We start from the raw sequence: 101,188 nt of genomic DNA on the forward strand, positions 1-101,188 counted from the left end.
AATTAAGCAAAAAGACAGAATTTCGAAAATAAGTGTCGGCAACTGCCCCCCACGAGTTAACGCTGCAGTAAGTTAAGTAACCGATAGGGGCGCATTTGTGTGGTCGATTAAAAAAGAACTTTCATTTATTCAAATATTATTCAGTTTTTTTTTGGCACCGTAACCACTAATTATTTGAACATGGGTCAATCAAATTTTATTCAATGAGGATGATATTAATGGTCCTGAAATAGGAAAACGACACCAATCTTAAGAGGTGCACTTTGTAAATAAACCGCTACATGTACATGGCGCTTTTATGTGACCCCTGACCTGAACAGCTTTGCTTGAAACGTGGTTTGTTGTTGTCATTTGGGTTTTGGTCAAATTCTATGCGTTTCAATGTAAAACACATGCGTTCCGAGGCCGATAGCAGACAGGAGGGACACGATAGCACCGTTTGTGAGGAGGATGACATGGACAAGCCGACAGATTTGGAAGAAACAGACGTTAAAAAGTTCGAGTGGGGAGGGGGCGGTAACACAGTTGTTCATGTATCAAAGACCGTATCCAGGGTAATGATATACGTCACATAGTGCTCAGGAAGGTAAATATGTAGGTAGGAAAGACACCAAGAATCCACCATAAGCTTGACTGTGAGACAGGTGCTGTTGCAGCGGTGGTGTTTTGGTCTGGAACAGGTCAAGACTTTTCTATGCACCAATTGTTGAATGGTTGTTGTTGTTGTTGTCTCTGGCAGTCTGGTATTCCGCTCTCATTCGTCGGATGTTGATCACAAGTGATTGACATGTTGAAATGTGCATCTGCTTTGGTAACCGTTAAATGCCAAACAGACTCTCGAACTTGACTTATTTGATACTGAATACATAAACTGACATACATGTATATGACATACGCTTTTCTCCATATCTTTTATTGCTGTATTTGTGTCTGCTATTTTAATGTAAAACTTGAGTATTCTATCCATCACATACTGTGTGATTTTAGAACCATGCACAGTACTCAGATTTCATGTTTTTGATAACATGACTTAACATAAAGTATGATACAAGTCATGTAACGTTACCTTTTTTTCCCCAGTTCAAGCAGTTCATTGTTTGAGCCCATATCCTATGGAAGTGGGCTCAAAAATGTTTTCAGATGGATGTATCAGTGGGCCGGGTAAAGTCATCATACATGTATGCTGTTTAATAACTTTGAAATGGATTTTTCACTTGCCGTAAATTGTTACATCATAATGTATATGTTTTCCTTTGCAAATCTGTCTTTCATAACTTGCTGTATACCTTAGATTTAGAAATGCTGTTTACACTATTGCCTAGTTACTGTAGTTTTATTTGTGTAACAAGCTTGATTTGCTTGTCAATTTTCATGAACTAATATTTGAAATGCATTTCCATTTGTGTTGTTGTTGGCTCTGATGTTTTTGTAATGTAGCTGTAATTTGATGAATGTGAACATGAGATGCATTATGTTATTTGGAATGTGATATCAAGTGTGACTGTTGTATGGTTATGATATTCTACATGTCTGTTCACTGTTGGCTATTCTCTTCTTTTGCCTGACATCAACAATGTTCCATGTGTCCTTTTCTCAACCGATGCAGAGTTTAGAACAAATGGATTGTGATATGTAACGTTACATGTGATATCATGTTTTTTTTTTGTGAATGTTTTTTGGTCAGAATATTCTATGTTGTCTTTTGGCGGTGCTCTTCTTTTGCCTCACTCAAACAATGTTTAATTTCCTGTGCTCGTCCCTCAATCAAAGCAGGTTTTGTAACAAATGTTGGGAATATTATGATGTCTTGCATATTTTCATATTGCAAACAGTGGTGTACCCTTTTATATGTAAATTTGGGATGAGTTTTTCTTAATGTTTATTTCTTTTACACCCTAGAGCTTATGGGAAGCTGAGACTGTACCTGGCCATGTTCCTGTGTGTGCTGTGGGACCTGTCTGTGTTCCTGTCTATTCATGGAGGATCTGTCAGCTTTCCTGTGCACCTGTCCTGGTCAAAAAGGATTTGCCTGTGTGTGTTCCTGAGGGACCTGTCACCTATCTACGAGACAAGAGAACATCGGACCTAGACGTGAGTTTGCTTTTATTTTTAGAACTCTTTCAAAAAGGGGTCTGTATGCCGCAATGCGTAAGCACTTGACTATGTACAAATGTACGTACTAGATTTGCATAATGTGAAGTCAGGTCGTTATGACTTAATGTTGAACATAACATTATGGGTAAAGCGTTAGGCGACGGCATGAATGAAGCGTAATACCGAGTCACTGCTTTGCATGCTTTTGTGCCTTGCAATTTGAATTTTGCATAATTCGAAGTAAATCTATGCGTTAAGCATTCAATTCAAATGAAGAATTATGATATAAATCGTAGCCGCTGCCTTTCAAAATTTAGCGCAAAGCGTGATCGTGATCTCCCATGCAGACCCCTAAAAATGACAATGAAATATGTTGGAATAGGGCATCTCTGTAATCATCTGAAATTTAGTTCCAAACACCTGATTATCCAAACTGGCCCTCTCTACTATTCATTGTCATTTTTGATTGAAAGTGTTCACATTTCTTTTCTAATATCTAGTTTAAGGTTGTGACTAATATTTATATGCGCGTATGGTGTAGAACACAGTTCTAGTACATTTTCCCACTAAGGAAAGCACTACAAATACTGTCTGTTGTTTTATTCTGTATACCGTTAGAAATGTTATACGTTTTCACAAGCATTTGTTATCAAATTGTTTTCCCTGAAATTAAATGCTTTGGTCACATAATGATTTGGTCACAAAATGATTGTTGAAAATATGTCTTCTTTACACTTAATTACAAAAGAGGGAAAAGGCAATGTTGTGCTTTCTTTCTGTAGTGTGAAATGTACTACAGTACTGTAAAGCTGTGTGTGATGTTTGAAAGGGAGGAATTGAGTTATGGAATCAGCGGAACAAAACAACTTCTCTTTTCGTTAGGATTCTAATTTATACGTCAGTGAAGGTTAGACATCCAGGTAATATACCAAATATGCCAAAAACATTCAACATTTTTGAAATGGTCAGAAGTTTCAGGTAACATCCACTACCTTTCATCAGTCAGACTCTAAGAGAACGCAGGAGATACAGACATGCAGGTGTATATTAATAATTTCTTTATTTGCAAAATTATGCCCGAAGGCTAATTGCTTTACAGTCAAAGATACTATTCGTACAATACAATAATAGGAGACAGGCAACTACTGTCTGGAAAAACATATACTACTACGCTTGCTATTATGAGGTTTGACTTCTTCTAATTGAAGGCAGTGGATAATGAATAGTCCCATGCTCTGCATAATGTGTGGGTTTTGTGATCTTAGTAGAAATATAGTCTTTTGGTGATCTTCTAAATGCCGAAAAGATGGTGAAATTATGGTAACTGTCTGAAATAGTCTGTTTCTGTCGGTCTAATAGCGAGAACACTGGCTAACAAAATGTGTAAGTGAAGACAATTTTTGGAAGTCAGTAGCATTCTAATTTAGTTTCTAGACAGTAGACAGTATAACAAAACAGTACATTAAATAAGATTTAAATATAAGCACAGTTAGAGATGTCTGTTAACACTTCTAATTATAAACAGCCGTAGTGACCGGTTGACTAGCCAGCATTTCACGGAAGTTTAGGTTGTGTAGCTAAAAGGTACTGTGGACAGACAAGTTTTGAATTCAATCGTTGCAAGTAGATGTAGCATAATATATTACATTTGTAGTTTAAAAAGTACTGTAAACAGTTTCAGTGTGACACAGGCAGCATTTAAGGGTAGTTGTAAAAGAAATAATCGTTAAAATGTAGAAGCAACAGAACTTTTGAGGGAATAATCTGAGGAAATACTATAAATATTATAATGTAGTTTTGTTTCGCTGATTTCTTTTAAGTCATGTAGACCCCAGACTTTGTTATAACTGTTGATGGACTTGTAGCAATACTAACCTCCTGTTGGAAAATTCAGGGCTCATCTTACAAAATGTATGTTGATCTAGTAAAGTTTGACAGTGATGTTTTGCGCTGACAGGCTTTATTTCATGAGCTTGAGACTTTACTAAGGCCTGAATTTTGGAGCAGGAGGTTTGAATTGTTACAAGTATGTTGACAGTGATAACATAGTTTGATTGAGAGTTTATATCACTGCATGACAAAACACAATTCCTCTCTTTCCGTATGATCTATCCTTCCACTTCTTGTCCCTGGGCTTAGCCTGGAGGAGGAACTTCTGTCCCAGGGTTCAAACTTACACATGCCTCGACTGTGCGTAGTAGACTTGTTGACGAACAACTTTGTCCATCATCAGGCCTACTACGCTAACGGAGAGGGGCTTTGTGTATTTTTGTTACCCTGGCCCAGAGGTTTTCTCCTCCAGGCTTCGACGCTAGGTTTGGTTGCTTGCTTGATGTATATAGGCCTGTTGTTTAAAAGTTCACTCACTTTTCAACACTTTGGACCCTTACACTTTTGAGTTCAATTTTCCCACCAAAAGACTTTCACTTAGTTAATCGTCACTTAGGACCTGAACACTTGGCTGATGCATTGTGTAAAAAAAATTTGTTGAAATCCTGCCTGCCAAAAACACTAAAGCATAACATTGTATTAATTCCACACTAATTCCTTGTTCAGTTCATTTTCCCCGCCAAAAAAAAAATTACTTGGTACCCTCACCTGGTTAATTAATTGGATTAAGTTTTCCCGCCAAAAAACTTAGTATATGGAGCACTGTAACCTTGAACTTGTGCCCCCCTCCCCACTCTTCCTGCCCACCTCCCACAACTCAAGTATGTTACACTGTTCTTTGGACTTCTTCGAACATGTAGTCACCACACTCTGCAAACACTTTGTTGATCGAGTGCAGTTTTTCCACCACATAGACTTTAGAATAGTCTCTTGCTCTCCTGGTCAGTCAATTGCACTGGTATACTGATGTGTCGAAGCATCAATGTCTCCGGAAAGACATCCCACGGGGAGTACACTTAGTGCATTGACCGACCAGGACAGCAAGAGACTATTCTAAAGTCTATGTGGTGGAAAAACTGCACTCGATCAACAAAGTGTTTGCAGAGTGTGGTGACTACATGTTCGAAGAAGTCCAAAGAACAGTGTAACATACTCTGAGTGGTGGGAGGTGGGCAGGAAGAGTGGGGAGGGGGGCACAAGTTCAAGGTTAGAGTGCTCTATATACTAAGTTTTTTGGCGGGAAAACTTAATCCAATTAATTAACCAGGTGAGGGGTACCAAGTAATTTTTTTTTTTGCGGGAAAATGGACTGAACAAGGAATTAGGGTGGAAAGATAGACAGTTTTTTGGTGGGAGAATTTAAGTGTAAAGGTCCAAAGTGACAATTTGGGGGGCAATTTGGCATTCATACGAAACAAAGAGGATGAGTAAGGAATTAATGCGGCCGGCGGCTAAGATACAAAGTTTTTCAGCGGGAGAATTTAAGTGTAAGGTCTGAAACAACAATTTAGGGGCAATTTGGCATTCAACATGAAGAATTTTTTAGTGTTGCTTAACATGAAATTGAAGTCGCCGGCTACTATAAACGTTAAAGGAAAAAAGAAATATGAGTGCAAGTGTGCGCATGTGGAGTGTTGTCTCGTGTTAATAGAGAAACCATACTCACTCCTCTCCATCTTCTTTCACACAGCCCTGCCTACAAAAGTCTGGTTCTTCCTCCTGCTGCAGTCCAGTCTCCGGGTCCACATCCACACCACAGAGAAACAAAGTCACTGTATTGACAACAACTATTGGCCTTACTAATCCAAGATATTATATCACACAACATGCAAGCTTACAACAGTTAGAATGTAGCTTAATGCTACCTGTAAATGTCCAAAGCACTGCAAAAATTGTGACATGCTGTATCTCAAATGACAATGTACAATGTTAGATCAAGGAGGTTATACTGGAGACATTATAACTTCTTTTTTGTGACTAATTGTTTGAAGATATGAAAAGGAGTCTACAAATTTAATGTATGACATACAGTGTAATTAGAAGCAGTGCAAGATTTAAGTGACTGGATGAGTGGATTATAGGATAGAAATGTATTAGCCAGGATGTCGTCCAATTTGCAAAGAATCCATTACAAATCAGAGAAATGTAGGCATGTGTGTGTTACTGAACAAATATACATGTACTTTACTCACAACTGTGCCCACTGTCTTCATGTCAACTGGTTTGCTGAGCCGTCATTGCAGGTTTCTCCCAGACCGGACAGCCGACCCTCAGGACACACCTAACAATATGAAAGAATAGTGAGTGTGATGGAAAAACATCCCCAGGCAACACTGAATAACAGTTCAACAGTCCCATTGATTGAATAGATTTTGATTTAGAGTTAGGCTCTACAAAAAAGTGTTACAAATGTACTTGTAGCATTTTACACGTCAGAGTTCTTAACATACTACTACATGTACATGTGAGGACAGCAATGAGGCATGTAAGTTGTAAAAGTTGCTTGAATACATGTACAAAAATTTAGGTTTTTAAAAGTGTTTAGTAACTGTTACTGGCAGAATGTTATGCCACAGTTCGTAATACTCCTACATCCAAGAGGAAAGGAAAAATCAAGTTTTTAAGTATTGTCTCACCTGCATGGACAGGTACAAACTCCTGATCTGGTCTGGTTTACACAGAAGTCAACTGTCATCACAGGTTTCTCCCAGTCAGGACAGGAACGTTAAGAAATACATAACTAAGGATGAAAGGATAATTACTGTAGTATGATGCAGAAACATCTTAGATAACATTGACTAACCATCAAAGATACCGGTAATCATAATGCTTTAATAGATGTAGAGAGTGTTTGGCTATGGAAAGGTGTTTTTAAATACATTACTGGTTGTGTGTTATGCCTAAGGGTTTGTAACAAATCAGAAAAAGGTTTTAAGTTGTAAAGCGTTGTTTCACCTGCACAAACTCTTCACTGTGTCTTCAAGTCAACAGGTTTGCCAAGACATCATTTGGACTGGTGTGGACAGAAGTTGTCCATCCGATCACATGTTTCTCCCACTCAGGACAGGAACATCAGGATGGGAACATCACAACACACCTAAATGATATGATGAATAATTAGTGTGATGCTCCCCAAAAAATTCCAGGCAACGTTGAGTGACCATAAAAGATAAAATAGATAAAATCCTTCAATCATACAACCCCTTTGCTTAGATATGTTCACATAGAAAAACAAAGATGTAAAGCATTGTCTCACCTGTATACAATCTCTTCACTTTGGTCTGTCTTTAACTCTAAGTCAGCTGGTTGGCTGAGGCCTGGTTTGAACAGGAACATCAGGACTGCTAACCCTAATTATACCTAAAAGTATATAAAGGAACAATTGATGCCAGGTATGAATGGACAACTAGCTACCAGGTAAAGATGCACTCTTGTGACCTTGTACTTTTCCTCTTCCTACAAAATTAAGGTGAAAGATGTTTTGCTACATGTGTGTTATTTCTATAAAGTGTAAGACATAAGGGAAGAGTGCTAGAGTCAAACAGATCTTCTAAAGCATTGTCTCACCTGTGAATGTTGTTGTCATCTTGCTCTTGTGTCTCTAAATCACCCGATCTGGTCCAATTTTCTCTTGTCAGGTTTATAAAGAATTCACTGCTACTGCATCAGTCAGCAGCCACCTAACTATACAGACAGTAGAAGTTACACACTTGTCTCAAATAAGACCAAATAGTTGTAGGTAAAATGCAGAATTGGGATTATTCTCACCTGATATTCCTCTTCAGTATCGGTCTTCAAATCTTTTGGTCCAATCTGTCTTATTAGGTTCAGACAGTAGTCTTCACTCCTGTATAAGTCGGCAGCCACCTAACTATACAGACATTACAAGTTACACACTGTCTCAAACAACATGAAGTAAATAAGAATAAATAATAGGTTGAATGCAGAATTGGGATTTTTCTTACTTGATATTCCTCTTGAATCTTCAAATCATCTGGTCTAATCCTATCTGTCTTATACACTATACAGACATTAGAAGTTACACATGTACACTTTTTCTCACCTGATATTTCTCTTGGGTCTTCAAGTCATCTGGTCTGGTCCAGTCTGTCTTCTCAGGTTCAGACAGTAGTCCTCACTATTGCATCAGTCAGCAGCCACCTAACTATACTGACAGTAGAAGTTACACACTGTCTCAAACAACATGAAGTAAATAATAGGTTGAATGCAGATTTTAATTATTTATTTTCTCACCTGATATTTCTCTTGGGTCTTCAAGTCATCTGGTCTGGTCCAATCTGTCTTGTCAGGTTCTGACAGTAGTCCTCACTACTGCATCAGTCAGCAGTCACCTAACCATACAGTCTAGCAATGTACGGTATTCCACATTGTTTTATACAAGCAATTAAGGCCCTGTATAGAGATACTATAGCCTCAGTGATCACACCCGATGGTGAGACTAGTTCATTTGAGATAGTTACTGGAGTTCTCCAGGGTGATACTTTAGCACCATATTTATTTATCATTGTACTTGATTATGTATTACGAATATCGCTAGACGTAAATGAAGACAAGGGCATAGAAATCAAACCGCGCAGGAGTCGAAGGCACCCTGCCCAGTATCTCACTGATTTGGACTTTGCTGACGACCTTGCGCTGGTTGCTGAACTGATTAAAAATGCAGAAACCTTGCTTCAATCCCTAGAAGAAGCTGCATCCCTTGTGGGGCTTTTTTGTAATGAATCAAAGACTGAATACATCAGTAACAGTTAGAGACACTGGAATTGACTTTGATGACTTAAAAAATGTAATGCTTGATAGGGCTGTATGGAGAGAAATCTGCACTAGCTTAGTCCCGGCTGTTAGCCGATAGATGATGATGATGAACCATACAGTAGAAGTTACACACTTGTCTCAAATAATACCAAATAAATAGTAGGTAAAATGCATCATTGTAATTTTTCTCACCTGATATTCTCTTGGGTTTTCAAATCATCTGGTCTGGTCCAATCTGTCTTGTCAGGTTCAGACAGACGTTCTCACTACTGCATCAGCCTTCATCTAACCATACATACATTATAAGTTGGACACTTGTCTCAAATTGAAAACTAGCAATGCACACACAGACCTTAAATATCTTTACTTTAAAACAAACACATACCTCGACAAAAACTCTACATAATGACCATAAAAACGGGCATAGAAACAACAATAAAATAAATCAACCCCCTTCAACTGAAACTTTATGTGGAATACGAAAAAAACTTGAGCTTGGCGCAAAATATTTTGAAAACAGAAATTGCTACCTTCAAGCATAGTCATCTGTAGTGTTTGCGCCAGAAATACTAGGGCTTGGTCATTACTAGTATTTACTAACTTACTCTAAAAAGGAAACGAACAAGCTTTTAAATCATAAATGATACATTGCAAATGATAATGAAGAACGAATTCAAAGTATGGTCAACTCGACTTGACTAGTTTTCAATTCACCGTTTTGTATCGTATTCATTTTGGCGCCATTAAGCTTTGCGATGAGGCCCCCATCTTGTTTACGCAAATTTTTGGCGGGAAAAATAACTAATTATGTACACGGCCACATTCCAACAGGTGTTTTGAACCACGTGGAGATAAAGATAGAAAAATTGGTCAATGCAGAATTTCTTTCGACAAATATAACCTTAAAATGCTGAACAACTGACTAAAAAGACATGCACATATACATTTAACACTCTACAAGTGCACCGCACATTGAAAATGTTGTTGAAAACGCGCGGCAACTTGATGGACTTTTCTAAGCCCATGTAAAATTAGGAACGGTCGCTACCTAATACAGAAATAGTTAATTTCTTACGGAATATGTTGACATGTTCGTACTAGTTGCTAAGGAATAATGTCAGCCAAACAATGTACTGGTTTACCTGAAACAATGAGCGAAGTCGTCTCCATTAGTCCATACCACGCTACTCTTCCCAACTGTCTCGCCATTTTTGTCTTCTCCGCCAGGTCAGGAAATCCGCATTTTCTCCTCAAAATATCACCAGAACGGCACAAATCCACAGCTAAAACTCCCAAGCATTCTGCTGCACACTTACTAAGACATTCTACGGACGAAAACGTCTAAAAGTACCCAGAAAGTTGTGAAAAAATCAGCCCAGAGAATTCCCGTCGTACGAAAGCGCCATTTTGAACTGACCTTACCAAACTTGTTTTACACAGGTGTGCAGAACGGCCGTGCATAATTAATGTCAAGTTGATAATCTAATTATGACCAATGACGGCCCGTTTCTGTGCCAGGCACTTATATGTGTCGAAGAAGGACGATTAGATTATCTAATTACGAAGGATGCTAATGTTGATGTCAATCTCGGTAAAAAAATGGATCAAAATGCAGCTATACTACAGGGCACCTTTTAAAAATCGTATTTCTATCTTCACAAATAAACGTTTTCAAGAATAAGCTGTTATGTGGCCACAGTATGAAACATATCACTCTTGTCCAATTTTCCCTATTAACCGTAAATTTATTTAGTTTTGCGGGGACTTTATTCCGTGGTAGAGTAAGGCCAAGCCAATTTAATTTGTTGGGTCTCGGTTATTTTCGGAAAAAATATGAAGCGACAGGGCGAAAAAAAATTAAAAACAAAACAGGTCTAGGCATCCTATTATATATAGCCCAAAATGCTATAGTAGGAGCCATGAAGTCAGCAAAAAAGGCTGGGCTAATATCTTAACAATGAATTTTGAACTTTTAACTAGAAAGGTAACATTTGCAAAGCAAATGCATAATGTTAACTTCGCATTTGGTCTGCTCTGTTAATTATTCTCACTCAAACACATTCACATACATTTAACGTTACTACTAATAATATATGGTGACAGGAGCAGAGCAGACCATGAAGTGTTTCACTCTTCTCCACCCATCGTCATAACTGACAGTTTCACGGTGTTAATTTAGCGCCGCGCAGTGGCAGGTGAAGGTACTGCAGCCACAGGCTTCCGTCTACCACCATCAAAACTGGGCTGCACTTGACCGTGTCACGGTGTCAATTTAGTGCCGCCCAGTGGCAAGTGAAGGTACAGGGTACGGCACGAATTTCCGGGTACGGCCAGAATTTTTGAGCGGGTACGGCTTGAATTTCCGGGTACGGCTTGAAAGGAGTTTGAAGGGGGTGTCGGTGTATCGGTTTGTAGTCATGGAGGTTCAAATTGAAGCTATCCCTGTCCTTGGTGCTGAAAGCTATTCCTACACATGCCCCCCTCCCCTGTTCGTAAGAATATTACGCGGTTGCCGAGCATTTTTACCTCCCCTAGCATCATAAATCGGTTCCTTTTCTCTGCAGGGTCAGTTCTTACGACTCTGTGGCTTATCTGAGGGAAAATAACTGCCCAAAGTATTTTTGAGCGGGTACGGCTTGAATTTCCGGGTACGGCTTGAAAGGAGTTTCACTGTGCGACGCTTCAGTATCGCCGTGTATTACGCCGTGACGGTGTTGCCATGGAAGCCAATGGCTGCAGTACCTTCACCCGACACTGGGCGGCGCTAAATTGACACCGTGACGGTGACTGTAACGTTAACTAACTAATCTCCAAGCAGATCCCTCACGGTGGCAAAAAGACTGTATGAAATTAGCCAGACAGTATCCATTAGCCAGAGAATCTCCATTAGCCATGACGGGTGGGGATCAGGACAAAAAAAAACGGCCATATATAAAAAGGTAACGATCATTCCCCACAACCTCTGCTTGGAGAGTAAACTAACTGCAAGTGTGATAATACCGGAATACTGGTATAAATTGTATAGGCCTTTGGCTTATATTCTTAGGCTAATAGCTACACATACTAAGGAAAACACTGACAACTTGAACGCATTTCCATGCACATGCATTGAACACAAAAGATGAACTGATTTAGAATGGCTTTATTCAAATACAGTCTAATGTACACCATGACACAGAATAAGTCAACTCTTTTCATTAGAATAATAAAGATAATAATGACAATAGGAATAAATAAACATGATTCTTTGATTAATTACACATCCATAGTTTTCAGGATTGTACATGATTAAATTTTGAGCTAACGACTACACATTGCCGCCCCCTTCTCTAGAATAAATATACATGTCAAATGGTACACTCTTACTTTACACGAGACATTGCAAGTCTCACTAACAAAGGAGTTTATTTAAATTTTAAACGTTTGGCAATTTGACACAGAAGACGTTAGTACAAAATAAGAATTAAGTGCCACTCCTAAAAAAAAATAAATAAATAGTGACAATACACTTAATTTGGTGCGCACTTGTTACATCGTGACTTGAATAACCAGTTAACAAAGAAAGTTATAAATACAAATATGGCACAATCAAATTGAGAGAATGTTTCCCTGCAACTGAGAGGGGAACAAATAACACTTTCTGTATTAATACAAATAAATCAATGATTACAATTGTCTTTCTTCTCCAGATTGTAGTGCAGGTATTAGTCTTGCTGGGGTAGATATACATGTATGTGATACACTGGACACCAAAACAAGTAGTGCAGGTGTGATGTGCACGCTAGTAATATCATAACACTGATCATGACCATAATATTCATATTTTCCAGGACTCCTTCTCAATAAATCCTGATTCATTATATCTCAGTACATATAGAACTATTACAAAATTTCCAGCAAGTGTCATAATCCTTCCTCATCTCTTTGAAAATTCTGACTTTCCTAAATCCATGGATAAAATTCCATGGCCTTTATCATTTTGTCATGGCAACAGGACACTTTCCAACAGCTTCAACCAGGCTTCTTCTGAACTAGAACAATCTTCTTCAGTCTTAGCACCAGACAAACATGAACCAAGCCAGATCAGACACTAGTACCAGGACACACTGTACAATAGAAAATTTCTTACATCTCTTTTCCATAGTAACTTACTTACAGAAGCATCTTAACCTCAATCTCCTTGCCACGGTTCATCTATAAACAAGAAGTGTATCGCTTACAGCACAGGTTTAGCACAACAGGGTTAGCTTCTTTTCATTGACACAAAAAAGAGAAGTTTATTTTAGACCTGATTATCATTATCACAGCTTTTCCAGCCTCTGTTACAGGCGTAACTGACAAGAAATAACATTTGACAAAGTCTAACATTCGTTGGATGTCTCATTTTCCATCCCTACAATTTGTTCCCATCAAGAGGAAAAAGAAAGAAACCAGGAGTAGATCTAGTACTTTGTGCATTACAATTTCAAAATATTGACAACACAGCCCCCCTCCCCCTACAGAAGTTATTCACACTAAAGTTGGCAGTGGTTACTCTCACTCAATACAGGACCTTGTCTAGGAAGTTACTTTGACAATGACTGCATGCTACAACCTATCAGTGCTTGTTACAGATCTCAGGTTAAGTTGATGGGACTTTGCAATTTCACCTCTAGTTCTTCAGAGCTTGGAGTAGGTTTGGTACTCTGAGTATCATGGAATAGATAATAGTTCAGGTCTTCGTGTATCATTTTCTGTGATGTTTTGAATTGTTCCTTTGGGTTGTGTTAACGGCATGTTTACAACATGCAAGAATCACAAGAGTTACCTTTTACTCCACATCAAATGATGAAAATTACTACAACAAGACCTAATAAATTTTGCTATTTCTAATCTGGATTATAATGATTGATGTGTGAGGTTCTCACTCTCCCCCAAGTCAGCATGTCGGCAGAACGTACTGCGCCTGTGTGAAACCCCCATTTTTCACGGCTTTCGTTGGATTTTTTTGTCACAATTTTGCCTGTTGCAGATGATATTTTTTCAAACATTACATTTGGAAACTACAGACAGAGTGTTAACCTTATACATGTATGCCCGAATACGACCTTATTTGAGAGGTTCTGTCTAAGTGCTATGTACAATACATTACGGGTTTTGCATAGGTGCAGTACGTTCTACCGACTTGCTCCTGAAGTCATGGCGATCAACAGTCGGAGGCGTCAGTGCTGGGATTGTCGGACAGGGTCCAGGTCTCCATGAGATGGTCGATGCTGTTCCACCGCTCCAGGATCCACTGGTCAATGTCCGACCAGCCCTCGTCCCGCGAGCCGTAACTCTCCGGCGAGGGCTGGGACCCTCCCATGGCCATGACGTCCCGACTCATGGAGGGTGACAGAACCGCGCCACTGTCCAAACTGTCCTTGGAACGAGAAGCCTTGGCACCGCCCTTGTAAGGAGAAGTGGATGCCAGGAGCGTGTCCTTAATGGTCTCTGATACCAGTCTGTCTATATCGTGGAATTTTGTGCTCAGATCTACGTCGACGCTGAGATCTTGGGGACTTAACGCACGGACGTCGATTCCTTCATCTACAGACAGACTCTCAGGGACGGGAGTCTGTAAAGGCAAGCGGCGGGCGAAGTCTCGCGCTAGCAGCCGGTCTTCCTCAAAGTCGCTGTCTCCCTCGTGGATGAACAGCGCGCTGTCCGTCGCGGCGCGCGCTCTCCCCCGCTGTCGGCAGCCACGCTGATCTGCTGACCCCTCCGCCTGGGCACCTGCCCGCGGGAACGGAGCAGGCCCCTGCTGTTCACCTCGGGAATCCCCTTCAAAGGACCGCAGTCTCCGTCTCACGATGCTCTCCGTACTGGAGACTTGTATTGTTGGCGTGTGCTCCTCTGACTCCTTTCCTGGGTACCTGCAGTGACAAAAAAAAACATTACCATTAACATCTATCAAATGATCTTTAAAAAAAGTCTCTACACCAACATGTCCTATAATTTAGAGAAGCAGTTCCAACACTGTCTTGTCAAGTATGTCCTAAGATTATGAGAGTTGTGATAGAAATATATGTGTCACTACCAAAACATCAAAGGAAGAATCCTCTTTCTATTGACATCAAACTTAACTGGACATTCCAGACAAAGCTGAAATTCTTGTTAACTAATTTGATAGTGTCTATACAAATTTAGATTTCTCACCTAGCATGTATCTCCTCAGTCCTGCTGCGTTGCTGGTACATCTTCCTGTGACCCCTCAGCTGGCTCATGTCGATGTACGCTTTCTCAGACCCGCTCGCCTGGCCACCTCTGTCCCTCAGAGACGCTTGTTCGCGCTGATTGTGCGGCTTGGGAGATTCCGTCAGGCGCTCGCTGGAATCCGTCAGCTGTTCTCTCGAGCTGGACGAGTCCGATAAGCGCTCCCTCGATTTTGAGAGTTGAGCGTAATCGATGTAAGCTTTGGCAGGTGATTTTGGCGTCTCCTGTTGTTTCAATTTGGGACTGGCTGCGACCTTGGAGTCACCTTCATCATCAGCAGAGGACACGCCAAGAGCCGCTCGGTAAGGAGCGAGATTGACGTACTCCTTTTCATGCTTCCTCGATATTCTTGACCTTGGCTTTGCCATCAATTCCTCAGCAGTGTTCTCAATGTCTCTTTCACCGACAACAGAGTCCTTACTTTCGTTTGCAATGTTCTCATCTCTCTCCTTCCCTTCTGTCTTCGCACCTCCACTCCTTCTTGGCGACTTCTTCTCTTCCTGCAATCCACCTCCTTCCATGTCCATATAATCGTCTTCGACCTTTACCCGTACTCGAGCGGGACGGTCCCCTCGGAAACTCCGGTCGCGCTGCACCATCTTCCCTCGTTCCACCATCCTGCGTTCCAACGTGCTCTGCTCAATCTTCCCCCCCTCTGCAGTGAACTCTTCCACCTCCTCATAACTTTGGTATCTGGTCGGTACGTTTGCTGCTGTCTCTTCAAACACCTGCAGTTGGGAAGAACACAGAATTTGAATGAGTTTGGCTGTCCAAAGTCATCATAGGTATCAGTATACTTGCGACACAGAATATCACAATAGCCTGGTATCAGTATTTGTCCAATTCCTACAGTCCTTTCCCTTGCTAACATGTAACAGAAGCTGAATAAGACTGGATACCAGGCTATGAATATACAGCAAAGATTTTAAAATTGCATAAGATGATGACAGTAACAAGAAGATCACTTAATTATTTTATATTCCATCCATACCTGACAAGACACAAGACAAAGTGAGACAAAGCCACGGAGTAAGAGCCAACCTTTCTCAATTTGGAAAGACATCAACAATTTGGAAAATTGCTTCTTTCCTTCTGTTATAAATTTGGTGACTTTACTATTACATGTACTCTGATGCCCCATATTCCCAATGTCTTTTAATATTCACTGAGACCGTTTATACAAATGTGGCAGTTGTTCTGACCTCATCGTACACCTGTAGCCGTCCCGTGCATGGACTCCCGTCTCGTCCCAGACGCGGGCTGGGCTCATGCGACCGCTGGCTCGTGTCGCTGTCGGTGCGGTCTGCCTCGGGACGGCTGTCCTCGCTCGAACTCGTGTTGCCACGGAGACGGCTGTACAACAAGGTCGAGTCAGACTCAGGAAGGTCGTTGTTGTTGGGCTCATCTTTGTCCTCTCCTTCGTCATTTGGAGTCCCCTGGTCTTTGTCTGCATTTGGATCTATAAAAAAGTGAAACAAAGATTAAAAATGGAGAGTCTAATAAAATACACCTGTATATCCATCTGGGGAATTTTTTCTTAGCATTGTAGCATTGTAGCAGTAGAAGCTGTACATAAAACATTCTAATGAAAGGTTGGTGAAATTAAAAACTTTAGAAGTCTCTTACAGGTAGTCACTGCAGTACTACTATACTTTGCACGGAGGCCTTCCAGTACCAGTACTCATCTCCATGCCAGCCACGAGATTGCTTTCTCAATTACTCCAAATAAAAAGACTTGGGAACTTCAAATTGTGGAAAACTGATGCACGAGCAGGTTCTGCAGTACTACTATTCCTCACTAGGTGTCCTTCCTGTACCAGTACTCACCTCTATCAGCAGGCCACAGCTCCAGCAGTGTCTGCAGTGCAGCGATGTGCTTTCTGAAGTCAATGGCAGCCAGCAGGGCTCCCTGAGCACCGTCCACGTCCGACCCCTGGGGAGGGGAACACAGCACCGGCCCGAAGCACACCGCCAGGTTGTTGTAGTCCATTTTGTTGACGGCACAGTTGGCCGCAACTCGCTTCAGGTGGTCCAGCAGGTAGCCAAGGGTTAACTGGAAAGGCAAGACATCAGGTTTAGTACAGGCAGTTGGTAATGGGAAAGTCATGTAGATGTACTGGCAAGTTGACAACTGTCAGGCGACTGGTAAAAGTACATCCTGTGAAACTACGAATCAGGCATTACCATATACATGTACATAGCTGCTTTTGACGATTGCTTGTTGCCTTTCCTCTTTCATCCATTGATCCCCCAAAGGATTTACCTGGTATAATCATGTTTCGTTGACTGTATTTTTGAAAGAGTTTGTATGATATTTGAGTGTTTAATGACTTAACAAAAGAAATTGTTGAAAAGCTCTAGAGAAAAAGGAGTCAGACTTTTTTTGCATTTCACTGGGGATGAAACTGCACTAAGGTTGTGTAATTTCTGGCAACATTTCATATTTTCCATGAAAATATTGGTCGATCATGAAAGCATCAGGTACTTCCGCTGATATTCCCACAGTCAGGAATAGTGACGCATGTACAAGCTGGCACCAGGACTGTGGCCATGCCTTCCCAGGGTGCCACTCCCACCAAGGGCAACCTTCCACTTCAAGTTCAAACCCCAGACCTCAAAATGTGTTCCTAGTTACTCTCCGTCAGAAACACAACACCGGAAATCCGAAGATGACTTATCGGAACTATGAAATATGTAGTAATTTCTCTTCTTGGAATACTAGTACTGTCTTCAGCATTGATCTTGATATTGATTGTGCACCTTGTCAAGTTTTTGACACATTTAGACACTTCCATCGGTATACAATATAAGTCTTCTTGAATCCTGTGACCAGAATTTTCACTACAACTCCTACACACTGGATTGAGGTAGACACAACTCCATTGCAGCAGATTAGAGACAATCAATTCTTGATAAGCCGCCCTCATAAACCTCATTAAGCTATCTGGAACTGCAAAGTCACCTTCACCTAACCCCAAATTTATCACAGCAGGGGGGAGGGCATTTGACCTTGAACCAGCTGGTCCTTATTAAAGGTCATGATAAAATGTCTGTCAAGAGCAGTTTGAGGCAGTGTAAGTGATTTCATTTGGTAGAGGTATCAATTAGGTTTGGCTTTACAGACAGGTGTGAAATATTGTGGACTGTTATCCATTCAGCCATTTCTGGGCTTTCTTTCTTTGAAAATAATAACATACACCGTAGTGGGATTGAACCTATTCACTGATTTATTGGTTCAAAAGGGCTGTAACATTTTAGTACTGGTATGAGGGACTAATATGATTGCCTTCACTTTAACTACTGATGATAGTCTAACGCCTAATTAATTTTTGGCCCAGTGCCCAGAAGTTGAAAATTTTCAAAAGAATTCATCAACTTTTCATACACAATCAAGTCTCCAGTCATGTGGATGACTCAAATTTCCTGTCTAATTATATTTTCGACATCAACTAATTACTTGTGAAAGAACTGTTGCCAAAACATTTCAGGATCAAAAAGCCAAATAAACAATCTTTAACATTTGTTTGATAAATCTTGAGCCTTATGTCTGGCTCTTGGCCTCCATTGATACAATGTGAAAAATATCCTTAGAATTGAAATGCATCATGTTTGAAAGAATATGAAGGCACGGTTTATATAATAACATTAACTTTTTCATCTTCTCCCTGCTGCCTTATCCCGTAACCAACTTGAGAATTGGTAGCTAAATTGCGACTTTAGTGTCCGAAAGATTCTGATGCAACAATCTTTAAAGATAACCATATGAGAGGTGGGGGAGGGGTTGAATTGGACCCAGGTTTGAGTCCACATGTCTACAATCAAGAAGAGGTTGATTGGGTGATGGGAGCATTTGGAGAATGCCTTATCTGACTTTAGGGGGAAGAGGGGTGACGACCCTCAGCCACACAGAGTGGAAACTTATGGCCAGAAACTATCCTCCTCTTTACATACACACGCACATAGGGTGGCAACACTTATGGACACCTGCAATCAACTGATATGCAATGTGACCCTGTCTTATAACTTAACAGGTGATTTTCAAGTATGAGAAAGGCAGCAGTGATCCATTGAGCCTACGAATAGGAGTAGTCTTGAATTTGAAGAAATCATAATTTAACACATATTTGTATTTTACTTGGTATAAAATACAGGAAAAACGATACACCGGACAGTGAGTGAGTGTGTGTGTGTGTGTGAAAGGGCATGTTATACTCAGCATTGTGGTGCTTTTGTTTCTGTCAGAACCTTCATAAAGATATGACTTAAAAACAATCTGATGCTTCAAATTACAGCAAAAAGTGACCAGACGTAGTCAGTTTCACCTGTCTAGTGGTGTATATCATGGATTCCAACACCTCAAAGAAAAGACCAGCACGCTAAACCACCAGCTGGTGTTTATTGAGACCATTAATCACCAGAAGGTGTTTAATGGACCTTTTAACTACCAATGGGTAGTTACTGGACGACACATCTGCCAATCACTAAAATAGCAGCTTCCCATTGGTCAGTTTCAGTTGGCTAGATGACAATCTTTATTTGCAAAAAGGGATGAAAGAAAGCTACTTATATGGACAACAGAATCTAATTCAATAGAATTGAATTTTGGGGTCTCCAGTGATGCTATATAATGTGCCAATTTGGCTAGTGGACTGAATGATGCTTTTAGTCCAGGTCTTGCCTCAGGCATCACAAAAATGGATGATTTACAAGAACACAGACCTCCTGGTTCAGAGTAAAAAGACTGACTTTCGTTGCCTGTTGCTGTAAGATTCTGTGTGTCTTTACTTCTCTTTCAATACAAATAGATTCAAATGATGGTGGATGTACCAACTACTAAGTAGCTAATACCAGCTTAGAAAAGAACAAGAAATAGTCACGCATTCAAGTACTGAAGTTACCAACCAAGGATTGAGGTGTTCAAAAACCCATCATTCCTAGAACTATCGCAGAATGAAACTCATTGTCACCAAGTACAGTAGGGGCATTATCATTAGATAGCTTTAAACAATGTGTAGAATTTGATGTTCAAGGATTAGGTGTAAAAAGTCGTGTGGTGTAGTATAGCCAGCTGCTGCTGTGCCGCATGCCCGCAAAGCTGGTGTGTTATGTCAAAGGGCTATTATACAGGCTATACAGATACAAACATTGGCACCGACCTTTTGCACAGGGCCCAGGCATTGCAGCATCTCTTCTGGCTCCTTGTCACTGGGTTTGGCACACACGATGTCAGACAGGGCAGGAGAGAAGAGCGGTTCTGGCAACTCACGCAAGAAGTCCTTCAGAACACCTGCAGGAAGAAGACAGTTATCATATCAAAATTGAACAAGTTACAAAAGACTTGAAGATGCTGTGATAAAAAAGAAAGCATAGCATCTTACATAGATGAGTGGCCCAGTAGTGCCAAGTGAAACTTACCTGTTACCACGTTGATGTCAGGGTACTTGTCTGCTGAGATGTCTGTTCGAATGCTGTCGATCTCAAACTCATCACGTAGGTCCTTCTTTCTGTAAGCTGAACCACAGAGTCTGGAAAGGGCAGAGAAATATATTACTGTTATGTTAGCTAATACTGTGTAGATCTGGGTGCTCTACTTACCAGCATGTATAAGTGACAAATTGGCAAATGACAAAAAAAGACTTTGACGCCTTACTCCATTCACAGTTTCTAAAATTAGTAATTAGTGATAAAGTTGAAAATGAAGTCAAAATACCTGTAGATGCCGACCACACTCAGGCCTCTGTCCTCCACCTCGCTGACACACTTCTTGACGATGAGGGGAATGTGGACCCCCCCTCCCTCCTCCTCCACCACCCTGTCCAGGTCCATCCCAAACAGTCTCCCCAGGCCGGGGGAGGGGTTCAGGGAATGGACACCATCCTCCATGTTGGGGTCAAGGGTCAAGGTCACGTACATGGTGCCCCTCGGGTCCATCTTGAGTGCGATTTTCTCGTTGGCCTGTCTGGTGAGGTGGGACAGGTTCAGGGTGCCGGCACAGTTCACCTTGTGGCGTCGGATGTTGTCCCAGTTGTAGAAGTTGAAGCAGATCTGGTACGCGTCGTTGAGCTCGAGAGCGAACTTCTCGTTCCAAACCACCTCTTGCTCCCCGTCCCGGACCACGGTGCGTGCCCGCGGAGCCCCGTCCACCTCGATCACGCAGTACAAGTCCTTCGAGCTCTTCTTGAACACCTTCATCCCCTTCAGGCTATACAGTTCTATGGCCAGGATCCCTGAAACGGGACACAGGCCCCCCTTGTTCCCATCATCTGATTTGCACTTCTTGTAGCTCCCCAGGTCCACACCTCGGCCTGCAAGGTCACCGTTGGGGATTTTCTCCATAGTTCTGTCATTGTTTGAGCGGTCACGGTTAAACGAGCGGTACAGGCGCGTTCGAGTGAACACGCTGCTCACCCCTCCTCCTCCTCTCGTTGTGCTTCCGTTGTCGCTGTTACTCGTACTGTCCAGATGATACTTGGCGACCACTTTCCCTTTGTTTTGTAGAGACGACAGCTTCTGCTCCGGCGTTAGAGCGATTTCAGGCAGCAGGGCGTGGTTTCGCTGGGTCATTTTCGGGCTGTCATCGCTGTCCGTACCGATGTTGGCCCGGTTCTCCTCCTCCACGGATTGCGACCGGTTTGTCGCTGGTTTCTTCCAGCCGAACTTGCGTACCGTTGTTGGTGACAGCTGGGACAGAGCGGACCAGAACCCTTCTCGCTTGGGGGACCGGCTCCGAGACAAATCTGTTAAAGAGAAGAAAAACAAAATTTAGAACATTTGGTAAGGAACCAAATTTTTCTATAATATATAAAAAAACATATCATCATCTAGATTCAAGAGAATATTTTAACCTTCTTAGGATGTACCTGCTGGTTCATCCCATAACATGTACAGATTTTGTGCCAGCAGGGAGAAGGTTAACACACAAAATTTCCCAACTTACACAACAAATAAATAGATGGCCATCACATTTCACCATTTCTTTACATAAACACTCCAAAGCACATTTTGTACAGGCTATACATCTATCTTAAGTCCAATCATTCACCTGACTGACCCCAAAATATCTGACCCTACCACTGTCCACGTGCCCTACAGGGTCAACATATCCACCTAACCAACCATTCAAGGTCGCCACAACCACCTAACCAACCATGTAATGATATAAACACAGCCCACCTGGTCTAACACCTGAGTTACCTGCTCCCAGCATGTAAGACTTACAAACTGATCTGTGACACATTTTAACCACACAGAAGCTACAGAATTCATGCAAGAAATTGTCCTCACTCTACACCATCCAAAGACAGTCTATTTTCTCATCCTCAAGCTCAAGAAAAACCTACCCTCTTGTGTATGGGATCGTTTTTTATCTTGTCTATACACAGGAAATATATAATCCCTTTCTTGGTAACCTTATTTGGGTGGGAGGAGAAAATCGACACCAAGTTCAGGCTAAAGTCCCCAGACAAATCATCTACAGTCTGCCCCCACCCCTCACCCTCTGGGCAAACCAATTTACTGCTACAACATCAATACAATTGGATCTTGGCACTGGGGTAGGAAAGCAGGAGATTTGATCAGTGATAGTGTCCCATGTAGTATCGATTGCTACCAACCTGTAAAATTTACGGTTTTTGCTAGAAGGACCCTCAGTTGGTGGCAGTTTTAAATCACAAAGAAAAACAAAGGTCACAGCCACTCAAGATATAGCAAGTCTCGACAACTACTTGTCTACATGTTAGCGCCAGCCTCGCTGGCACCAGCTCTGTTTACTTTTGCATCCAAGTCTTCTTCTTAATTGAGCAATAAATCAGTCAAAACTGCAAGAAACCAAGTAGGTGCAAATTTACAACAATAGCAGGGGAAAGACTTGAGCAGAATTTCATGTGACTGATTTGTTAACAGTTGTAAGGAACAAATTGTTAGTGAATAATTGCAGTTGGCATGTTCGTAGGCGGCTTGGAGTCCATAACATTCAGGACACAGTTAGGTACAACAGACTTAGATGGTACGGCCACCTCCAGAGGATGGACAGGGACAAATGGCCGAAGAGGATCCTCACACTGGACGTGGAGGGTCCAAACCCCCGTGGCCGCCCCAGAAGAAAATGGTATGACAACGTACGGGAGGACCTCCACCACCTGAACCTAGATAAAATTGACCCACAGGACAGAGGCAAGTGGCGTGCTGCCATCAAGCCCCAGACGTATTGTGCAAGCACGTCTAACCCTCGGAAGACGGGGAACAACAGACGATAAACCGGACAGTGAGTGAGAGTGAGTGATGTTAGACTGAAAAGATAAATCCCCTTGGAACACACATCCCAGATATTTAATATAATGGAAAATTTGATTAACACTGCCACTACGCTTAGAGCTTACTAATTGGGATTCACAGAAAACAAACCTAAGGGTCTGAAAGGGGGTAAATGATTCAAGTTTACGTTAAGATTCAAACACATCAAGGTTTTGATACCAAACTCCCATTTGATTATGAAATAAGACTTAAAATGTCGAGTATAGGGAAAATTGTATCCCATTAGTAAAGCTTGATAAAATATTCTTACAGTACATCATTCTGTATCGGTATAGCCAGTATAACTGCCCTTCAGCGTAACATACCAGCTTTGCAGGTCAGGCACGCGGCGCAGTGGCAGCTGGCTACATTACACTGAACGACTTGTTACACATAAACCTTGAACATCTAACTCTTAACATTGTTTAAAGCCATCTAATGATAATGCCCCTACTGTACTGGGTGACAGCGAGTTCCACTCTGCGATAGTTCTAGGAAAGAATGACTTTTTGATCACCTCAATCCTTGGTTGATAATTCTGGTACTTGAAGGCATGACATCAAACCTTTAATACATTGAATAAAACAGACTCTGGGTCTGGTTGAAACTTGTGTTATTGAACTAGATGATCAATCAAAGCTGGCACAAAGGGAAGAAAATAAGCACCACAGGAAGGGTGTGCCCAAAGGCCAGACCAATCACAATTTTCAAGACCGCACAATTTCCCCCTGCGTTGCCAGACATGAATACTCAAAAAGGACAAAAGGCCAGAACGGTAATTACATGTACATGCATAACGTTACGGCGGCAGTGCAGAGCTACACACGTATGTAGTGAATGTCTTTCAAGTTGGGCGCAACCTTTTCTTTTCTTGCCAAGAAGCAAGCAAAGAATCGTTACAGTCTAGAGAATAAAGAAGATACAGCCCATAACTGTCACGTCTTATTCTGTTGCCATAGCAATATTCCTCGAAATACAATCGGTGACATTTTCATGTTCAGACTTCACAATTTTCACACAAAAGTGTGTGTATCTAAGTAAAGGGCGTATCTTTTACTGTTCGTCAAGACAGTTGGTGAGAGAAAGACTAATATCATAATCCGTATTACCAGGTAAACATATTACCGGAAAACATCATAAGCTTGACCGACTTTGTCTCCTAACAGCTCGTGACAGCTCAGCACGTCAAGCGACGGCCGACTGTCTCCCAGAGACAAGTCAGGATTGGATCTACACTGAAGATTCACCCAGCCGTACCCACGTAGGGATGAACCCACAAAGGCAGGTTTTCTCCCTGAATGAACAGGCAACATTTCGGACATGATAATTATGCACCTGCCCCCAGGCTTCAAAGGGACATGTGAATACATTTTGGTAAAGTAAAGCCCTGCAGAAAAACACTCTTTAAGAGATCTAATCGGGGTGCCTCCCTCTGTCCTGGCATAATTACAAGGTACCGGACACAGCTTTACGTTTATCTGTTGAAACCTTTACTTGTAAGGCCGTTACAGACACACAATACCTGCTGAGCTGAGGATATTCAAACTCTTTCAGGCTATTCTATGGTACTCTGCAAGCAGAGGTTTTGGTCAGGGATGCTTTTGTAACATTTTTGTGTGGCCTTTTCTAAAATTCTAAGTTTCCTAATAATTTCTTTCATTTTCCTCTAATGTTTCCTAGCATTTTCTTTCATTTATATGCCTCCGGAACAACAACAAAAGTTGAGGTTTTGTATTGTTTAGATGTAAACATAAAATCGAATAAAAAAACACAGCTGTCATATTTATAGTAAAACAGGAACAAAATTGAAAAACAAGAGTTGGTAGCATCAAAAAGCAATAAATCATTGCTTTCTATAGCTTAACTTTTCTAAATCAAAACCAACAGCTGTAAATTTTCGTGGCAGCCATGTTCATAGCTTGCTATAGAGGCCATTCATGTCATTGTGTGTCCAAGACTGATGGGTGCTTCTGATTCTATCCTCTTTGACCTTTCAAGTCACTGCTCAATGACCTTTGACACACAGACAGGTGCATCTTGACCCCTAACCCAGTTGAAGGGTACACAAATAACCTGAACTCCAATTCAAGATAATTGTAATAAATAGAGGAAGATCTAAACCAGAGCAAAGATTGCAATATCCATGTTAGCTTTGGTCTCTAAAGACTCAGCTTTTCCCTTCCTTATGAGCAGCGAAATGCTCCAAATGAGATTATAAAACCTTTGACACTTGTAGAGTCATTCCATCTGTTGCTGCTACCAAGGGTTTGTACACTTCTGTGTTGAAAAAAAGGCTTCAAGAAAAGACATACAAAGTCTTTCTACTTACAAAACACTGTATCAAATAATGAGGACCATACAAAATCACCTGTTACCCTGTTTCATCATACCATTTTTACCTGCTGGAGTAAAGGAATTGTTATGGCTTGAATGCTATCTGAGTGCTTATCTTTCTATGTGAAAATGCTACTTGAAACTATTGTTAATCCTCCGACATATGTTTTACCATAATAGACGCTATCTAACTCTGTTACTATGTCTATGTCCCTCACAAGTTCATGCCCGTGATAGAACACAGAGGGGTACTTTACTCTTCTTCACTTATACCTGAGCCACAACAGGCATGTTTCTCTGGCGCCAGGTCCTTTCTGTTTTGACACTGACAAATCGCCGACATGATAAGGTCTACTGCCCACACCCTATGAAATATTTTCAAGGTATTACAAGGTCAGAGAAAGTACTGATCAAGTTCTACTAGAAGACATGGCTTGTGATAAAACCCAGACACCCGAGAACACCAACCTTTACAATGTTTGCGGCTGAGGAGGCAAAAGTTTCACTTCTTCAATGCGTGGCCGCTGACAGAAAATGGATGGGGAAAAAGGGCCGCTGACATCAATATTCAGAACCATACTCCTACGTAGCTTGATTGTCTGTCATCGATTTTGGCTGCAGGTATTTCCGAGTCCCCAGCCAATTAATTTATGCTATCTAATGATGACCTTCAAAAAAGTAGGTCAACAAAATGGCTAGCTTTAGGTCTTACCACTTAGATGCACTTGATTGCACAATTGATAATCTTTTTGATAAGAATATCTGAATTTGATATGTAAAAATAGTGCCCCAGGGAAAGCAAAACAGGGTGGGGCAAAATGTCTGTTCGACAACACCTACCTCCATATTCATTTTATATGACTGCCATTAAAAAATGTCAGAAACCCATAAACCCATTCTTCTTCTTCAATTTTTCCCTTTTTCTTTGCAGCATCCTTATTAATTTTCAGCAATATTGGTGCCCAATTGCTCCCCATACATATCCTTTGCTCACTGATTGAAACTACAGCTCTCGAGGGAGGGCTAAAATGGCTCATAAACCCTTTGTTCTCCTCACACTAATGAATGAGACTTACAATTTACAGCATTACTATATTTCAATGGGACAATAAAAATGCTGATTTTGATTGTAGGCCATTCTACAGGAGGTTATCAAAGTGACACTCTATACTAACGATATATATTACATGTACAAGCTTAATAGGTTATCAGTCTCTACACCAATCAAATGTAATCTGCGAATTATGCGATACATAGAGTGACATTTTTATCGAAGTTATAAAACTTGTTCTGGCGAAATCAAACTGTACTGTTTCTGTGTGAAGTGTTGATGTCAACATTTTATCCCTTACCCCTAGCTGTGAGGCTAGCTAGACAATATATTTCATAGCATTACTTGCTATGAATATGAAATATGAATCATGGCTAGCTAACTGTTATATTGTGCACTTCTTGAAAAAAAGTGTCTAGTAGAGACTAGCTACATCGCTTCGTAATCGCTGCGTTAGCGTTACGTGATCGCCGCGTTAGCGTTACCTCGTGATCGCGTCACCCGTTAATTCTAACGCAAGCTGTACTGTATTGCCTACCTAGCCCACACATCTTCTGGTTATACCATGCTTAATTTTTGGTACTTATTTATACAGATGTTTTATCAAATGTATTGTTTATTGTATCTCCGACTCGTGTAATGTTAATGTCCCTTTTTTGTTTTTAAGTAATTGAAATTACACTGTGTTTTCTATGTTGCTGTGGTCCAGGGTGGCCAAGTAGCAAAGAAATAAAGTCCAAAGTTCCACACAATGTACCATGTTGACCATAACACTAAACTATAGCCCGCAATAATCCATTCTTCATGAGAACTACATTATTGCCTGTTCCCCAGGCTCTCTCTTATTACGGCCCCCATCTCTTCAGACTGAGCGTGCAAAAACACATTTGTACTCGTACAATAAAACCCTCTATCTACTGCCTTGGTCACAATACATGTGCTATATTATTGTCCATTGGCTCCCGTATTGGTGGCTATTGTCGGAGGCCCAAGTGCTATTGTCCACATCGATAGACATGGTTGGAGTGCAAAATTCATTACCATCTGAATACATACTGTCTGCCGTAACGAACATTAGTGTTGTACGGGTAGTGACCAAAATGTTTTCATTCCTTAGTGTCGCAAATATGAATATCGGGTTTAAACTTGTATGCATTTTACACAGTATCAAAATGAAAAAATCTGCATATGGTACCTACTGAAAGAGATGTTGGATAAGAATGATTTTTTGACAAAGAAGACCAAACATGAAAAGTTGCAGGCCTGCTGCTCGAGGTAGAGCTTTCTCTTTGATGGATATGCAGTTCTAGTAATTACAAGGAAAAGCAGTATCAAAAGAACAGACTACTCGACATAGCCAACGGATCTAGTGTGGGAAAAGTTCGCCCTTTCATATGCAGAGCACTGTTGGCATCAAAGAACAGGAGTACAACAAAGACCACCCTCCCACCTCGAAAGCGTTCCTTACTGTACATGGAATAATGCTTCTCACTAGTGTACTGAAGCTTGGTCCCTTTCGTTCATAACCAACATCTTAGCTTAAAAATAACTTAACGTGAATAGAATTTTTCTTTCAAAATACATTCTTTCATTTTATATCATCATTTTAATGGCCCCGGCCCAGCAATGTCTTTTTGGAGTGTGGCCCAATGGAGTGCCTCCTTTCATCCAAAGGTCAGGGTGGGTACAGAGGCGTAGACAGTTTGGATGGCCTGGGGCTCCAAATAATTAAAACCCTGGCATTAGTTCCACCATCGCCCAAAGAATAGGCGGAACGTCGTTGACTTTTGTGAGAACATGTAACGGACTAGGAGGCTCAATTTGAGGGCTGGGCTCGCCCTGCCTTCTCTGTCACCTTGACATTTTCCATGTTGCCTTGGAAACCTGATACTATATTCAAGGTCAAATGCAGGATGTTCCGAAGACATGCTGTATTCCTGTGTAGAGTAGCAAGACACTGTTCTATAAAGTCAAGCCTGTTTTATGGAAAGAAGGTACACCGAAAAATACTATCCATCAAGAACGCAATGAGGCATGTCCAAACAAATGGGACCCACCAACATCAAAGACTCGCCAACTTTGATTAAAGAAATGAAAGCCGAAATCACAAAAATGGCCGCCCCACTGTTTGCCGGAGTCAAGCAACATCCAGCATAAACAGATGCAAATTGGCTGCTTCAGTCCAAGTGACCAAACAAGTGGAGAAGTCTTCACTGGGGGACATGGCAAAGCAAATACATTGTCTCTGAGATGAGACATCTGTTTCCTAGGAGGAATATAGATACATGGTCTGCTTCCTCTTCTGCCTGTACATGTAATACCCTCTCCCTAATTAATTTTCACAAAACAAGGTCTGCCTATCTGTACTATCATATTGTATAGCTGATAACGGGTACAAGATAAGCGATAAGGACGTACAGTCTGCTGGATCTTTTACGTACATGTATATGGAAAGTATCTTTTACCTTGGGTGGAGCTGCCCATATCAGGAGGAGTGTAAAATGGGGCTGACAGGCGAGGGAGGATGAAGTTATTTAGCTTCAGTAATGTGTGGGGGCAGAAAGCTGCAGATAGCTCATGCTATGGGTCAGCAGCGACCATGACCTCTACACACTACAGCCAGCAGCACAATGCCACCACCACCGAAAAACAGGAAACCTTCTCCGGGCATTTTTGTTAGCTGTCTGTCTGCGATTTCTGACGTTTTCGGCTCTCTTATCTGGTCCATCTTTTATTTGGAAGGTCGCAAGGAAGTCTTTGGGAGTTCCTGTTTCGAACAACTCCTTTTGTTGGTATGTGGACTCAACCCCCCTCTTTCTGGAAGGTGGCCATTACTGGGGCGTACCATCCATCACCATGGAGGGGGTGTAATTTGCCATCAGCAGGGAGCAAATATTGGGACAGATGGTGGGTGCTACTGTCTGTCCCTGTTAATGGAATTACCAGACCTTGCACACACCCATGGGCATTAGCCATAGAGACTTCTTAGGAAAATTATACTCTTTTTTTTTGTCTTCGTCTCTTCCTGCTTCAGTTCTGAGGAAAGAGGAAACAATGGCCCAACAATGCACTTCCTGATGAAAGTTACTGTAAGAGGTACAGTTTTCAAATGGAAACTTTGTGTTGAGATGATTCATATTATCATACTGCACAAGGCTAGTCTTTACAGTATTTCTTTGCATGTGTAAAAGCATCACAGGATGATTCTGGGACATCCTTGGCCTGTGGTTCTTCCTGAAACGTCACTTACACGTAAACAATAACATAGGACCAAGACATCCCCTACGTCACATGTCAACAGTAGAAGCTAGACTCTGTATCATAGAAGCTAGACTTCCACTACATAATCATGGCAAACAACTGCTGTAATGTCTGGCTTTGTTAGCCTGGGTGCCAGACCCACAGCACACTAGGCTCAAAGTTATCCTGTGTGCACAGGATGACTTTGAGCCTAGTGTGCTGTGGGTCTGGCACCCAGGCTAGGTTTTGTCTGTAAGAGGTTTTCATCCTTCTATTCCAAAAGGCCAAATAAAAATGCTAGTCCAGTCTTGAAGATTTCACATGATTCTATTGTAATCAAAGGTTTAATCAAAAGGAGAATACAATATGAGAATGAACAGGAGTAGATGGGTTATTGCTAGCAAGTAGTGGAAAATAAATTTTCCTCAGGTGGAGTTCCAAAGGTAAGCCTCCATGTACAAATTTTACCTGACAAGAGCATCACTCTTGAGACCATACCCAGCTTTAATGGAATTATAAATACAGTGTACAGTATAAGCTGGCAGGAGATGAAGAGATATAGGACAGGAGCACTCAATGAAATATGTGCCAGACACACAGCACATGCCAGGTATGTACTTAGTCTGTATAAGAACACTTTATCATGACCGAAACTTCAACACACAAAACACAAGCAATTATTGAATTATAACTAAGGTTATATAAAAGTTTTACTCAGTCAATAGATGTAGATGGAATATGACATGTTTAAAAGGTTGGGGCTAACTTTTTACGAAGTCAAGCTAATGTATAACAAGTCATTCTTATTTTCTTGACAAAATTGAATAAAATTTTTTCTATACCTCCCAAGTTAGATTACAACTTTGCCCAGGCAATCCAGAAATGGAATTAAAGCAAAAATCAATTTCCTCCTATGCTCAGCCTTCCAGACAATTTCCTGCTAATCGTAAGCCTTTCTTTTTCTTGGAGGCAGTCCAAAGGTAGGTGTGCTGGGACACATACTAAGCATGGTAGGGCTCGAAATCTTCTTTCTGTAATATCTCTGTTTTCCAATATTTCTATATGTTATCATTGAATATATAAATTGCCAGCAATGACCCAAAATTGTACAATATAAAGATTTTTGCACAATTTTTGGCAGGAGCTCTGAAAATGGCAGAAACTTCTTTGAGCAATATTGACTCATAAAACTTAACTTTGCATCTTCTCACCTGGTGAAAACTGCAGATTTATAACATTTTTGCCTTTGACAATTTTTTTTTTACATGCATACCATAATTCATCATTGTGGACTGCAGTCAGACATTTCGAGCCCTGCCAACCAAGACAGACTGCTCCCAAGTTGGCAAGGCTATTCTGCTCTACACTGTCCACCTCTGGAAGCTATCTTAGAAATCCACCACACTTGACAGGGCAAAGGTCACCAATTGGCGCATGCCCAGAGGGCCCAGCCTGAGACCCCTTTGATAACCGCATCCAAACCAACTGAAAACAGCCTTTTTCTTGGTATGTGTGGATAAATGCTGGCATTTTCCAGCTGGGGAGTTATTTCTATTTCTACTAACTTGAAAAAAACTGGCCGTTAGTGTTGTTTTGGCTGCTTGGTAGAGTTCTAAAACTAATCCCATCTTCTTGTCTTTTGGTGGTCTTCATGGGGGTCAGAGGTCATGCTGCCAGTGTTTGGATTTGCCGTGCTAGTACCGCTGGTCAAAAAGTTAAATTTTTGGACTAAATGGACAATTTGGAAGTTGGACTACCCTGTCAGTGTGTGTTTGCAATAGTTGAACACTCAAGTAGGTGATTGTTGACAGCTCAGTTCTTAGATGTTTTCTATATATTCCAATAGGGGCTGGAATTAGTGGGCTGTGCCCTGACAGAACTTTAGGGAGGGGGGTCAGATTGACCATTGTAGCTTATATTTGCCTAAATTAGTTCTTTGGGTTAGGAGCAGGCTTCAGGTGACTCACTGGACTCAGATTTGCTAAGAAATTCTTTGATTTCAGTGTTTTTGACCATTTTTCTTAGATTTTGTATCCTTTATTGACAGTGCAGTATGTACTGTCCTTAAACAGCTTAATAGGCAAATCTAACATTTTTCAGATGGACAAAAGGTACTCAGCTAATGCCAGGGCCAGCAAATTCTTACTTTTTTCTCTGTTTTTCTTACTTTTATCTTAGTAATATTGACCACACCAATAGGCTCAGACCAGTGCCCTAGGCCAGGGAATGGGCCACCAACACCTGTTATCAAATGTATTCCCAGGGGACCATTTCTGATCAGAGATCTTTGACACTTGGGCTGAGAGTTTACAACCCTTATCCGGTTTATGCGAAAGTATTGAAATCTGTCAGTTTTGAACTTGAACCCTCTGACAAACCTGCACATGTTAGGGCAGTTGTGGCCAGCACCTGTGCAATTGGCCTCTAAATAACCATGAAAAAGCCAGGGACCACATGGGGAACTAACACAGAAAACACTTGGCACAGGGATGGCAACCCCGGCAGGATAAAACATCACCAAACCAACCCACAAGACAACAGCTGCCGACATTCAACATAAAAACATCTCAAAAGACTACTCTGTACTCATAAACTTACCAAAAAATTCCCACATTATTCTTTTGATGTGGCCATTACAAAAGTGAGATCTTCCTCAGTTTTCTTTAAGTTTAAAAATGCACGAAACTTCAATGATAGAAGAGCATAACTCAATTTTAGTTCAATTTTCCAATATAAAGAATAATTCTTAATTCATGCCTTATACATCATGAAAGTAGATGGCTGCTTCATCTCTGGCAACAGCTGTTATTGATACATTATGCAGATGATAAAGGTACATTCAATCAAATATGAAACACATTTCTCAGGTGACAAACAAGGGGTATAATGAAGAAAAGATGAAACATAAAGTGAACTGCCTCAGTGCACACAAATCACAATTTTACTGATCATCCATCAAATTATATGCAGTAAACTCTACCTGACTGATTTCTATTATAAACCTTTGTGACTGTAACTTGCGTAAGGTTGAACAAATGTGCTTTTTCATCTCCATGTGCCGTGATAAAAACCCAGTTTTCTGTAAGTGACACAAAATGACTGGGTAGCGCAGTACATTTCTATGTTCTTGGAAACATTTTGTTTGCCTTTCATGTGAATCCCTAGATACTAATGTAACACCTGTGGTGGGAGTGATTGTTTGAGAGCTAGGGACCAATCATTGTTCAATTCCAGAGGAGGGGGTCTGTCATTGCATAAGCCATGACATTTATGACCTCATCTAACATCTACATTAGGTTACTGCAGAGGGGATGGGGGGGGGGATGTTAGCCATGATGATCTGTACAAGTGTCTCTTACTTTCAAATAATTTTAACAGAGCTTCGGGAGTCCAATGAATAGCCCATAGGACAAAAAGCCTACAGAAAATGGGCAAATGTACAAAAGTGATGTTGATAGTTTTACAGTACTGTAGATATAATGGGTTTAAATTTATTTCTCTCCATCTGGTACAGTGATGCTGAGAAGTATTCCCCCCTCCCCCATAAAAGTCTTTTCTAGCCAAGCACTTGTGGTCACTACATGAACAGCTGCACTAATGTCTCATGGGAATATCCGTGTGTTAGCACACTCAGTAACCTAGCGACGTGAGTTGGCTTCAAAAATTACATTCAACTGTCTGACTCTTTCTTGAGATGTTGCTGGAAAATGGAATGAGACATCTGTCAGAGAAAATCTTAGACTTTTGTCAAAAGAACCAGGTTTTTATGCTGAGTTCTTCACATGTGAAAGACATCTCCTAGTCCCAATGCTAAATAAATTTCTGGTCTCAGTGAAAGCAAGTCCACGTTCTTTCCTGTTTTCCCAAGAAACAGTGCACTTCCCTTCTCACATCTGTCTACTCATTCTTTCTCAACTCAACTTCCTCTCAGAGTAGCTTTTAACAAGATCAACACAAGAATAATCTATTTCAAGGAGAGTTTACAGGGAAAAGGATAACAGGCACACCTCTGCAAATGTGTTACGCACTTTTTGATCAGACTTGAAGGCTCTAGGTGCCACATACCAATCATTTTAGAAGTCGCTGGGGACAAGCTATGACGAAAGTACGTCTACATAGAGATCGATAGGCATAGTAATTGCTCTAAATGGTTTCCTCTATACCGTACAAATCATATAATCCATAAAGCAATGAAAGTGTACTATGTTGACATTATATATACTGACATATGATTATAAAGTTGCCTTGAACTTCTACCATGGCCCCTACAGATTGGCTGACCATAACCTCCTTCTAGTGATGTCATCTCGAAAAAGTCTACTCTAAAATGTCAACACATCGATTCACAAATAATGATAAATTGGATTAATGTTTTTCACACCTTGACTGCTAATTCATGCTAATTAGAAAACAAACAAGGGCATCCCCCTTCCACACAGTGTCCACACACATGGGAAGGCAAAGAAAACAGGACCTGCACACACTCTGGAAAACTGAGCTTTGACCACTGATCCTGTGTCAAGCCCAATGTGTGTAGGGGAAAGACTGAACAAATAGATTTGCAGAAATTTGTTTGGAAACTTTTAGCAGGTATTGGTGGTTTTCACTCCGCTAGGATGGTCAGATTACATTAGGGAGGGGCCCTCTTGGCTCTGGGGACTAAACTCTAATTGATTCATCAAGGTATGCCAAATGATCCAGTAGTTTATCTTTAGTATCTAAGGCACTGGGGAGGGGGTAACCCGCCCACTGTAATGCTAGACTTTACAAGTTTCTTGGGTTTCCTCCATCTATATGAGGAGACATGCAAAATTTCCTTCTAAAAGGGGAGGCTGACAATGTATCTCAGTCCATTTTCAAAGCAAGTTACTCCTTTGTCAGCTTTCTCTTCATTCAGATGATTCTACTGACAGATTGTTTGAAAATGAGACCAGAAACTGATAGAAAAACAAGATTATGGAAAATTTGATTGACATCTAGCTTGACATGGCATGTCCAGGGGGTTTCCAGAGGAAAACAGCCCTGTTTATTTTGTCATGTCAAAATATTGACCTGATTTCTCCAGCCTCCCTTCTAAAAATTATGTGCAAATTCCATATGGTTTCTAAAACTTTCATATAAAAGTGTCCCTGCCGAAAATCCTTTCACATAGCAGATAACTAGTGTGAGCAAAAGATGAATTGATTATCTATGGATTAAGTATGTCTCATACCAATTACAGACATCAAAAATAGTACAGTAAGAAATTCATGAAGGCCCAACATTTGATCCACAGCTATAGAGTAAGATTTAGAAGGAATGTGTGGGATGGAAGAAAAACATAACCTTTAACTCTTATTAATCAAGCAAGGGAAACTCGAGATGAAAGTATACATTTACCTCTTGGTGCGGTTATACAAGAAGATACATATTCAGCTACTGGTATGTTTTTGCTTCAGACTAATTTCCTGACACATGACACATGTTTCAAACAATTGGGAAATGTATTTTTGGTAAATGTTATTTTTTTGTGTAGGATTTTTGAAAAGGGATAGCCATCATGCATTATCTATAGGCAAATGAAACAATACAAATGCCTTAAAACATATGCTGAACTTTACTGTTAGAAGCAAAGCAAGGGTTTGATAGCAAGGACAAATTCAAAAACATAGTAAGACACACAAGAAAAACAGAGTTCATTCATTGAAATGCTTTCCATGCAAATACCGCTGTCCAGGCTATGCGGAATTCCGCATGTGAGCGAAGGGTCACACAAGTAAACATAGTTACATAGACCGCATTCCTACCCCTACCACCTCGTGGTGACCTCTAGGGGTTGTCTAAACTGGCACTAAACTGGCTCGTACCAACTGAACCAATGGCGGTGGTCAGAACGTCACAGACTTCTATTTGTTATGGTATATGCCCATTTCAGCAACCTACTGTCCAAAGAAATAATCTTGTTTAGTTTTTGAAAGGACTAGAAAACTTAATTTACTCATAAATAGACCGACTCTTTGTGTTAAACAATTTCAGTGAAATGGGATACAATAAATCAGAAACAATACTGAAAAAATTACCCTGTGGCCTATATTATACTTCTGCCCAATATTTCCATATTTTTTTAAACCAGACAAGACCAAAATTTGAAACAAACTTACTTGAGCTTTGACTTTGTGCCTCCTTCTCCAGAAGCAAACATGTCATATCAAATGGCAGCATTTACAACTCTAGTGTTTATGAACTGTCCTGACCTTATGTTGGGTGGTCTAGTGGTCTGACGTGAACAGAATACATAATAGCTACCATGTATGTATTTTGTTCAAAAGTCAACCAGGCGAAAATTGGCCCTTGGGCCATAGAACATGTTAAGTCCTTGAAACAAAAACATGTCATCCGAAAAAAACAAAACAATGAAACACACAAACAAGACTGGTACGGTCTATTTTGGGCACACTGTTATCCTTGAACTGAGGTGAGCTGCAGTCAAGTGGTACTGAACATGATCATAAGGGGTGTGCCCTTTCCTGTTTAACACACATTTGTTTTTTGTCATAGAGTGAGTGATTACAGCAAAGACAGGGTCAAAATCCCTCCAAGAACCCTCTTCACATACTTTCTATGACTTCCCCTTTTGATCATAAACCTTACAGAAGGCTATTCCAAGAACAGTATAAGGGAGACAAGATGGCTGTTTTATATTATAACAACCCCTAACGTTAACTGATTTTTATTTCTATACACTACCTCCAAATTCAAAACTAGTTCTAGACCCACAAGTTGACAACTGACAGTTTCTAGTATTTTCATCATTTGCTGCCATCCTCTCCCAAGCCCTTACTTTCCTGGTACTGCCTTTTAAATGCTTCCTTTAGAAGAATGAATGCTTTGGTAAGTTATGACTACCTTCAGACTGACAGTAAGAGATATGGAATGTCATACTGCTTTCAGCGTGATATGCTTCCACAAAGGCACCAAGAGCCCTTTACAACCTATTTCTGACCAACCTTTGTAACAACACTTTGTTTTCAAGTGTTTATGTTTATTCACAGAGATAATGACTGCCAAAGGTACAATGGGAGAGGAATCCCAAGCGAACAGCGAGAAGTGGGTGATGATACATGTCCGTAACGCCTGGATGCCCGGCTTTTTGTGCTGTCATTTGTGGCCAAAGCCACATCCGTCCACACCTACATTGTGACGCAGTCGCTGCACACTAGGTCTACTTCACATTCCTTCTTGGAGGAAGTGGGGGGCTTTTTAGAGGTCAGGGGTGTGGCTTAGGGTCCACTAAGGTCTGGTGATATTGTTTGGGGTAATTGTCCTAGCCTTAGAAACTGTCCTCTTGGAATTTTCGACTTAAATATGCCTTTGTCTTAGTCTCCAAATACATGATGATGTAGTCCAAAATTTAGCGTGGTTGACAAGACACCATTGTGTCACTGACGAAAGGTAGTGGATGCTACCTGAAACGTCTGACCAATTCCAAAATCATATCCAGTTGCTTGAGAAGTTGAGTAACAGTTTTTTGGCGTATCTTATCACCTGGATGTCTAACCTTCACCGACGTGACAAGACGCAATGTTACACATACATGTATTGTACTCACATGGTATTTCCACCAAAATTTTTTAGTAAGTAGCCAAGATATATGATTTAATACATTCTGTGCAAATTAATCCCTGAACCTATTAATGAAGGCTCCAGCCTGTCTATGGTGAGCAGAATATATCCCATAATATGTGATGGATGATTCCCATGGTAACAGCGGGCAGCCCTACCATGAGGTCCTCTTCTCCCTAAAATGACTTGGATGCTTGCCAAGGATTTTCTAATTGGAATTGGGAATTCCAGTTGCCAGAGTAGTTTGCCATCTTGCCCTAGAGGAGAAACAACTGAAAGCTCTGTACAAAACGCTGCACATACCCGTAACAGTGCGTAACAAAGAATTTGGCAACAAAATGCCATTTTGTAACACTGAAATGTTTATTATATGGCTAAGGGGGACAAGTTAGTTCAGAAGTTTTTTTTGTCAAATTGAACAAAACTAAAAGGAAAGATATAAGTTTCTGCAATGTCCTTGGTTTCTGTAACTTAGTGTGTGTGTGCACGTGTGTGTGTGTGTGTGCGCGCGCGCGTGCGTGCGTGTGTGTGAGCAATAGATAAGAAATCAATTTGTAGTAAATTTGTTGAGGTATCAATGCACCATCAACAAACAAGATAAAGCAACCAAATCTTTCAATGGACCTTGATTTAACTTTCATGGAGTCTTGCATTGGTACACTTTCATTGCCTTTTAAGTTCGGGAAACTACGTTCCTCAAATTCTCCTGACAGTTCTGCCTTGTTGCTCACACATTCTTAAGTGTGAAGATCTGAGACCTTCTATACAACACATCCGTCTTGAGTGCTTCCCTACAAACAACATTGATCCTAACTGAGAAGAGTTGGGAACTCGCCAAAGCACAATAATCACAACACTGGATTCTTGCCCTTTACACTGAGCTCCTGTCACCTTAGAACAAGGGTGTTGCCTTTTTAGTCATTGTTTAAAAGTTTGAACTGACGCATATGTCTTGAAAGTTCTCGTAACTTAATGCTGTGCCTCAACAGATACAACACAAACTATAAAATATTCTGCAATGAGTTCCATCTAAGCTCCTTGGTGTCTTTCTTGGTAAAGCTGTAATAAGTAAATTAACAATGCATGAATGTTCTAAGTTTGTTTCATGTTTAGAATTTTTACAGTGAATTTCTATATCCAGAACATTATCATAATTGTTGTTTTTACCACATCCTGCCCTTCCTGAGATTGTCTTCAGGTTTCTTGATTAATGCTTTTGGTATGTACAACTTTGCACAGAGCAAACTAATTCCACATTCCCAAAATAACAAGTAGCTGAGAGGACGGAGTTTGCTAGATCTGTTTGTTCCTGTTGGTTGGCTAAATCAGCTTTTTAACAGGGTCAAGGTTTTACAGTGGGGAGCTAATAGATATGTATCTACATTCTGAAAAGAACCAAGCAAAACCTTTATTTGGTTCTGAAAAAGGGGGTTTGCTATCACTTGAAACAATCCTAGAAGTGTTACAAGACCTATTAGACACGGCCTTACTAATAGACACTAACAACATTCCAATACACATGAAAATTTACTTGACACTTACCCCCCTCCCCACACTCAGGATCTACACATAACTACAGATGGTGGAAATGACACCTGGGCATTAATTTGACAACTTCCTACACAACAATGTGTTTAATGGACCATGTGGTTATAGATCTCCACCTACAATTTAACACCTCTGATCATAAAGCCAATAGGCCATGTCAGGCTGGAACTTCTGCACTGTATTTTGACAGCTTTTCTAAAAAAATCTGGCTTTTAAGATAATGTTAGACTCTATAGATCTGAATTTTGAAAACTATGAATGCGAACTTACTGTGTGATTGAAGTGAAAAAGTGTGTTTTATCAACATATCCTTTATTAACACCAAATACATGAGCAAAATCAAAATCGATCAACTTTTGACTTACAGTCAGAATCGGAAAAAAAGTATCAGTGGGAGAGACGAGAATCTTTTCACTGACTGTCTTTCTTGTCTCCCCGCCAGTCCAAAACTGACCAACCATAACTCTTACTACATCGGAGGGAAGTTTAGCAAACAAAATTATCACTAGCGCAATCCATCATACAACAGGGGGGCCTTTCTTCCAGTGGGTCTCCCCACACGCATAGGCACAATAGTGGGGTTATTTTGGGACCAGGTGACTGTGGTAGACACAGGTTATCATGTGCTATCTCTTTCCACAGACACAGCAGAGCTTTTCAGAGAGCATCACAGTGTTTACCCTACCAGGACAGTCCTGTCACATGGTTGGCATGGAGGGCTTTAAACTAAAAAAATTAAAGCAATATTATGTAAGATTTTCCCGATTTCAAACATCATTGTTTTACACATTTGGGGAGTAAAAGATCAACGTCGTTGCACCACAAAAATGTGTTGGAAGCTGCGGAATATAACTGTACAAAAACCGCTGTTTGCTTACATTCTTTTTAGGAGCCTCCTAAAAATACAGCGAGCCTGTTGCAACTTATTCTTGTGTTGCGCTGAGTTGCCAGAAAAGCGAAATAGCAACTCTACTATGTTGAAAGTTTTTGAAAATCGCAATCTATTATTCTATTACTGTCATCTATAAATTTCAATTATATTTACAAATTTGGTGCAAAAATCTTACATAATGTCACTTTAATCTAATGCAAAGTACACAAAATCATGGAAAATTTGATATTACACATATGTATTACACACTTCAACCATTTTGGTACCATCTGGAAATGTCTAGTGGAAACAGAACAGGTGGAACATCTTCTGATCCTGAAGAGGCTTAATGGACTTGGGTATGAATGACTTCACTTCCCATGGATAAGTCCAACCTTAGTGACAGCATACACACGTGTGCTCACCCCTAAGGCAAATCCAACACCCAGTAAGTAACATTAATTCTAAAACTGTCAGGAATTATATCCGTGAATAGTTTCATCAGGTTGGTAAGTCACTAATTAGGAAAGAGACACTTTTTACACAACCAAGTCTTATATATTCAGCCAACGTTTCTTGTGCTGCAGTGCAACATGAACCAGTCAGAATTGCCCTGAGGAAGGTGACAGTCACCGAAACGTCAGCTGAATAAAAAACTTGGTTGTGTAAAAAGAGTCTCTTTACTATCTCAGGAATCATACATGCATCTTTAACAGAATATATACAGAGCATAAAAATATGGTATGCGGTGCTCAAAATTCTAGCACGTGCTGCACACATGTGCCTACTTCAAAATGTTATTTCCTATTGAGTACATCCTGATAAAAGGTACTGACTGTAATCAACTGGTAGGGAAGAATTCTTGCCATACCATATTTGCACCTGTTCTCTTGTTGACAGACAACTTTCTGGGGGAGGCCCAATCGAAAGGATCACAATGCACTGGGCCTAGGGCAATCAGGAAACAAAAAGGTCTCAAAGTTACAGAAACATCACTTCCACAAAGTTCTCTTTTATTTTGAAACAAACAAATATTGCCAGGGTAAACAAGACTTCCGGAATCTACAACAATGTTTCTTGGAGAGGGGCCAGGACGCAATTTACTCCCACCATCTCTCCTACATTGAACTTCTTTTCTCCTTTTTTGTCGGTCTACAGCACCTGAACGAAACTTCTTGCACACCCATGGAGCACAGCACAGGTGTGCTATGGTCTGATGACGCCACCTGTTTAACATGATAGCTGCATGTGGTGACAAAATGGGTTATATTCCTCACAGTATAGTCTAAATATGGTTCATATGTCCATTGTGCTCTTTCCTGTGAGACATGGTACAACGGAAAAGCAAGCAGCTCACACTTTGTCAGACGTTTGTCATTCTGTGAATCAGAGGCTATTTTTAGGATGAGCAAACAAGTCTTGCTGTCCAGTTGACCTGGTTATTAGGACTAGGTTACCAACTTTCCTTCTTCAGGCTAGGGGCATGGATGATTATGATCTATGAAATCAAAAGACTATTCAATACTATCTCTTAATCTGAGCTCAACGATTAACTAGTAAGTCTCCCAATATGAAAATATCTACAGCAACCTTACAGAGCCTAGATACTAGTAGTCCTTCTTGACTGGAATCTAACCTTTTCCAAAAGATTGGGAATGAATGAATGAACGATTGAATGGTAAAAGGATTCAAGATACGCTTACTTTCTTTTGATGTAACACAAGCAAATACAGAGCTAGTAAACAGCTGACTATAACACTTTTGTCCCAAAGTTTACCGTTTACAACATGCCTGTTTTAACGCTTTTTTTGGTGCCAAAATAAACCAGCCGCACCCCACTTGTCCCCAGACACAGTTGTCATCACAAACTCTCCCACTCTGGCCAATGCAATGTTTGCTTATTTTCAACACGCATATACAAACACGGCCTCCAACTCACTACCCCCATAAAGCTAAACCACTAAAACTGGAGCATAGCAACAGCATATCATTTGACCTTGGCAGTATGAACGCACTGTGATAAGTTAGATCTAATATTGACAAATTGCCACTGTTAGTGAGTGTTTCAAGGACTTGGTTATGAAGCCATGACCTGTACCTAACCTCCCCATGTTCTCTTGCAAGACTTTTCAGCCAGCTTGTTTTCCTTGACACAGATATAAACATGGGCATGTGCTTGAAGATCTAAACACTTCACGACCACTTCTAACCTTCTTGCAGCTTTAAAACCCCTCAGTTTATCACTTGGAACTTGACATTTCTAGCAGTTGAGAAAGCCTGGCAGATACAAGCTATGCAGGACAGGTGTTTTTCTACTCATGTTTGAAGGGGGGACACCACAGCAGGCATTTCTTACACACACTTTGTAAACATACCGATCTATCACCACTTACAAGCTGAAAGTGTTTATGTAACGGGAGAGGGAAGCTTTTAGTACAATCTTGTCATATTTTAGTCCCAGATTTTTGAGCGAAATAATAGCAACTTGGTGTGACTTCAAAATACTTGGAGCATTTCTGAGAGGTCATTTTCTTTCCATTTGGGGAATAACTTCCGAGCAAAAACATACAAATTGTTCACAGTAATTGATACACAATCGTGTGACAGAAACACATGAAACTGTTTGAAGTAGTCTCTTTTTTATGTTATCCATCACATTTATATATTATACATTTTCAATTCAGAAGGTTTACTGAAAAATATCAAATGAACGGTAAGGTAAATTTAAGAATTACGACATGCTTTCCTGTAATTACTAAATGTGACAGCTGTATACAGTCAACCTAAGCTCAGTTTACACCAACACAGGAAGGCTGTAAATCCAACAGTTTTACCTACTATTGGTCAAATGAAGCCTTAAATCTTTGGTGCTCTGTCCATGAATGTCACACCTTTGACACGTTTACAGACTGACCGTTGGAGAGTGACCGATTGACCATGCCTGATGACCGACCACACTTATGCCCTTAAAATTTTCCTGACACCTGTATTTAACCTCTTGAATATTTACAACAGTCGATCAACAGTGCCTAAATCAGGGAGCCAACTTAGCTTGATACGTCACCATTTAGTGCATAACAGTTTTCATTGACATTGCCTTTCATAGTACAGAACGTACTGTGCATGCACGATACTCTGATTTTTCACAGTTTTCGCTGGATTTTTGGTCAATGTTGTATCAGAATCTAGCCATTTGCAAACAATATCTTTTCCAACACAACATTTGGAAACTACAGATGGGATGCTAACCGTATATGCGCAAAAAAGACTTTATATGAGATGTTCTGCCACTGTGCTATGCATAATACATTACGAGTTTCGCACAGGCGCAGTACGTTCTGCCGATGTGCTACCTTCAAACAGCTATGGCCTTGCACATGAATTTCCCCTCCGACCTTGACTCTTAGCATTTCTAGGATATGTGTATATATCCACACCCTCCAATCCCTCTATGTTTGTATACTGACTCACATACCTAAGCCTAAAGCAGATAAGGCTGGGAGATGACACGTGTCTTTATTTTCTCATCAGTCATCACTAGAAGAAGAAAATGTGCAGGTCAGCAGACAGTCTTATGACTCCTATACCCCCCTAATGATAGTGAATCAACCGCACATGAAAAGAGGATATAAACACATCCCACATTCCACACCCACTTGGTATTAAACAGAAATGACCTTGTTAATGAATACGAACACAAAGTAAAGTTTCTTGTGTGTTGGTTGCCATGGTTCGATTCTTATGCTCCCCACAAAAAAATCTTTTTGGAGCATAGCCACCATATCAGCCATCAGGCATGATACATAAACTTGATGAAACTGAGATGGTCTGATTTACACAGTGATTTTTTTACTAAGCCCTGTACTAATTTAATTTGTAATTACTGGATTAATCAGCAACTCCACTAGAGCATCTACTCCATCCAGTTGCTCCTATCTTACAAGTTGAGCCAGCCAAAGTTGTTTACAAACATGTCCATCTCAGATCAGGCATCAGGTAAACGTTCATGGTCACTTCCAAAGTTATACACTGCAGCCTGCTGCAGGAATGTACTTGAAAAAACATTGTATATCTTGTGAAGAGACATTTAGACAAATCTGGGCAAGACAAAATTATGACAAACTTTTTATGTGGGGCTTCAAAAGCTGACTAATGCTTCTTAGGTGCACAGATGCTAATATAGAAGCTAGGGGCAGTATACTTCATACTTCCAGCCCACCCTCATATAGCTATGTGTAAGGTACGGTGGTCTCCTTTTAGGCTAGACACAAGTCTATCGGAGAGACATAAAATGTAGGTCAGGTATACTTAAACTTGACATCACAGACAGTTTCCATTCCTTGGTCTCCTGTGTATTTCCAGCCTGCCCATCTGTGGAGTAAACCTTATCGCTGGCTGCCAACCTCCAACAGTCTGGACAACACATGCAACCAGTCTCTCCAACTCCCCTGCACAAACTGGCCCCAGACAGCAGATGGTCTATGTTTAAACATTGTCAACCCCCTGTATAGACAATGCCCACTCATCCCCTTGCATACCTCTGCAAACAACATATCTTCCGAGACAAAACAAATACCAAGTCCTGACTGCATCCCTACATGACATGGAGGTACATGTATCTCAATGTCATAAACATTTACAGCACAATGTAACATTTTGGTACCAACACTTGGGGAACTTTTTCAAGGGTTTTAAGGTGTTTTAAAGGTTTAAAACATCTCTGACTCACTAAGACTGAAGCTGTGACATCTGATTCTTTCCGGTTTCTTTTTCACCCCCAAAAGTGTTCATTCACTCAAAAGGACTAAGAGGAAAGAGTTTAAAAACAGTTGTAATGTGTGTCATGTGTCTGGGGGGATACCGTTTGGCTTGGTTTCACTTGAAGGAAGTTGTAGTATGTAGGAAATGCGTCATCCTCCTCTTTTCTGCCAAGTACAGGCATACAGGAAGCGAGACTGAACTAGACCCTGTCAGGATAAACATGTCTTCATTTAGACATCTACTCCAGTATCTTCCCTTTTTTCGATCCACTTCAAAAGGGAAAAGGATTGAGTTGTTGGTCCTTTTTTCCTTCAACAAGGAATCATCTTTGAAACAGTGTATTTCTTTAATCATGTACCAAATTTCCCTTAAGAAAAGTACTACAACAACAAAAAAATTGTGGACCAGATGTAGGGAGCAGACACAATCCTCAAGGCGCTTTCAAGACAAAATTCTTCAGGATTAGTCTGTTCCATATATCTTAAGAAAACGATTTTAATTTCCTGAAGTTGTGTGCACTATTACCTTTTCCATAGATGCTGAGGATGAGTCAGAATGATCACATTTCCCCAAAGAAGACTTCCCATGGCACATTGATGACGTGCCTGTTGTACTACATGTATACTGTAACGTATGACTGACATGTGACCATGTGGCACACATCGGGACCAGACTGACCCTGACCATGAACTTGTCATATTTCCTCTTACGTCACAACCTCCTCCGCTATCTTCTCTAGTACCTGTGGGGCCGCCATTTGGCGACCCTTGGGGAGCTCTGGAATTTTCTGATTATACATTGTAAATTTTGAGCGCCTTTCCCTGTACTTGGAAGGAGGGGGAGCATCTGTCTTTACTCTACACAGTCCCTGGACTACTCTGAGAATCCCTAGACCCTCTCTCCTGGTCGCAAACAATTACGGAGTAGAAAAGCCAGCTGGTGTGAGTGGGAGGGAAAGTGCTGCATTATTCTCTGAGTGGAATTTCATAATCCCCTAGACTCTTCCGGCAGTATTCTGCTAATGCTAAGATTTGATAAAGGATTGCCCAAAATACCATAAACTAAATGTGCTGATCTAGATCAGGGACGCATCAGGTCTTGGTATGTTAAATCATTCATGTTTCAATTGAACTTCGAGCTATAGAGTATATAACATTGATCCATGGGGCACATTTTGTACCAATGAATTCTTGCATTATGACCTCATAAATTCACTCATCTATCAAATTTATCAAGTTATCAGGCAATAACATTGCAATACACAGACATTTTGTAACAGTTATGGAATTACACCATACAACATTGTAACAAACATCGAATATACGGTATAATGTCGACTTTCAAATTCGTTTATAACTCGACACTCCCAAAACTCATCGCTTTTTACGCAGTCTTAATCTCATTTCCCCTGTAATCGTAGTTTATGTCCTTGGGCACTTTGACTGGTGATTTCAGACCACTGAGTCTGCCACCATGAAATTGTAATGAAAACCCAACAGGGCCTGCATGGAGACCGATTCTTTCCACTGCTAAGTTGATAGATTTGTGGCAGATTTAGTGCCTATTGGAGGTACAAAACATTGCCAAAGCCTAACCTTCACCCATAAATCAAGATTTTTAACACTATCCTATACTACTCTGAAAGCTGACATAGATTACCCAAAGTGGTAGGAACTGTTCATGCTACATAATAAAACATTTCATGTCTTAGTCTAAATTCTAAGATAATATTACAATACCACTGTGCATTGAACATTGTCAGGTAGATGACATGTCACCTATATTCAATTTAAGAGGTCTCACTTGAATGAATCATTAGCAGCTACCTACAACGAAGGCCTTCTTTCCCCCTCCCATTACCTGTGAACTTATCCCTGACACTTTTACACTTGTGCACTAATTCTTCAGTGTTTAGGCCAATCAAGCATGAATACACCATTACCCCATTATATCTGCACCGTTAATCTGTCAAGCACCACCTTATAATCAATAGTTTCATCTGTCACCTAACCAGGTAGACATGATTCAGGAACGCCCCAACAACGTTTAGAAGGCCAAAACGTTCCCACGTTCTTATTTAGCCCGCAGCATAGCATAACCCGGGGTGTTCTGTGTCATCTATACAGATTACTTCTACTTCATCAAACACAACATTGCATTTCTTGACAAATAAAGCAAGTGCTACCTGGATTTTCCATATAACCATTGATTTTCCCATAAAAGAATGAATGGTACAGTGATCATGGATTTTGAGATGCTACAATTTTAATCCAATTTTTTTTCAATTTTTTTGGGGGGTGGGAGGGTTGATATTGTCTTGGTGGGAGGTCTATCAAGGGCATGGTGTTGACCTATATAAAAGAAATCTGATTTTTGGAGGAGTCCATAATCTTTTATCATTGTGAACTAGCCCATAACAGTCAAAAGCTGCCCACATACTCAACAAAAAATGTTCAGAATAATATTCTTAACAAATTTTTTAGGAAGACAAGAACACAAAGAAATACCAAAAGACATAACCAATTTCTTAGTAGTACTAGTTGTGTCTGAAAAGAAATATCTCACCATCTCTTCCTATGCCTATGGCATTTTAGGATTTCTTTTGTCATGCAATTTTTCTATCATGCATGAGCACTTTCAATCTTTGTTTTGTTTACTAAACAAGATATATGACATATATCTAGCTTTCCAGAAGAATTGAGAAACAACATAGTGCTTGGTTTTCCCTCTACTATGACATAAACATGTACAATATACCATTCTCAACTCCTCCATTCTCAAATTCTCAAGTGTTACATGTCACTACACTTTTACATGTCCAGATGTTTTACAACATCTAACATACGCATGTACAGCCCTTGGCTAGTGTCCTGAAAAATGCTGATTGGCTCACGATAAAAATAAGAACGGCCTGCCATTGGCCATGTTGTGGTTCCCACTCGCTAAATGGAATACTTACGGCGCCCATTTTTCTTGGCAAGGTCGCGCTTCTGACCTTCCAAGGTCCCAGCAGGGTTTTCCTCACAGGTGGAACAATTCTCAGAAAACCTTGACATTTTCAGACCTTGTTACAGTGAGTGTACATGTGGAGGAATACTGTGCATAATTAGCAGGAAGTGCTTCAAGTCTAGAACCCAACTGAAGTACAACTTCCTGTAGATAAGGAAGTCTCAGTAGCTTCTTCAGTACACTGCAGAACTGATCTATTGTGTGACAGTATCAATGTTTCACAAAGCTAGTGTGAGATTTTTACGTTAGCATTTGGGTGAAAGTTGAATACAGGTAAGTTGTTCAAAGATTTCACATGGCAAGCAAGAGGAATACAGTTTTGTGAACTTGCTGCCTAAAACATTTGTGCCACAACAACAGAAAATGGCGGGTACACTTCAAACACACATCAATGACATTCAGCAACACATAATTTGCCAAGGAAAGTACCTGATCTGACAAACTACTGCTTGCCTGTGTACCTCCTAATTAGCATCAAGCTTGTAGTTGCAGACTGCAGTAAATCTAATTGATTGTACAAACATCTGTAATTAGCCACACACTCTTCTAAAGGAAAACATACCCACACCAGATCCACAACCCTTCCTTTCTGTTTACCAGCAAGTCACATAAACACAAATAAACAAGTCTGGGATTTGAGAATACATTTTAAAGACAGTACTCCATTTCTGACAGCAAAATTACCAATTTTAGGAACATGTACAATTGCATAAAACCCCTCCCACATTTAAACATGCTGCCCTTTTTCATACCCTTTACTTATAGCCACCATAACCCTCTGGAATCAACACTTAGACTAACGGAGTAAGTTAGGGATATGCATTGCATAATTGACAATCTGACAACATAGTTAACACTGTCATATTGGTAAAGTATTGGTAAACTCACAGTTTGGGCACCAATTGTACACTCTTGAACACTAAAGGTGGGAAAGGATGTGGTTTATCTGTTAGCATATCTGTGGAGTCATTCACCAATTACCGTCGTTAGAAAGTGCCACTCCATCCTGTAATTAGGGTCTGAACAATCTTGTTGGTCAGGTTTTGGATTGTGTGAGATTTGCCTTGTATATGTGGGGCCTTGGGGGAGAGATACTATAAATAAAGCGTGAAGCTTAGCAAGTCTTCTTATTAAACCACTTATGTGGTGTAACATGTTACATAGATTTAGGAGTAAATACACTCATATCTTTTAGGCACATTTCACCTTTGTTAACAGTTACGCACCTTTCACTGCATTCAAATTGATCTCGGTGGAAAATAAGAAAGGAAATGAGGCCACAGGGGGATCTTTTTCTGGTACACGTCCTTGATACATGGAGGGGGTGGCAGGAGCATACAATTGCTTTAGATATGATTTCAGAATAGTAAATTGCAATGCAAGTTTCCTCATTTACAAAAGGTAAATAATAAGCTCAGGATAGAAAGATGATATAATAAAGAGCCCAATGATGAGAGGGGTATTATTAATATCAGCTAAACAGCTTCTTTTTTGTTGTATTCACATTCTTTTTTTCAAATGGAAAGACTGTACAATAGACTTCTAATACAATTACACAAGTTCCAAAGCTGTCCTGACTGGCAAAGTTGACATTCATATCTAATCTACACCAGACAATGTTACTGAAGGATAACTAAACTAACAATACCCTTTGATTACATTACGTGAGAGAAGTGGAGCACAAAAATGGCCAGGGGGTGTGGTCACTGATATTTCACACATTTCCTGATTACGGCTGTTGGCATCCACATTAACACCTGCGTAATGCACATAATGTACACACGTGCAGAAAGTCACGCAGACCACTCTTGGAACATTTAGGCTCAAGGTGAACACTCAGATTGACACCTAGAATTGAGACACTGGTGTTTGCGGACAGACAACAATCGCTAGAATCCCCCCACATGCTAATCAACCTTTGTTCTATGGGCTCACCTGTCTAGTTCTACACACCTGTTGGCCAGGTAAACACAAGGCTATTATCTGAATGGACCATGTGTTCACCTCCTGTGGTTTAGCTATCAGGAATAGGTGTGAGATATCTGAGAAATTATTCATGTAACACTTCAAGTCTGTAAAAGGGGCATTCTGTACTAGTAACACCTGTAGGAAGTAGTTGTCCAGCCTGTCAGTTTTTTTACACACCTGGGTAAAATACCTGTCACCAGGTATGAGTGTTCCAACACCACAAAGTGACACGTTTCCGCTGATAACACGATAACCGATCGGGGAACCTGTCAAATCATTTTAGCGACAGGTATGCAAGTGTTCCAAAAGGACATGCAAACATGAATAAGAGGAGAAATAAATCATGTAATGACTTGTTTGTGTTATATTACTCAAAAGTCATAAAACAATGTAATAACAACATGATCAGATATTGACACATTACATTGTTGAATCCTGAGAGGAGTGAAGAAACTGGATTCATACACATACCGGTACATTGAATTTAATATACAAACTTGGGTATGTTGTCATAATAAAATTGCAAGTTACAAACCAGAACACGTTTCTATAACTGCGAGTGCATACAACTGGCCACAAGTCCAACTACAAAAGTTACTAGGCTTTGTCAAGGCTACATTTTCTATGCTCAGCTTACAGAAGCAGCTGGATTAGGGGTGTAGAGCTTTAATCAATGCACAAGGGCATTCCAATGTCAACCAAGATCTTGGGGTATGTACGCAGGTTTCAAAAGAATCGCAGTTGCGGAGTCGTGACTGTGAAAGAGATATGGTCACGGAGTGGTAACCCAACACAAAGACGGAAGAACACCCCCACAATAAAGGGTACAGTTGCAAGTGCTCTATGCCTTGAACTTGAAAAGCAATCCCTTTTAGTTTGGCATGTAGGAAAGACTACAGTTTCTTTGAATAGGGCTACATTTTCTGTTACAGTTACAGGCAATTTGAATCATGACGTTCACGTAAAATCTGATATCGAAATGTATTCCTGCTTCACATGATATGAATAGTGCATATTACTATTTCTTGACAGACTTTAATTGATTTACTCCTTGGAACCAAAAACTTCATTTCAACCTAGCAAAATAGCTACAAACTTTTACAATGATTCACTTGTGACCAAGCTTCACTGCACTGTGGCTATTTTCGTAAGCTAGATTTAATGTTCTAACTTCAGCTGAAGTTTAGACTTACAAATATTGACTGTGCACTGATGTTTGGGTAAAGTACGTACTACATACATGTAGTACTGCCTGCGTCTTGGCTACCATTTGAGAACGGGCCTTTCTTATCTGTCAGCGACACCGGAAAGTAACTAGTAAGCAAATCAACTGGATCCATAGAGTTAATTTACTAACACGATAATTGAGTTTCTCTACAATGGCTTTGTACCCTTTTGCTGTGCAACTCGAACCACCCAAACATACACTCTCTCTATCTGCTGGTTCAAGTTGGGTTAAGTTTGCACACCAAACAATCAGGAATCGAAGATAACATTCTTTGCATTGTTGTAGGTATACAAGAGACGGCCTATCGCAGGTCCGATCTTTTAGAATCCCAGGTTACTGCACGTTAGCGGGCACTTTCTTGCGAAGGTATGCCTTCCACACAATCAACACCCCAGCCCCGTTGGAAGAAAATAAAATATTGACAGCGCTGGACAAACTTGTAAACTGTATAATTAAGAAGTGGGTAAATTCTGTTGGTGCTCGTGACAAGTAACACAAAGCAGCAGTCGTAAAGAACTGTAGGCCATGTCACCCCTGAAATCAGAGAGGCCCTTGAAATTGACATCTCAAAATTTGTACAAGCAGCATGTACTTGAGACTCTGCTTCGTAACAAGCATTTTGGCCACATGAAAACTTATGGGTCACTCCTTGACACACAGTTACAAATAGAAATCTCTTCTGACCACAGGATGCTGAAGAAATGTGCAAAATCGTCACTGGCACAGTTCTTATCCTCTAAGCAAACTCCTGATGAAAGATAAAGCCTTGTTTATCTCACAGGTTATGTTGGGTTTGGGAAGTGAGAGTCAGACATCACGGCTACTGAAGGAAAACAGTTCAATTGAGGTGGAAAATATGGCCTGGCTGGGAGGTCAGAGGTCAGGTGATGGATCAACAGGGGTCAAGGGTTAACAGGCGATGATTACTATTGAGTCTGTGTCTCAAAATCATGTCTACTAGATCCTCTTAAGTCCATGTAAGACTAAAAGATCAAGCTCTAGCAGGGTGTTCGGGGGTAGCATTAGATCCGCAGTTGAAAATTAAGCAGCATTTAAAAGAGTGCAAGTACACTAATAAGTTGATGAAATACTGGCTCAGAAGCTAAACACCTTGGAGAGGACAAGAAAAAATGTTGATTTTGTCAATGAAGTTTGTACAGTTGTCAGTTCTTCAAAAGAGGCTTTCGTTATCGACCACACACTTAGTTCGATCACTCACTTTTGGACCAATCACAAGTTTGGTAATGATCTTCTGATGTTGCCAAACTCTCAGACATCTCTATCAGTCATGCCTTTTCTTGCCAAAGTTTAACAACTAAATAAGTTCCATGTTTCTATCTTTCTTCTTTGCCAAGTTCACATGAACACTCTTAGATCAACACATTAATTGAAAACGTCTGAGTTTAAATATTGATTGAAATTGTAAAGCACAAGAATGATAGATGGGAAAATAAGATTATAATTCAATTATAGAATTATATTTTCATTGTCTGAATAAGAAAGGTCTTTGCTTTTCCTCTTTATCCAAGAGCATGACTAGCAGTTCCTAAGAAGTTTACAAAATGTATTATCAGAGATCGGAGATACTTGGGACATCCTGTAGTATTGAAAAGTGCTGCTTCACAGGTCAAGGGTCACCTAATCCCATAATTCTTCACTTATCCTTTCTTGTCCTCATTTCACGCAAGGTGAACAAATAACCTTGTGGAGAAAAAAGCTATTATCTATGTACAAATGATTAGTATAATCTAGATTAAGCTAAACTTATTAGTTTCCTTTCTACACTTTCTAAAGTAAATCAGCAGCTTTTCTAAGTTTTACTTCATGTTGGCTATCTGATGACCTTTTTGGAAGCATGATCTTTGCGTGAATGGTGAAAGGGGATTAAAGTCGGACTGGTGTGTGCGCAGGCAGTGTTTGGCAAGCAGGCCTTTCTAAACAAGTCAACACAATCTGCACTAATTCGGGGTAATTTCCGACAGAAGGGCCAAATACACTCAGACGCGGGGCGTCTGGTATTTTGAGTGAATTGAGGACAGTGTGACGAAGTGGGGAAGATTTAACGCAGTGTCTTGCACGCAATGTCCTTCCAGACTTTGGAACTGAAAGTTCTTGGGTGGAACATCATCTCAAGTAACTCAAAAGAGTTGGCAATAAGTATTCAAATCTTAATTCCTTGCTTAAAGTGTACACATGAAATCAGCACTCATTAAAGGACATATTAAAGTCTTAGTAACAGCTAGTATTAACCTCACCACCAAAAAAAGGATTTATCAGTCTACCACCCCTTTCTGACTAATGGAACAGTCCCAACAGACAACCAACCTATCAAATGCCAGATCAAATTTCTGGCATCTACTTCAGATTTTAGAGCAAGACTTTGCTGCAGCATCCAATTCTCTGGTCAAGTTAGACCAAAATATTTTCGTCAGAATGATGAGTCCCTTTTGGGTACAAAAACCCCCAGGGCCACGTCTAGGGTCAGAGGTTACATAAAGAGGGAAATCTCAGACGGGCCTCAAAATAAAATCTGACAACCCACAAGGGGGTAGGGTTTCATGGGCCCTGTTTGGAATAAAATAATGTCAAACTCATTCAGAAAGGATCCGTCTCAGTAACCCTAGAAGATATGAAGAATAATTATTTCAATGCCCGATCCTAGCTGACTGAATGTTTCCTTTTTCCAAGAACTGCCCATATTGGCTCAAGGAGTATCTCTGTGCCAGGCAATAAAGTTATCAGCACAAATTCCTTCTGCAAATTCAAATCTCCCTTAGGTCCATTCGAATCAATCGCTTTCAATTTGAAATATTGATCTAAAAACATCACAGTCATGAGAGGTACAATCACTTATGTAACTATAATGGTTATCTCAATTTTCAGATTGCAAAGGAACAAACAGAAGAATGTTTCAAGTTTTGATGCTGCTTCACCCCTTAGGTTAACATTGAATTGTGCATGAGCCCAGAGGACAAATTTCACTGGGGTTGAAGAGCATCAGTGAAACAAGAACCAGATTTGGTACATGCCAAGACCTTACCACATGAACTGACATTTCCTTCATTGGACTCACCTTGATCCTAACTAATGCAGCCCAGCCTAACATTTTAGAGTCCTCCCGACTCATGTTGTTATGCCTTATCATGCAAGGATGCTCCTGCTAATCTCCAAGCAGATGCTAAGCCATAAAATCATGCCATCTTTTCTGACTGACCAGGATTCTTATCAGCCACTACCCCAACTGTCAGAGAAGCCTGGCCAGTCTTAAACCCAACATCTGCTTGGAGGTACCGGTAATGCTGATTGTGTCACATCGTAAAAACATCAACCTGTTTTGGGTACCTTTTTTGTGGTGCACTTCATTCAGTAGCTACGTGTCACAGTATTGCTACCATCTACATGTACAAAATGTATTACCATTGTCTGATTCCATCCATTATGACCACAAACAGGACTCAAATTCCTCCTCTTTAAAAATTAAAACCATAAGAGATCTGAGAGTACACAGCTGACACCCTGGCATGTTTAAGCTTAAGTCAAGACGACAGAGTCAGTTAAGGTTACTACGCTGTGGACTGCAAGAGCCAAAATTCAAAATACAGAGATAGCGGCTGCATGAGTGTTGTTTCCATTTTAGTTTGTTTAACTTTTTCACCTGCTGCCCGACCCTGTAACAAATACAAACCTGGAACCAGGATTCCTCAAAAGGGAAAATGTGGAAGGTTCCCCGAAGCACTAATCATAAGAAAAACATATCTTACGGATACAAACAGCAACTGAAATTAACAGACTGAAATGATACCGTGCATACGTATAACAAATGAGATATAGCAGGAGGCCCAGGCTATATTCCCAACCCAATCATAGATTATAATGTCCCCAGGACTTTGTTCGGTAGAGGTTGAAGCTCCCAAAGTGCACTTTACTCTCACATCTACTAAATTAGGTTTCCTGACACGGAACAAAATTGCCCTTTGAGGCTGGGCAAATTGGGCGGAAATTTATGATGAGGGTCGTGAAGCATTTTAGTTGGAGTACCAGGATTGGGGTTTCCCTAATACAGCGGGCAAACACTCAGCCTAATGGCAGTGAAACTCTATCCTCAACAACATAGCCTCCTGCACCGGATTGGAAAAACCGTAAAGTGGATGTGATAGACTGTCTAAATCAACGCACTGCCGAGGAAATGATGGTAGATGAGGCAGCGTGGAAGTATTCTGAAGGAGTGAGTGGGGGGAGACATCTCTGTTTCTCTTGTCTCGTCAGAAATAGTCCGACTAGAATTTTTCTTTCCTTTGTGGAAGTCTCGAGTGGGAGGGTAGAGTATCCGGAGTTGTCCTAGTGAAGTGTCAATGCTGGTAAGGAATGAAATCGTCTTTGTTCCCAGAAAAAAATGAGGGGGCGAAAACTAATTTACCGCTAGATTTTTTTTAGGGTTACCCCAGACACTCAGTCCTATACACGCGTATACCAGACCTTCCGTTTACAGGATCCCAAAGTATGTGTATTGTCTCAACAAAGGGCATTTTTGAGGTTTAAAACCGGCTTGAGTTCCCCAGCATGCCAGGCTTCCATGCCGGCTGAGGAATTTCCTTCCAAACTTCCCGTTGGTGCCTGGATGTCTGGCCCAACGGCAGTTTTTGGAACGTTCCAGTCAGGAATTAGACAAGCAAATGGCTCAAAATGTCTGGTATGACAACAGACTGGTATCATGTCTGGTGATAACAGGCAGATATTGTGGTCTGGAATGGTAGGCCGCCAGATTGGCAACTATTCCTGTTACAAATCTCATTAAGGAACCCAAAATATCGCAAATTAGTTGGGAAAGGAGGAATGCATCCTGCAGTGTGGGAACCAAAACACTGCCGATTCTACAGAATGAATAAAGAATGGACTTCTTGTGAATTATGGAGAGCGGATTATACAGCGGATTACCGGTTTCTGCATTACTCGAGAACGAGGGAAACTGTTTGCATGAGAAAACGGTGAATGGATTGCTCATCAACAACTGTTGGTTTCATCACCATAAGCTGTATTCATTGCCCCAATCACTCCTCAGAGTCATCAAAATTCACAAGCCACTAATGACAGGCATCAATCACCTGCATTCAGCAACAGCTCACAACCTGACCATACAGCGACCCGTGTAATTGATATAATTGATACTTCATATATCCGATATTCCAACTGACATGCCGACAAGTATCTTCCCCCTTTTGGCGTCGTGTTTCTCCGACATTTTTCGTTCCTAAGCAACAGGACTACGCAATCAGGGATAGCGAATGAAGTCCTGGGATGCCATTAACCGAAAGTGGGGAGCGAGCTGTTATGGTGGATTGTTTTGATGCCCATTTTAAGAGCCCTGCGGACTGGAAAAACCTAACCGTATATAGCTCGGCTTAGCTGAACCAAGTCACCTTTTCCTCCAGGAGATCTTTGTGGGACAAAACCCAGGACTGTCGGCAGGCACCAGCTGGCATGTGTGAGGGGTAATACAGTGTTCATTAGGTAGGACAGCGGTTAATCAGAGTGGTACGCCCCTCCTGAGCACAGGGGCAATCAAGAAAATGAAATTACACCTACGGCAAAAAGGTTGCCTCCAGCATGTATTCATCAATCAGAACTTGGATCACGTTGGTGGGCCTTTTGTTTCGTTACATGTTCGATTTTACCAAACATACAGCACCAGTGTAATATGACATGAAAGTGCTATAGATAATATAATAGCAATTGGCATCCTCACACATGTATGAACATCACTGTATTAACGCAAATTTTTCATCTGATATTGTCTTATTTCTTTACCCCTCGCACAACTTGGGAGGTAAAAAGCTTCTTCAAAACAGCTTTCCTTACAAATTTGGTTCCTGCACTTTCACAAAAGGAAATCTGGGTCAGATGACACCAGCTGCAGCTATTTTTCTGGTAAGATCTGCTGCATATAGATCTATATCAGCAACACAGATATTATGCAAAAGATTCAAAAGCAGTGCCTTTATATATAGTATAGCAAAGTGGTAAGGTCTCGACCCTGACACTTAAACCTGTGTAAGAGTGTAAGAGCTTTTGTGTTCTAGAGCAGGAGCTGTCTCCAAGGGGAGACGAGGTGTTGAAAAGTTTCCCTAAACCTGAAAAGGCAACCTGTATGTACACTCCCAGCATCCCTTGGGAAGGGGTAGGGTTTCCCTCTTGTCCAAACACTCTGCCGCTAAATACTGCTTTTACATGTTATGGGTCAATCTGAGCAAAAATATGCCACAGTCCACGGGGACCCAGGGGGCAAGGTCAAGAGCAGGAAAGAAAAACTGGCAACAACCTTTTATATATAGAGCCAGTAACCATTCCAAACAAACCCAAAACAGCACGAGCAATGGAAAACACTGAATATGAAACATACTTATTTCACTAAAAAGAGCTTCCAAATTCACATGTTTCATTCCAAGAAGGAAAGAAACATACGGGTAATACAATCTGCATTTTGTGTCGTAAAGCTAGACATTTTTAGGATAAGATATGTGATAAACAAGCTACGAATGCCTTTGTTCTGCAGTTTTGAAATGGAAGACTACATTATGCAGTCAGGCTTTTGACAGTTGCAAAAGACTGTAAAAGGGGGGGTACAAAACACAGGAAATATGTGATGATTGCACAAGGACAGCGAGTGTCATCTCACGCCCACTCAAGCAGAACAAAAACTACTGCCAGTTGGCATGACAAAAACTACCGGCAGAAACTTTCTGTGGCCCAGCGAGTATCCCTGGATACCACAAGTGATATATGTCAACGAGAAGGCAGGAAATCAGTGATAATGGTGGTTTCGTAAACACCTTTGTTGGCCGGAAAAAAGGTTGACCACGAAGAACCTCTTCTTCTAGAACCCAGACATTACCATGCACATGTACCGTACTGGTTATTTTGACCACAGTTTTATCCCAAAATGACCACCTGTGGGGCTCACTATTGTTTTACATTGTCCTTCCCCATGTACAAGGAGCCAAAAAGGTGCTAAACGTATCAATGCAAAAAAAGGTGGGGACAAAGCAATACAATAAAACAATAGCAGGCAACACCTGGAAACACAATAGCAGGAAACAATAGGCACTTTACCTGGCTCCTCAGGTTCTCCAATGTTCTCTTCCTCCTGTCCTTGTTCTTCCTCATTCTCCCCCGAGATTCGCCGAGCCAACTCAGGTGATATCTTCGCTCGTCGCTGATACCACTCCTGCTTCTTCTTCACTGTGATGTTGCTGGGAGATCGCGGAGGAGATAACACTGCCCTAGCGTGAACCTCTCCGATTTTCCCCACCCTACCTTTCCGCTGTAACAACGGCGATTCGGCCATGTCGGCGGGGGCGCAAGACGAGTCGCTCTGCCAGGTCTTGTCGCTCTTCCAAGTCCCGGTCTCGTAATCAGCCCTGTCCGACTCGTTTGAGTAATCCTGCGGGTCGTTTCGTGGGTCGTCCTCATCAGTTCCTCCATCCATCAGCGGTCCATTCTTCTTAATGAATCCGTTCGGAGTGTGGCCCTGTCCCTCCGACCATAATGGCGCCGTGTTGTAGTCATCTTCATCAGACTCGTAGATGGGATTATGTTCAACGTAGGAGTCCCCCTGTATGTCGTCATCGCCCCACTCCTCGCGATCGGAGGACGATCTAGAGGAATGATGCTGTAAGGATTCTAGATGGTGGCTACGTAAAGAACGGTCTAGTTTGGTCCAGGTTAACGGAACTTCTGTAACACACGCTTCTCCCTCAGGACTTCCCCTTCCATCTTCTTCCTCTGGCTGTTCTTCGACTTCTTCAGCGACTGGAGTTTTGCTGCCATCATCTGTGGAAGCAGAACTGTCCCTTTGGCTTTGTTTGGCGGCTTTGGCCCTTTCTTCTTCCTCCTTTTCCAACGAGTTCAAAAGAAGGTCATACGCTTGGTGGTATGCTTCATCTAGTTTTGTTCTAGCCACGGCCAAATCCAGACGTGTTAGTCTCTTCCCAGAACAGAGGGCTTCCTTGATTTTCTCCTTGTCCTTGCTTGGAGGGGGGGCAGGGGGAGTCTTGGTCGGTCTCTTGCAGTCTTTGGGTATTTCCGGTAAGGGTTTCTCCTTGAGTGATGGCGGATTGAATAGGAACTTCTCAAAATCACTGAAATCGTCCGATATTTGGTCCTTCTGGAAAGGAATGCGGCGCTTGTCCTCCAGGGAACTAGAACGTTCCAGTCGTTTTGCCTTCTGACGTCCTGGAGTCTTTGGGCTTCTACTGATTCGCTGCGATGCACTTCTTCTTGGCTTGTTTGGCGTTCTAGTTGGATTTTTATTTTCAACTGCTAATTGGTCCCCTTTCTGTATGCCCCCTTTCACCGGGAGTGTGGCGTACTTCTGTGTCGTAACGTTCATAACTAATCGGGTGGGAATCTGCATGATGGCGACAACTTCCGCCAGCTTCATGTACGATACGTCTACGCTGTTCACGGTTAGAATCTCGTCCCCGATGCGAAGCAGTCCATACCGATCTACCAAACTCCCAGCCATAATTCGCGAAACAAAGATCCCATGGTCTCTATCAAGTCCATTTCCCTGTGGAGAAATACACACAAAAAAATCAGCCATCAAAGAAACAAAAACACAATTCTAAAACATCTATGCCCAACACATGTAGCTGAATAACTAAATATTGATGTTTCCCAAGCTGTCCCCTTGGGAGTAAAAATCAAACCCTGGAGGGTTTCACTTGAGTGGTTCAAACCTCCGGTCCCAATAAATGGATTCAACATGTTCGTTGTGGTCCCCTTTTTTTCAAGGAATGACTATCTAATCTAGTGTGACCATTCGTGGCTATGAACAACACATGTGGCAATACTGACCCTATCTAGAAATCTTATATAACACACTGCTGAATAATATAAAGCATAGTACCAATGATGAAGAAAGGAATGCAAAAGACGACAGTGCTGTTTGTTTGCTACAGTACCATATTATTTGCAACATGTGTCCTTGCATCTGTGTATTTTTCCAACACAGTAACGCTGCTGTTAACCGTTTTGTTTTTGTAAAGAACTGGGAGAAGTACAATAAAGAAACCCCACGCGTGTCCAAATATAGGCTAACGAATGATTCAAAAAGTTGACAATTCTTCACCGGTCCCTCTAAACTAGGTCATCGCAAAAATTTAGGACAAGGCCGTTAGAAACTGTACACAAACAATTTTCAAACGCAGCCTTACCTGTCTGATATAAAATCCCAGCATTTCTCCGGGTGCTCTGGTGAGTTCTACCGTCCGAACCAGGGCTGTCCCGTCGGCGATGGGCCGCTCCTCGGCCCCGGCCACCCTCCGTAGGCTCCCGTGGAGCACACGGATAAACATGTTCTCTGGAAGGACCTCCGGGCGGCGTTTCCCCGGGCTGCCTCTCGGCTCCTGCATCGGGATCTGCCCGAGAAACGTCTCCTGCTCCACCTCGTGAATCTTCCGCAGGATCTCGTCGGGAATGGGCGGTGGGGGAGGCCGGGGAGGTGGAGAGTTGGCCGGGATGTCCTCGGTGCTTCCGTCCGCTCCCGCCCGCTCTCGGACCGGCTCTGTCATGGTAAAGCGGGTCGGGGGGTTAGCTCGAGCACACGGTAACACTACACCTCGCCAGTTTTAGCGCAAATTTCGCCCTCCACCTCTCCATGCTATGCTATCATGATTACGAGCAGAGGGAAACTATTATAGACCAGAGGAAAGAGCGTAGGAAAACCCCCACGCCGCTGGCTCCCCGCGCTCAGCGAGCTTACGGCAAATTTGGGCAATTTTCAATTCCGACTTGTTGATTTCCAAGCAGGTCAAAGGTCAACGAACGAAGGACGAACCATTCGGTATTATTGTCAGGGTTGGGAAAACTGAAAGGAGTGCCATCCAAAACAATACCATATCATTCGCACGGCAAGATAAAGTTACCGAATTGTGCAACTTTGTAGCTCGAAGCTGCCAAAAGTTTTAACGAAGTGCCATGCAAATTAGTCTTGTCTAGCTTAGACAATTTATGCACCCTTTTTTATTGAGAAAGTGGCAAGGAGAACAATTGTAAGATTAACACTTTTTACAAAGTAAAGATATTCCGAGAGAAAACACGGTGCATAGATCGTTGCAAGGTATGCGTTATTTCATTCATAAACAAAAGCAGACCAATGATATGAATAAATGAATAGCCCCTAGGCTTTTGAAGTTGTCTTCAATCAATTGAACAATTTGGTTTACTGCCAATAAATGCCAATCCACTTCATGTCAAGCTGGCAAGGAAAATAAATAAAAACATCAACATAGATTTTCTAATACGACTGGACAGCAATCTTACCGCGTGTATATCTGGACCAATATTTGATCAAACAAATTCTGCAAGAAAACGTTTCTCATTGGCGCTACCTAGCGGACAGGTGATACACTGCAGTCCACGCCCCTCTATCGTTTTTGTCCCGGAAGTAGGGACATCGCGTGCAGTGGCGGTCACCTGGCGCGGATCGTGGTTTGTTTTGCGGTCGCCTGTTCAGCTAGCGTCACATCTTTACCGATATCTCCTATCACGGCCACAAATCGGCAGGCTTTGATGCATTTCCTTCCTCCACGACCAGAAAACAAAAAACCCCGTCATTAGGATTAAGACAACTTTAATTTATTTATCTGATTAGATAAGATAGAAAGGGAAACTATTGCCGTGATTGTGTGAAAAAGTAAAGACAACAACAATAGAGGCTAAGTAGAAATTTCTGTTTTGTTTTCCAAAATACACTCTTTTGAGTCATGACACCGCACCTAAATGGAATTTGTCCAAACAACACCTTTGCCTGTGGATTATAACAAATATGGCGGTTGGAACTTTGTGGATTTAGCTCTGTAAGTCCCCTGCTAAAACACACGCGACCTTTTGTACAATTCTATCGCGATGAAATCCACAACAATACTGGCTGAGATGCCACGCCTGGTGCCGAGGATTTGTAAGCTTGACAAAGGTATTAATTAGCATTTTGCAGCACTTGGCATGTCAATATTGACAAAACCACAGGAAATTCGCACCAGAGGAAAATCTTATGATCTACCAGCAACTCGATATTTGGAACGGAAAAAGTTCTTGGTGACCATGGTTCTTGTTTGGTTTTACATACCAAGGATTATTCTACAGGTTATTCAACCTCGGAGATTCAACCCTCAGACAAAGGAGCCGCAGGGACCAAACACTAATCCGAAAAGAAACAATCCGGTATACTGGGGGCTATTTTGGTACACGTGAGCACACAGGTGAAATAGTGGTCAGACTAGGGATTGGGGTTGAAAAAAACGTATCCCTTTGAAGTTTACAGATGAAGACAAATTGTGATAGTGGACACATCTAACAATGTAGCGTTAGATCTACACCTTGCGTTTTCGTAGCTATAACGTTACAGTTTCCATGACATTGGATTATGATGATTTTGTTCAGGATGGTACGATATAGGGTTACAGGATGTCAATCTTTTGTTGTATTTGTATATAGCCTGAGATCGGCCTTGTTTGTCGATAGTCCGTCACTTCCATATGTTGGGATGGGGGGGGTCTACATAATGGTGGATTTGAAGACAAGGAAAATCAAAATCTTTCCCCCCTTCTTTCATTCAAATACTAGTATGTACTGCGACATTTCAACTCTTTGTTTCTTTGCAAAGCTTGGACGGTTTTCCTATATACCACAAATCCGATATTTTATGCCTCAATATTTTTGCAGTCACGTCGTTTAGAACATTTCGACCTTGTGACAAGTTTACCCAGCATGGGTTAGGTTGTTGAAGGTCTTTCACATCCAGGCGAAGTTTTGACACATTGTCACCTCACGTCCCGACACAACCTGACAGCTGGGTTAGTTGGTAACACTATACCCAACTCCCAACCCTGTTCGCGTGTCAAGCTAGGTACCTACGGCTTCAAGGAAGATTAAAAACTAATCTTAGCGCAGAGAAGAAATATCTCAACAACACAAGGCGATAGTTCGGTAAAAATCCTGGGATCCAAAACAGACATAATACAGAGATAGCACATAGATCCGATATGGGTTTGTTTTAGCTTGTAATAAGATTGGGGGTCTTTGTCAGTGAGTCTTGGGGTCAGTGTCGATTAATCTTAAAGGAATGCTTCGAAGGAACGTCCTTGAACAGGATACCTCAACTTAGTTAGGTACCCAGTCAGTCGGAGATATTACTGGCACAAATTAGAAAATGCTTGACAAATTGAGCGAACACTACTCCAGCTTTCTTGCCGTCCTGGGGGATGTATCGTTAGGTCATGTGAGCTCAAGCGGTACGAACATGCATCATACCCAAAGGTATTAAAAATGGCAAACCCTGAAACAAAAGACTCTATATTCAGATTAATTTGGAGTTTTAGGACTGTCTATAGCATATATGTTACAACGTACAGTATGTCAGGAAGAAGTGATCATGAAAACTCACAAGGCGCGTCCTTGGCGAAGAATATCCTGACAGTCAGTGTCAACAGAGAAGGACGAAACCTCGAATATTCCCAAACTGTCCAGTGCAGTTGCTGGGAATCTGTGAACTGAAATTCCCAGCTCTAAACCATCACGGGATCCATCCCCAAGAAGAAACGTCTTCACCCAACAACCTCCTCGGAGACAATAGCTTCATTTACAAGCAAAACAAACAATTAAGACGACGTGGTCCTACTTGCGGCTACCCGAGAGCTGCCCAGTGAGTGACCGTCAGGCCCGGCCAGGTTTGGACAGACGGACAGCACGTGTTCGGGAATTCTTCTGGGGATCCCCGAAGTTTGCTCGGTCAATCACCCTAATTTGGCCGCGCAATCGAAGAAGGAGGGGTCTTCTTTCTCTCTCCTCCTCGGCACGTAAGAACGAAGGCTGTGTTTTTAATCAGAACTTCGTGTGGTACAGAAAACGGGATTGGGATGCACTTGGTGAATTTCCCAAAGGGGAATGAAAGGAATTAAAGTTGATTTTTTTCTAACAGTCTGGGAAGTGAAAGACTTATCGTGCCTTTCCATTGTTACAGACAGAGAAACAATTTCCAGAAACAATAGTGTGCCTATTTGAGGATTTTTACGTTTTTCTATTACATTATTACCTTGATCTTAATAAGGTGTATGTACCGGCACAGAAGAGCAAAACTTGACATCTTTTAATAATCTGGGAAGTGAGACATTTATCGTGCTTTTTCATTGTTACGGACGGAGAAACAACAAATATACCAGAAACAGTAGTGCACCTATAGTAGGATTTTTACGTTGTTCTACCTTTCTTGGTCATAACAAAGTGTACCGACACAGCAGAGCAAAACTTAATATCATTCGTCTTGTACGAAACTGATCGTAAAAGAAACGGGCTTTAATCATGCCTTCTGCCCCTCACAGTTAACCAAGCGGCCCTTAATTAGGTCCCGGCAGCTGTCGGCATGGTAATGAAAGCAGTGAATGACATGGGAAACCAAACACGACAACATGGAGCTGCCCAGGCTTCAAAGACGAGAGCGACAGCTTTTGAAGTGCCCAGTGTGATCAATACATCACTGGCTGACTGCTCATCACTCAGGCTCTGTCAAGTGGGGGCAGTCATGCAGTGTAACAGGCTCTCGTAGTACCAAGGGAAACTTTTAGTATGATAATCTCCAAGCAGATCCTTCGGTGAGGGTAAGACAGTATCAAATCAGCCAGCCTGTGTATCGTCGGTGGGGAGATGATACAGCCTGGCCAATTTGATACTACCTTACACCCACCGAAGGATCTGCTTGGAGATTATAGTATGATACAACAAGTGTTAGCCTCTACCAGGCTTCGGGAGGCGTAGACTCTACCCTACTCTGCTCTACTAATTATAACTTATAATTAGTAGAGTAGAGTAGGATTGACGAAAGGGCAACGTGTTATCCACTAAATCTAATAATTAGATGATATAGAAATGCATATTTTGTGTAAAGGTTTTGCAAATACTAGGAGATAACTCTAAGGGCCCCATATAAAGTCACTGGGGAGAAAAGACAGCCTTCGCATTCAGGGCCATTCAATTAGATTAAGATCAAAGGGCTGTAAGAACTTAATATGGATACTTGTCTGTATTTGCGTAGTTATGAGCAACGTAAAAAGAATCTGCTCTCCTTTGTTGAAGTTCGCTTTAGTGATGCTAGGTGGCGTACATGAGTGCTTCACTTGAATACGGATACCCGATTCAAGTTACAGTCAGTTTGTATCAGTTTGCTGTTTTGCAATTGATGGAATAGTCCTGAGTGCTTTTTTACGATAGCATCTCTGCAAAAATATATTGCGTTAGATCGTGCAGATGACATTCTCGGTTTCTTCCCAAATCCCGCGGCGATATAACTTAGGACGCACGTTAGACAATCCCCTTGTTGTGAAGACCAGCACGCTTTATAAAATCAATGACGCAGTGGTGAGTGACAGGACACCGTGACCCCGGCTTACGGCCGAGTCTGCCGGGTCCAGTTTACAACTGTTACCTGTCAGGCGCTGTCCGACTCAACACGTCAGGTCGATACGAGATCAAAGGAAGCCGCCCGCCCACCTGAGAGCACCTGACGGCCCTCCCTCGTCACCTACAGACCACCAACGTCTTCTCACATTTCTTGAGATATTTCAAGACGATACTTAATCTCTAATAAGTGTTCGATTGTTCGATTATTGTTTGTTTGTTGTTTGTTTGCTTGTTTATATCTAAATGGCAAACATCGTTTCGTCTATGAATCATGGAAGGCAGGTGGAATTTTTCAGTACATCACACTGAATCTGAATCGGTGTAGCCGGTACGCCGGTAGAACCGTTCGGCGTAGCAAACCAGCTAGCTTCACAGGGACGCGGCGCGGCGGCAGCTGGCTACATTGAACGCGTACGACTTGTTACATCTAACCCTTGAACATCTTACTCTTAATTAACATTATTTAAAGCTATCTAATGATAATGTCCCCACTGTACTTGGTGACAGCGAGTTCCACACTGAGATAGTTCTAGGAAATAATAAGTTTTTGAACACCTCAATCCTTAATTGGTTGATAATTATATATTACTCTGGTACTTGAAGGCATGACTATTTCTTGTTCTTTACTGATCTGGTATTGGGTACTTAGTACTTGGTACGTCCACCGGTTTATTAGTCGTGTTGTACATCATGCATAGTCTGGACATTTTTCGATATACCCCAACGCACAAGTAGTTCAGTCGCGCAAGAGATGTGGAGAATCTGAAGCGCAAACATCGATCGGTAGATACGGTAAAGTGCAGAATAAGTGGCGAGGCAGAGTTCGGAAAGAAATAATGGACTCCGTGCAGAGAGAGAACGATAATCTGATTTAGAAATATCGGATTTCAATGTTGCTTGAAAAGGTTGGAAATCTCTTATTTCGATCTCTCGGAGGGTACGATACTGTCTGGGGGTTTAAAACAATTTGCATCCCATTTTTGAGGTTCCCTGTCTCTGATACACGATGATTGGGGCTTTCCTAGAACCTTCACCAAAGAAAAAGAAAACTACAATGGCTGGAATCTTTGTTGACAATAGTGTTATGCTACAATATATTTCCCAACCAAGAGACTTGCTGATCGAGGGGGGAAATCTTGAATTCAATGTTCAACCAGTCGAATATCTAAATGATTTGTAAAATGTTTAGGCCTAGGTTCAAGTCCAAAAAAAAGAAAATTGACGCTGGATATCATATCATATTTTCCATAACCCTTTTTATTCTAATATAAACCACCTGACTGATGATCTTTAATCGTCAAACATTTGCGCTGCAAAATGAAGAAAACATTGCCATACATATCGTCAAGTGTCATGTGTCGGCCCCGCAAACAACATATCTTGCTTCTAAACCCTGGTAGTGCAATGACTGCTATAAAATTTTGAAGCAAAGATGCCCCATTTTCCATTAGGAAATGTTAACTGAGAAGTCCCTTCCATATTTTGTATATGCCTTAGAACCTAAACCTTTAGACTCAAATCCAGACCTGGACCTGAACATGGGTTTCGGTACACATCACTAGTAACTACATTACCGATTGAGTTGGACATGTTGACTGACGTTATATCCTAACTCCCGGTGCTTTAGCCCAGGAGAACTTCAGCATCGCCACAATTTTCTACTTTCAAGGCCAGCTCGGCTCAGCAGATGGAGATTCAGTACGGAGATTTTATCTTGTAAATTTCCTTCAGCTTTCCCAGCCGCCTAGCACAGAACGCAATTTTCTCTCTCAAAGTAAGACGAATCTTTGCACTTATTGGAGCAACCGGAGCGAACTGAAGTAGCGACGGTCATAAAGCACTATCTCCACCATTATCTAACTTTCTAGCGAGTCTAAGTATCACCGGAGTGCTTCTAAGAATCTAAGGAAGCTTGGTTCTTGAGTAATGAATATAGAGAGAAGATTCCAGCGCAGGTGCTTGGCTGTAATATATCAAACTTACTTTCGTAGCTTCACTGCGAGACAAGATTTAGCAATACAAAAGCCGCGTCCAAAGTAAGATGAAGCTGTGTTGGTACCAACATAGATCAACCTACGTTCAAAGGCAGATAATGATACAGGACAGTTTGAAATATCATGCCGCACTTTAGCAAAGCCGTGTGGAGGGGCATAAACCACGGCTTTCAAGAGCCCGTAAACTGTGAAAAAGAGCCCCTTTTTGCGTTATCTTTGAAAGCCACGATTCCCAAATATATAGTCGCCAAATGTCAGCTATACATCTTCAACTGATATCCATACTAGGAGGCATTCACCCTAATGACCTTACATGAAAAATTATGATGGATGTGCAGTATTCTTCGATCTGGACTTTCAAAAGGATGCGGACGTGATTTGTCACTGTGTGGATAATGAGAGCGCACCAGAGTTGGGATAGAATTTATACATTTTCCTTGGGTGGAAATCCAGGAATTTATGTGCCATGCATTTCGGAAACAGGTTGAAATATTGCGGCATAATTCTAACACAAAATGAGCATGCTTTTTTTTGTCTCCGTCTCCTATACTTGGTTCTTCTGTGGTCGTAAATGAAGTAAGAGTTGGACTGAAATTTATACATTTCTTTGGGTGGAAATCCAGGAATTTATGTGCCATACAATTCGGAACCAGGTTATAAAATATTGCGGTATAATTCTAACACAAAATGAGCATGTGTTCTTTTCTCCGTCTCCTATACTCGGTTTTTCTGTGGTCATAAATGAAGTATAAAACTCGCCATATGGTTTGCTTAAATTGGACCGTGAATCAAAGTATGATTTACTTGTCAGGTTCTTTTGACATTCAAACGTCGACTGGATATCCCACTGACTTGCCCAACTGTCTTGTTGCTTTATAAATGTTCTCTCCTACGTATGATGGTGGTAATAAAGGTACCTGTGCGTCAAAGTGTCCCCCAAAGTCATTATAGCTAAGTTTAGAGTGGAACAGAAAGTATAGAATAGTATCATAAAGCGTTACAGCATCCTATGTACCGACCCGAAGTAAAAAGGAACACACCAATTCAAAACCAGCAAATTATTCTCAAACCTCACATCTGCACGGTGGAAGAATTATCGGAAAATTACCTCTTGTTTGTTTGTTTGTTTGTTTGTTTCCCTCATTCCTCGGGAGATCTTGTGTCAAGAGGCAATCATTTTTCAGAATCCATTTTTGTCTGATTTGGAAGACAATAAACCCCAAGTTTCATTGACATTCAGCTCAATGGATGAAGTAAGAATCTTCGTCACAGAATCGGATTTTTTTCGCACGAGGGGTTAAAGAGGCCATCTACATCAGGGTATTACCGTCATCCCCCAACAGAGACGGGGGGCGCCACAGACTTTCTGCAACCTACGATCCACTCCTCCACACGGAGTCACGTGTGTTATCTGCGTGACGTCACGGAAGCGGTGGATTGCTCATTCCTTGTTCATGACAAAGACTGGCTTTGTATAGTCGAAAATTTGGGTGAGTCCAATTTCTTGTGTTGAAAATTGCAGTTAAAACTTGTTTCATAATGACTTCTACCAACACAGATGAACTTTCAAGATAAAACCCCAAGTTCATTTGCTGTTACTGAGCGGGGGGACTTAATAGAATGGTACATGCAGAGACGTGGTATAACGTGTCACTTCAACAGTTCCAGATGCTTGTGCGATATTGGAACACCGGTAATTACATTATTATGGACTTAATGGAATGATAAAAACGTAATTAAGGCAGGGTTGGGGAGTAATGGTGTGCGAACCGCGCTCAGACTGGACTCCTTATCCCTGTCTCAAAACTAAAGCCTCCAGCCGCGACGGAGGGCCGGACGGAATACAGATCAGATCCGTCCAACCTAACCTTGGACGTGGCGTTTCTGTGAACTTCATCTCGCTGAGAAACTGTGTTCTTTGTATTTCAATCAGGAAACAGTTTTGTTGCGGTGTGACTGTTATCAGAATTAAGGATTCCAGTTAAAAAGTCTAACCTTCATCGACGTATTCCACAGGGGTGCCAAAGAATTTATCATAATTTTACGGAATTCATACGATCCTTACTAGGAAACATACGAAGTTTACGGAATACATAGAATCCTTACTAGAAACATACGAAGTTTACGGAATACATACGATCCATTACGCGGAATACATACGATCCTTACTAATTTGGTGACTTGTATTCCGTAAACTTCGTATGTTTCTAGTAAGGATCGTATGAATTCCGTAAACTTCGTATGTTTCTAGTAAGAATCGTATGAATTCCGTAAAATTCTGATTAATTCTTTGGCACACCTGTTCCAGTTCAAAGCTACATGTTATCCATCGGGATCGAAAGTACTCGTATTATGCTATGCAGTCGATGGTAAGGTTAGCGTTATGGCTTTACAAGAAAATGCCAATGACTGTTTGCTTAAAGATGTTTTTTGTGAAAAATGTGGAAACATTGGGTCTGCTCCAAAAGCATACTTTTAGGGGATTGAGTCTCTCTCTTGCCTGAAACAAATTGTGTAAGTTGGGGATAATATATAGCTATAGGAGAGTTAAAGTCCAGAGCATTGGACTTCCTTGCGTCCAAAATCCCACACAAACGTGCACGTAATACATAAACTCAATGGCCACCATCTTTGAGGACGGCAGAATGGTCTATAGAGACATCAAACTTTCAGGCGATAGACTCACTGTGTCGATCGATACGGTAAAAACGCGGGAACACGACCGGAGAGTTGCCGGTAAACGACCTTTGGTGATGGATGGAACAGGAAGGGCGGACACATTCCCGCCGAGACGCCGATCGATGCGAGGTAATGAAGGCCGTCGGGCGCGGGGGCGTGTTGAGCCGTAAACCCCGCCGAGACGCCCCGTTATCTCACCAAACCACCTTGAGTCGGACTTCGCTTTCCACTTTGTCTCTCGAGAGTTGGTGCATTTTTCAACTTTCGAATTGAATTCATGATCAAATACTTCAATGTGAGAAAAAAAAAACATATTTTCCCTGAACTACATACTGCAATTGTGATGAAAAATGAAGATTATCGACCGCTCGGCGAAGAAAGTATTAGATTCAATTTTTCACGGCATTTACACGCCATTGTTCAGCAAAGGCCACGGTCATTACAGCTCTATTCTTATCTGCTCCGCTGAGCTGCAATCTCAGGCGATGATGAACTCCGCGGATAGAACATCGCCGCTGCAGTGAATAGCAGGAGAAACAGATGGGGCGGAAAATCGCCCACAATGAAAGGTTGATCCTTTAACGATTAGACGGACCGTTGGCGTGCTTGTGGCGGGGTCAGCAGCCAGTGTGCGCCGAGATTGATTCGTCAGATCGCCCGTGACCACGTTTTACGACCTTTTATTGTTATGGACGACAGCGCAAAGCCGGTTTGCGGCACGAGCACCACATTGCCTTGTGTGGGATGGCGGACTCCACAAAAAGTGTGGTTACAATAGTTTTCAATTAACCTATCGGCAATCTCGCGTTTTGCTGACACTATTGATGAATTAATTACAACGAATTCGTATCGTGTAGCACCGAATGAAATCGCAAAATCTTTAACAGGGACACAGAACTCTCAGGAACGTGCGACTGTAACTCTTAACGGCGAGTTAAAACCGCAACAAATCATATACTCTCATATAAGATGAGTGATAAAATGCTGAAAGCATTTGAGTTACTTCCAAAAAAACTCTATCAATGGCCTACAGAAGTGAATAGGGGACTGGTGTGTTTGAGTACCCCTGCTTTGAATGCACCTGACAATGCTGTATTACTAAACCTGTCTTTCAGCAGAAGCTGAGGAGGTTACAGAGCGTAATACGACAGCACTGTCATTGAAGCTCGAAATACTAAAACTGTCCCTGTCCTTGGTGCTGAATTAAGAATCTAACACGGGAGTATAATTTGTATTCAGAAATAGCAATGTGAACTGAATGTAGAGACACTAGCGTCCGCGTAACAGTTATTATGTTTACCGAAGGTCGACACAATAGTTTAGTCATCATTCAGCACCAAGGACAGACCCAACAACTACAGCTTGAACTGTTAAAGGCATCCAACGCAGTTTTTAGGGCTTGGAAACCCGATTTTTCAAAGCCAATATTCTAGTCATTTATGTACACAGTGACTTCAAACCACACTGTCCCAATGTATATTGACCGTCATGGGGCAAAAATCCCCCAGATTCTGACGGAAAATGCTTACTGGAAGGGCCCCGGACTGATGTTTAGGGTACCACAAAGAAAATAAAGGATCATCTTGAGGCTTGTTTCTGCAGTTTCTGTGTCAATATCAACAAAAGGTTGCCTCATTCCAGTTTTGCTGCCCTGAAATCGCATTGGATGCCTTTAACTGTTCCATTACCAGGGACAGGGACGGAAGCGCTACTGAAGTAAAACTAACTGTGACCCAGTGACGACCCCACGAGAGTGAGTTTCCTTACACAGTCCCGACAAATGGCATCGTGGCGCCATTACCGTTCCGGTAGCCATTCAGGTCGCCGGCTAAGCGCAGGCAGGGTGAATAGCAGCAAATGGAGGGTCAAGGGAAATGCAATGGTATCTCACGGGCATTCAACTGAATTGGAGTTGGAGGGAAAGTCATTTATCTGTGTACTCTATATGCACTGTTTCCTGCCATATGGCTATCGCGGCCGCTTTGAGGTAAGTTGTACTTGAGTAGAGTTGAACATTATCTCATCTTGCCTCCAGTACATGGCCTAAAGCTATTGAATCTGTTAAAAGCCGTGTTTCTCTTACCATCTAAATTGAAATCACAAAACGCAATGTTCCCCTAAAAGTAGAATATGTTTCATTTTGAAATAAAGTAGCAGATGGGGGAAGAGGGCAAATAGGAGACTCTATCTCTCTCCCTGTCTCTCTGTCTCTCTCTCTCTCCCTCTCTCTCTTTCTCTCTCTCTGTGTTTGTGTCACTGTGTGTGTGTGTCTGTGTGTGTGTGTGTGTGTGTGTGTGTGTGTGTGTGAGTGTGTGTCACGGTGTGTGTGTCACGGTGTGTGTGTCACGGTGTGTGTGTCACGGTGTGTGTATGTGTGTCTGTGTGTGTCTGTGTGTGTATATGTCTGTGTGTGTGTGTGTGTGTCTGTGTGTGTGGGGGGGGGGGAGAGAGTTTGTGTGTCTGTCTGTCTGTCTGTCTGTCTGTCTTTGTGTGTGTGTGTGTGTGTGTGTGTGTGTGTGTGTGTACATATGTGTGTGTGTTTGCGCGTGTTTGTTTCTTTATACAATGTATCTCTCTCCATCTCTCTCTCTTTGTCCCTGTATGTCTGCAACATATCACGGTATTCAGATCGACAGACCCCGATATTGTCGTTATCATCATATCGATTTATGACTTCCTCCCAGCGCCACAGTACCATTAACGATTTCCGAAAGATCACCAACCCTACAGCTGTGATTTTGTATATTCTGTAGGGCATAATAAATACGTCGCCTTATAGTTATACCTTTTCTAGAAAAGGCCAAACTCGCAACTTCAGTTGGCGCATTCTGTGACTGTAAGTCCATAACTCTATATAAGCCATGTTGATTTGATTTCCCCCCAAAAAGTGTTCGGCCTTACTGTAAATCGTACAACGTGAGCTGCAAAATGAGCAAATATATGCTGTAAATTGAACAAAAAATATTGGAAAACGATACTTGTCGCAGAATGCCAAAATCTATTCCAAGGGACAAGAAGAAAATGTGAAGGAATGAAAATGAAGAGTCTACTATTCACCATGCCAGTAAGATATTACTCTGTGTGTTTAGTCATTTGTTCAACCTTCATGACCACCTAAATTTCATAGTGAAGGCAACTTTTTTTGCCAAAGTTTTGGGGTTCCCAGAGGATGTCATCCACATAATCAAACCAACATGGCCTAATATATCTTGCCAAGGACCCACTTAAAACGCTCCAGAATCGAGACCTTATGCTCTACCGGAAGTTTTTTTAAGCCACTTTAAGTCAATCTCCTGGATAATAAATGAGGTGGGTCTATCAAAGAGTCACTTACGCCACTTTTGATGTCGTCTGGGTTTAATGGGCCATGGTTTTACAATTCTCGCGGGGCGGAACATGGGGAAGCTATAGCCTCCGTAGCAGGCTTATAGAACTGGGGGTTTGGTGCTCGTCGGCTGTTTTCTGATTGGCCCAATTCTAAAACGGAGGTAATTCAACCATGTCGGCTATGTTGTCTATATGCAATCAGAAAATAGCACATAAAAGATCCCAGCAAAGACCCCCAGTTTTTGGCGTGCTATGGAGGCTAGGGAACTGCTACGGGGAAGCCTTTGGTATTTTGGATAAATCGATAATGCAAACATCTTCGAACAGGTTTCGAAAATATGCTTCTCTGAATAAGACATAAGAAAACAACTGTGACGTTGTTCAGAATTCTCAAGCTTAGCAGAGCAAATGATGTTAGTAATGCAGTACGAGGATGAAATGCACTTTATTTGCCATTGCCCTCAAACCTCCCAACTGATATCTCTAAAAATCTCGGCCATTTCATACTCCACTGCACGCAGAAAAGAAATCAAACTCAACAATGATTAGTATTATATCAAAAGTAGCATTAACATTACTTATTATTATTTCTACTATTTATTATTTTATCATGTTCTAGCAATTAGCACTCGGGCATGGATTTGCAATAAACTTTTTTTATAAAGTAATATGTTTCCCCAAAAGTACAATTCATTCAAAGTACATGAACGCAATACTAGTAGTATTATTCTATTCCGTCTTTGGATAAACTAAAGATTTTGTAGGCATTTCGTCTGTCTTTAAATAAAAAATACAAGACCATAAAAGTACATCATACTTGAACAAACTAAAGATGACGTCTAAACAGCGTGAAGATCGTGTGTTCTTGGAATCATAGTTGCTGAGTTCATTGACCGACGTCTTCTAGATCTATTCTTAGAATCTCACCAGAAGTGAAGGCATGCGCAGGAAACTAGGAAAAAGAACGTTTCCTGTTGGGTAGTTATTTGAACCGCCCGGATCTTGAATATAAACGAGGTTGTTATCCACCTAGAGCAGGCTGCTTAATGGTTTGTTATCGGTCTCTGAGGGGCAGGAGCAGCGGTAATGGGCGCCAGGAGCCCCGAGGGGAACAGCGGAGTTAACGGTAGACGGAAGCCGGGGTTTCTAATGGCGGGTACCTGAGTGTGTGCCGGAGGGTGGGTGGAGAGAGATGTGTGCACTTATTTGTTGAAACAGCAATACGCTTTCAGCAGATAGGGTCGGTCTATCTTAGTTTACAGTTTGATGTTCTTTCAATAGGCCACACAGGGTACATGATACAAGATTGAAACTATAGCTAGTCTAATATATAACCAGGCAAACATTCGGTTATACCGGCTATACCGATACAGATACAGATGAAGTTTTTATGTTGGAGTGAGTACGTGTGCTGTCATGTCCTTCACCCCTTACAAGGGACGTTTCTGTAACTTCTCCAGGACTCGTCTTCACAACACGTAAGGAGACACGCCCACACCGGTGACGTCACACCGAGACACGCCCACACCAATGACGTCATACCTCCCGCACACCAGGCGTTTCTGACGCGTTTCTGACGCGTGTAGGAGTAAACTGCCGTGAGTCGTGATCAAGACGCTTTCAAGAGGAAAATAGCTCTCAGTTGGGGGTAAAACGTGAGGCACGTAACGTAAGCAGAGCATTCAGTGCATTTTTTTAGGGCTCGGAAACCTGATTTTTCAAAATCAATATGCTAGTCATTTATCTACATACTGAGTTGAAACCACACTATCCTAATGTATTGACCCTCTTGGAACAAAAATATCCAAAATTCTTACGGACATTTTGCTGCTCTGAAATTGCATGTGATGCCTTTACAATATCCACATGTCATACCACATGTCATACATATGATAACTATGTAATATGATAACTGTAACAAGACAGTTGCGGACTGTCAAAAACGTTAACTTTACTTTTTAAGAGCTTTTCCAATTAAGTTCCATGTGTCATGTTACATATCAGACGTAATGTAATTGCTTTTCATTTCATTTCATCTTACGTTCCTTGCTGTCTTGTCCTTAAATCTTCCTTATTACTTTTTGGTTGATGACATTTCATTTGCTTTCAATATTCAGTATCTCGTTTTCTGAGATTGACTACGGAGATATTTGTTTATTACCCCGTGCATCTATCCATAAATCGAACTCGCGGACATAGAAGTAGTCTAATCTCCAAGCAGATTCTTGGGTGGCAAAAAGACAGTATCAAATTGGCTAGGCAGTATCCATTGGCCAGAGAATGACCATTGAGTGGCGTATTGGACCCTCTCTGGCCAATGGATACTGCCTGGCCAATTTGATGCTGTCATTTGCCACCCTAGGATCTGCTTGTAGATTAGAACTAGTCCATTTCTGCCCACGGCCTGAGCTATCCGGATTTACCGTGCCCTACTTTTCTGTTTTTCAGTGAAACAAACCCAGGAAATTCCCCCAAGGCAAGGGCGTTATCTCAACACTGCGGAACATCAGCGATCTTTTTGACAAATGAAAGGAGAAGGAAATTCCGCCCTCAGGCTGGTAGATTTTAGGTCTCTACTTTCATCTGTAAATGTCTTGGTTCTGACGGCATCGGTATTGCTATCCTGGCGGCTTTAATAACTACACCATCACGATAGTAGTGTAGACGGGGAAAAATCCCATATCCTGTGATTAAAAAAGAATGAAGTTGCTGTCAAAATTTCCGTGCCTGGTTGAGGCAATGGTTATCATATAACGGCCGTGTTGGTTGAAAGATTTTAAAGCACACGATGTTTGAAAAATTCTCGTTCCCTTTATTGCAGTAAGTCGTTGCAAGCTGAATAGGTGAGTTACAGGCATCCAATGCAATTTCAGTGAAGCAAAACTGGAAATATTCTGAATAAGGCAATCTTTGTGATATTGACACATACTGCTGCACATTAGCACACTTAAATCAGCTTTTCATACTTTGGGTATTGCAGAAACAAGCCCCAAGATAAAGCCCTTTATTTTCTGGGTGGTACCCTAAAAAAAAACCCAGGTCCTTCCAGTAACCGTTTTTCGTCAGAATTTGGGGCTTTTTTTTAATGTCGATATACATTAGCATTGGGGCAGTGCTGTTTCAGCTTAGTATGTAGAAGATAAGTGACTAGAATATTGACTAATATGAAAAATCTGGTTTCCAAGCCGTAAAAACTACACTGGATGCCTTTGAATCCATACAAGACAGATGTCAGACATCTTCCTTCATAACCCCGTGTCGGCCATATTTGTCTCCAATTTGTATCAGTAGGACCTATGTGCAGTGGGGGCAAGGTCGACGCTCATATAGAAGAACGGTAAAACAAATAGAAATCAAAATGACTTTTGAATTATTGAATGCCTATTTTGTACGCTCTGATGTCAGTCTGCCCATTTCAATCGTTATAACGAGAACAAATGAGCAAAATTTTCAGTTTTCTTGACGTACCATTTATTTTGATCCATTGCTACTGACAGATATTATGTCACGACCTTTTTATGAATGAACAAAACAGACAGGACAAATGTTTGATGTAGCAATACCGCACATGGAAGAATGCAGGAGAAATATAATATGAACATCCGACTATAGTTGAACCTTTACATTCAATTGAGTGGCGCCGTATGAATGATGTTATATTTCAGTTGGACCGAACGCACATAGAGTTTTTCAATATTCTGCATCGTCCTTGACTGACATGGTTCTGAGTTATCGACTTTGTGGTCACTTTACAGAGACCGGCGCTATTGAAGGCTGATAAAACCACACATAAAACACACAGTACTGTCTGTAGTACCGATGAACCAGCCTGTGGCGGGTATATAGAAACAGGGTTCTCACCAGGATTTTTTAACAGCATAGGGGTCAGGTACAGAAAGGACAACTTTTGCGGGGCGCAAGTCGCTCATTGAGTCCCAAAACATGACCACAGCAGGGGGTCTGGACAAAACATTTTGAAACTCATAATCCCCCGAGACACTATTTCTCGCATACTGAGGGACATATTTTGTGAAGATAAAGTTTTCCTTTGATATAACCTCATTCTAATGTTATATTTCAATTTTTCTGCAAGATTTATGAAGGTTCCACCCCCCCCCCAAAAAAAAACACCCCTATTCTGGTTGAACGACATGACGGGGGTCCAAATCACAGTATAGGGGGTCTAAAGCACAGCATAGGGGGCCCCTATGCTCAAATAGCCTAGTGTGTAGAAATGTATAACACCTAGTAGAATTGATGTCCAGGCTTACACTAGAACATCACGGTTACACGTTCATCCCTTCACGCTTGGCTGGTGATTTAAATGTCTGCTGGCATATAACATTATCAGAATTTATACTTTAACATTTACAGGGAAGTCCCGCCGTGCTAGATTGTATCGTCTAGAAACGGAACATTTCGCTGAAGTCCCGAGAAAGCGCTTGCTGCTATATTTCAATACTGCCCTAGTTTTATTCTAGGTGTCACATTTTCAAAGGCATCCAGTGCGCGATTTCAGGGCAGCAAAAAATGGAAATATTCTGAATAAGGCGATCTTTGTGATATTGATACATACTGCTTCACATGAGCACATTTGAGTCAGTATTTAAAACTTACTTTGGGCTTTTAAAACTGCAGAAACAAGTCCCAAGATGAGTCCTTTATTTTCTTGGTGGTACCCTAAAAATCAGCCAAGGGGCCTTCCAGTAACCATTTTCCGTCAGAATTTTGGGAATTTTTGCTTCATGAGGGTCAATATACATTGGTATAGTGTAGTTTCAACTCAGTATGTAGATAAATAACTAGAATATTGGCTTTGAAAAATCGGGTTTCCAAGCCCTAAAACTGCACTGGATACCTTTCAATGTCTTTTTCAATATGATCAATAATGTTATTTTCAATGCCTTTGCCACATACTAGTATCGCCTTACGTAATACCCATATCATCATCATTACTATTCAAAACACATGACCTAATCATCAGGGGCAGATCACCCTGGGGACGAGTGACATTTCAAATTCGACATCAATTCTCCTTCTCAAAAGCAATTTCGGATTTCGTAGAAATCGTTAAGATCTTTGTAGGATAACCCCGAAGACGTGACAAGATTTCATAAAAACGAAGTACAGTTGTTTGTATCGATGACGTGTACATATATGCATGCCTGTGGTCGTTTCGTATAAGCCCTAGAGGGTCCCTAGAGAAATGAGCGACAAAACAAGCTGGAATTACCAAATCCCCGTACAGACATAACGGCAATTATTCTACTTACTAGTAACTACACCAGACGAGCTGGATATCTAGGACGCAAACCGCAGTGTAATACTGAATGAATAGACATGTTTTCTGTGGTCTCCACCAGACTCTTTTGCAGGCTGACTAAATGGTAGAAATCTACTAGAAATCGGCCTAAAATGTCTGCTATTTATTCAGCCCGCAAAAGAGTCTGTATGTTTTCTTTATGTAACCACTTGCCTGAAACATTTTCCAGAGTCATACGTAGAAAATTGTACCGCCGATGTTCATGCGAACTGAATAAATGGTAGAAATCTACTAGAAATCGGCCTAAAAGAACGTGGCCTACTCCCCTGGCCAGCTACATTCTTTTTAGGCCGATTTCTTCTACTATTTATTCAGCCTGCAAAAGAGTCTGGTGGAGACTAAAAGTTTTCTGTATGCATCCACTTGCCTGAAACATTTTCCAGAGTCATATGTAGCGACATTTTACCGCCGATGTTCATGCGAACTCACGCGCTGACGGTAAAGCGTAACCACGCGTGGACGGAGGTTAGGTTGTAAAGTGGCAAGTAAGGACAGTTGAAGGTCTTGCCAACGGAACGAGCCATTCTCGGCATCAGAAACGAGCGTTTTTTCACAATTTATGGTTATTTCTAGCTTCATCATCGCTTTTAGAGGCTACGAGAGGATGATCCAAGGCTAAAGAAATGCTATTTAGAATTTATAATGTTTGCAGTAAGTGCAATCGAACGTACACATTCGTTAATCAGTGCGCAAAAGGCGTCAAAAGCTACCGACGGTGGCACGAAATCGGCTTTACATCCCAAAATCGTTTTCTCCTATTTTCCAGGGGGTCTTTCTTCTTTCATCCCCGGCATTAGAGTAATTGGTTTGCCGTTGATTAAGCGCGGGCATTACGGTGGAGAGAATGGGGCGACCATTTCTACTGATCTTTTAAGTATTGCTAAAAATAAACCAAATAGAATCAAGAGTAGAAAGTCTAGGATGTGCCCCAACAGCGCACAAGCGGTAGAAAGAAATACGTCGCTTTTATTTTCAGGTGATATGTGAAAGCAAAAGAAAGGGCTATAGTCAAGGGAATACGGTTGACTGGTCCACGCGCATTTGGCACAGTGCAGCACTATGGTTGTAATGCCGGGGTCAGTCAAGGATGAAAATGCCATTAGATCGTCTGGACGCCACATTTTTGACGACGTTACAAAGTCGTTAAAACAACAGCACGGAGAAAGATAGAGGAGACAGTGCGGCGTATAGTCAGAGGTGAAAATCTAAACCTGGAATTATAGCTTTGGGTATTTATCCCATTTATTTAGTACTGAAAAATATTGTCTTTAAACAACATGCTAACTACTTTTACTTGGGATAGCTATAGGTAGAAAATTCTAAGTTTTCTTTATGGTTCTCTATATGGTGAATTAATGGGATAACACCCGTTGTCCCATTGATTTACCAGAAAGAGATTGATAAATACTCTAGAATGATTTTAACAGTGCTTCATGCATGTATATAATATCATCATATTTCATAAGCCATAAAACTAAAAAAAATGATGAAAATGCGATGCTTGTGTCTCTTGTGTGTTTGAAAAATGTAGAAATGACGCGATAACCTTTCCATGTCGTATTGCGATGTATATGCACGCGGCGTATCAATTTGCACTTGAGCCTTGCTTGGGTACCAATTATTCAAATTGTACGCCGCTGAAAACAGATCACATGGAGGTGGTTTATGTATGGCAGGATGGCTCGTTCATACGGGCTGATGGGCGAATAATGATAATGAATGAAACACTGGAAGTGGTGATGGCAGGGTGTAAAAAAATGCATGAATAATGTGCATTTTAATGCGAAAATTTTCGCTTAATATTAGTACATATAGACTACCTTTCCGTCCAATATTTTCGCTAAGAATAATTCCTCGTCCCAATATTTGTTTTGCTGTTGTCCAATATTATCAATTGTATATTCAGAATCCAATGACCTCTTGGTTACTCAAATGTCCTATACAGACAGCAATGCATTGATGGATTTTTTTAGTTTTATGGCTTATGAAAAATGATAAAATTATGTTTATGCATGAAGCACTGTTTGCGAAAGTGCCGTTAATATCATATACCGCGTCCCTTGTCTATTTATACTCCACACCGACATGAGTAACATTATCTGCATGTAAATAACGCCCGAGGGTTAACCACCTGCTGTTGGAGCTTATACACAAACACCTTATCCCATTACCTTATTACCCGTGTTCTGTGGACACAAATAAAAGGGCCACACCTTTCGGTAAAATTGTAGGAAAACAGATAACGGTTGGCGTATTGAGAGGTCGAGCTTACCTGTACATCCTCCGCCGTGTACTTGCCCCATCCTTGTCGGTGTGAGCAGCAGGTCTCTCCGAGAAAAAAAAAACCTGTCAGCAGCGCTAGCTCACGGTGTCATCGCCACCTGAGCAGCGTACCTCCGCGCCCATTCATATCATCCCACCTCTCCGCGGCCAGCTATCGTCTGCAGTTGCTATGGTAACGGAGCATCTCCCGCGCTCGAGATGCGGCTAGATGCTCTCCGTAGCGGCTCCAGGCGCTGAAATCCGGGTCCAACCTGCGTTGGTGTTAGAGTGAAGGGTGCAATTACAGACGTAAAATCCCACTGTAAGTGCACTGAGAGGAGAACACCACGTTTCCGTCAGTGTCGTCTGATTTTGGGCTATACCATCACTAAGAGGGGGCGATCTAGTGTATAGAGACAGTACGCGAGACTGCGACGTGCATCGATTTGTAGACTTCGTGTTTGTAATTTGACAAGGAGGCAATAATTATCGGACGTTTTCATCAAACCGTGATGTTTACATGTTTTGGCTCCGTGGTTTCACATTTATCGGATGAATCTGTAGTTACAAGGCCACATACCAGCCCTGCCGCAGGGACAGGTAGAACGGAATACTACTGTCCGCCTTGTGGAACGTTCCCATCTGGGATTGTGGCGAGCTGTGCGCACCAACGACCACATATATAGTGTTTCTTGCAGTCACGTGACATTTCATTGTCCGCCATGTTGGTGGCTTAAAGAGAAACGTCTCTTTAGTATCCCTCTCTCCCCTACATGCATACGTTTACCATTAAGGGCTATGGAAGGGCGCAACAGACCATGAAAACAAGTAGTCCATTTATTAGCATCGTTTGCCAGCTTATTACGTGCATGTCCACATCACCAACAATGTCTGTCGCTGACTAGATGTTTTAACGTTACCCGAAACTTCCCGCATGCACAGCAACATGAAAAGTGAAAAAGTGCCATGGATTTTTATCACGTAACAACCGACAGGAACAAGTAATACACGAATATTTCCTGCCGAGTGCCCACTTTGGTACTGACAAAACGATTGCGCGTTGTCTTTTTATCACATGGAGGACATCAGTTTTAATACCGGACTATTTCCTACGTCCGCATTCTTAACATGCCTCTGACAAATAGCGCCGGACCTGGACCCATAACTCAATATTCCATTTTCTCTTGATTCTACGCTACAAAAATGAGGTCCCCAGGGGCCGACCGTTATCAGGTATATTCCCGCCACACAGACCTCCGGGCTGATTGGGTTGTAGATAGAGAACCTCTTCATAAGCAGAACGAAGCGTATATATGTCATCTACCGACCAATGCAGGCCTCGAAATTAAATTTTCGTCCTATTGTCCCAGCACTGTCCCAAAAATAAATTCCAATTGCCCCGAAGTGAGCATGAACTGTCCCAACCTGTTTTGGGGGAAGTATTGCATGACTTCAACATGAAGTCAACTTTATTTTGCTTATGTTCACTCCCAGGCGCACTATAATTGCAGAGTAGATAGGAAATTAGGGGGAACATTTCTGGATCCAAAAAGCAACAAACAAAAGAAGGGCTGACATTCTGATGTTGATTATGTTCTATTGTCCCAATGTGTCTTGTTTAGTTGTCCCAGCCTAAATTTTTGTGGTTAGTGGCCATTGGACCACCTTTAATTTCGAGCCCTGCAATATGGGTGATTTACGGTTGCTTTGAGGCTATTCTACAGAATTATTACGACTGCTGTATTAGTTATTTTATTGGAGTAAGGATCAGGATGAAAATATTACTACAGCAGATACAAATCGAGTCAGAAAAGTGAATTTTATCTACAGAAATCGAAAGTAGAAACATAATACAATTTGTAGATTAACAATAATGCTTTGGTTGCTTTCCTGCCATCTATTTGTAAAGCATATGATCATATGTATGGTAACGTTTATTATGTAAACAATACTAGTATGATATGAAGTAATATCTAGATAATAAAAAAGAAGCTATCTACATTACTGCCCACCAGTCGACACTCAACCGAGACGGGGGCCGCTATCGCGTACCAGGCAATTCATTACTCCTAAGGGCATGAGCTTAGAGGAATTGAATCTACATCACTCCTGAAGAAGGCTGACACAAGAGCGACTGAAAATTCTAAATACATTCGATATGGTGATACAAACACATGTAGACGCTGGCTCCTACATAGGATATACCCTGCACCACCCCTGTACCAATAATGGCCCATCCCATGTAAGCTAATGGTGTCGGTGTTCCCTCTGGGACGTCATTACCGGCACTATCTGGAGAACTCCGCGGAGCGCGCTAGAGTGGCAAGTCTCCACGGAGCACATGTCCACCCCCATTCACTTACACTAGGATCACCTCATAGCCGCATCGCGGTGGCTTGTCGCATTCATCATGTAGTGAAGGGCAATGTTTAAAACATTTCCTAGGACTTTGGGATGTCAGCGTGCTGTAATCATGATTAACGACCACAGCGATTTGTACATCTCAACGTCAACATTGCCTTTTCTGAGTACATAAAATGCTACTCACAAATAAAACAAAGGCGAAGCGCATTCAAACCATTAACGGTAACCTTACAGCGAATTAAAGTTGCAACAACTAGTATATTTGAGAATGTGTTGGGCATAATGTTTGAATGTGTGTTTTTTTTTCTGGAATCTCTAGACATTATCACAATTGTTAAACATGTACCAGGTTAATGTAGGGCCACAGCAAGTTAATTTTATGGATGATACTCGTATCCTCCGCAGACTCCAAATCTAATGCGAAAGGGCGAAAAAAACAAGGCGGGCCAAAGGGCCAAGTTTAATGCCAACTATTACAACATCCATTTCTCACTGAAACTAAAAGTTTTCAATCATTTTACAAATGGTTTGGATTCAGAGGGAACGTTAGATACACACAGCCATCATCACATGTAAAAGGAATGAAATACATCACTGCATCAAAGACAAAACATTAAGTCAGAGCCTTGTCTTGTCTTGTCTCCTCTCTTCATATTTATCTGCCATCCACGTTGACATCTTTTCCCATTTTCGGCATGTTGATCACTGTCAGAAGGCAACAAAATCAGACGAAAATTAATGCGTGCGCTGATGTCATCCAGAAAAGATTACTTACTGTGGCCTAAAGTCATATGACATTCCCAGCACGTATCAATGCAAAGAGCAGAACCAAATTTGGAGTGCTGTGCGACTTCAATTCGATTACATATTTGATAGGTCTGACCGACTTCCGTTAAATTTTACCCGTTTCTTTTAGGGTATTAGATTCTTGAATACGTGTATATCTAATTGTAGACATGCATACGCAAATTTGATATAGGTTTAAGCTACAGAATAACCAGAGGTTTACGCCAAGCGTTGCACGAGAAACACCCCCAAATCGTACATATACAGGGTGTTATGTAGATGGTACTGTATGTGCAATCCATATGTATGGGCTCAGCAAGACAAGGGTTAAGAAATATATAAACGGCACCAAGAACTTATTCCAGAGCAGGCATTCCCAATTGTGTCCGCTGTCCAAGAAGTTACATCTCCGCACCAAAAATACAACCAACCCGAATCTTTCTAAAAAAATTATCTGAAACAATTTGAGTTTCTAGCCAACGTAGTGCAGAAGAAATCTGTCGCCCCGCTTTCCAAGCAAATTCAGAAAACGACGCCAAGAAGAATGTATTCCAGAGCAGGAATTCCCAATTGTGTTCGCTGTCCCTGAAGTTACATCCCTGCACCAAAAAATCAACCAATCCGAATCTTACTAGAAATGTTTTGAAACAATTTAAGTTTCTAGCCAACGTAGTCCAGAGGAAATCTGTCGCCCCGCTAGCGCTTGCCAAGGAAATTGGATCTATTTGCAAGTTCTCCCATCGATTCGGCGATTACATAAGCTAAGAGTGGGGTCTGGGAACCGCTGACACAAGTAATGTCACGATGATGTTGTAAAGGCTAAAGCATTGATTTAAAACAGGCGACTGGGTTTGGGAATAACTATAAATCAAGCCCGTGTATTGCAATGTCTGATGAATTGTACTGAGTATTAGTAGAATGGTTTCACATTTTTGTCTGTTTTTTGTCTCGTTCCTAGTTTTTGAAGCTCGGTGTACTTCACTTAGCTGGGGTGTGATCCGTTTTGTAACGGGGCTCCTTGCACTCGCTATCGGGTACAACGACGGGTGGCTCCCAGGCTATACTTCAATATAAAGCATCGGGTGGTAGAAAATCAAAACGAATTGAATACGTATTGATCAATGATAAGAGAGTGTAAAATGGTACATTTTTAGGTCTGCCATCCATGAAAGTATCGTCCTAAAATCAAAACGAATTGAATGTGGTACGTTTTGATCAATTAGACGAGAGTGTAAAATGGTACATTTTTAGGTCTACCATCGATGAAACTTCGTCCTAGTGTAGATAGACTTCTGTAAACTCAATTTTACCTTCCCCGACACGTACACACACAGACGTTTGGGCAAGTGCCAGGATCTGAGTCATACTCCAACTGCAGCACGGATGTTGAAGGACTATCAAGTAAGCTTTAAGTTTCTGCTCTCAATATACAATATATATGTAGTAACCACCCTTCCTCTGTCACAAGATAAGTGCGCTATTGAGTGAATACGTTACAAGGCGGTTACGCTCTTGTAGAGTACAAGGATTACAGATTTGATGTCACTGTTAATATAGCAAGTACAGACATCGATACATATACCGTTGCTAACTAGCAAAACAATAAAAAATCTACCTACGGCCCGGAAAATTGTTACATAAAGTTGTATTGACAAGACAAAATATGGTACAAGAAAGGCTACATGTTATGAGCGATGGAAGGCGCCCCGTGGCGTTATGTGTGGCGCCGCGTAGGGAATTCGTGACGCCCTGGATCGATGGATTGCATTTCGCGTAGCGGGTGCCGAATTCCAACCAGCAATTTTTCACTCATTCTATGCAGTAGAACCTAATTTTGACATTCTCCATCCCCTAAGATAATGTCAAAATGCACTGCCGAGTACTGAAGTCAAATATTGTGCAAATTCGGTCAGAAATACGTCTATAGTTTTAATGTATTTTGGTGTAACTTGGAGTTGAACGTGATTCTACCCTTACGGGTGGCACACACAACAACAGCCGGCACTTAGCACCAAGGACATGACTGATGCTACCGTAAAACTGTTGTAACTCAGCACAAAGTGGCAACAAAATCCGCTTAGGGACAACTTTATCACCTGTCTTAAATCAACCCTGGGTACTCAACACTGGATGTGTATAATATTGCGCATAATAGCGATATTGTCTGATCGTTTTTTTTATTACTGCACCTTGGTTATCTCCAAACCTTTCAGAGAAGATTTTCGGATGTGTCTGACATTATGCTACTCCACTTCTCAGCATATAGAGCTGCTAAACACCGGAATTTCTGCCTCAACTTTTGTGGAAGTGACAGTACTGTTGTACTTCAACCCATGAGGCCCCATGTGATCGGCACCGATAGTAGTTAGTGAGTTAGCTGTGGCGCCGGCCTGGCTTGGTGCCGTGATCTGTGAGCAGAGTCCTCTCTCAGGTCATTTACCACAAGCAAAAGGGAAACAAAAATGTGTCGTTATATCGCAGGCAATATATCACCGTAACTGGATAGGAACTGAGTCATTGTCAGGCGGCAGATATCAGTTCTGTGTGGTGAACTCAGCGGTACTTTGTACAGGTGTGAGAAGAGATAGGGTTACACTGCGGGAATGAAATTGATTTTTAGCGCCGACTTACACATTTGGAAGTCTCCACAAGACTCTATTTGCAAGCTGAATAAGTAGTAGAAATCGGCCTGCTAAAAAGAATGTAGCTGATCAGGGGAGTTGAACGGCCATAGAGGGTACAGTTTACATGCACATAGTTCTACTATTTATTTATTCAGCTTGCAAAGGAGTCTGGTGGAGACTACACATTTGGGATCTCTGAGCTTCCTGTTCACGTACTGAACTTCTGAATTTCTAAATTGCGACGTCCCAATGCATGACCTATAAGACGTTTGGAAAGTCACCACCGGAGTTCCGAGAAAAAAAACCTTCTGAGATTTACTGGATAAATGCCAGGAACCTCTCCTTGAACAGTGAGTTCGCAGCTGCTAGAAACGATATTAAAATTAATATTTCCTGTATGCTGTGATGTAGTCCCGTTCCCCCAAGCGGAAAGGGCTTTTCAGCTTAAAGACAATTTTCTTGGCACCTGCTGTGTTTCCTTAAGGCATTCAAAGAAATTGACACAAATCCCTGCCAGCCCAGACGACATCGTTAAAGTAAGACATGGCTGGGAACCCTGGGAACGTGCGGCGTCAGCCTCAATATCGTGTTTTTGCAGACTCGTCCCAAATGTCAGAAGTCTCAGCCCCCCTCCCATCCCGCCCCAAGAGTGACAATTAGAAATTTTATGATATATTTCTTACAAAGAGGTAGTAATCCATCAGTTAGCACATGCATATTACTTGACCTTCATGAAATCAATATGCTACTTTTCAAGTTCACTTTTACACTAGAAATGTTATAACGTTAGGCTTCACCAACAGACCATGAAAAACATCCCCTACATGAAAAGTGTTGCCTACTTCGCTATCTCCTATTCTCAGGCTTCTCTCATTTGCCTGAATGACAGTCTTCATAGTTTAAGCGCTACAATTACTGTTATTGGAGCTATTTGTATTCTATGGGAGTTGGTGTAAAGATAACTAGACAGGTAACATTTGCAAAGCATATGGTCCACTCTATTAATTCTTACTCATTCACATATATGGTGACAGGAGTCTAAATCCCTCCTACTATAAAATTGCAACATTATTAACTCAACATCAGTTACCATGGTGACAGTCTGGAGATCAGTATTTGGAATGGAAGAAGAAGAAACAGAGCAAAAACAAGTTGAATATGTTTTCCTTCGGTAAACATAATTAATAGTACAGCAAAGTAAAAATATTTGATATTTTGATTCATGTATGGCAACCAGCATAATTCCAGCCAAACACCTTGTGCAACGTATCCTGTAACAAAAGTCACTTCATCTACTAAACCAGTCATTAAAAGTAGTAATTAGATAAGGTACACCTAAACTACTTATGAAGTTGTAGTTCAAAAATAATTGAAACAAGATGTAATCCCTAAGGATGATAAGGATGAGATTGGAAGGTTGCAGTGATTGAAAATTAAATACACGGATCTCCAATTTTCCACAAGAAGGGCAGCGAAGTCCATATCTAATCAGGCCTAGGAAAAAATGTTTTTGTGTTTCCTGTTTCAGTCCTGAAAAAATTAGGGTCAGTAGGTAGGGATTGTTTCTTTTTTTTTAGACTTCAGTGAAATATAGGGGCCTAACTTAAACAATACAGTTTAACAAAATAAAACTTGCACGAGGACACTTAATTTTCAATGTCAATGTTAGAAAACCAATTGTACAACATTTTATCACTCAGGTGTCAGATCATGGAGCTAGAAAAGGTTGTTCAGCTCGAAAATTAATTATTTTATGTCCTTTGCAGGGATCCACCCCCAAAAACGTCTAGGGTTGGCAGGTTTTTCTAGGGTAGGTCGGGAAACAGGAAACACAACATTTTCCTATGCCTCACCACATTGCCCACATGCGTGCACGTGGGATGATTATACATGTACATGTGGTGTTCAGACAGTGTGCGTGTGTGGGATAGAGATAGGACGACAGTAATGAATTTTGGCTGACACGAAGGCCATCATAATACAAGCCCACTGTCACACAGCTAACCACAATGAACTGTTGTATAAGTCAACAGGCAATTACAGTGGAGAACAGTAGCAAGTGACTATTTTGATTCCAAGTTTTTGTTTTAAATTTGAATCTCTTCCCAATTAAAGATAACCTCAATGGTTGGAAGCACCAAGTATATACATATGGAAACAAGTATAGATAACGTGTTATGGGGACTTTCACGGACAGTGTAGTAAGAATAAAGATTTAAAGCATTCAGTTACAAATAAATTGTTCAAAAGCTTTCAGAGGAAATGCATTTTATTAATGCTGATGCAGCAAATGGGATGATAAAAAGAGTATATAAAACAATATGGCATATTTTGATAAGAATGAATGGAGAGATTTAGCCAGAATTGCTGTATATAGAAACATTATCCAAGACCTTTGGCTGGGATTGTGTGTATAGCCAGACAGTAGGTGAGGGGAATAACCAATGGGCTACTGCTGGAACTTACCCGAGTTGCCTATGAGTTTGGTTTACAAAATTAATTTTTCTCCAAATTGATATGTCAGAGCCACTGGTCATGTGGTAGCCCGTGGTATACATTGCAGAATCAGATAGCAAATGATTTAATGGGTAGAACAAGTCAAGTCAAAGTTTATTGCACAACGATTGTCACGGGTACAATGTATGGCAAATAATAAGATTACTAGTTGGTATGTGTCTAACATAATGCTATATATATGGTCACATATTTGGACGAATAAGCTTTAAGTAGTAGTAGAAACAGTCAACAGAGGGAGACTTTTTGAAAGGTGAAGTGATGCTGAAACAATGGAAGATGATCTATAGAAAGTGAGGAAGAATAAAAAATGGGGGAAAAAGAAGAAAATGAGAACAAAAGAACAGAAATAGTCAATATAGACTACTGAGGAATGGATGAAAGAATGACAAATGATAAAGTAAGAAATAATGAAAATAGGAGTAACATATTTACAATGCCGAAGGTTGCTTGGTCGTAGTCGCCCAATCTGTCTTGATTTTCTACAAGTGCGCAATATTGCCTGGTAGATTATTAGATTTTGTAGGTGGCTCATTCATCTCTGGCCTCTGTAGCGTAATTAGCCCATAGCCCCCGGGGTAGAGACTAACCCCCGGGGTCACGTGGTTGTCCATGATGTATGGTGAGCACTGTTCATTAGACCAGAGTCTGACCATGGCCAGATGAAACTCCTGATAACACAAACTTTCTGTTCATCCATCTTACATCAGCCACAAGGTCATTGCCCCTCCCCTCAATAACTGAGTGGTGATGCCTGATGCTTTACCACAAACCTGTAGATAACTTAGTCTCCACCAAGCTGAATAAATAGTAGAAATTCGCCTAAAAAGAATGTAGCTGGACCCACTATGGCCAGCAAAATCCCCTGTCCAGCTACATTCTTTTTAGGCTGATTTCTTCTATTTATTCAGCCTGCAAAAGAGTCTATAGATAACTATTGATCAGTCCCTCTGTGATAACATCATTTCCTTATATGGCTAGATGATTTCTGACATGTCACAGTTAGCATATATAAGAATGCAGGTATTAGACTGTAGATGATGTCATCTCAGCACCATCTGTTGTCTGTAATTAGCCTGCGATAATGTAGTAGAACCAACCAGATCATCGCAATTTTTTACTACCCTCCGTTCTCTCTTTTTTACATTCAGCCGATTTTGGACATAAGTGCCTTGTAAAGTCTGTCTCAAACAGGGTTAGTCTTGAATCTTGCCTCCATACATCTGCTTGGAAATAAAACTGGTATACTCTCCCACAAGTACATGTATACTTGTTTCAAGTGCATGCAGACACAATATATGTACAAGTATTGATTATTCAATCTTCGTTGTCATCAATGACACACTTTTGAGACACAGAGTCCCTCTCCAGTAATGAATTATGGCGCCGTAATTCTAAAATTCAATTTTCACTATATCATGGTCCGTAAAACACTCGGGCCAGACTTGGTAATGAAATAAATAATCGTGACAAGATCTGGGACAACGGGAGGGATCCAACATGTTATAACAGGACATGTAGAGTAGTGCAGCTGTTGAAAACCACAGCCAGTTGTTTCACTCCTGCTTTAGAACCAAAGGGTTTGAATCCTGGCAGCGTTCTGATTCCTGACTGAGTGCTACCAGTACTTGCTACTGGTAACATATTAGGCTACAGTCCATCCTATGTTCTGTAATACCAACTTCTTAGCTTCCGTAGCAGGCTTATAGAACTGGGGGTTTGAAGGTGTTTGGCTGTTTTCTGATTAGCCCAGTTCTAAAAACGGGGTAATTCAACCAGGCCAGCTATCTTGTCTATATTATGCAATCAGAAAATAGTACATAAAAGCTCCCAAAGACCACGAAGACCCCCCAAACCCCCAGTTTTTGGCATGCTATGGAGGCTACCAACTTCTGAGGTATTTCAATAACAAGGTGGTTGTATCTAAGGCAGTCTAAGATATGTATGCATGATGAAGAGAATATTGATCAGTATCGTCGGTAATCATAAATCTCAAACAATCTGTCATCTTATACTGCTGCTGACCTGTCGATATGAAATGTATCGCTAGCGAGATTCCGACTGCAATCTACAATGAAATCAGATGATGCAGGTAGGAAATGGCGCCAGTTTGAAAGGCCAAGATTTGTATAGCTTTCCAGCATTTCCTGCGATGAAAGCCACCACTGCCTTACATGTAGATATTAATCCCCATATTCATTCACACAAAGTAATGTTACCGGCATATAATATTTTTGGGACAAGTACTAACTTGTATTTCTGTCTTGAGGCGTCAGTTGGCAAGTTGACACACCCTATTCAAAATCTCTTTCAAGAATCTCAAAGGAGAGGTCATGTGTAACGTTACTGAATTCAAAAAAGATTGTCTTGGAGATAAATTGTTATGTTGACTTGAAACGACAGTTCTGAGTGCAATGCTATCTACTTCCCAGATCTTTACGTCTTTTGCCTCTGCATAATGGGCTCTCTGATTTCCCGGTTTAGAAATTCCACCAATCTATTGAACGCACAAAACATCATAAAATGGCTATAAAGGAGGTTTATGGCGGCATTTCGTATGGAAATGTGGTCCCATTTCCTGCGGGTGGCTTTAAAGTTGCTGTAGGTTGAACATGTTCGGTGGTATCTCAGCAAGCAATCAAGTGTTATGGTACGATGTGGACCAGACAACATGTATTGCTGGCTCCCTGCTGACGATTGCGCTGTTTCTAAAAATCTGGTTATTTGTCCAAAGCAGCCAGGTTGGATGACATACAGACAAACAAATCTGAGTATAAAACCTAGTGTTTCCTAAAATTCAGAACACAGTCTTTCATTTTTACCCAGGAAAATGTTTTATTTTTTTCACCAGGAACAAGCAAATATCCTTGAATAATTTTAATGTTGCATAGCTTGTTATGGATGTATGCAATTTGATTTAGTTTAGGTTTGATACTATGAGCTGTCATTGTCTGTGTTTTATCACATTTGTACTTAATTAAACCATAAATAAACCAAATTATTTACATCTGATTCAATGCCTGGGAATATAATATTAACAATAAATCTATCCTTGGGGACAAAATATTGTGGCCAAATGAAAACAGTACACAAAATAAATAGAAACAAAACCAAAATGAGTTTGTTATGTATGCATGAACTTGGTTTTCAGGCACTTGTCCATAAAATGTAAAGTATGGCTTTCTTACACAGTGACAGCAATACTATATATTAATATATTAGTACTAGTTAACTCATGAAAAAAAACATTAGCAGCAGCATATCTACAACACTATTTGCATAGTTACTTCATATGAGAAGTTTAAATACATCTAAATCTCTATATACACATTGCATGATTGTATCAAATTTACAAAAAAAATACAGCTTAAAATTATCTGGATTGAAAACATAAATTTTGATATGTGTATCATAGATGGTCCTAATCATGTATAATTTACGTTTCAATAAAATCTAAGCCATTGCTAGAGGGTGAATTGTATGTAATATCTTTCAATAGCCTCTAATTCCAATTTTTACTCTTCTTGATTTATATAGCTTTTATGCCGATCCTTTTATGCCAATGTACAGATAGAGTAGCTTTCAGAACTTCCTGTTCATATCTATTGCCTACATTTTGGTTATCTAATATACTTGCAAATTATGCCAGCTGATTCAAAATATCTGATGCAGTGCATTACGGTAACCGTACTGTACAGAACAAACATGTAATACTAGTATGTACTGAGACAGTGAATTCTATACAGCTATCATTCAAAGCTATGAAAAAAACATACCTAACAGTATCTTTTATACAAAGTAGCCATTTCTTTCCTGCACTTCAAAGTAAGTACAACCAGTATCTGTTAAAAAGATATAGCTGCTATCATTGAAAAGCCTGTCTGAGGGCATTGAGTTATATCAAATTTGAGGTCTGACTCTCAAAGCTTTTTATGGAAGCCACGGTGGTAACTAGGAGGAAGCAGGCAAAAGTACAAGAGGAGAAGGAGAAAAAGATAAAAGTCTGACAAGGCTGGATCGAAGGTTGATATTCTGGTGACTACCTATATTATAAGAGAGTGAGATGGTATAAAATTTGCTATATGTTAAAGAAAGGCCTGTAGTCTACTTGTCAGCCTTCTTGGGCAGTACTTTGTGGTGTTCTCTATCCACTGTGCCACGGCGGAGCCTGAAGATGGGGTTTCCAGTCTCCGGTGTCTTCATGGCGTGGAACTTCCAGGTGAAGGAGATTTGTTCCACCTGGTGACAGGAGATATAAATATGAAACAATATGAAAGAATGGATTTGATTGAACTTATTTGAAGCCATAAGAGTGGCGGAGGACAGGGTTAAATGGAGGAGGATAGTGGACTAAGTCATGGTGCCCCAACGACCCTCAACGAGGTCAAGGGATATAGGTGAGGTGAGGTGAGGTGACAGGAGAGGGACAGTAGTTAGATGTTTATGATCCCAACTCATGATAGTGTTTATGTCATGAAATACATTCAGAACGAGAACAGTTAAGCAAGACTTGGAAGCTTAGATGGCTCAAGGGAGGAAGCTATGAAAGACAGTGCAATGGTAGCTTGCATCAATGGACTCACTCACTCACTCACTCACTCACTCACTCTGAGTCACTCACTCACGCTGAGAAAGATCAGCACAAAAACCTTGAACATTTGGGAATATTTCCACCCACTGTGAATATTTCATGATTTATAGTACCTCCTCCTGAGTTACTGACCTGTCCAAGACCCCTTATCACCCATCCAAATGACAAACGACTCTGTACAAGCTCCCCTGACAGTACAAAGACCCGCCTGATGACTTATATCCTGGGCTGCAATCCCCACAAGATGCTGTGTGTTATCTTGTTATAGAGTTAAAGGCATGGAGATGCAAGGTTTGTCACAGAGTCTTCTGAAGTGCAAATCCTGCTCTACAACCGAGACTAGCTGTTTTGAGAGAACCTTTGAAGGTGTGAGTTTCCTGCATTCAGGTCGTCATACAAAATAAGCCATTACCTCTTCAATGTACTGGACTGATTCCGGTCTTGCAGAAAGAATGTCAGGTCATAAATCAGCATAGATTTAAGAAAACTTAAAGCAAAAGTCTATAACTTTTAGATACTTTCTTAAAAGTAAAGGAGACAGCATACTAGCATCTGTCAAAGAAACAAAATTAAAATAACACCTATAAATGATCCATCTGCAATCAAACTTTAAAAATAATTGCTGTACAATTGGTATTACATGTCTGTACAGTTATTGCACATTTAATCATTTAATGTATAGTATTTGTTTGAAAAAAAATCCTTGGTAAAGATTCAGAAATCCAAGTTATGTGTCTCAGATCTTACTCTAAGTTTTTTTAACTTACAGACATCAAAAATCAGATCCATCCATCTTTATATATACAGGATTTGAGTTGACTTTCCAAGTGTCCTTGATACATCATGGTATTACCAGTCCTGCCATAGTTTTATTGATCTTCAATAATTATTCTCCAGACAACTGATCACAGTGGAATCATGCCTTGTATCATACTTTATCTATTGCGGCTGCCGTTAGTGTTAATTGCAGGGGAAGAGTGCTGCCGCTGTCCTGATTGATCAAAGGAACGCAAAGTCTGCGATAAATCTGATGTGAAATATTGCCACACAGATCAGGGGTGGAAGGGGGGCAACAAATGGCAATTAGAATGTATGCCCACGTCTCTGTAAAGGTGCAGGAAGGGGCAAAAGTACAGGAATGTTTGAGTCCACAGAGACAAAGGTAGACTTTTACAAGGTCAGACCGTGACGTGAGCGGAAAAAAAGAAGCTGGATGTTGAAGTTGCCAACGCAGAATCACTAGACTAGTATGTCAGAGGGTCTGCATGTGGTTTTGCTGGAGGGGTGGATAACACTTAAAAAATTCAGGCAGGCCAGCAATGCTTCGTGGGAAATTCAGTTGTCTTGTATAAGGCTTTGAAATTGACTTTTTTTCAAATTTTATTTTGTATTCATGGGGTGTTTGGGAAAAGTAGTCTTTGGATCTCAGACGCTCCATTGTGATTTTTTGGTAGTCTGGCATTCAATTAGTAATAATATAGAATATGAAGAATTTATCAATAACGCTTAATGATAAATTCAGGATAAGAAATAATGTACGTCGTGGAACAAAAATGACACAAAGATCGAGCAACCTGCCATCATTATCTCAGACCTAGAAACCTGTTATATGTTTGAATGATCATCCAAAGCAGTGTGCATAAACACTGCTATGTATCAAAGCCTGTTCACCAAATGATTTGAAACTGATGTGAGATTTCATGTCTGACTGAGCAGTATTTGTCAAGTATTGCTGAGGGAACTAAGTCCTTCAAATGACCTCATCTTTCATACATCCCAGCATGCACCACAAAGGAAAGGTCACCTTGACCTTGGGGAAATGACAGCCATGAAAAGGAAATGAAATTATGAAGAACAGTCCTTGTCCGCTAGAGGCAATGCTATCAAGCAATCGATTCAAGAAATGAACAATTACAGCCCGTAGATCTAATGTTGTTGTTCCTCCCTGCTGCAATTTACTAAAAAAAAGGAAACAAGAAGCCATAGGCGACAATTCTCCGTGAAGTATTATATATTGCAACAAAAAGAAGTAGCCATTGGCGACAATTCTCTGTGAAGTGTGATAAATCGAACAAAGAAAAATTGTTTAAACGCGCGTCGGCTCAGTCATCTTAAGACGCAACAACCAATCAGAGATGCGAGATGCCTACACGTGACGCGGGAAGGGCGCGCGATGCCCGAAATATTTTTGCGTCAATATTCAGCGCCGTGATTCAAGAGATTAATACCCGGAAACAATTTTTTTCTTGTTTTGAACGCATTAACATGCATTTACGCTAATCTAGTATGATTCAGGGTTACTTTTTTTTAAACCTGCCATGGCCAGATTATCTATTAAAAGATGTGTGTATTGTGTGTACAATCTATAGAAAGAGAAATGTACATCAGGTCCGATCATCCGATTTTCACGTTTCGGTTTTTTGGACTCGGTTCATGAACGTATTTTGGTTTGGCTCCTGGAATGTGCGAAAAAAATGACTCCCGGGACTGTCTACAGGGAACACTCGCACATTCGCGGTGTATCAGGACAGCGCGACTGGTCGTCATTAGCGCAGTAACAGTTGCATAAACGGACGAAACCATTTCAAAGAAATGGGGATGTTTCGAAAATAAGCATTTACTCCAATATCAAAACAGCTACGGTAAAAATAAAAAGACGTGCATCATCCCGGACATAATGCAACACCACATGCGAAATTACACAGAAATGCGACGTACGGAAGAATGCGTTTTGGCTGCGAACATCTTCCAAAAAACTTGGCATCTCTTAACCATGGGCAAAAACATCTGGAACCACTTATAAAAACCACCCCGTATCTGCATGAACTTTTTTGAACCCCACTGCTATTCCAAACAACGCGTTTTTCTGGACCATTCCAATTCGCCTCGTAATTGTAGGGGTGCGTCTGCGATATTACATTGACCGCGAAAGCAGCAACGGCAAAAATACACATTCGTGCATCAACACGGGCATGCCCGCAGACGGCGTATAAAATTGCGTGCCGATTACACAAAGAGAACCCAGTGTTTTGACTGCGAACATGAAAAATCAGCCGATTACAACACTCCGTCCGGAGGTCCTGACCTCCTTCACGGAGTAATTATGAAAAGTAAAATCAGTAAAGAGTCAGGGCATAATAAGAATTTGTGCCTTATATGAATCATTTTCATTTCTGCACTTCCATTCACCAACCTCAATGGAGTGAAGTACAACACTACCCCCTAGCAACTATGGTGTAAACTGCACTATAGAATACTACTAGACCAAGTATATTCCCTGGTGCTACACACCTAACTTACCATCAACTGTTAGATTCAACAGATGGTTAATAATCACCAGTTACCAGCACCAGTTCCAAACTAATCCCTAATTTACCTTTTTTGGCAACTTACTGACATTAATTACTTACAGGAACGAGTTGGTCCTTGTTTTCCTGCTCGACCTTGCTGAGTTCGTCAGGCATGAGGAGCGGCAGTCTCACGTGGCCGATGACTTTCTCCGCTACTTCTGCCACGGGCTTACCCACCACAACCTGGGGGATAGGGGGACAGAGAAGATAGAAGATAAAGAACAAGTTCCTCACTAATCTTCTGAGAAAGGTTTTGAGCATTCTCTGTGATTACTGACTGTCTGTATAGCATTAACTGTTTATACATGGAATATGTTGACGTTGTTAAAACAAAAAGTACATTGTACAAAGAATTGTCATAACAATTGCAGTAGTTTTTTGTGATTTATAAGCAGCGTTTGTAACCAACAATTCTAGTCTTCCTATATCAACTTAGTGCTTAGGCCACAACAATCTGATTTGTTGTTTCTCGGATTATTTCAGAAAATATATGAAGTGACAGGGCAAAAAAAATTAAAATAAATACAGGCATAGGCATCCTTTGATGGCCCTGAAAGCTATGGCCCCGAAAGCTATGATAGGAGCCATGAAGTTAACATACCAGGCTGGTTTATAACTCAAACGATGAACTCAACCTTTTTATCAAATCAATGCATTGATAGGTGGATAAATTGTAACAACTCAGAAGGTAAGGAGCTTTCTTGAACTGTTTTGTTTTGAGTATTTTGGAGTTGATTCAGAACCTGAATCGTTTTATTTTTGGAAAGCAGAAAAAAATTAAGCAGGTGAATCTCAGACCCAATCAATTAAACTGGTGTGGCCTCAGAAGATATCATTTTGATACATATATATATCTAACGTACAGAGTTAACTGTGGCCCAGTCCCTCACAGCTTCCAGCAGGTCTGGCTCGTCCAGCGCTAGTCTATCGCTCTGTAGGATCACGCCCAGCGCCGTGTCCGACAGCTCGTGGAAGCCCTTGGTCTTGACGACGTCGGACGTGTTGTCTTCAATGAAGGCGAGACAGGTCTGACCCAGGTCGTCCAGACTGTAGGTGACCGCGGCCTGGATGGCCTCCGAGGCACTGTTGATTGACAGGGAGTCACAGATGTACTTCTCACACAGCTGGAGGGGAGGGGAGGAGAAGTTGTTAGGGTTTGTCATCTGATTTACTTTACTTTATAAACTAGTACCAAATGATTTTGGTGCATTGTGAGGATAATTAAAAACGTACAACACCCAATTTCAGGAACAACCACATTAAGTAATACCGGTACATTCCATGAAGCCTTTTGTCCCTTTCCATGAAAAGTTTGTCACTACAAATGTATTTCCTTTTTTTGCAGGTGAATTTATACAACCAGGTAAATGTGATTTACTATAAGCCATTCAACTGACAGTACTGTTACATTATACAAGCTATACCATAATATATTACTGACCTTGGTGAGTTCTCCCAGTCCATACCCAACAGACATGGCCAGAACATCAATAGCCTGAATGATAAAGAGACAATCAGCTCACATATATGCAAGTTGCCTACACCAACCAAACATTTAATTGCTAACTCCTTGGGTATATCAAGTTTGTAAAACAGAATTATACATGTGTCTCAGCATTTGCCCTTCTAGGTACTGTAGATGATAAAAATAATAATAGAAATACTGTAAAAAAAACTACTTCAAAGGCCCTTGTGTTGTCACTGTTACATTTCAAGTCTTGAAAGTCCAGCCCTACTGACCGTGTGCATGTCTAGTGTAACACAGCTGAAAGTCCAGCCCTACTGACCGAGTGCATGTCTAGTGTAACACAGCTGAAAGTCCAGCCCTACTGACCGAGTGCATGTCTAGTGTAACACAGCTGGTGTAGATGTACTCCAACATGGAGAGGAAGACGTCGGGGTTCGTGTCCTGTAAGACAAACGGGTACATCGTCGTGTCCTTCCCGCGCTGCTCGTGGTCGGCAAACATGACCCGGAACACCTCACAGCGAGACCCCAGCACGCAGCGGTGCCCGTACACGTTTCTTCTCTCGTCGCCGATGACAAATTTAACATCACTGTGAAACATGAAAAGTATGCGATTAATAGAATTACTACATGACATTAGAGCCAGGGTTCAAGCCAGCTTGAATTTTTTTCCGGCAGCCCACGTTCATCGTTGGATTTGGGGAGGGGAGTGCCACAACTGCTGAAGGTGTTCGCAATCTAGGGGTCTGGGGGCATGCTTCCCTGTGAAATTTTGGATTTTCAAGCCTTCAAAACGCAATTTCCTGCATTTTGATAGGCAAATCATGTTGTGAGTGGATGTTGGTGGTTCTTTGGATGTTTTCATTTATCATATTTTTACCCAAGATTTTTGTTAATTTTGTCTGTCAAGGTTGTCACTGTAGTGTATTGTATTTTAACTGGTTTTGAAGGACAAATCTTTTCCTAAACGTGTAATGTTGCTGTAACAGACAGAATTTCAAAAACAATTTTGGTTTAATTTCTCGAGGATACTATCTTCTGCACATCATCTAACCATAATGTCCTTGATCTAACAGACACAGGAGAACCCCTGGCCATTTGGTGATAGACATGAACAATAGAAACATGAGCCCTGCACGCTAACACGCTAACACGCTGTCAACTCTTTTGTTTGGTGCAATAAGCTGACAAAAGCGCATCTGAATAATTTAGATAAACAAGTCAATTCAGCTAAACCACAGTTGATTGAACTACTAGTATTTTCTCGACATGAACAACTTGAGATATAGAAAGTGTGTGTGTGGGGGGTGTCTTTTCTCTATCCCTCTTTCCTTCTTTTCTTTTCTCTTCCCTTTCCCTCTCTCCCTCCCTCCATTTACTGCCCCTCCCCTTTTATTAAAATACAATTATCTTGACAATAAACAGCTTCCAGCAAGGAGGTTGAACCGTTCCAGGCATATTCTGCACTATACACATCAACAAAGCGAATCAAAAATTCCATGAAAAGCGAGGAAGTCCTACCTGAACTCCTGTGAGTTCACCATCTTCCTCGCGTCTTCGGCGAACTTTTTGACGTCTCCGACCATTAACCTCTCGTTGTGCTCGCCCGACATCTTGAGAACACCGGAAGACGTTCTCCGAGCCGAAACAGAAACTTCCTCCCCACTATTTTACTTCTTTCAACGTGGAAGTGTGCCGCGTTTTTGCGGCAATTCCCCTGTATCCACAGAAGCCCAGCTGATGGACGTATCCACTAAATATAGGGGTACAAAATATTAAGTAGTACTAACAGCATCACTTATATCAACAAAAACTCCAATATTTTAGAATTAAATTGTTAAAACTATCAATTTTATTACGTTTTGCTGTTTTATACACACGTTTATTACATTTATAGCTAGATAAAAGTTAAGATAAGAAATGCTTACCCCTACGGATATAATAGTATATTCTAAAGATGCCTTGGCGACGATCTCGCAAAAGCGACGACTAGTGAGCTTGCAGGTAATGCAGTCAACTTGCTACATTGGTAGTGCAGCAGCGAGCTCTAGCGGTCTTATTATTTTTGCAGGGATCAATGGCATTCAGCGTGCAGCAGCAAGCGTGCTGGTTCTAAAATGCTGGTGCAAATTTTGTTTCAATAGAGGCCTATAACATGTAACGTTACAACCTGAGAAAAAGCCCGAAAAGTTTTTTTTTTTATTTCATCAAAACATACAGACATAACAAGGACAGTGTGACGCTGCACTCAAGTTAACAACTTATATTAACAGCGCCACACACAAAAAAGGTACAATTAACATTTAAATATACAAAGTTGACATGTGCGCCGTAGTCCCACCACCCCAAGACATTAAAATATTAAATTAAATAGCTAACAGAGCTATTTGAAAGATAAGATTACATGGTAACCTCCTATATCTCATTGGCGGAAAAACATCCGCCGATCAGAGCTAGGAGGAGAATTTAGGCCCATTAACACTTACGTAGTATTTGGACTTCTATATCTAATTGACTGTTAGAAACAGTCAAGCAGAGCTAGAAGCGCTTAGTATCTC

General features: G+C 41.1%; 2 protein-coding genes across 4 annotated transcripts; both read right to left on the bottom strand.

Moving 5' to 3' along the window:
• Window positions 1–13,837: 13,837 nt before the first annotated feature.
• Window positions 13,838–63,531, bottom strand: LOC109486100. 2 transcript variants are annotated; one of them, XM_019789785.1, is made up of 10 exons: window positions 63,341–63,531; window positions 60,111–60,460; window positions 58,006–59,464; window positions 20,705–21,731; window positions 20,410–20,519; window positions 20,151–20,281; window positions 16,822–17,047; window positions 16,197–16,453; window positions 14,938–15,722; window positions 13,838–14,654 (listed from the first exon to the last, which is right to left on the bottom strand). In XM_019789785.1, exons 2-10 carry the CDS (start codon window positions 60,306–60,308, stop codon window positions 13,946–13,948), a joined length of 4,902 nt encoding a protein of 1,633 aa, XP_019645344.1. In that variant the 5' UTR covers window positions 60,309–60,460; window positions 63,341–63,531; the 3' UTR covers window positions 13,838–13,945. The 2 variants fall into 2 exon arrangements, with proteins under 2 accessions (XP_019645344.1, XP_019645343.1); XM_019789784.1 differs by lacking the exon at window positions 63,341–63,531 and having other exon boundaries at window positions 60,111–60,704.
• Window positions 63,532–92,224: 28,693 nt separating this feature from the next.
• On the bottom strand, window positions 92,225–100,371 carry LOC109486155 (BTB/POZ domain-containing protein 19-like). 2 transcript variants are annotated; one of them, XM_019789859.1, is made up of 6 exons: window positions 100,152–100,371; window positions 98,998–99,220; window positions 98,605–98,658; window positions 98,027–98,287; window positions 97,224–97,346; window positions 92,225–93,461 (listed from the first exon to the last, which is right to left on the bottom strand). In XM_019789859.1, exons 1-6 carry the CDS (start codon window positions 100,241–100,243, stop codon window positions 93,327–93,329), a joined length of 888 nt encoding a protein of 295 aa, XP_019645418.1. In that variant the 5' UTR covers window positions 100,244–100,371; the 3' UTR covers window positions 92,225–93,326. The 2 variants fall into 2 exon arrangements, with proteins under 2 accessions (XP_019645418.1, XP_019645419.1); XM_019789860.1 differs by lacking the exon at window positions 98,605–98,658.
• Window positions 100,372–101,188: the final 817 nt, after the last annotated feature.

This window comes from Branchiostoma belcheri, unplaced genomic scaffold (assembly GCF_001625305.1).
Source record: "Branchiostoma belcheri isolate BF01 breed outbred unplaced genomic scaffold, Haploidv18h27 scaffold8, whole genome shotgun sequence".
Lineage (NCBI taxonomy): Eukaryota > Metazoa > Chordata > Leptocardii > Amphioxiformes > Branchiostomatidae > Branchiostoma > Branchiostoma belcheri.

Bases quoted from the DNA above. Each gene is read 5' to 3' on its own strand.
- LOC109486100 (XM_019789784.1), bottom strand. From the start codon at position 60,467: ATGACAGAGCCGGTCCGAGAGCGGGCGGGAGCGGACGGAAGCACCGAG. The intron at 59,465-60,110 runs GTAAGGCTGCGT...ATTTCTCCACAG, and splicing joins TGGGATTTTATATCAGACAG to GGAAATGGACTTGATAGAGA. The intron at 20,520-20,704 runs GTATTTTGACTT...TGCCCTTTCCAG, and splicing joins AGTGTGGTCGGCATCTACAG to ACTCTGTGGTTCAGCTTACA.
- LOC109486155 (XM_019789859.1), bottom strand. From the start codon at position 100,243: ATGTCGGGCGAGCACAACGAGAGGTTAATGGTCGGAGACGTCAAAAAG. The intron at 98,659-98,997 runs GTCAGTAGGGCT...TTTATCATTCAG, and splicing joins TTACACTAGACATGCACTCG to GCTATTGATGTTCTGGCCAT. The intron at 93,462-97,223 runs GTAAGTAATTAA...TCCTGTCACCAG, and splicing joins ACAAGGACCAACTCGTTCCT to GTGGAACAAATCTCCTTCAC.